We start from the raw sequence: 144,179 nt of genomic DNA, 5'->3' as shown, positions 1-144,179 counted from the left end.
GTGGATGAGCGACGTTGTATGGGCAAACGTTATAGAGGAACTGTGCATTACCCTACTGCCAAATATCAGCTGTCCAATGGACATATGGTCTGACTTCTGTATGTGTCTAGCCAGGGGTGACCCCTTCCCATGAACTGAATAATCACCCCCGACCTTAACTATCAATGTGTGCATTAATGTAAACTGTATGCTTATTAAGTATTAAGTTTGGTCATGCTCCAATGTTCACTATATGTAGATACTGTCTTGCATAAGCCAAGTGTCAATAAATGAACTGTTAAAACATTTTTTTTATTTTTTGTACACTTTGTAGCTTCTTTTATGGAGAAGGGTTCTTCATCTTCCAAGTTCTAACCCCATGCCAGCTATAAGCAATGAGTTGGGTCTACTGCCCCCCGGGTATTGGTCGAATGGAAGGGGTTGCAAACGTATGCTCTGATCCTGCAACCTCCTTGTGCAGCTACCTATATCAAGTTGGGCAAAGAGCTTGGTAAAGCCTGATGCACACCACTGTTGTATTGGCAACATCAGTGTGAGGACATATTGACAAGGGTTGAATCCACGGAAATCCCAATAAAGTGAAGTTAAAGCTGCAAAGACACGAATGGATTAAGAATAGGACTGTTTTACTAGAATATCATTGTTTTAATGATCATTTTACATGGAATGTAAATTGCTTTAATGTATTAGCACCTTATTAGATCAAGCATCGCTCTAGAGACTTTCCTTCAAGGGTTTTTAGACTGATATTGAATCTGTTCCCAACTAGGGATGTTGAAGGCATGCGCTGGGGCTGTGGTTTGAATCTTACGGTGTGTCATGATTGTAACATCAGTACGGAAACACTAAGGCATTTCTGTATAGACTGCACGGCTCTTATGAATCTTCGATATGAGAAATTGGGAAGATTTAGTCACAGTCCTGCGGGCGTGTGTTCGGAAGAGTTATGGATTCACATTTTAAATTCAAATGAAATTTCGTTGACAATTGTAATCCTGGAATTTTTAGATATAACATTGACTGATTTTTAGGCGTTCATCCTGTGATTCTCTTTTATATATTGCAATTGTAATTGTATTATATGAATTATTTATTTTATGTATGGATTTTATCAGTTGTGGGAAAGGTTCTGAAATGCAACCAAAACGCGCAATAAATAAATAATAAATAATAATAAAATGCTCACACAGGACAAGAGATAAGGTAGTGCTGTAAACTAGGATCACTCTTATTATTAACCACCACTGGGGTACTCTACTGGATCTGTTTAAGATTAACTGGGAAGCAAAAGAACGGCCAAATTCTCGAGCTGTTCCATATAAAATGTGTTGATCTCCCCCAGTACTGTTATTTTATTGAATTCTGGGACTTGTAGTACTGTAATTGTAATGGCAAAAACAAAACAACCTTTACCAGGATGTAAAGAAATCTAGGTCTCAATAAGCACCTCACATCTGACATGGGACCGTTTTGGAGAGATTCTATACCAAATCGCGAGGAATCAGAACACAAACTGCACAGATTCTAATAAGGAAGCATGGCTTGGAAATAGTACAGCTTGATATTTGTAATGGTAGGCCCCGTTTCACGGTTCCATTCTCTGGGTTAAATGTATATTAGGCCGTTGCTTCCCAAATAACCATTTTAAAATGGAGAGTGTTGTTTTTCCTTTTGTTTTCTTTAATCTGCTCCTGGATTCTTTGGCTGCTGCTGTGTTGACTATTTAATTAGAACCATATCCTAGGAAACATTCCACCCTCCAATTATTTATTTGTATCCATTTGAGATGAAAAACAGCACTCTACATTTATATTAGCAGGAGAAGAGTTTTTATTTCACATGATTTGAAAGCAAGTTATGGTGGTTAATGATGTTGGCAAAATTGTTATTTTTAATTACTTGGTTAGATAAGACATGTGACTCCTATTCACAACTGTAAACCTGATACAAGATAAACTTCGAAAATAGGTTTCCATGTGTTCAAACCGCGGCAAAAATGGGTGCTTACACAAAACATTGCGGCAAAAAGGCCATGGTTTTGCTGCCTCAATACATGTAAAGGGTGCGGGGGACACCCCGCAACCCCCAGACCCATTATACCATTTAAGGGGAGCAGGGGACACCCCCTTAAATGGTAAAATGGGGTGCACGTTTAACGGGTCAAACGGTGCACCTTTACCGGGTCAAACCACGGCATTTTTGCCACGATTTGTTGTAAAGGCGACATTATTGCCGCAATTTTATTACTGCATACCGAAAATAGCAGAAACAGGGGAGAAACCAGAACATGTATTCATAACTCAAACTGAAAAACATTTTTATTTTATTTATTTCTATAAAGTTGTATCAATGTCAAACTAAACACATTTGTGTCTAGGTTGCGTAGATAAGTGTAGTGTTCCAAGCTTATAGGTGTTTTCTTTCAACTTGAGACTCATAACCTAGTGTGTGTTCTCTTGAAACTTTCATAATTGGAACACATGCCTCAAGCTGTCAAAGAGCATGTGTTATTGTTTTAGCTTGCACTGTTTCTTAACTGGGCCTTTGTGGATTTCCATTTCCATTAAGCAATGCCTGGCTTTCAATTCCAGAATACAATGTGATGTAAGCTAAAAATCAAATAATGTGTGAATTGCCCATATCCAGCACGAATACATCGGACTCCCCAGCACTTACCCCCTCTGTCCTCTTCCTTTCTGCACTTGTACGTTCTGAATACTCACAAGGCATAGTAGGTACGACCTTTCCACCTCTGCTCTTAAATATTTGTGTTCTAATGTATTTCCCACCCTCGCTCCCTCCCTGCCCTGTGGGCGCTTTGAAACAGTATTTTCTTACTGTATAAGCTCCTAACAAGAAAATAATAAATAAAATAAATACATTGAAGCATTAGTTATATAGTGCCTAACGTCAGCATGAGTAACTCCTCCAGTCCTGGTTTCTCTGCAATGTGTAAGTCTAGTCTCAAATGAGCAGTGAGTGAGTGGAATACACTTACTAGTTAGGTAGTTAGGGCTCTCAACTAGACCTATGTCAGATGAGTGCAACCAAGCCAGTCCTATTTCTATACTTTGAATTGTGGTACTTGAAGTTTTACTTTTCTATCATAAATGCAGGACTACAAGTCTCAGTGGGCCTCATTACGACCCAGGCGGTAAGTTACCGCCTGGGCCGTGACTTTACCACCATGGCGTAAACTACGTTTACGCCATGGTGGTTGGCGGACTTACCGCCCCATTCCGACCTAGGCGGGGCGGTAAGTCCCCAATCCCCATTTACCCTTCCCCATTCCCATTTTTGCCCCATAGGGCATAATGGGAGTGGGGAAGGCGTTAATTATGCCACCGTAAAATACGATGGCGTAATTAACTCCATGGTCCCTTAGCGCCATGGATTTTAACACCTGCTAAAAGCAGGTGTTAAAAGCACCATGGCGCTAGGGGACCTCGTAATCAGGCGGTAAGGGTCGGCGCTGTTAACGCTGCCGTAAACCCCTTACCGCCTGAGTTGTAATGAGGCCCAGAATGTGAAGAAATAAAATGACTGGATGGAACACTCTCACATAACAGGACTGAACAGAGTATGAGAAACTGAAATTATGTTGTTACCGAAACAAGAACTTGCTGTGCATGGTCTTCTACCAATCAAATGTCCATATATGGACTGACCTTAAGCGGCTCCCAGACGAGAAGATCACTTCTACTATTACATGTCATGATAGTATCCTCTAAGAACACCCGAAACAAGATAGCCACAGACTATGCCAACTTCACTATCACGGACAATGTCATCATGGTCCAAAGGAAAGTAAAAACATTAGGCGTCATTCTAGATGACAAACTATCCATGAAGCCCACGTCTCCAGCATTCGATCTAGCTGTGGACTGATTAATAAGCGAATACACTATATTCGCCCATTCATAACAACTGAAAACTGTCCACTTCTGTCCACTGCATTGATAAATTCTAGATTAGATCATTGTAACAGCCTACTGTCCGGCACCACCGCTGCCAACATACAATCTTTGCAGGTGGCTCAGAATAATGCTGTGCGCACCATCTTTAACCAATTGCGCCACACTCACATCTCCACCTACAGAAATAAGCTACATTGGCTTCCGGTAAAACACAGAATAACACAAAGTGTTAACAATGACACAGAAGCGAGTGTAAGCATTCTCATATATTTGTCACAACGCATCAAAGTCAAGACAACCGGCAGGAACCTTCGTTCCTCTACTGCTACAGTACTTGCTTCCCCCAGATTTAAAATCGCTAAATTTGGAGGTACCACTCTCCATTTCCAGGTTCCTCGCCTCTGGAATGTACTTCCACCTGCAATACGCCAAGTTCAAAACTAGCCTCTTTTTAAAAGAGCTATAAAAACTCACCTTTTTAATATAGAGTAATCTTACGACTTTGCCACACTTCCTCTGCTTCAGTCTTTCAATGTTTCTTTGTCTTGTTTTCGTTTTCTGTGGGCCCTGAGTCCCACGGGCATGTGGTGCGTAACAAGAATTAAATTAAATAAATAAATAAATTAGAACACATTAGAACGGATATAGATCATAAAAAAAGAACTTCTTCTTACAGCTCATAGTAAGGTTAGGAATAGAAGGTTCGAGAGATGTCCAACCATTCCCCAATTAAACTTCTCTGCTATCTCGGTTGATGAGCTGGCTACAATAGTGGAATAGCTTAAGGCCACCAAATGCAAAGGCGATTCCAGTTTGGCCGTGATAATTAAAACCTGTCCTCTGACTTTGCTGGAAGCTATATGCAAGTTTGTGAACTCTTCCCTTACAAAAGGGCTGTTACCGGCAGATCTACAAAAGGCATGAGTCCCCCCATTTAAAAAAAAAAAACAGCTGGCCTTCCTATTGAGGCACCACTCAACTACAGGCCCATCACTAACATACCATTCCCGTTGAAAATTATGGATCATGTTGCGTACGGGCAGATTGCACAACATCTGAATGATTATCCAGTTCTAAATTGTTGTCAATCTGGATTTAGAAAGGGTTATGGAACGGAAACTGCATTACTAGAACTTAAGTCCAGGCTTTTGGAACTGGTTGATAAGGGTAAATCCTACATGTTGATGTTGCCTGACCTGTCAGCCGCCTCCGACCTAGTTGACCTTTCAATTCTGGTCACAAGGTTGGAGGAAGTGGCCAACTTTTCCCCAGTAGCGGTGCGCTGGATCACCTCCTTTTTGGACAATTGGGAGAGCAGAGTCTTTCATGTGGAAGCCATAGCCCCCCACACCTGGTTTTGGTGCAATGTGGTGTCCCACAGGGTGCTTGCACTTATCTGTGCCTTTACAACATATTTATGGCTCTGTTTTTTGCCCTGTTGGAACAGGAAGGGGCTGAGTTCACCAACTATGCAGATGATACATAGTGTGTCATCCCCATGGTTGGAACCCATGCTCAGGATGAAGCCGAACTGAATAAAATGTTTGCCACGATTGAGTATTGGATGATGTGGAATAATCTGGCATTGAACAAGAAGAAAATGGAGCTGTTGATTGTTGGCACTCAGTCCATGCTAGTCAAGCTTGGTCCCTTTCATAATAACATTCAATTGGGAGATGTCAAGATAACCCCTGTAAAGAAGTTAAAGACCTTGGGTGTTATCTTTGACCAACAGCTTAATATGAAGGCCCGTTTTGGGAGCCTTGTCTCTGTGGCAGTCTACTATATTAAGCTCCTTGCACACCTCAGACAGTTCATCTCTCAGCCCAACACAGAGACTATAGCCAGAGCAATAGTTGGGTCAGAAATTGACTATTGCACTAGCCTTCTTGTGGGGCTCAGCAAAACAGATAGTAAAAGACTACAGGTTGTCCAGAATGGGGCAGTGAGGGTGGTCATGGGACTATCCCATCGAGATCACATCTCAGCTGCAAGATGGGCTCTGCATTGGCTCTCCGTGGAAGCTTGCATACTTTTTCGCCTGTTAGTTATCACCTTCAAATGTACAAAGGGCCTTATGTCCTCCTATCTGCAAGTCCTCAATACTGAAAAAGTTCATAGGAGGTCCCTCAGATCTAGCAATCAGGAATATTTATTGCTTCCAAGGTGCGAGACCATGAAGGCAGAGAAAGGAGCTTTTTATATTACAGCTCCAAAAGCCTGGCAAAATCTAGCATTAGATCTCAAAAATCTGAAAACTATGGATCCTTTCAAAAAAAGGTTGAAAACATGGTTGTTCACGTGATTCCTTTCTGACACCATCTGCTTGATTTTGAATATGACTGGCCCTGCCCTTCCTCTTTCTTTATGTTTTTTTTTCTATGTCTGTCCGCGCCCTGGTGCCCCCGGGTCCATGGTTTTCACATTACAAATTCATAAAAATAAAGTAAAAGTACTAGTATACTTAGGTTTGGGGTTTAGTTTGAAAGGCACTGGCTTCTCACTTCACCACAAAAACTCAGGGAATCCTGTCCTCTCTTTCCTCTTCCTCTCCCTCTGCCTTTCTCAGCCCCTCTCCAGCCGCCTTCCCCTCTCCTCCTCCTTTGTCCTCTTTCCCCGTTTTCACTCCTGATGATGTTTCTAGACAAGTCCAATCGATGATAGTGTCATCCAAGCAGGTGCTCTCCTGATCCTCCAGAACCATCAAGGACCACATCGACACCCTCGCTCCAAATTTGGCAATCTCCCAGCTTAATCTCCATACTGGATCTATTGGTTGTCTCCATGACCATCAGTCTGGCTTTAGAGCAGCCAGAAGCACAGACACTGCTCTCCTGAACACCTTTGAATACCTGCTCTTCAATCTCGATTCTAGCCTTCCCTCTGTCCTCATCATCCTTGACCTTTCCTTTGCTTTCAACACGGTCAACAACGCCATCCTGATCAATCATCTTTGTGATAACCTGGGCATCATGGATCAGGCCTTAGCCTGGTTGAGCCCCTTCCTCTCCGATCGACCCTCTCAGATCCAACTGGGGTCCTTTCTCTCCACCACCCTTCTCCATATTTCGTGTTCCCCAGGGCTCTAACCTCTCACACTGGCTCTTCAACCTTTACTTGGCACCTCTAGCCCACCTCATCTCTACATTATCTCCTAACTTTCAGTGTTATGTGGATAACACCCAGCTCTCCTTCAGGCTCCCATCTGCCTCCTCTCCTCTCTCGCTCATTCCTGACTGTCTATTTGCGATTCAGGAATGGTCTGCCGCCACTGCTATCTGCCTTAATGCCATTAAGACCGAGAGCCTTCTCATTGGGACTCCTGCTCCCGCTTTCCCTCATTCACTCTGGCTGCCCTCCTTGGGCCCACTACCTGCGCCTTCTCACGATGCAAAAAACCTTGTTGTAATCTTCGACTCCACCATCTCCTTCTCTCCTCACTTCACAGATCTCACTAAGAAGTCCCACTACCAGCTGCACCTCCTCAGAGGTAGTCTTCTTTTTCTCACTTTCCCCCCAAGAAGATCACCGTCTCCAGATCCCTGGTTCCCTCTAGGCTGGACTTCTGCAACAGACTCTTTGTAAATCTTCCTGTCTCTACTCTTCGCCCTCTGCAACTAACCCAAAACATGAATGTGAGACGTGTCCTTAGCCTCAAACCCAGGCATTGTATCTCTCCAGCCCTGAAATCTCTCCACTGGCTCCCGGTGGCTGCAAGGACCAAGTTAAAGACCCTCTACTTTGTCCACAACGCTTTCTGGGGCCGGGGACCACACTGCAACCAACTCTCTCTTTCTAAGCACTTTCCTTCTCGAGCCCTCCGCTCATCCACCTCCAACTCTTTGAGGGTCAAACGATTCTCCAGGCAGAAGGTGGGGGGTAGATCTCTCTCCTCGGCTGGTACCTCCCTCTGGAACAGCCTCCCTGCCTCTCTCGAGCAGGACCACCTCAGGTTTCGGGAGTAACTCAAGGCCTTCCTTTTAGCATCTGCTTTCTCTGTCTCTCCCCTGCTGATGTTCTTGTCTTCTGCACTAACTGATTACCTGGCCTCCCTCTGAACCTTATGGGGACCAGGCTCCTTCAGGACCAGTAGCCCCAAGCACTGCATCCGGGCCAACCATGCACTAGGGACTGTATCTGCAACCCTACAGTCCCCTGCCTCCTTGCACTTACTAAGAGCCGGCCACCCCAGCCGCACCTAATTGAGCATTGCTTATTGCCCTCACCCCTTCCCTCCCCCTGGCATTTCTCCTCTTCCTTCCCCTTACACTTGCACGATCAGAATGACACAGGGCCTAGGAAGATCGTTTGTTTTGTTCCCCTTTGTCCTCCTCTCCTTGTCTTGCCACGCCTAGAAACACTTGTGTACAGGTGCGTTATAAATGACTTATAATATCATATATCATGTCTAAGTATTTCAAAGTACTAGCAGAAACAGCTGATTAAATTAAACCATTCTCCCGGACTTAACAACTAAGCATAGTAGGGAACTTTTGGGACAGGGCCGCAGTCTCCAGGGTACACAACAACCCAATCTCTATAACACATGTCCTACAGAGCACTCGAAATACTCTGTGTCAGAACAGAATTTTTCATGCACTCTCTCTGACTTGTAGTCCTGCATTTAAAATGGGTTAGCACAAATGCAAGTGACAAAGCAAAAGAGACAACAAGACTTGATGGCAACTCCTGTCAGACATCAGACAACATGAGAGTCCTGCACCTCCAGTTTTGGTAAGGTTTCACCGAAGATGTATTTACTGCCCAGCCAGAGCTTATACATCTGCCAAAATCATAAACACATAAAACAAAGATCTGGGGTGCCAAAACGCAATCATGCCTTTCCAGGTCTTTCAGTGAAATGTTTTATTGGTCCATTAAGGCATCTATGTGGAAATAAGAGTCAATCATGTGTTGGCTGCTTCCTGCCTCGCTGGAGGGATTCATGGGCTTTGCACCCTTTCCTGCCTGGCTCCTAAACCCACCCACTCCCTTGAAGTCACAACCAATGTGAGTTTGGTTGGGAGGTGGTGTATGGCTGAGAGCACTATCGCATTGTAATTATTGGAAGTAGATTGGAGTTACTCTTTGAGACAGGTTTGTTATTGGCCATAACGTCCTACGGCATCCCCTCTTCTGTTCTGAGTGAAGAAGAATCGTACATTCTAGTACATGTTGTTATGCTGGGGCCCCTTGTCTAGTGAGAGGAGTGTATTATGGGAAATGTAGTCTGATTGGTCTCTTCTTTCCCGAGTGAGGCATACATTCATATAGGATTGATTGTACTCTGAGGTCACTGCAATTCTGGTATGCAGAATGAATTTCAGGCAAGTATTCCCATGACCATACCTAATGGACTCTTATGGGGTCTCTATTCGGGTGCAGGGGCATGCATTGTGGCATTTGGTGGGGGGTCATTTTCCTTTGAGACTCCTCCAACATCAACACTTGACTCAAGAGATACCAGCCCCCAAGAACTTTGAAATCCTTTAGATTCCCACTCTGTGCCAAATTACAGTTTCAAAAACACTGCATAGTATACACAGTATACCTTAAACCGAATAACGTAAAACTAAACTAAAATAAGATAAAGTAAACTGACATTAAAGAGAATGAGGTCAGAGTTGCACAATGGTGGGCAGGTAAAGAGTATGGGGGTTTGGCATAAATGCTTCTTTTCGTCGACTGTCTGAGATTTTGTATGATGTGGCTTTGTGGATAAACGTATAGGGTCAGGGTATTATGGACATGTGTGGTTGTCTGTGATGCATCAGTCTTGGAGATGGCTTCATTCACATGTCAGGTCAGCTTTTGGCTGGCTGGTAGCTAGCAGGTAGGCATGTTAATTCATTCATTGGAAAGCTGATCTCTCATCTCTTCCCTTACAGGCTACAAGACAAAGCACAAATATTTCTTGTAGCCTGTAGATTATGTTGTTGTAAAAACAGCCTATTGTTGCCAATGTCTGTGAGCCAAATGTCGTATTTTGGTGAGTCGCTCCTCTTCCATAGTCAGAGGATACCCATCTTGGCTACCATAATTACTGCGATGATCCATCTGAGTGTGTGTTTGGAGGTTGGTTCTACTTCCGAGAAGGTATGTAGCAGTGCTGTTTGAGCTGTAAAGGGTGGCTGTAATCGTGTGTGGGCGGTGAGTGAGCGTCATATGGTTTTCCAGTATTGACGAACATGCGGGCATGTCCAAAGTATGTGGACAATTTGCTCTTCATCTTGATTGAAGCGCCAGCATTTGCTGTCCATTTGTATGCCTAGTTTTTGTTTGTTTTTGTCATGGTCCAGTGGCAATCATGAAGTGTCCTAAATTGGGCAAGCTTCAATCTGGCTTCTATAATGCATGTGAATTGGTTGTGCATAGTGTCTAGCCACTGTTTATCCATAAATGGCTTGTTTAGTATCCGTTCCCACTTAGTTTTCAGTTGTTGTGTGGTTGGCTTCGAGTAGATCGGGAGTATAACCCTATTATGGATAATGCTTGGTCCTGAGAACTTGCATATTTTGCTGCTAGTGAAGATGTAATGATGCTGTTGTGTCTTGTTTTTGGAGCACTGTTAGTCTGCAGCTTTCGATTTGATAATATTTTAGTTATTCAGAGCTTGGTAATCCAAAGCACTGGTCTAGTTCTTCTAAGGCAAGTATCTGGGTCTGAGACTTCCACTTTGACCGATTGTTGATTCCACGGGTGCTCCATTGAGGCTAGTGCATGGATCCGCCTTTGATTTTGAGTGCCCTGTGGCTCCGTACAGGTGCTTCCCTGTGGAGATACGGGGGTGTCCCTAAGAGTTTGTGAGATCTTTCCCATACCCAAGTGTTGGTCTGGAGTATTGGATTCTGAATTTTACTTGATGGCGCGGTGGATCAATTCTGTTATCTAGGCTTATCCAAAAGGGAGTGTTGTCCACGGTGTTAGAGAGTTGCATAATTGGTTGTAAAAATATTTTTTTTAATGGGACCAGGAAGGTAAGAAGTAATTCTTAAAGTTATGCATGGATCTTCTCCTGCTGGACCCTCAAAATAATTTTACAAGTATCTATAAGCGTTTATTTTATGTGTTGCTTGTGCCTATAGAAATAGAAAAAAAAACTATTTCAATCCACACTGTCCTAGCATAATATCAATGTTATCAGGCACAGTAGCGCGAAAAGCAGACCACTAATTGCTGGGTGGTCTCCTCATAATGAAATTGTCTTTTGGATAGCCATTGCTTTGTGCGGTGATTCATGCCGTTTATGTAACTTAGAGGGGGTTGTTAACTCATCTTGTATACACTCTGCCACTTTGCCTGTTCTTTGGCAAATCACATTTATTTATTTTATTTTATTTATTTTTTACATTTGTATAGCGCACAAACAGACCTTGGGCATCGTGGTGCTGTTACTTGCAGGGAGCTTAGTTGCAGGGAGGTACATTTTACAATTTTTAACACTGATGACACATTAATACATTCAGCTAGTTACAAGTACATTTCCAGGTTAGCAGAAGATGTGGCGAGCAGTCCCATGGGGACTGTGGTGTTGATCAAGCGAACAGAGTGGTTTTCATGGCTCTGCGGAAGGCAGTGAGTGAAGCTTCTGCACGAAGAGTAGTAGGAAAGGCGTTCCAGTGTAGGGAGGCAAGGTAGGGGAAGCTAGTGCCTCCTGCTCTGGCTCTTTTTACCCTGGGCACGGTGAGCATGTTTGCGTAGGGTGTTCTGGTTGGCTTTGTGGATGTGGCGGGGTGGATTCTTTCATCACCCCAGGTTTTCAGCTTCTGAAAGGAGGGCTGGGATCTAGAGGAATGATGGAAGAGAGGTTACCTGCCAAGGATCCATCGCTTGCAATGTTTTGTTGCAGAACTATTATTTTAAACTGCATCTGGATGAGCCACACTTCCTGCTGTATCGTTCATATTAGAAACATGCGGTGCGCCTTACACAATCGATATGTGCCAACATCTTTAAATGGATTAAATGTCCTCCGCGCTGGCAGGTGATGCAGCATCCTCATCCCTCGTCACAACAGCAGGATACATTAAATACCCACACCCATAGCATTGAAATTAACACAGGGAAGAGCATAGCAGAACTTGTTCAGACTCATGGCACTTCCAATAAACCTCCCTTTGAAATGATTTACATAGGGAAAATGTTCTCAAGTGGTACTAATTCTACCTTACAAGCAGCTCTACATTTGTGGGACACGTCCAGGCGCCTTCAGGTGGTGCAATGACACCGAATGATGTAAAGGCTCCGCTCACCTTGCGTAAAGAACCCAAACATGAAATTAACATGACACAATCTAGTAATTATCTGACAGGAACATGAGGCACTTGGGTGTGGGATACATGTCGTAATGGGCGTTCGATTGAGCTCTTTATCAAGTATGAGTATGATGGTAATTTTCCACAGTAAAATTTGTTACGAGGAGGTTATGATGGGGCACAGTGTGGCACCAAGGTGTACTTCCAGTGCTTAATCAATGCTATAAAATTGTATTTATTTTTTATACAGTCTCTAAGCGCAGAGCCAGGATTCAAACCTATGTTGGGGGCGGGGAATCGAACCTGTTTCTCTGCCTTGTCTTACTTAAAGAACAGGTTGCACGGTCCAAAAGAGATGTAATGTAATATAATGTGGTGTTGTATAGTGCACCTCTGCCATAATGGAGCCTCAGAGAGAGGGTTGCTAGTGGAAAGGAGGGGGAGAGGGGTAGATGTGAATCCTGTGGTGTTGATGCTTTCAGGCTAGAAGTAGCCGAGCTCTGAGAATCACTGAGATTCCAGGTGTGTAAGGGGGCGTGTTTCATCCAGAGGGGAGAGGACAAGATCTATCAATTAAGTCATCAGCGCTGTGAAGATCTGGGTAGCAGCTGGTGGTGGGGGTGGAAGAAGCAGGGTGAGGGCATGGACGTCGTTTAGGGGTCGCCAGGGGCCGCAATTGCGACGCCTGAGGTTTTTTCATTTTCTTTTTTTACATTGATGCTCATGGGCTGTGGCCAGCAGCACGTGGCTCTTTGTTTCTGGAGTGGCTGGTTTTCTGATGGTATAGCCAGTAAGATAGCTCAGTGAGTTGACCGCTGGCAGCTGCAATGTGTGTGTGATCTGCCGGTTGCAGGTTCGAATCCCAGCAAAGTCAACTCAGCCTTTCATCCTGCTGAGGTTGATAAATGAGTACCAACACAGTTGGGTAATATTGTATGTATATTCGTTATATATGAAGCGCTTAAACATAAGTGCTATATAATAACACGTCATTATCGTTTGGCCATGGGCGTCTGCTTGACAGTGATTTGGTAATATGGGCCTCTACACACTGATATTAACGATACATATAGTGATCCATTCTTGTATGAAATGTATATCACTTTTTAGTGATATCGTAACCATATTTTCCGTAGTGTACTCAGAAACAATGCTATGGGATGCCACTTCCTGTTTTGTCGTGGGGTGAAAGGTTGGGTTCCGTTGCTTCCCGTGATGTCACTTCAGGGTGAGCTGCGACATTCCTCTGTTAATGCTCAATGTTTGTAGGCAGATTCCTGCCATGTGTAAGTATTCAGTGTGTGAGGTGGAGACAACAGAAGACATGGGTGAGTTAGCGGCGAGGAAGAAGTGAATGGTTTAGCAACAGTTTATTGCAGTTCTAGTTTCATTTAGGTGGTACAGGAAGAGCGACCTGAGTGAGTGCGATGATCTCACATATTCCATGTCTTATGCAATGTTTCCAGGCCTGAACAATGCTCGTGAGGGTGCCATTCCAATCCGCTTGAAAGGGGCATAGAGAGAAAGAACAGATTGGGTCTGATCCCCCATTATTCTTGGCTGATGTGTTGCGTGCAAGCACAGGGCATATTTGTGAGACTAGTCTGAAAATCTGTATAATGAAATGCTGGTTATAAAAATTCAACAAAAGCTAGCTAGAGAAAAATGTATCAAAAATCGAAATGGCTGTTCAGCAGAATGAAACGTGTTCCATGTCTGTTCCAATAACCTCTTGAGAAAAGCTTGATTGTAATTCTTGCAAAATGACAAACATCCTTCAAGATGACTTTCTCATCATGCATCAAGGTGCCACATGTATGAACTGGTTTTGCGTTCGCAACATCACAGCAACCCAAAGCTACTGGTATTGCACATGCAAAACTAACAGTCACAATGTACAAGGCTATACTGCTATCCTCAATTACCACTGTATATTAAAATGTGTACATTTCAATATCTCGTGAGTGACTAGAGAAAGAGGGCAGGACACAGTCTTTCCTCCCCATCCCTCCAGGGGAATTCAATGGTGTGTGCCCCCCTCATGCAATCGCAAAGTATGCACTGGTTAAAAACTGCAGAGTAGGAAGTGATCATTAGCAAGGTGGAAGCCATCGGTGGAGGACCACTTCCACTTTATGTGGGAATGTGTGTGACTGAGCAGTTGGCTTCGTGAGCAGAGTCATGGTCAATAGATTTGTCTCACTGCAAACCCCACTTTGAATGCAGCTGAGGAAGCTGCCTGACACTTGCAGACATCTGTACATGCGTTCACCAGTCAATGTGTCATGCACAAAAAAATTACTTCATGAATATTAATGAGCAACCCATGCACCCCTCATTGCGCGCAGCCTTTTTGCCCAGCCCTTCTATAGAACAACTTGTCCTGGACAAAGCTCCGGCAAGCTCACACGGGAGCCATGTGCAAGCACCACGCTAGGACTCAGAAACATAATACATCAGCCTTATGGTCTTTTAGGCCGATGAATAAGTGTGCCATTCAATAAGGAATCCATGAGAGCAGGAGTGCAAACCAACCATCATCTCCAATGGCCTCTGTCTCATCCTCCATTTTTTACGTGTAGGTCTGTTAACATTGATATGGCCTCCGTCAAAGTCCCGTTCTCGCCCTCATGAGATGGTATGAATGTACAACATGATGGCCCGATCTTGGCACAAACACTCCTTCAATTGCTGTAATCATGTCGAGGACATATCTATTCAGGAGGGTCATCAACCATATGGCCCTCAGCTCTTCTTTTATGGTGTTAAATCCTTTTATAGTGGCATTGATTGTTTGCAGTAGCTCCCACCTGGTGATATGTAGCCATTTGGCATTCACTGCTGTTTGGATTCCAGGCATGAACATAGATGTGAACATCAATGCAGTCTTGTGCTAATCAGGAATGTTTTCAAAAGCCGTTAGTGATTTTTCTGAGAAATAATTCCCTCTCTTCATCCGACGAAGTTGCAGTAACCTCCTTCTTCAACTTTTGGAAATTCATCAATTTCTGAATCACTCTGAGGGATCACCAATGCTGGAACATGAATATGTACCAAGGAGCACACTCTACCCCAATTTCTGGGCAGTTTCATATATGCTCTAGATCCTCAGGCCCAACATCGATCCATCAAAACAGCTGTCCCTCTGCTCATTCGAGGAACATCAATTGTATTCTTGCACCCTTTATTATAATAATATTATGTCCAACATAATTTTTCCCTTGCTCCGAAAGCAGTGTCGCATTAACCAGTGGGACTACAGACACCGGGCCTGCTTCATCTTCCACCCATATCAGTTGTTAAGAGTGTTTGGCCCACGACTTAAGACACTCATCATTCACCTTCTGCACCCCTTGCACCACCTTCTTCCTCAGCAGATGAGCTGCACAGGACATCATTCCATCTTCCCATCCTTTGGTTGTACTCGCTCGTCCATAAATTAGCAGCTGTGAACATTCCCAGCATCCAGGAATTCAAGACTTTTCTGTCATGTCAGAACAGTTCAATCTCTTAATTTCTTCAACAATCACTGTGTCTTGTCTTGAGGCAGGATACACATACATCCTGCCTGTCCATCCAGGCTCCTTTTCCATTTGTGTTGCCTTGATAAAATCATCCTAGTATGGAAATTGCTGTCATGGGCGTAATTTTAGGGGGGGACAGGGGTGTTTTTCTCCCTCAACTTTCATGGCACACCATTCTGTCCCCATTCATTTGGCTGGGGCCCCTTTCCTCCAGATGTCATGTCCCCCCCAAAATTTAGTTACTCAACTGATTACTGTCTTGATCTCCATCGCAAGGTTGCCCAGTTCCCTTGAAATTGTCCTCTAGTAGTACATGCTGCCAGATGACTGAGGCCCTTCGCATCTTGCGCTGATATCTCTTTTGAAATGAATGTTTTTTACTGTATTCATGTCATAGGGGATGAGAGAGCAGAAGTAGCAATTCTCATCCGATGCTCTCTCCCCCACCTTTTTCATGTGTTGGTACCACATATTATTCCCCAGGTGAGCTGTATTATCAAGATAGGTATTTAGCCCCTCGTTATCTTCTTCTGCACCCCTCTTATGTCTTCTGACATGCCCATAGAGGTCAAAGAAATTATCATAATTTGTACTCATACTAGGAGAAATCATGTGTTTTTTTTTTTTAATGGGACCATTAGGATAATAGAGACTTTGAAATGTAAGGTACAGAAAGAAAAAGAAAACACACAGGCACTTATATCACACATAGAAGTCTAGAAAAACGTTTGGTGTGCCATCCCAATACTTGTTGAACTCATGCTCTTTCTATAATCACATTATCTTCTTCACAAATTATTTTAATACAGGCGTACAATTTACATTCATAGTTGCACAATTTGCTCAATTATCACAATCAAGAGTCTTCTTATGACTGGACAATTCTTAGGGTCATGAAGAAAAGGGTGAATGTTAACATCTCCCCTAACAAGAGCAGGGTATGCCTGAAGTATAAACCAAAAATAGAAACTATAAGCCGATGTATGTCACTGTCGATGGGTATAATATATTATCCTTGAAAGAGATATGCTCATAGAAACGAATCTGGGTATTGATCTCTCTTCCAATTTCTAATCATAAACTGACGCTCAGGCATAGCACTGATGCAATATCATTTTTTCAAAGAATTTCTAGAAAGTACATTTTAAGGCGTGCCCAATGAATTCCAGTCCAAAAGAAATATGGGCTAACTACACTCCATTTTATCGTCCTGCTTCTTGGTCATCGATCAAGTCTGCACACGCAGACATTCTTCTTCTTGTCTTGCTTCTTGGTCAATGAGTGCTGGAGGAAGGATCTCGCTTTTATAGATTGTTACGTCTCCTCAATGTAATTAGGCTCTTCTTTCCGACACCTTAACTGCAGAAGGCAAGACTTCCTCAACACAAAAAGGGCCATTAAACCTACGGGTAAAGTCCTTTATAAGGATTTGGTCTCCAGCAAACAACTTTGGTGGTGGCAATAATTCACTTGGATTGGTTACTGGGCTATCCTGATCAAATAATCATGCATCACATCACCTAGAGTCTTCGCTACACTCTGGGCATCATTACTGACTCTAGATGGGGGCACAAGAGGTTTCCTCATGCAACACCCTGTCACTAACTCATGTGGTGTAAGATGGTGGTCTGAACCTAGCTGATTTCGATGGGCATATAAGACTAGGGGACGGCAATATAGCCATCCCTTTTTCAAAGTGAATCTGATCTTGACTATCCTCTCCTTTAGGAGTCTGTTGAGTCTCTCATAAATTCCGTTTGCTTGTGGATGATAAAAAGAAGAAAACTTATGTTTTATACTCAATAGAAGTCCTATTTGTTCAAATAGCTCCTTGACAGAATGTGGCCCATTTTCGGACCTAAGTACTTCGCACACACCTCATTTTGGAAATACTTCGAGCACTAGAAACTTAGCTGCGCAAGTTGCACCACAGTGTGTACAAGGATCGGCTTCAATCCACTTAGAGAAGGGACACACCACCACTAGTAGATACCTCTATCCATTATACGTCTGCAACATACCAACGTAATGCAAATGCTGAAATGGACCATTTGGTAAAGGTATTACCCCCCTGATTGTTCTCAGTGTATGCCCACCTGTGAACTTCTGACACACGATGCAATTCACAATGAACTGTGCAAGGTGTTCCAATAGACTGGGAACAAACCAGTCCCCTGCAATAGTGGCAGCAAGACTTTCTCTGGTTATATGCGCAGGGTAATGCAACTGCACGAGTGAGATTTTCAGTAATGCCACTGGCAACACTGCTTTCCAGTGCTGTCCTGTCTCCATAAGGCTTCTGTGTGGGATAAAGAACACCCCCTACATCTCCATAGCTCCTGCTCTTCTTGTGGGGCTCTACCTTGAATCTCTATTAGTTGTGTAATTCACAGCACATTAAACCCCTCTCAGACTAGCATGCTTCTATTTTTGCACATAGCAAGATGGGGGCTCCATCTCTAGGACTAGAAATTCACCATCTGCCACAGACCAGGTAAGGATTGGAACTGGCCTATTATCTGTCACAACACACCAAGGGGTGCCACCTGGCTACAACACTCGATAGCAGAGGCATATCTGCATTACATCCTTTCTTCTTTGCTCTCCTCCCGTGGCTGGCTTCCCTTTCACTCCCAACTTAAATTTCATTTCCTCTGTCTACTCTTTAAATCTCTCCATGACCTGGCTCCCCCTTATCTCTCCTCTCTCCTCTCTTTCTATAATCCCTCCCACTCCCCCCGTTCAGCCGACCACTTCCTTCTCACCGTTCCCCCTTCCCCATGTGCCTCCTCCCATTTCCGCTCCTTTCAGCTCCTAGACCCACTCCACTGGAACACCTTACCTCTCTCAATCCGCTCTATACCTACCTTTTCCTCCTTCCGCACTTCCCTGAAATCTCTCCTTCTCCATTCCCCGCCTTGAAACCTTCCCCACCTCTCATCCTCTCCCCTTCCCTCGAATATTCCCTATGATCCTCTCCTCCCTCCCCCTCCCCTTATCCTCCCTCACTCCACCCTTAAATCCCTTCTGTTTCTCCCTTCCTCCTTCCCTTCCTCACTCCTCCCCTTCCCCCTCAAACATTAATTGTTCTACTTACTGTTTTTTATTGGTTCGATTCATTGTAAATTGCTTCTTCTGTTGTTATAATGTTCTATGTATTCTGTTGTTATAACGTAAGGTGCTTTGGGTGAAAGCGCTATATAAACATAATAAATACAATAAATACAATACAATACAATCATCCACCAAATGAAGCGGTTCCCAGTGATGTGGCAAACACTCCAGCAAGAGTCAGCAGCACACCCAGCGCTGGCTATCATTGCATGCTGCCTTGCAACCAGGAAGATGAAACATGGGAGAGACATGGTGAAACATCTTGACCACACTGCCCGGGAAGATATCAGGAGCTTAACCCTGGTGCAGGACGAACTCAGGGCCGTGGAAGACTACATCCCAAATCTTTACACCAGCAGGTCATTGAACTAGAGCATGAAAGACATTGTGAGGTTCGTATCCACCAAGAAGCATCTGCAACAATAGGTGTGGTTCCTGGGGATGGACCTCCAGGTTGAAGAATCACTCAAAAACTGCTCAATCCGCTGTGTGGTGGCTCCAAACCCTGCCAACATTCCTTACAAATGTTCCTGCTGCCAGACAGCATTTGGGAATAGCTGGTGATTGACTTCTTTGGCCCAGTCCGAGATGGGTCCTATGTCCTGGTGGTCATGGATGAATACTCGAGGTTCCTGAAAGTGCAACTTATACCATCCACGGCAGCCACATCGGTTATAGCGGCGCTGGATCACATTTTCACAGCATGTGGATTCCCTAAAACTGTCAAGAACAACAATGGGCCCCCGTTCATCAGTGTGGACTTTGCCAACTTTGCAAAGTACATGGGGTTCAAACACTGGAGAATCACTCCACTCTGGCCTCAAGCCAATGGCATGGTCAAATGTTCCATGGGGAGTATCAAATGGGCACTGCAAGTCACTCATGTGACAGGCAAGCCTGTTGAACAAACTTTGTACCAGTTACTACGGAATTACCGCCATAAGCCCCATAGCACTACCGGCATGTGTCCTGCTGACCTCATGTTTAGCAGAAGAATCAGGAACAGCATCATTCCCACAAGGTTCAGCACTGAGCTTACTGGAGGTTTCTGACCAGTGGGTCTGTGCAAAGGATGAGAGGGAGAAGTCAAAAATGAAAACTGCTGCGAACTCCAAGAGGAGAGTGCGAGAGGACTAGTAGGCTGTACGAGACGGAGTGGTGGTACGAAATGCACAATGCAGGAAGGAAGACCACACATTGCCCCTAGTATCCTTATGGTCACCCAAGTGAAGGGCACTATGATCATGGTGGCAGACAAAGAAGGCAAGGCAATCACCAGGAATGTGTCTCACTTCAAAGAATGTGTGGTGGAGACTGAGGCGTGGGACGTCACTGTGAGTGCCCAGAAGTCGTGGGACTTAGAGGAGTCTTATCAAGGTAACAGAGAAGCATGAGATGAAGAGTGGGATGCACAGGAGCCTCTGTCGCTGAGAAGGAGTCCGCTCCTGCAGAAAGGAGGGTGGCCCGTCAGGGTGAAGATGAAACCTGTAACACTGATTGAAGAAATGGGTTAAGCTATGGTAACTGTTGGTTTAGGAAAGGGGGAGGTGTCATGTTGGGACATCAGCTTATCTGCCTCATTATGTTAGAGGTGGGGTAAGTGGGGATTCGTGGGAAGTGACTTGGGCCGACGAGATCTCCGGGGGTAGTTTTAATAAAGTTGGAGTTGAAGCCAGTTCATCTGTGTGGGCGTCCGTTCTTTCCACAGGGACGCCCACACAATATTATCTCCCCTGCCGGGCCAGTAACAAGGGTCACCAGCCCAGACTGACTCCAACCATGCTTTTTCACCTCTGGACAAATTCCTCAACTTCGTGGTTCGCACACTTTTCAACCTTTCTCACTTTACCTCTACCTCGTCTGCTCAATGCCAGATTGGCTGGTTATCTATGAAACAAAGATCTCAGTATAAACTTCTTCTCATGAACTGGAAAACTATCAATGGACTCCCCCCACTAAACCTATCTGCTCATGTCAATCCCTACTCTGGCCCTCGCTTGTTATGATCATCCTCGACTCACCGGCTTACCACTACTCGAGTCTCCTGTGTGCCCTCTCAATTCCGCTCTCTCCCTCTCCTCACTACCCTACTCTGGAGTGCTCTTCCTCTACGTCTCCAAACTACTCCAACTCTACCACTATTTAAATACAACCTCAAAGCCCTCGTCCTTTCTGAGAATCATGTCTCCTAGAACTCTATGTTACTCCATGACCCGGTTTCCCTCTCTCCCTACCCTCATGGACAACCCTACAGCAGTCACCCCTCATCCTTAACTTAGCACTTCCTTCACCATCCCATTCCTTTGTTTTTCTGTCCTGTCCTCATCCCTGGTTTATGTTCCCTACTTCCCCTGCAACATCTGGTCTTCAAGTCACATTCTCTCCTACCCATGTACTCCACTCTGTTATCAATGCTAAATATTGTAAGTTTATGTGTGCCAATAATGCATTGCTTTCCTGTCATTTCTATAAATAAATACATAAATAAATAAAATGCATTGTTGTGGCTGTTCTAAGGGTACACATAATTACAAGGCATGTTATGTGAGCCTTTGCAAGGTGCATTGGTGCAAAGAAGGCATGTGTTGGAATTTCCATATATGGCTGCACTGTGTTTGATAAGCACACTAAATACTGCTTATTCCATATATATATATATATGATCTCACATGTATTAAAGTGAAAGGAGAGGGGGGATTTGTGCCTCAGCTTCCAGAGTCACAGTAGGCTGGTGACAGCATGGAACTTCAAGGCTATGACTGAGCGTAGCAATAAAACTCGATCCGGTGGTAATGGCCCAGGGCTCAAGGTATCCACCCGAGCGGGGAGAGGACCCTAATGATTGGTCCCGGTGCCATTATCACCCAATCCAGTCAATCAGGTTTTATTGCTATTAGCAACCCAGGTCTTTAATCCAAAAACCCAGGGTGCTGACAGCAATCTGTTTTGTTTAAATGAACAGGACACGCTCACAGCATCCTGTTCTTTCTTAACAAAATGCTTACCTAAGATGGCCGCCATGGAGATGGAAGGCGGGGATCCATGCAGAGTCCCACTTCCATTTCCAAAGCAGCCAAGGATGTGATAGCAACCGTGGTGCTATCCCCAGATTAACAAGGTAATTTAGGAGAGATGGGAGGTCAAGGGACAGAGACAGGAGGGAGGGCGAGCCAGCGTGTGAGCAGCCTTTAGGTTTCTCAGAACGCAGGTATGGATTGTGGGATTCAGCCCACGATCCTGAGCAACCTGATTGACTGTGGCGCCTTCCCCGGGTGCTAATGAGAGCATTTGAGAAAGAGACCTGACAAGGGAGCAGATGAATGACCGGTGGCTGATTAAATATATCTACTTATTCAGTTGACTACCAAAGCGTGTTGTGTAACAATAAACAGCTTTAAAAGGTACCAGAGTCTGAGAGTCATCACTGTGTGGACCTTACAATCACATTTATACAACACCTCCTCATTTTTTCTCATTTGTCCTGATATTCTCTCCCTCCTCCTCCTGTTCTTTCCTCCTTTCAACCTCCATTTTCCATCTTTCCTGCTTCTCTATTCCAAATCTCCTCTTTCCCTTTTAGCGTCTTCATTACCTCCTCCTGATGAATCGCAAACTCCTACAGTTCTTTGCTCTACTGCCATCCTTTCATATGGATCTTGTCCCATCTCCAGGGAGGGTTCTCTTTCCAAAGGTCTTTCAATTTTTGTGTGGGATTTGTTATTTGTATTTTTCTGTTCATGGGTAGCTCTCTTGACACTTAGCACTTTGAGGCACTGCCCCTTCTGAAGCTATGGGCTGAAACAGTTTGGATTGTATCTGCCATTTTGGATTCTGTGTTTGAGCGTCTGTGAAAGTGGTCCACTGCACAGAAAGTGAATACCTCACAAATCGCTCTTGCTCTCACAGGACTGAATCTTCTCTATGTAAATCAGTGATTCTTCCCATACAGTGGTTGGTTCATTTAATCTATCCCTCTCTCTCTCTCCCTCTCTCTCTCTCTCTCTTTCTCTCTCTCTCCCTCTCTCTCCTTCTCTCCCTCTCTCGCTACCCTCTTCCAGTGCTGCAGCGCTATATCTTCTTACTTAACCTCAGGCATTGCATTAGACATAGTTTCATGTGGTAAGATTGAACCTCATGCTCGTGGAAATGGGAGGTAGCCAGGGGATCCTCCCTGACACTGTAGGCCCTGAATCACACAGCGGGTGGTGGCAGAAGGTTCACTTGACCACCCCACAATGAAGATTCCCCCTGCTAATAGCGCAGGGAGCTATTGATTCTATTAAAGACAAGGAGGCGAGCATTAAGCTTCATCTTCTTTATTTTCCACTCTCCAGCAATTTCAACAAATATAAACTTTTGTAAAACTTTCATTAAAAATGTAACTTTTTTTTTTTCAAGAAAAACTTCAAGTCCCATAATTCCTTTAGTCCCAGAGTCTCTGGCCATGTGACCTAGTCCTTAATGTTCTTCTGTCCTTCCTCTTCTTAGACTGCTCGAACTGCAATCCTTTTTTAACTGTGTAACCAACTGGTCAACTTGCACTGAAACATCCTGCTTTGTTCTGGGTCGATCTCTCACATTAGAACTTGCAAGCTTGCTCCAGACCCCCTGATCTGCTTAGGGCTTTCAGCCGTTCTTTTGCTCATCCCCTAATTCCAGGAAGAAACAAAACGTATATGTTAGGGCGGGGAATACACACCCTATTCTGGAAGGAATAGTCATGTTAATTATCAACAATGCATCACATTGATTACATCCTCATTGCATCAACTTGTGTATTCGGGGCGGGAATTTAATGCTCGCCTCCTTGTCTTTAATAGAATCAAGAGCTCCCTGCGCTATTAGCAGGGGGAATCTTCATTCTATGTCAAGACAGAGGTGAGCATTAAGCTTGTTCAAAGCTTCGTACCACCGTCTCTGCTATTGAATTTATTGGTCTAAAATAGAACGTCCTGAACGTTGCATCGCTAGCCCAATCTGCTGCTTTCATAATGTCTTGCAACGCTGCGCCTTGCCCTAGTGCTTTCGAGGCCATCGCCCTTCTGACTGAATGCACCCCGAATTTGGACATGTCAATGCCTGCCAGGTTCATGATATCTCTGACCCATCTCGCTATGGTGGCTGTTGCTACCCCTCTATGCGGTTTCCTGCGTGCTATTAGCAGTTGGGTTATCCCTGCTGGCCTCACTTCTGCTGTTCTGTTCTCGTATTCTTTAATACATGTCGCAACGCACCATTTAGGGTGGTCTGGCATATATGGCTAAGTGATCATAGAAGAATCTGTTTTCGTCCTTCTGGCTAAGTTGAATGTCACTCCCTCTGGTCCATAAGTCTTTCGATTTATCTCCAATGCTTTCACGTCTGCTACTCTCCTGCATGATACCATGTACAGGAGCATAGCTAGCTTTCTGGACAACTGACCCAGAGACAAATACCTGTTGTTGGGCCAATCTACCAGAAACTTCAGCACTATCGATACGTCCCATAGAGTGTCGTATCTAGGTTGTAGGGGTTTCCTTAATCTTATCCCTTTCAATAGCCTTATCACCACTGGGTTCTCGCCTACTGGAATCCCTTCCAACGGCAGATGTCCTGCCGAGATTGCGGACCTATATACTCCTATAGTCCTGTAAGCTTTACCGTCTTGTAGCAGTTCCGCAAAAGAATTTATTATATCGACTAGTGGGGCAGAAACCGGATGAATATTTCTCCTTCTGCACCATGTTGACCACCTATTCCAAGCTGCGTCGTAGCTCCTTCTGGTAGAGGGTACCCAAGACTCCGCGATAAGGCTCGCAGTCTGCGCTGAAATTCCCGGGAGATTCCAGCGTCTCCTGCTATCCTGCACGCCATCAGCGGAAGTGTCCCCTTCACTCTCAGAGGGTGATATGACCCAGCTGGGTCCGTGAGCAGGCTCACTCCTTGAGGTAATAGTCTTGGGTAGTCTATCAACAGCTCCATGAGCGTCGGAAACCATACTTGCGATTTCCAGATCGGAGCCACTACTATGAGGCTCACCGCTTCCCTGCGCACCTTCGCTAGTACCCTGCTCATCATTATAAATGGCGGGAACGCGTAGAGCACCTGGTCTGCTGCTGGGTCTAATCTCCAGCTGAAAAACCTCTCTTTCTGTGCGTTCAGTCTGGACACAAACAGATCTATGTGAATCGGTCCCCACAGTCCTTCCAACTGTCGGAATATGCCCCGCTCTAGCATCTAATCGCTGGAGTCCGAGATGTATCTGGAGTTCCAGTCCGCTATCACATTCAACGATCCTGGAAGGTACTCAGCTATTACTGGAATCCCTATTTCCAGACAGGTGTGCCAAAGTCTTTGGCTATCTTTGCCAGCAATTTGGATCTCGTCCCGCCTAAATGATTTATGTACTTGACTGCTGAAATGTTGTCCATTTTCAGCAGAATACAGGAATTCACTTTCCCTTTGGTAAAAGCCTTGATCGCAAAAGATCCGGCTAACAGTTCCAGACAGTTGATGTGCAGCCGCAGTTCTTCCGCGCTCCACCTCCCTCTTGTCTGGAGATCTCCGCATCGGGCTCCCCAGCCTGCTCGGCTGGCATCTGACTCTATTACCAAGTCTGGACGGTCGCCGAAAATGGCTCTCCCGTTCCAAGCTTCCATGTTCGCCAACTACCACTGTAGTTCCGTCCTGGACTCCTGATCGATATGAACTAAGTGGTGGTAATGCAGGCCCTGTTGTAAGTGTCGTATTTTTAGCCTATGCAGAGCTCGATAATGCAGCAGACCTGGAAAGATTGCTTGTATCGAGGCTGCCAATAAGCCTACCACTCTTGCTATGGTGCGGAGGGATATAACTGTCTTGCTGAGGCATGTTCTCAATTCTCTTTTTATGTCTCTGATATTCCTGCTTGGAAGCTCTAGAGTTGCTGTCCTGGTATCTAAGATGAACCCTAGGAATTCTAATCTCCTGGCTGGTTTCATCTCCGATTTCTCTTGGTTCACTAGGAATCCCAGAAACGTCAGGAGCTTCACCACCCAGTCGGCTTGATAACGGAGCGTTTCCTTGCAGCTGGCCATCAGTAGGATATCGCCTAGATATATAATCATACGAATCCCCTTCTCCCTGATCGCTGCTGCTACTGGCTTCAGGATCTTCGTGAAAGCCCACGGCGCTGATGCCAGCCCAAAAGGCATTGTGTCAAATTGCCATAATTGCCCGTCCCAGTTGAATGCCAGGAAGGGGCGAAATTCTTTGTGTACTGGTATCGTCAGGTAAGCATCTTTCAAATCTATCCTCACTAGCCAGTCGTCTTGCCTGAGTGTATCCCTGAGCTGATGGGTCCCTTCCATCTGGAAATGGTTGTAGACTACCCATCTGTTCATGTCCTTTAGATTTATTACAGGTCTTACTTTGTCCTTCCGATGGACTAAGAACATGCTGCTCACAAATTTCGGGAATGTCTCGCATTGCTCTATCGCTCACTTCTCTGCAAGCTTTTGCAGTTCTGCGTATAATAGCTCCTTCTCTGTCTGTGTTGCGGCTAGAGGACGGGGTATTTTGCTTTGAATAGGGGTCCCTATGAACTCTATGTGCATGCCTTTCACTGTCTGAAGGACCCAGGTGTCGTTGGAAAGCGATCGCCAGTTTTCCCAAAACCTCTCTGTTCTCCCCCAACCAGTGGGTATACGCAAACTCTCACCTGCGGGGAAGTTGTGTCCTCTTCCATGTCCTCTGCCTCTCCTCCCTCTCGGGAAGCGACCTCTCGGTGGGAAGAATGAGTCTGGTTGTCTGTTCTCCCAGTAGTTGTTTCGATTTCCCTGAGGCCTTCTGAATGCCTGAGAACGACCGGTTGCTCAGCCTCTGAACCGACCGGTACCACCAAAAACTCTCTCGGGAAAGATCTTCTTCATAGACGCTTGCGCCTTTTCTAGGGAGGCATATGTTCCCACGAACCTCCCCATTTCCTTGCCAAATGTGTCGATAAACAAGAGTCCTTGCGCTTCCTCGCCTGCTTCATAGGACGAGAGATCTCCTAGTTTCTTGTCGATCTTAAGCAGGAGGCCTCATCTGTGCTCTGATGAAATCACGCAATTCGCGTTGCCTAAAAGGCATATGGCCCTCTGCACCCAGTTTGCTAGGACTCCTGGGTCCACCTCCTCACAGTGTCCTTAGCCCATTCCACTAGGTCCATAATTTTTGCTAGCGGACCGGCTATGTCCAGGATCTTTTCCTGGCAGCTTTTCCAGGAACGGTCTATCCCTTTCCTGGGATCTCTGTTCGATTTAGCGACAAAGTAGAGCATTTTCAGGTCGAGTTCCAGGGCTTCCGCCACCTTGCCCGGTAGGTCCGGTCTCGGACCCTCCGCTCTCATCCTCTGTCTTACTTCCTTCTCTAATGCTTTACGCAGTCTTTGCGTCATGTATTTCGTAACTCTCGGTGAGGGTACCCATTCCGATGATCTGAGATTTCTCATCTCCTCAGGCTGGAACATATGAGAGGTTTCATCCTCTTCTAGGTTGTTCAGCTTTCTGAGCCTCTTCTTCGGAGGAGGTTGGCATTCCTCGTCTTCTTCATTATCTGCCTCCTCCTGAGAGGAGTTCGGGGATTCTTGTGTTTCCTCTTCGGGGAAACCTTCCTCTATGTTGCCCATATTGTCGTCCCCTGGGTAGGGGGTCTCGAGGCTCGGCACCTGCGATTTCTTCATGAACACTTCCCTTAGTTTGCTGAAAGTGTCATGAGCCTCTGGGGCCTTTGATCCTGCCCCTTCAATTTGGCCCGGGGATCAGAAGAGTCTTCGCTCTTCCGGGCCTTGTTACACCCCTTTGGGCTCTTTGCTGAGCCCCTAGTGGACGTGCTTTCTTCGGTGCTTAAGTGTTTCTGGCTCAAGAATTGCTCGATGGTTTGGAGTCTCTCCTGGAGGGGTCTAACTCCCTAAGCCACTGCCTCTGTCAGTGAATCCCCCAGCACTTCCTTAAAACTGTAGGCCAGGTCCTCATGGAATACTGCCTCCTCTTCCTCCTCACTCCATTCGAAATGAGACATTATAGTGCTGTAGGTGTCTTAAATAACTTAGAAAGGTGTAGTGGCACGTCCACTGATCCACTCTGTGAGGCTGCACCTTTTCTGCACTCAGTATGAGTCGTGCAGTACTTTCCTGGGACTCTTGCACTGTCCCTCGTGTAGATTTTACACTCAGAGGTGTCTTTTGAGCTTAAATCAGCTAATTATGGTGGATCTGGAGCTTATTACTGCTCTGTAATGAAGCGATCGGTATCTCTGCTCCGAAATCTCTGTCTACACAGAGTTTCCTGTGTTAGGCCCCGCCTACCTGAGGGTGGGGGCTCCTCTTGCATGAGCGTTTCGCTCTAATTCAATTGAGGGAATTCCCTCTACCCGTGCGCTGTGCCGATGATTGGCTCCGCCGCCCAAAGGGTGGGGGCTAGAGCTCATAGGCTATGCTGTGAGCGGAGAGGTTCCCGCTCGCGTTGTGAATGACGCGCGAGCGAGCAGGAAACTCAGGGTTTCCCCGCTCACGCCTAGCCCCGCCTCCCCAAGGGTGGGGGCCTACCCGCTCCCAGCGCAAAGATGCGCTGCGGCTCAATGAACTTTTCTGAGGAGAATCTTCAGGCCCCTGAGGTGCCGGTAGTGCGGCACAGGGCTGCAGAGTCCCTCACAATGAAATATTGAATCTAAACATACAAATGTCACGCTGCGCCGCGCACTCGCTCCCTGATAAGACAGAATTGTATAGAAATATAGATAACCACGCTAAATCATTAAAGCCAGTACTCCAAGACCGGAGCATATGAAAAGGTTACTTATCTCATGGAGAGCAGGAAAAGAAGAGGAAGGACAGAAGAACAGGAAGGACTAGGTCACATGGCCAGAGACTATGGGACTACAGGAATGATGGGATTTGAAGTTTTTCTTGAAAAAAAAAAGTTACATTTTAAATGAAAGTTTTACAAAAGTTTATATTTGTTGAAACTGCTGGAGAGTGGAAAATAAAGAAGATGAAGCTTAATGCTCGCCTCCGTCTTGACATAGAATTCACCTCCCATCGCATATCACTCACAGAGACCGGCAGTAGTAGCACTGCCATGAATATTCACAATTGTATGACGTTCTGTCTGACATCAGAACATTGTCTGATTGTTGGACTTCATACTCACTGCTGGACTTTAGACCTGTGCTTCCCATTAGAAATTCTGATGGAGATCAGCAAGCTGTCTCCCATAGTATTATACAAAAGGCAACCACCAAGAAGAGGTGCCACCAACTGTCAGATGTGCAAAGAGGCTTGTGCAGGGAAATCAGGGTACATCCTGAAACTGAAAGACTTAGAGGTTCTCAGGGATCACAAATTGTGTTTGGCTCCCTAATAAGGTCTCAGAAGGGAACTGATCAGGGAAAAGATGTATTTAAGCAACTAAGAAAGACAACACAAATCTCAAAGCCCTCATATGGAACTTTTTGTCTAACATTGACATACTCCTTTTATGATAATGTGACCAGATGTCCTGTTTTTTTCCCAGAATTGAGTCCTCTGTCCCAAGAGTGTTTTAATTTCAAATCCCGTCTGGTTTTGGAGAAAGGGAGGGTGACCACTGGCAGGAGAGTGACCACTGGCAGAATCCCAGATGTCACTGTAGGGAGACTACACCTCTTGCCATCTCCATGCAAAATGCTCATTTACAAACAATTCAACCTACCATTTCTAATCCAAATAAACATCATCATATTTTGGTAATTTAACATGTAAGCCAGATATTTTTATTTATTTTATTGGTCATTTTGAAGGCACTTATACAGCAAGACAGTGTTTCAAAGCGCCACAAGGCAAAAAAGAGGGAACAGGGAAACCAAATAGACATGAAAAATAAATGAATAAACCATAAAACAAACGGCGGTCCTACTAGGCCATGAAACATTCAGAACATACACGTGCAGGGAAAAGAGAAGGGGCTGGGGGCAGGAGATAAATGTTGGAGGGTCTCCCAGGGAGGGAAGTGCCAGAAATACCTGTTACAGAGGCAACAGGTAAGTGCAAGGGCAGAGATGACCCAACAAAGGGGATGTCTACCTCCAGGTGGTAAGTGCAGGCCTGTGACATGCGACCCGAAAGGCAGATGTGGGCGAAGAGGACAATGCAGGGGGGTGCTGATGCTGATTGGGCAGATGGCCAGGACCCTATAGGACTCCTGAGGGATCAGGCTGCCAATGTTAGCAATTCTGTGGATGGATATCAAGGTAGGGAAAGAGGGAAGGAAGAGGAGAAGAGAAAAGTCTTGAGTTGCTTGTGGAACCTGAGGTGATATGGTTTAAAACAGAGAGAGAGAGGGAGGTTGTTCCATAGGAGGGAGCCAGACGAGGAGAGGGATCTGCCCCCAGCTCTTTATTTGGAAAAGCATTTAACCAGCAGAGAGTTGGAGCCAGAAGATTGAAATGATCTAGAGAGAGAGTATTTAGTAAGAGAGAGCTGCAGATAGCGTGAATCCCAGGCCTCAGACATTCTTATGGATGATGCAAAGGGTCCTCGTACTAACTGGCGACCCAAATGGGACTCCAGGACACAATAGCGCAGGAGAACAACATCTGCCTATCAAGCAGAGGGAGTAGAACCCCCCTCCAGGGGTGGGCCTTCCCCGGGACTGCTGCATGATTTCGACCGGGCACGGAAGCGGGGGTAGGGCCGGCCTCGGACTCCCCAAGATAGCGCACCCTAGAATCCGCCGGTGGGGGCATTCCACTGAGAGGGCGGGCGATCCCAACGCTGATAGAACGGAGCCCCCGCCTACTCGACCGGCGAGTGAAGAGGACTAGAGAACGCAGCCCGGCTGGTGAGGCCGAGGTGTGGATCAAGAGGTGAGATCCTTTATCCCACTCCTCTCCTCCCACCAACAACCTACAGACCCGAGGCCGGTAGTCCCAGACCGCAGTGCTACTTAACCCACGAGGAGTGCGAGTCCCGGGGGATGACCAGCCCAAGATAGTTCAATCGGTCCAGACCCATGCTGCACACCCCCGACTAGAGTCATCCTGGGCGGCCCCCGGCAGACCGAGCGGGCCCGCGGCAGTGCATTAAGAAGGAGAGTGCAAGCCAGAGACCACTCTGGTGCCCCATGAAGGACCCATCCTTAAGCAAAAGAAGGGGTGGTCAAACCACCCAGCTGTCCCTCGCCCCATCACGCTGTAACGCTACAGACCCCACCACAACAACATAACCTAATTCAATACAGGCAGACTCCAGACTCAGTAGGACTGTTTTGAACCAGTGGCAACAACAACATACAAAGAAACAAACATGCAGAGAGGAAACTTAAATATCTATATAATGAAGGTGAATCTGAGCCTCAATTTATTATTGTCTCAAAGCCCAGCCAACAGTGAATAAAGGTTACCTACCTGAATAATACGGGCATACCCTGATGACGCACTCCACGGCCACATGGACAGGATCCTGAAGAAGGCGAACAGACTAGACCAGGCCACTGTGGTGGCGGAAAATAGCACCTCCTGCAAGGTCGACTCCCCAAGTAAATAGCACTCAACATCTAACCTAGCAATAGGAAGTGGGGAGTACACAAGGCAACAGTCCAGACGTTGGTACTCCACCATGGAGAGCTAACCTACAACACTGCCCAAACGACTGAGGTGGAAGAAAACCCAATCAAAGTACAACTTCACAGACGGGACCCCCACTGGTGGACGCGAGAGTTCTGCGTCGGGAGTGACCGATCAAGGATATAGAAATAGTCCAGCCCAATCAGACAACGGGAAGCTCAGTCGTTGACCAGTGGGCCACCAAGAACTCCTGAAGGAACTGCCATCTAGCTCAAACTCCTAGCAACGTGACTGCTCCACTGGGCCGGAGGGAACAACCTGGTCGACAACGACCGTCAAGTATGGAAAAATCCGATAAGTCACAAAGAAAGCTGAACTTTGAATCTGGTTCCGCTGCTAAAAATCCTGGTACACAAACACAGTCAGAACCCCCAGTGATAATAATGGAACAAGTCAGAAATGCAACCCACAGCCCATACACCGCCATCCGGGCAATCCTACTGGAGCTTAAAGCTGGCATCAGGAACCTGTATTCTAAGCTGGACAATCTATGTTTGTTTGGTTTGTTTTATTATTTAAAATGTGCGCCAGACCCGAGGATATCAGGCCGCAGAGAGTATCAACTAAATTTTCAGCTTAGGTTACAGTGCTGTACAAAATATGCAGAGAAGGGTAACAGACAATTAACATTTGGGAGAATACAAGATATATACAAAGATATGTACAAGTAAGAAGTGGCATAAACTGTCGACTATGGTGAGGCATAGGTAACGAAATATACAGTATATACAGTAGAGAGAGTAAGGTGGCGGAGAGTGCCCACGGTTTAGTGGTCATTGTCTTTGAACCAGTTGATGATATTACGTCTGAAGTGGGGGTATGTTTGGTGGGCCCTTATAATGGGGGGTAGGGAGTTCCACAGATGTGCAGCCTTAACTGGGAAGCTATGTCCCCCCGATCTGGAGTGTCTGAATCTGGGAACAATCAGGGAATTAGTGTTGGCTAGTCTAGTTGGACGATCGGAAGATAGTCTCTTGAATTTTTCAGTGAGGTAGAGAGGGGTGGTGTTGTTTAGACACTTATAGGTAAGTGAAGCTGTTTTTAGCAGGATTTTATTGTTGGTGGTGAGCCAATTGTTTCATCTTCTTAACTCTGAAATGTGTTCTTTTTTGGCTATACCCAGTGCCACTCTAAGGGCATTATTTTGTAGGATCTGAATTTTATTTATGATGTATTTGTTGTTCCCAAGTAGAGGGAGTTGTAGTAATCTAACTTTGATCAAATTAGAGCTCTGGCCAGGGTGATGCAACTGTGTGTGGAAAGGAAGGGCTTGGCGGCTCCGATTAGCTTGCAGGTATAAGCTGTGGCAGAGGCCATGGAGCTGACCTGTTTGGAGAGGGAGAGGGTACCATCAATGGTGAAGCTGGAGTAGATGTGACCTAGTTTGCTCAGGTTGAGGGTGGTGCTGAGGATGATGAGCTCAGTTTTGTCATCATTCAGGCATAGACCATGGGTGGCCATCCATGCCTGGATGATGAGGTACACTCTGTTCACCAAGGCCACATCCTTGTCGTAATCTCCCATCAATGGTAGAGGATCTGAGTATCATCTGCGTAGTTGGTGTACGTGATACCAAGGCCGTTGAGATCATCAAAAAGGGGCTTGGTGAATATGTTGTACAAAGTCAGGGAGACACAAGAGCCCTGAGGCATTCCACAAGTGATGGGAATAGGTTTGGCAGATGCTGTGGGTGAAAAGACATGCATGGTCCTATTGTTCAGGAAGGATTGTATCGAGCCTATAGCTTCATTTGAAAAGTGTGCCACTGAGTCTAGGTGGTTACAGAGGATTTTGTGGTCTACCAGGTCGAACGCAGCTGATAGGTCAAGTAATAGCAGCAGGGTGGTCTTACCATTGTCTCTGAGAGCATCAATTTGGGCCTTAAGGTCTATGAGTGCTGTTTCAGTCCCGTGTTGTGGCCTGAAACCTGACTGGCGAACTCCTTAGAGGTGGTTTTGTTCGAAGTACTGCTGAATTTGTAGATATGCAATCCTGTCTAAGATTATAAGCAGAAAGAGAACGGTGGTGGTGGGTATGGAAGGGTCCAAAGTTTGTTTTTTGAGGAGAGGGAGTATCCTCGAAAGTTGACCAACTACAACACCAACTAGATAAACATGGTGACAGATTAGATACAGCGGAGCAGAGAGTGTCAGACCTGGAGGGCGGAAGCATGGTACTGATTACCAGAGTATCGGCATTGGAAGTACAAATAAAAGCAGTATAAACCAGAGAATGGAGTGCTGCTGTGCCCAGGGTTTTGAAAACAGACGGGTTAATTAAATTTGATAACATCTTCTTGCCAACCCTCCATTTAACCAAAACAAATTGGTGCAAATCGCATTTGTGCCTTTGACAAGGGGAAGAATACATCAGAGATACAGAAAAATACTATATTAACTTTATATTTGGTTACACAGATAAATAATAACTGCTGGATAATTGCAATGTAGTGGTAAGCAAACAAAACATACAATAAATAGCAAACATACAAATAGTATAAATTGTTTCAATGAACAGATAAATATGTTATTAGCAACTAGCTTATGGATCAAGAAAAAGAAAAAACACATAGCACAAAAAAACCTATTTACTTGTGTTCAATAATAGTGAAGGTATAGGCATTACCCAGAGAGATGAAGAGGAAAGAAGGGGGGAGCACACAAATAGAAAGAAGGAAGATTGGCGAGTGTGTAGGAATACAATAGGTGATAGTAAAAGGAGAGGGACAGAATCATTCCTGTCCTAACATAGTACTGTAAAAAAATCATTGAGCTGAACAATCCTTATGTCCTCGGGATTCTAATTATCACTTTATCAGTCCCAATTCAAATCTAAAGGTGAATTCTGAAAATGCAAACAAAGGCAATGATGGTCCATCTCGGAGCAGCTTCGTTTTCCGAGGTCAAGTTTGCCAACGCAGTGGGGGGAACTTGATTTAGGGCAAGATTTCTTGCATTGGTGTGCAAGAAAGGCCTGCAAGCCCCTCACAGATATTGCGTTTTGGTGGTAAGGCCTGCAATAGTGTGGAAAGTAAGAAAATCTGCCTTCATCAGGGCCACAGTTGTAAAGTCCTGAAGTGCGTGAAAAGAAAGAAAAAAATAAAAAATAAATAAAAATAATAATAATACAAAATAAATAAATAAATACATTTAACAAAAAGCAGTGACAGCCAAAAATGAGGACTTGGAAGGACGGAACCGCCGCAATAACATACACCTCGTGGGGGGGTGGGGGGGGGAGAGAGAGACAAATTCCACTGAAGATGGAGGAATTTGTCAAAAACTTGTGTAAAGAGATGTTTGGTGAACCCTTTCCAATCCCACATCTTTGTGCTCGAAAGAGCACTCCGGGTACCCACCAACCGTCCAGTCACAGGCACACCCCCACAGCCCATAGTTGCGCACCTGCTCAACTACAGGGATCGTGATGCAATCCTGTGGCTCGCCAGAGAGAAAGGAGAGTTACACTACGACGGGGACAAGATCCAAGTTTTCGCTGACTGTTCACAGGAGGTACAGTCATAGCACAGGACCTTCATAGTAGTGAAAAAACGCCTGGGAGACAACCAAATTAAATATTCCATGCTTTATCCAGCAAAACTCTGAGTCCAACATGCCGGGAAGACACAGTTCTTCAATACACCCGAGGCGGTGAGCAATTTCCTAGATGAAGTCGGCTGTCGACACCCCAACAACAACCCGAGACCGGCGAGAGACGATCGAGACAGAAGAGACCCAATCTGAACTGAGAGACATGCCAAATACAACATATCATGAAACTGTCTAAGCGACACTCACACGGGAGTTGACACAATTGTTCACCTCAAGCATTTTACCTACACATCAAACAGCACAAATGGCACCCCTAGGCATAGCCCAGAATAAAACTAGATGGGAGCCAGCTGACTTGGCTGGGCACTAGTGCCCCAAGCTCACCAATGTTTCAAAGTTATTGGGTTGGGGGGAGGGGACAGCTGACGGACGAGTTGGGGGTTGCCTGTGGGGATGAGGTAAGGGGAGAAACTCCACTGCAATTTAACCTGAGTGGGGTACACCGAGTTGGTAAAGAGTACCATTCAAGAGAATGCGCTAAGCGTGAGCCTAACCCCCGCCGACAGACCACAATGTCAGCTCTAAGTAATCAAAAGAGACAAGCATACACCAATAAGGCAATTTCTAAGAAAGGTGAATATACCCAGTATAAACAGAAGATGAACCAATATCATTTAAGTTAGTAACAGTGAACATCAGAGGGAGGAATAAGCCAGCTAAAACCAGGAGGGTATCTCAATATCTTAAGAGACATAATGTAGACGTTGCTTTTATACAAGAGACCCACCTCCTTCCTTCCTCTGAGAGTCGATGGGCCTCCATTTGGGGATGCCACAGATACTACTCTTCCTTCTTATCCTATGCTAGAGGGGTAACCATACATGTGCATGGGGTACTGGAGCGAACAGTGGTTGTTTTGATAAACACATATGGTCCAAACATTGACAGCACTAACACATTTGACTGGGTGATGACACACTTAGCAGAGTTTGACACAGGCACGATCACATGGGGGGGACCTGAACACCACAGTTGACCCCGAATGGGACAAATCACACATGCACATCAACACCCCCACCAAAGCAAGCCTCCAAGTTCAAGAAATTTGCAGAGCCTACAACCTGATAGACGTGTGAAGACTCAGCCACAAAGACACTTGAGAATTTACCTTTTTCTCCTGGGTTCACGGCTCCTCCTCAGGAATAGACTATTTACTGGTGTCCCGGGCAGGGGGATACCAATGGGGTGAATGCCAGATACTCCCGAGAACACTCTCTGATTGCTCCCTAGTCAAATTGCAGTGCATACCCGCAAATGACAAACGGAGTGCCTCAGCTGGAGATTTAAATCAGCACTCCAGGATTTGACGTTTGCCCAGGAACTTCTGGCAGGGATTAAATCCTTCCTCATAACTAACTAGGAGTCCGTATCTTCGAGTGGGATCCTATGGAAAACGCTAAAGTGCTACACCCGGGGGATATGTATGGCTAAAGAAAATGGGATTCTGAAAACTATTAGGAGAGAACTCTCAGAGAATGAGCCCCAGCTTAAGGAGCTAGAACAAGCATATACCGAACTAAAAACCCTCAAACTTTGGCCCTGCTTAGGGAAGAACTAGAGAAGTTTAGAGTCAATGCAGACCGTAAGGGCCGGTTCTTGGCACGCGGCCATCAAATTCGGCAGTACGGTGAAGGTCAATAGCCGGGAGCTCTCCTGGCAAGGCTGTTAGCTGCAGACAGGAGGCCCCCATAGGTAGACTGTGTCCGTGACCCTCAGGGAAAGTTGGTTTACACCGAAGCTGAAATAGTATAAACGTTACAAATCTTCTATCAAGACCTCTATAGTTCCAAGTCCCCGAATGACCCTGTGGCTCTTCGAGAGTACCTGGAGACAACAGAACTGTATTGGGTTGAAGGGAAAATGAGAGATTCCCTGAATAAACTAATTGCTCTTGAGGAAATACTTGCAGCAATAAAAGAACTACTTGGGGCCAAATCACCAGGCCCTGACGGGCTGACGGGAGAATTTTATAAAGGATATGCCCCGACCGTATCACTGATACTGCTATCGGTATACAAAGAGGCACTCGAGAAACAATGTCTACCCCCACACTGCGCAAAGCTAATGTCATCCTGCTTCATAAACTTGGGAAACCCCCAGAAGAATGTGCCTCGTATAGACCGGTATCACTGATAAATGTCAATAATAAAATCCTCGTTAAAATCCTAACTACTCGACTGCTTCCACTGATGCCGGGGCTAGTATTAGCAGATCAGGCAGGATTCATACCTGGGCGGAACACGTCATTCAGTATTCAACGACTCTTTGATATCATGGAAGCGCTAAACTCATCGACTCAGGCAGTGGCAGTCCTTTTAGACGCAGAAAAGGCCTTTGATTCTGTTGAATGGCCATACCTCTTCGCAGTGTTAAGAAAACTGGGCCTAGGAAAATACTTCTTGAAATTAGTCTCACTCCTCTACAAACATCCCTTGACCAGCATCATACTACGGAATACGAAGTCGACACACATAGAATTAAAAAGAGGGACCAGACAGGGCTGCCCCCTGTCGGCCCTGCTGTTCGCTCTAGCGATGGAGCCACTGGCTGCAGGCCTTAGAACCAGACAAATGGAAAAAGGACTCACCATAGCACCCCATAAACTAATTCTGTCCTTATAAGCTGACGATGAAGCCATGTTTATCAGCGACCCTGCGACTAACCTGAACTCAGTGATGAGAGAGGTGCTCAGGTTCAGAGTCTTCTCAGGGCTAAACACCACACTAAATTGGTGGTTTTTTCCTTAACCCCTGAAATTCAGATACAAATTTGAGTTCAGATGGGAGTCCACGGGAGTCAGGTATTTAGGAGTAATGCTGTCCAGAAATCGCGACAAACTCTTTCGAGACAACTATGGGAGGGCGATAGAGGTATTCCGATAGAGGTATTCCACAACAAAATATCATGGTGGAGACACCTTCCACTCACACTATGGGGCCGGGTCTCAATAGTGAAAATGGTCATATTACCCAAACTACTATATTTTCTCATCAACATACCGCTACTGCTATCAGGGACCTTCTTCTGAAACCTGCACCACCTGATACTTGAGCTAGTAGGGGCAGGCAAACCAGTGAGAGTAGCACAAACAACCCTCATTCAACTGATAGCAAGAGGAGGATTAGCGCTGCCTGACCTAGAGCGCTACTACTGGGCAGCACAAGTGCAATTCCTGGGTCACTGGTACGCCACCCAATTTATCTGCCCACACGTCCAGATCGAACAAGCCCTGATAACTCCCAATATCCTACGGGCAGCAATTATAGGAGAACTCCAAGCACCGCCAGGGGCTCTAAATGTAGTGTTGACCACGTATGAAATATGGAAAAGAATTGCACAAAAAAGTAATGTTGCGGTTAGATTCTCTCCCCTCCTCCCGACAAGTTTCATCCTGGGGATGACACTTACGACCAAGAAAATATACCTCCAGTGGACGAACAAGCTAACGATAGACACAATAAATTACTTGTTCATAAATGGAATTTTTCTGACGATCCAACAGGCACGAGAAAGAGATGCTGACTCAGCTTTGGATGTCTTTATATACTTCTGACTCCGACATACACTTAAATCAATATTTCCCTCATTCCCGACACAACCGCCCACATGGCAACTCCTACACAGAGTAATCCAAATACAAGGAGAGGGTAGGCTGGTATCTAGTATTTACAAAGACCTACTGACAAACACCATAGGCCAGCCATCAACTCCAAAGGAGAGGTGGGAAAGGACACTAAGGGACACAATAGAGGAGGAAGATGGGTCGTACACACTGTGGCAGACGCAAAAAGTTTCCCTAAATTCGAGATACAAGCTAATACATTTCAAGTTTGTCCATCAAGTATATCATGCACCAGCAAGACTGCACAGGCAACTTCCAACTATATCAGCGGCCTGTGAGAGATGTGGCGAGTCCCAAGCAGGATTCCGCAACCTGGCATGGGAGTGCCCAGCAATCAGTCAATTCTGGACAGGAGTATTGGACAAGACCTTAGCGATAATAGGGGAACAGCTCGAACTAAACCCCAAGGTGGCGAGGCTGGAATATACTAAAGACCTGCAACCCCGAGTGAGGAGAGTAGCTGGACTCTTGCTGGTACTTGCATGAAGAGGTGTGGGTATAACTTGAGGGAAAGAACATCCACCTACATTACAATTATGGCTACAATATGTAGCGTACTGCCACAATATCGAGACGAACTTCATCAGAACTTTACCCTTACACACAAAATCTTCAGAAATATAGGGACCCTACATTATTCACTTATTGTCAACTTCGGACTGAACTCTACCAAAAAACACCGTTTTTCTTCACTTCAGATTCAGAGCCTTTCTCGACTGCTGGGTACAAATTGTAGTGTAAATGCTTGTTTGTTTCGGCTACAGGGCGGTGCGGGGGATGGAGCTGCATGCTGCGCAATGTTATAGTATGTTACTGTTACGGCTAAAATAACCAAAAATAAAAGTTGAAGAAAAAAAATGGATGATACAAAGGGTCTTGAATTTGATCCTTGCAGCAACCGGGAGCCAGTGGAGAGATTTTAGGGCTGGAGAGATACAGTCCCTGGGTTAGAGGCCAAGGATAAGCCTCGCAGCCTTGTTCTGATTAGTTGAAGAGGGTCGAGTGAAGAAAGAGGAAGGTTAAGGAAGAGGTTGTTGCAAAAATCCAGCCTGGAGAGGACCAGAACTCTAGAGACACTGAGCTTCTGGGGGAAAAGTGAGGAAAGGGAGGATGCCTCTAAGGAGATGAAGTTGAAAGTGGACCTTCTTATCAAGGTCCACGATGTGAGAGGTGAAGGAGAGGGAGAAGTCGAAGATGAGCCCAAGGTTTTTGGTTTCAGTAGCGGAAGAAGGAGGAGAGCCCATGGAGCGTGGCCAGTGTGCAGAGGGAAATGGGGGACAGGATTCCCGATAGGAAGAATCTCAGTAGTACTGGCATTAAGACAGAGATCATTAGACGTGCACCAGGACTGGAGAGCAGACAGGTAGTCCCGGATGATAGAGGAGGAAGATAAGGAGGAAGAGGAGAGCTTGAAGAAGAATTGTGTGTCATGGCCAAAGCACTGAAAGTTAGGGGAAATGGCGAAAATCAGGTGAGCAAGACGAGCAAGGCAGATGTTGAAGAGTCAAGGCAAGAGGATAGAGCCCTGGGGAAGACCACATGTAGAGGGAGAGGTGGTGGAGGAGAAAGAGCCCAGGATCACCAGTGAGGGGCAGTCAATGAGGAAGAATGACATCCAATCCCATGCCCGGTCTGAGATACCAAGGGTATCTTGGAGGCGCTTTATGAGGATAGAGCGGTTGACCTCTCAGGACCTCTCGCCTGCCACGTCTGAGCACAAACTGCTCACTGCGAGCAACTACACAGCACAAAACAATCCTGCGGCAGACCACCTCAACACAATCCACAAACTGACTACCAAATTATGCTAAACACGGCACCAACTAACAGGGTTCACTGGCAATTTGCACTCGATTTAGGAAATTGGTCAGTGCATAAGGTAAATACCTCATAATTACACGTATCGAACTCCTTCTCAACATACCACATATTTTTACTTCCACCATAAGCGTGGAAGTGAAAATATCGCATCCCCTTCATCATGATAAAAAGCTTTTGTCCTATAAATGAAGAAATGCAACAGTGCATCCTTCAACTTACCTGGCCCAATACATGGGCTGGGCCACCAATGTGAGTGATAACGTTAGAATGTTAGATGTCCACACTCGCCACGTTCTCCCCCGCTTGATACAAAACACAAAGAAGTGTCCTTAATCACAGTTCTGCACATTTCCCCAGCATTAGAAAGCATCTATGGGAGCCTCTGCTGTCCCATATCCATTTTGATGTCATAAAGGGGTATGGGAAAGCTTTTTAAACATGTTGGAAATTTCTAAAATACTGCATGTAATGAGACATTACCACCACAGGGCCAATAAAGGTATAATCAATACAGATCCTTCCCCCTAGAACAGGCAGTAAGGGTAATTATTGCTGGTGATATTGCTGTAGGGAATGCCACAAATTCTGCAATGAGGTTTTAAATTGTGGATGTTTTGAGAGGAGCCAAAATGATAATATTTTTTAAACTGCCGTAGAGTCATGATTTTCTGTGTAACCTTAACTATGGAGAAGTGTTATCTGAATTGCTAATATTTGCAAAAGACATGGACTACTGATCCATCTCCTTTTTCTGACCATAATTCATTTGTATCAAATTACTTGTGACATGAGAAGTCAATTATGCTAAGCTATTATAGATGATTCCTGAAGTCATATATGACCTGTAACGAGGGACATGGTCCTGTCAGTACAGAAACATGTTTCCCTAATCTTTCCACACAAGCGCCCTCAGAAGGCAAATATCAAACGTTTGCAACAGGGACCTGACAAGCTATTATGCACCATCACAAGGGTGAAAGCATCCACATTAGTTTATAGTGCTTTGGTTGTACCCCCTGCTCCACAGAAGACACAGAGATTGACATGGGTGCATTATTACCATTTGGATGAGTCACTCTGAATATGCCAGTGATGTCCAACCTCTCTTCAACCCCATTGAATACTCATTTGAGGTAATATATGCTAGCGACAAATGTGAGTGTTTTCAGTCAAGCAAGTCCAAAGTGGAAGAACCATCTGCCCACTGGTGAGAGTGGTTGACCCTGCGTGTTGCTGCATCAGAGACTTTGAGTTATTACTGGCACCAGTTATATGGGAATGGCAAAGATAAGTAGGGTACTGGTGTGATCTGGTGTCCATCTGACAGACTACTTGACTGAGCTGAGGATCCTGTCAGGGGTGGACTAGTAACTGAAAGAGCCTCTGGGAATAATTTTCAAAGTGGCCGATATTACACATTTTCAGCAAGGCCAAAAGGTTTCCTATGAGAACATTTGGAAATGAAATAGGTTGCCACACAAAAGAGACCCAGGATGAAGAGGCCTACTGGGAAATCTCCAGAGTTCCCTATAGGCCAGTCCACCCCTGGTTCCTGTATTGCGTACACATATGCTCATTTGGTCCACACTTTTGGTGATGGTTAAATATTGGGTATGCAGCATAAGCTTTAAGTTGAAGAATGAGCCACACCAGAAGAGATGTACATAAAATAGGGTGACCGGATTTTCAAAATAAAAAAGGGGCAGGCTGCTGATATAAAGGTAGGACTACAATTTGACAGTAGCTAGCATGAAGTACACTTCAAAACATGGACAAGGGATGTGGGGGTCCAGACAATCCCTTCCATGTAAAATGTGTGTGTTTGTGACTATAAGCATTTTAAAAACAAAGGAGCTTTTTCTCTGATTTCTATTCAAGGCCTTACTATGAAGTTATTTGTCAAGCAGGCTCTGAGTCACGATCATCTAACATATGTGGCGGTTATCTGAAAAGTAAGGGGTTCGAACAAACACCTTCCTTCCTTCTCCTGCTACTCCTTCCTCCTCTCTCGCTGCATCTCCTTCTCCTCTTCCATCAGGTGTACCACCCCCCTGTACCCCTCCTCGGATAACCTTCAAAGGTGGTGAGAGGTTAGACTTAGCCACTCTGAATGCTCGATCTGCTCTCAAACATTCTTCTGATGACATCTGCCTCCTTCTCGAAGGCCTTGATCTTGACATCCTCGCTCTCATTGAGACGTGGTTCAAGGCCAGCTCTGTCACTGCTTGTGACTCCCTCCTCCCTGATGACTACAAGATCATCTCCAAGCCTCGGCCCAAGCGAGCTGCTGGTGGAGTAGCCATGATCTTCCCTGAGTGGGTCCCTACCTCTCTCATTCCCACCCAGCCTTACTCCTCCTTTGAAAGCCTTGTCTGCAAGCTTGCCATCTTTACTACTCTCTCTCTCTCTCTCTCTCTCTCTCTCTCCCTTGCCACCAACTACAGGCCCTGTGGCCCTGTCTCTCTCTTCCTATCGGAATGGGCTGACTTTCCTTCCTCTCTTCTCTTCTCACCTCTACCACATTGCAGACTTCAACATCCACCTCAACTCCGCTGCCTATGCCTCCACACTCTTCGGTGATTTCTGTACCTCTCTCTCCCTCAACATACACACTCTTGATGCATTCATCCATGCTGATCTTCTGTTCTCCAACCCTCTCTCTACTCCTCTTTCCTGGTCTGACCACTACCTCCTCTCTTTCCACTTGGGACCCCTCAACCCCTGACTGAGCCTCCCCCAGCCCTGCCAGCCTCCTTTGTGGTTATCCAATCGATGTAATGAGTGTCTGTTCTGCGTTTGCCTCTACCTTCACCCCCCTCCTTCCCCTCCTGCTGACTCTCCCCCTGACTCTGCTCTTGAAAATCTCCATCTTGCCATCACTAACACTCTTGACATTCTTGTCCCTGTGTAACAGTTGGTACTACTCCGATCTAGCCGCTCTGAAACACAAGTGTAGAGTTGCTCAATGGATGTGGCAAACCTCAGGCTCATCCTCTGACAAACTGGCCGGGTGCCATCTTCAAAGGCAATACGTCTCTCCATCCACTCCAAAAAGAGGGCCCATATCCAGGCATGTATCTCTGGAGCCACTAACAACATGGCTGAACTCTTCAAAATCTGCAAGCAACTAGCCAATCCATCTGCAATCTCTACTTCACCTCTTCCTTCTCAGGCCCTCTGCGCTGCACTGGCCACCCACTTTACTTCTAAAACTCACAATATTCTGACCTCACTTTCTTCCTCTCCCTCCTCTACTCCTATCCCTGTCCTCCTGCCTCCCTTGGCCTCTCCCCCACCCCAACACTCTCTCCTCCTTCTCACCTTTCACAACAAATGAGGTCACCAGAGTAGTCCACTCTATGAAGGTCTCCTCCAAACTGGTATCTCCTTGTTCTTCCAGGACCATTAAGGAGAACATCTTGTTCTGGGCACTGGCTCTTGTTGACTTCTACAACCACTCCCTAGCCTCTGGCTATTTTCCATCTTCTCTCAAGCACGCCCTTGTGCACCACCTTCTAAAAAGTCCTCTGCCGACCCCTCGTATCCGGCCAACTAATACCCCATTTCCGCTACATCCTTCCACGGGAAAATTCTGGAGAAGTTGGTCTTCCCCCAACTGACCCAACACACTGAGCTCGTTGGTTGCCTACCTGACCATCAATCTTGATTCTGAGCATCCAGAGGCACAGAAACTGCTCGCCTGACCACCCATGAAGTACTGCTTGCAAATCTTGACTCTAACTCTCCTGCTGTTCTCATTCTCCTTGACCTCTCTTCTGCCTCTGACACGGCTGTGTAGTTGCTCGCAGTGAGCAGTTTGTGCTCAGACGTGGCAGGCGAGAGGTCCTGAGACGGAAGCTCAGGGCGGAAGGAGTAAGTGCATTGGTGGTCATGTCAGTTAGTTGGTTTGTTTGTTTTGCCTATAAGCAAGGGTGCACTTGGGTGTGGCAGGCCTGAGGACCTGAGGGGCAGCTCAGGACAGGTGGTTGTGCAGTTTTTTTATTTTGGTTCTCATTGCTGCTCCTCTCCATTTTGGCCACTCAGGGAGCATCTGTGCCCTTTCTTCACGTCGGTGGACTCTTTGTTCTTCCATTTCCTCATTAGGGCAGTAAGTAGTGGAGTGTGAATAATGCTATATTTGGGTGTTGTGTGAGTTGATCTGGTATCAGCTCAGGTTCAACTGGTGGCCTTCAATATTTCTGGGCACACCAGTTCTGGGTGGAGTCCTGGCACACTGTGTGGTTTGGAAGTTGGTCTGAATAGGGTGTTACCCTTTGTTTCCTCTGTTCTCCTTGGGACTCTGGCATTTATTCCTGCGTTGTTGGCCACTTTGTGGGAAAGGTTAGGTTTGTGGTGTCTTTGAGGTGGGTGTTTGCGTTGCGGGTCATTGCGTCCATTCTGCCTCAAGTTGTTGTTGTGTGTGGAACACCGGGAGAAGTGTAATAATGGGAGTATGTTCAGCTGGTGACATCAGAGGTTCCTAGCTGGTAGAACGTCAGTGTGCCCTTGGTTCTGAAAGCTACAGTTGGGCAGTTGAAGTGAGAGTAGCTGGCTGGATGGGTATGGGGGACCAGTGTTCGCCACACATATGTTCCTGTCTTCATGTTCCCTACCTTCCTATCTGTGTACGTGAACCTGGACTATTAAGCTGACCAATGGACAATCAAGCCTGAATGTAAACTTACCTTACGAGTCAACACCCCCCATACCTCAAGTAGCTCATTAGTTAAATAATGTAGGCACTGCAATCTGGATGTTGGAAAAAAACAGGTGTTACTGCAAACACCACATGCTTTTACTGTTAGTGGCCAACTCATAATGACCTCCAAAGTCACCCAAAAAGTATTCTGATCACGCCTGATAATTTATTCTGTTGAATAATATGTGGAATATGGGAGATGGGGTAGGGATGGCACTGTAGTGGGAGCCAAAAGTACATGTTTCCATTAATTGCGTAATTATCATTTATTGGCTCATAATTTCTCAAAATATGATGATTATTGGGAAAATATGCGTTTGCGCTAAACTGAAAAAAAGCTTTTCCTAATGTTAATGTGCTGCAGAGAAACATATTTATATGTGCTCTAGACAAACTCTTCATTGGCTTTATTAATGTTAAAAAGGGGGACAAAGATCCCTAAAAATGTAACAGGCCAATATGGGCACGAATAGGCAGAAGTATTTAATTACATACAAAAGATAGTAATACATGACATAGAATCCAGACACATCTCACATAAACAAACTACCTGCATGTAAATGGAGTAATCACAGATAGCATCAAAACAGATACAAATGCAATAAAGTGCATAAAGTGCATAAGTACAAAGGGCTAAGCAGAGCCACATAAAATACAAACAATGTTAAAGTGCATGTGAGTGTTGTAGCAAATCACTGGAGTAGATGTGCTATAAAAGATGGCACACTCATACTTAATGATATCACAACCGACCAAAGGCCAACCAGTGTTCAACATCCACAAACTTCATACAAGACATAGATTATTGGTGTCTTCTACTCGAAAAGGACTTCAGTCGGCCTATACTGAAACACATTTGCATGGCTCCAATGGTACCCACACCAGTTTTGAAGACCCATCACTATTGTCTTCCTCAGGGCCACTGCACTTGTGAAACAAAGGGCTAAATGCTATTGAAAACACCATTACCTGTGAAAATGGCAGGTAGTTAAATAGACAGTGAATACATTGCTGCTGTTCTAGCTGTCTCCACATCCACACCATATTTGAAATGTAGAGCACAAACAACAAACGGGTAGAGAATTCATCTCTGATGAAAACTTAATGTACCAAATTTACCATATAACATAAATGTGACTATACTGAGACGCTCGGCTCTAAAAAGGAGAAGCAACACCTGTTACTCATAACACGGGCCACCTATGCCGCTTTCGTAACTCAGACATATCGTAGGGACAAATCCATATTTGCATGCATTATAGGTTCACTCATTATGGTGTAAACTCTGCAATAAATATGCAGAAAGGCATAGAGGCTGAAGTTAAGTACCTAATAGGGAATATAAATCTCAACCTAAAAGTTACAAATATAGCTACGAACAGCCTGGTAAGACGTACCTCCAAGTGCAGTATGTGTCAGAGCATGATATTATCTTGAATAGAAAATTTAGAGAGGGAAGTACAATTTCCATGAATACGTAAAAATTGGTTAAATGGAATTTTATTCTTTAATCTCATCGGATGTTGGCTCTTATGATGTAGGATTGTATTACATAAGAGCCAACATCCCATGAGTTTAAAGAACAACATTCCATTTAACCAATTTCTACATATTCGTGGAAATTGTACTTCGGTCTCTGAATTATATATTCAAGCTAATATCATGAGAAGACACCTGTTGGCTCGTGAATACCCCAAAAAACTACTTAAACATTCAATCAAACGTGTCATTATTTTCCAAGGGAACAACTTTTGGAAACCAAAGACAACATTCCCAACACTAGATTTGTATGTGTTTCTACCTACTGCCATTTGAGCAATGCTTTACGCAACCTTATTATCAAAAATTGGCATATCCTACAGGTAGCGGAACCTAAACTTGAAAAAACATTATTTGATTTTTAAAAAGGAGTGAAGGCTGCACCAATCAATTGTTCATGCAGCTAGAAGTAAAAATAAGGATAATACTGACGCTCACAGGTTTCTTCGACTGCCCCCTATTAAAGGTAATTTCAAGTGTGGTAACTGTTTGGCGTGTGAGTCTACTGCACAAACTACTTCACTTTGATAACAGGTATTGCTTCTCGTTTTTAAAGCAGAGACTCTCAGTATAGTCAGATTTACGTTGCATGGTAGATTTGGTACATTATGTTTTCATAAGAGATTAATTGTATTCTTGCTTGTTGTTTGTGCTCTACATTTCAGACATGGTGTGGAGACAGCTAGAACAGCAGCAGTTTATTTGCTCTCCATTTAACTACCTGACATTTTTACAGGTAATGGTGTTTTCAATAGGATTAAGGCCCTTTTGGTTCATGAATAGGGATATGTCAGGAGCCAGAATAAGACGCAGTCAGAGGGGATTCATGGTTTTGGTCAAAGACTTTTATGAAAATCAAATGGGGTTGGGAAATGCCTCTCTGTCCCTACTCTAAGAGGTGTCTTCCTACCTAAAACCAAGTCTAAACATCTGTCAAATGTCAAGATGTCCTAAGCAAACTGTCCTGTGTCCAGAGTACTTTTCTGACCCTTACATCTAGGAAAAAGAACTCTAAGATGACAAAGAAACACTTCTTTGGCATTTACTAGTGCACAAATGTTCAAAAAGGAAATACGTAACACAAAAAGGTCCAGAAGGAAATATTTGTCTTCACTCTCTCGTGAATTTAGAATGTCAGTTCCTCAGGTTTCTTCTGATCAACAACACAAAACAACTTGGCTGTTAGTCTGTATCTTGCTAGGATACCTGGTGTATTCTCCCAGCAGGTTTCCACTTCGCATTCATGATTTTTCACAGCCTTTTTGCTAGTCCTGACATGTCCTGATCAGGACTTCCTCTGGTGCTGTTTAGTACATGTTGTTAAACTTCACCATGCCAGGTCTTATCTTCCTACCAGGGCTTTTTTCACATAAAGATACTTGCAACTTGTATCTGCCTGGTAAACTCTCCTGTCAGGACTTTTCTGATGTGTATATTCCTGCATGTTTAATTTTCCTGGTATACCTTCCTGTCAAGGTTTGCCTCATGTGTATATTCTTACGCCTTTAATAAGCCTGGTATACTCTCCTGCAAGGGCTTTTCTCATGAGAGCACTGCGCACACTTGCAGTCTTGATAGTCTTTTATATCTGTCCTGTCTTGAATCCCCCTGGTATATTATCCTTCCAGGGTTTCAGGGTTTCTTTTATATGTGTACTGCATACATGCATCAACTTGATACTCTTTTATGCTTATCCCATCATGTCTCTTTAAGAGAACATGTTCATTTTGTGATCTGCTTTATTTACTTTTATTTGGTTTTGCCAGGCTTGCCGATACACCCCGGTGTCCCCTCTTCCCATGGGTGGACTCACCGGCTTTGGCTGGCGTATGTCGGTTCTCCTGCTGCAAGCCTGTGGTGCCCTTTCGTCATTCTACTTTCACCGCCTCTGCTTTCCAGCTTCACTGCCTCTCATGGCTCCTGCTTTTATGTTCCATGTCTCTCCGGGCTACAGTGTGGTGGAGGCTGCCTTGTAGTACCGGTGACCACCCAGAAGCTCTCTGTCTGCTTCTGGTGCCCTTGCCGCATACGTTCGCCTACAGTTTGCTTTCCATTCCCATGTCAGAAAGCCAGTTCATTCCACATACCCCACTCCAGCCCACAGCCCCTTTAGTCAGCACAGAGAGAAGTAGCGCTCTTCAGCTAGCATCTCTCCATAAGCTGTTGTGCCAGTTTAAGTTTCCCAGCTTCAGGTATGTTTCTGTAACAACTAGAGCGCAGCCTACACTTTTCGCCTCCATTGATCTTCATTACTCGGCTCATCTACTTTGTCACAGTATTTTCACATTCACAGAAATACAAGTCTGTTTCTGATAACTTGTATGCAAAGTTTGGTACAGTGATCTTAGTGATTTTGAAGGTGAAGTCAGTTCTTGATGTCTTGTGTAAATTCTGAAACATTTCAGTAGGCGACTTCCTAAAATATGCTATCATACAACTTGACAAGACATCTGAGCACCAAATGTAAATCACCCAAGGATATCAGAGCAGGAGTAGAAAAAATGAACGGAAAGGCAGACTGTTGTCTAACGGGGAACCTTGAATTTTGAGATTGCAGTAGGTATGATGTCAGCCCTGTAGGGGGCCTATTACTCTGTTGCCATTCCGAACTAAAAATCTCCCTCATTGTTTTCGACCAATGCAAGGGTTGGGGGGGGTCATAGAGTGGTGCACTGTAAGTGGTCTACCGCTCTTTGTAAACCCCTGACAAGTCAGAAATGTCTGCGATCAAGAAGTCCATTAAAAGTTAAGCGAGTTGTCCATCCCTAGGGCATCAGCCACCACACTTAGGAAGATGTTGTGAAACCTGAGGGGTAAGGAAACCACTGCATCATTACAACTTGCTGTGCTTTCCGTACAAAAATAGTCTGCTATCTTTATGATGCACTTCAGTTTAGAATAAAAATGGCGAGGAACGAAATTATATTGATTTGCGACATTAGTATCAATCGGATCAGATTGAGTTTCATATCCGGCATGACTTGCCACCAAAGAAAGTGTTTCCTGGAATTGTGGCCTGTGTAGATTTTCTGCACAATTACTGTCATTTATTACCAGGTTTGACGCCATCACTAACAAATGCATCATCGAACAAAGTTACAAAAAATAGTACGGTATGCCTAAAAGAAGACCATGAACGGTAGTTCAAGCACATGCCTGCAGAAAGAAAGCACCCAAGACAAAGAGATTACAGAAGCCAACACAGCAAAGCCCCCTAAATAGCATTACACCTGCAAAGTAAAGAATGCAAAGAGTAGAAAATGTCCTGTGTTATAGAGACGAACCCAAGGTTTTAGCTTCTGTTGCGGCTGTCACAATCTACTACACATACTGTGGCCACTCTGCACATCACGTTGCACACACTTTAAGCAGTAAGTGGTGTTTTGAAGAGATTATACCAACATCTCGTAATATAGCATAGCATGGCCTCTCAAAGTGTGGGTGCTAAGGTCCTGCAAGATGGTCTAAGCTGAGCAGTCAGTGGGTGAATGAATGTGTGAGCGAGTGAGTGTGTGTGTGTGTGAGAGATTCCATGCAATTTTGAGAAGGATGCTGCAAACCATGTGCATGCTTGACAGAGACGGGAGGCTCTGTAGGTTTAGCAGCTGGGAAAGGAATGGTAGTGCTGTGTGGAAGGGGCTTCAGATTACATGTGCAGGTGGGGAAGAAGCCTTAAGAGTACTTTACTCATTCTGGTACTCAAGCTCTGTTTGGTGCACGGTCAGAATGAGTTGTGGTCACTGAGGCTATGCAGCATGCTCTTGGTACTTGTGGACATTCAGTGAGCATGGCCTTCTCTCAAGTGCTGTGGTGTCTGCAGTGCATGCAGGCTGAGTAATTGGCACGTGGCCTTTGGTGGATAGTCCAAGAACTTGGAGTACACATCTTGTGGAAAATCTGGAAAGGAAAGAGAAAGAGAGAAAAGGCCTGTTTACAAAAATGTTTTCAATGGGGCTTTTCCATGTTAAAACATTTTTGTAAATCAGGCCCAAAGAGAGAAAGAGATAGTGATATAGAAAGTGATATAGAAAGAGGGTGGTGTGTGTGTGTGTGTGTGTGTGAGAGAGAGAGAGAGAGAGAGAGAGTTGAGAGAGAGAGAGTGAGAGGGATATCACAGTATTTGTGTAAGTGTCTCATATGGGGTTTATAGTATCTGTATAAAGGCTAAAATATGCGTCTGCATTGGGCACACTCATGCTCTATGGTTAATGCTCAGGCATGAAATAGCTCTTCTCAGCTTTGCGGTTCGCATTGCTGTTGAATAACTGGGTATGGATTTTAGTGATGGACCTGCAAGCTATTTGGTGTTCACCAATACATGCAGGTATGTATTAGGTGTTTATTTTCAAAACAATGAGGGAGACTCTAGGGTTCAATACTTGAATGGGTCTTTCCTGGAACAACAAGCTAAACAAAAACATATATACAGACCCATTCAACTCAACGTTGTGTAGGTGTGACTATAACTGAAAACCTAAATAATAGAAAGGAATACATTGGTTAGGTTTTTTGGGTGCTATTGCAATGAGCACCCATTGTTACTCAATGTCAATGTTCCTGCAACAGAATACCAAACGCCAGAGTGAAAATAACTAAACACTCAAGGAAAGTGACTTATGCTCCCCAAGTGTCTTGTGTAATAATTGAAAGTAATTAATACTAAGTATAACAGTTTTTAAGAATGCGTTACCAAATGATTTATTGCTAACCAGATTATGAAAATGTAGTCGTGACATGTAGCAAGTGTGCGTCACACTACCCCAGTATGAGTCTTCAAATGTCCATGCTACTAACATATAGCAAACAATGCCAATCAATGGTTTTTGAAACAGCTGCTTATAAATGCAGTTGATATTGACTCGACATGTTTCATTTCATCTTGTATATTCATACAAATAACAGAACTTCTTCAGGGCTATGTTCTTCTGGAAAGCAGGTTAGCTCAACAATCAAACACTCTGATATTTGAGAAATCTTCACAATGTTCATTATTCAAATCCTTGGATATGTTTTCCAAATTAGCACTGTTAATTAATTTGATACCTAAAACACAACGTTACAAAAGCCTTAATTAGTGCTGTTCAATTAATGTATATATTTTCACTCTACTCCAAAAAATGTATAAAAAAAGGATTGGTTACCACCACTGTTCAAGTGTTCAATGAGGGTGGGTTAAGCACCTATCAAATAGGTATTTGCCTGTGGACAAAAACATGCCTGCTCACTTATTCCAACATCACAATTCTGCAAATTGGTTCTCATACATTTTAAATCCAGATATGTTTGATTTAATTACAAAACATTATAATAATAATAATAATAATAATAATAATAATAATAATAATAATTATTATTATTATTATTATTATTATTATATTGTGCAATGATCTTGTGTCTAGCGATTCACCCTAAGTACGTGTAGATATCAAGTTCTTTGATTACTTATTTCTGCATGTCCTCTCGCTATCAAGTGCTTGGTAAGTATAAAACACGCAGGGGAAGCGGACAGGAAACGCTTAGATTAGCTTATGTAGACTGTGTCATGTCTGAATAAAAGAACAAAAACTATATTATTAAATATGAGCTCACCTCCCAGTGTTGTTCAAGATCTTTAACAGGAATGAGGGGCTATAGCTGGTCAAACATCCGGTCCCATTTGGGAACGCAAATAATAGGCAGCGCTAGTCTTCACCTATAAATATACAAGCCTATAAACATACAAACTGCATGCTGTGCCTAAAATATTAGGATCGCGCAATCTTGTGTTGGAAATGACAAGCTTTGCCTCAGCGTTCTATCTTACTAGTTATTCGTGGTATGCACACACCTTGAATCTTGCTAGCACTGCAGTGCGACTGACTAACCATCATAGTTTTTGTTAAAAAGTCTTTTGTATCACATGATCGCTGCATATCTCGCCAGCTGATCACGTGGAAAATTGTGTTTGTTTGTTCCATTCATTCTCTTACATATCACTGCCAAAGGTCGGCCATCTTAGAGTAGAATAATGTGCTACTTGTTATATATGGTGGAGCATGAAACTAATGTTAATGGTTCTAAGAGTGATGGATTAAGCCCATCACTCGTTTTTGCTTTACATACCGATTTTAGATGCAAGTAATTAACGTGGCATGGGGGATCATTATTAATTCCACTACTACACCGGATACCAATCGATGCATTCATTAAGGTGTGACTCCACAATGTTGATCAGGTATATACAGTGCTGTTCTTTTTCATATAGTTTCTTTTTATCATATGCTGTACAACCACTGGGTAGGATTTTAATAACACTGTCTACTGTAATTTATCACATGACTGTATAGATTTTCCCACAGGGCCACCAAATAGCATGCACGACCATAGTCAAGTTACAGTTGGTGTGGGTCTTCTAGGACCACATTTTGTCTACGCCAATGTTGACTTCTTTGGTTCTATTTGTTTGAGCACAACAACTACACTGGCCACATGGGGTATGGCCCACTGGTTTTGATAAGCCCCTTGTTTCTGTGATGCTCAATGGATTGCTGGTTGGGATATAAACATCATTAGCTCTTCTAAACGCATTCTTAGGGCAAGTTAATGGGGACTTGCCTCCTTGTAAAATGGGCCAGTTTCTCCTAATTTTGTTGTTCACCTTATTAGATAGGTGATTATATGTACTATCGTCGTTCTTGTCTGTTTTCTTGTAGAATTGTATGAGAACTTTGCTGTGGTTATTGCTTGCTCTCTTGCAAGCATTTTTGATCATCGGGTTAGGGTAACCTCTTTGCCTCAGTTTAGCACTCAAATTGTCGATCTCCAGATTGTAGGCCATTCTTGCAGAGCTGTTCGTCTCGGTCTGAGGAATTGCCCAAAGGACACATTTTCTCTGGTGTGATGGAGTGACAGCTGGAAAATAGCAGAAGTGAGTTTCTGTCCATTGCCTTATGAAACGGTTTAACTTTCAGAATCTTATCTGCTTGATCTACCCAATTTGTAATATCTAAGAAATTGATTTCTGACGTGTTGTGACTAGCAGTATATTCCAAAAATGGATTGTGGTTATTGAACCACTGAACAAATTCTTCAAAAGAAGCTACATCACCACTCCATAGAAGGAGGATGTCATCTATGTAGCATTTCCATAATTGGATTTTGCTGAAGAATGGATTTGTTTCTGACAAAGGTTTACTCATCTTGTGGCTCTCTACATGGAGGTTGGCAACAGTAGGGGCTGGAGCTGAACCCAAGGCAGTGCCATGAGTCTGGTGAAACATCCTGTTAGTGAACGAAAAATAGTTCTAGGTCAGAGACATCTCGGCACACCATAAAATAAAACTATTAGGAGTGACACCACCCTGACGTTTAGTAAATAATAGTTCTTCAATGATATTTATAGTGGCCATTTGTGGGATGCAAGTGTACATGGAGACTATATCAAGTCCCACTAAAAGATGTGTTTCAAACGGTTCATAGACAAAAAGTCGAAAACTTAATGTCGAAAAGCAAAAATGTCGAAAAAAAAATGTCGAATGCAAAAAAGTCGAAAACACATACATATAATAGGAAAAGTCATAATTTCGAAAAAAAAATGTCGAAAAAAAAATCGAAAACCCAAAACACTTTTTTTTTTTTTTTTACACAAATACTAACATTTTTTATGGGGGGGGTCCCCCCCCCAACCCCCCCATTCCAAACCCCTACCCCAACCCCCCCCCCTCCTCCCCATCCCCCCCACCCCCCATAGATATACCTTTAATTATTTTTAAAAAATCTTTAATATAATATTAAATAATTAATTAATTATTTAAGAAACCCATCCCAAACCCCTACCTCCAACCCCCCCTCCTCCCCATCCCCCCCACCCACCATGGATATACCTTTAACCATTTAAAAAAATTATGTTTTATAAACTATAATTAATTAATTATTTATTTAAACATTAATTCGAAAAAAAATCGAAAAAAATTCGACATTTTTGTAATTCGACATTTTTATTTTCGATTAAATATTTTCGACATTTTGTCTTTCGACATTATTGTATTCGACATTATGACTGGATACCATCAAGAGGCCGTTGTGGTATTCATGTATTTATTTGTATTGATTCATTATGAACCTTTACAAAACATATAAACGTATAAACATATTAGACATATCAATGCATGTAAAACAATTGCGGCCTATAAAACATACATTTACTAACATATGTTCTAAAGTATTTTCTAAGTTACTTCACAAATCATACTTACGTTTAAAGCAGATATGTGTCAGTGATTAAAAATAACTACATTTTCGTAGGAAAGTTAGACTATTAAAACAGTTACAATTTCAGTTACGATTTTATAGGCTTATAATACATAACATAATCTTAACCAATTTAATTTTCTTTACTTTCCTGTATCAATAGGTCTTTAAGCCTTCGGAATCTTCTCTAAAACTCTTAAAACACCATATTTTACATTTCATCACTTCTAGTAATAGTCTGATATGACTAAATAGTCCAGCACAGCAGCATATTTCAACTAAGTGGACCTACAGCAGTCAAATATCTTAGTATTTGTATTTTGTAGGAATCAAGTCATTCCTATGATGTATGGTTGGAGCTAGTGATCAGCAAATTTTGTAAGCAGCTCTAATATCGAGCCTGCACCTGAAAATATTGGCTGGCCCAGAGGATCTACCATAGTCTTATTTATCTTGGGTAATACATCAAATTTTGCTCTTAAAAATTCACTTTCTTGTTTTGAGATTCAACCACGTTTATAAACGTTTTCAACTTTGGTATGAATGAGTAGTTTCAACTGTGGTGTAGGGTCACTGCCGATTTCCTCATAGAAGGAATCATTATTTAACTGCCGGTCGCATTCGTTCATGTAGGCTTGTCTGTCAAGCTTGACTATAGCAACCCCTTTATCTGCTGTTCTCAAGATGATAGTCTTGTTGTTGGCCAGATCTTTAATGGCTTTTTGTTCACCAATTGAAAGGTTCTGTTATATTTTTTGCTTATCTTTGGATTCCAGTAATGTTAAATCCTGCATCACTCGGTTTTAAAAAGCTATAGACTCTTGTGTGTAATTAGCTACCGGAGGGTAGTAGGTGGAGGGATTGCACAATCCACTCGTATTCTCTTCAGCCTTTCTTGGATTATTCATAAAGTATTGTTTGAGGTGTATTTATTCTGAAAAATGGTAGATCTCAGTTCTGAGTTTGAATTAGTCGTAGTCCGTAGTGGGTACAAACCCATGACATATATTCAGAACAGACAATTTGTCGGTACATGGTGTATATGCAGACAGATTAACTAATAGGATTGAGTAGCAGACGGGGCCCCCTTTTCCCATCAAGTACATTTTGACAGGTGGACCTGCCCCCTTTGTGTCTTTAGATCCCCCCTTTTGATATGATTTTTTATATCAATTTAATATAAACATGATATGAAAAAGATATCAAATCGATATAAAAAAGATATCAGATATATATTAACGTCTATAAAGTGTGTTTGTGTGTTTTGTTATCAAACGGATATCATTTATATCAGTTTGATATAAAGTTTATATTAAAATGATTTTAATATAGGAGAGTACATGGGCACTGTTGCTTGGTCGAGGGCATAGTGAGTTGTGAGGAGTTAGCCAGCAAGAGTTAGGTGTTGGTGGCGCTTTGATGATGCAGGAGTGGGTTGTGGCCTTGGTGATATGACATCATCATTTTATATAAAGCTGGCAAGCATTTTGATAAGCCTTTGAATGATTTTTATATACACTGAATAATTTTATATAAAGCTGGTCAGCATTTAAAGGCTTGATAGTAGATTTAATAGAGCTGTAATGTAAAGCGATGCACATGGGGTGAGGTCACAACTTTATAAGAGTTTTCTAACATATTTTATAGACACTTTATAGGGCTTTTCTAGCCATGCCATCATCATTTCATAATGTGAACGATAGGTCTAGGAGGCTTGTTGCTATTTTAACACCAATAAAAGTTGAATAAAATTATTTTAAAATGGTGTGGAAATGCCCGGGAATATTTTGTTTATACTAGGATGAGCCGGGGCAGACATGCTATGTCCCGGCTATGGGACAAACATCAAACCCTTGAAAATATAAACAGGCAAAGCGCAACTAGGGTTTTAAAAAAGCAGCTGAGTGGCAGGAACAGGGAATACATAGTTTATTGACATTATAGTTGACAGAATGAAAATAGAGATTTTTCAAATGAAAAGTGAAGATCTAATTTGAGGGGTGCACCTTTTGTCATTTTTAAAAACACAGTGTTCACAAAAACACAGTTGCAGACCCATAAGCAAACATGAAACCATTCAAAACAGAGACAGACATGTTGTAAGCTATTGCTTATAACTGTGTAAAATATAGTTATACAGAGTGACAAATTGTGTATATACTATACAGCCAAAATTGTCTTCATAAGAAATACAGTGGGTTAGCCCGACTGTTTCTGCAGGCAGGATCACACACACACACACACAAATGAGAGACGGTGCTCTTATCTATGAAGTTGGCATCAGCTGATGACACAGCCCATGTGCCTCTGGCTCAGTTATTTGATGACTCATCCCATGAGCTGCTCAGTAGTAAAATATTTGAAACCGACATCAGAATGCTGCAACTTCACAATGAAGCCCAGAGGCCTCTGTATTCTCCAAATGTCACATGATGGGTGTGTCTAAATTGCATTTGAATGAGCCCATTCATTGTAAAGTCACTGTAGCCCCGAGGTGCATGTAATCTCCAGATGTCATGTTTTGGGTGTGTCTAAACTGTATTTGAATGAGCACATTCAATCTAAAGTCAATCTCCAGATGGCATGTGCAGGATGGGGGATGTTCTGATACGAGTGCTGGGGGGCTGGGTGGGGGAACTAGCTCAATAGCTTTTAAAGCCCATGCTTTGAAAGCTAGCAAAAATAGCTGGCAGGCATTTTGATAAGCCTTTGAATAATTTTTATATACACTTTGAATAATTTTATATAAAGCTGGTCGGCATTTAAAGGCTTGATAGTAGATTTAATAGAGCTGTAATGTAAAGCGATGCACATGGGGTGATGTCACAACTTTCTAAGAGTTTTCTAACATATTTTATAGACACTTTATAGGGCTTCTCTAGTCATGCCATCATCATTTCATAATGTGAACGATAGGTCTAGGAGGCTTGTTGCAATTTTAACACCAATAAAAGTTGAATAAAATGATTTTAAAATGGTGTGGACATGCCCGGGAATGTTTTGTTTATACTAGGATGAGCCGGGGCATTCATGCCCGGCTATGGGACAAACATCAAACCCTTGAAAATATAAACAGGCAAAGCGCAACTAGGGTTTTAAAAAAAACAGCTGAGTGGCAGGAACAGGGAATACATAGTTTATTGACATTATAGTTGACAGATTGAAAATAGGGGTTTTTCAAATGAAAACTGAAGATCTAATTTGAGGGGTGCACCTTTTGTCATTTTTAAAAACACAGTGTTCACAAAAACACAGTCGCAGACCCATATGCAAACATGAAACCATTGAAAACAGAGACATAAATGTTGTAAACTATTGCTTATAACTGTGTAAAATATATTTATACAGAGTGATAAATTGTGTATATGCTAGACAGCCAAAATTGTCTTGATAAGAAATACAGTGGGTTAGCCCGACTGTTTCTGCAAGCAGGATCACACACACACAAATGAGAGATGGTGCTCTTATCTATGAAGCTGGCATCAGCTGATGACACAGCCCATGTGCCTCTGGCTCAGTTATTTGATGACTCATCCCATGAGCTGCTCAGTATTAAAATATTTGAAACCGATATCAGAATGCTGCAACTTCACAATGAAGCCCAGAGGCGTCTGTATTCTCCAAATGTCACATGATGGGTGTGTCTAAATTGCATTTGAATGAGCCCATTAATTGTAAAGTCACTGTAGCCCCGAGGTGCATGTAATCTCCAGATGTCATGTGGTGGGTGTGTCTAAACTGCATTTCAATGCGCACATTCAATGTAAAGTCAATCTCCAGATGGCATGTGCAGGATGGGGGATGTTCTGATATGAGTGCTGGGGGGCTCGGTGGGGGAACTAGCTTGATAGCATTTAAAACCCATGCTTTGGAACCTAGCAAGAATAGCGCTGTGGATTTCACGAGACCTGCACGATCTGTCAAGTCCGGTTGGAACTGAAGACCCTCACCATCTACAAGTCCTGTGATGGAAGAGGCCTCATTTTTGAAAGAGCAATAAGGTATGATGTGTTTTAGTTATTTATTTTATGCCGCCTTGTACAGCGATGTGACATGAATACTAATGCATGGTAGCCTGTGTTTTAAAAGTGCACACTCTTTAAATATACAGAAGAGTATTTCTAGTGTTAGAAAGTGTTTCAAGGCGCTGACATGTGCTTTCTGGAAATGGCAAATGGTGTAAAAATGTTTCCAAGTGTTTGTAGTCCAGCTATTTTAAAAGTTTAAAATATTTATACACCCTTCAAATTTAAAGAAGAGTATTTCTCGTGCTAGAAAGTGTTTCAAGGCACTAACATGTGTTTGTGACTCAGCAGTTCTAAGTGTTTATAGCCCCAGCTATTTAATGTGCAATATAATTAAAATATATTCGTTGTCTGCTGTCGGGCAGAATGAAAGTGAGTTTTTGGCTAAACAGCACTTGCTTGTTGAAATGCTCGGTAATTGGTGCTGTGTGCTTAAACATGATATGAAAGCTATTTTATTTAAAGTTTGTTCTTGAGTCTAGCCCTGTGTATCTTTGCTTAATGGAGAAACCAGCAAATTTGAAACAAAATGTGTTTATTCTTGGTGGGGACATTCTTTGTGTAAATGAAAACTGGTGCTACGGTCTGTCTCTACATGCACAGCGTGCACAATAATGCCAGTTATAAACTTCTCTAAATATTAATTAGGTTTTAGGCAATTAAACTTGTTTAAATGTTGAGCTCTGACTATGCACACATGCAACACAAGGCATTGTGAAAGAATACCACTTTTTTAATGACACACCACTAAAAAAATGAAAATGCTGATTTAAATAGTATTGCAAATGAACATATTTTAGCTACTGACAAACCCAATAGGCATGGCATTTATATAGACATAGGGAAGATTGCTAAAAGCATCCACGGTTTTATTTTATAACACATTTGTTATTTTAAAACAAATATTTGTTTTGGTTGGAGAGGCTATTAGACATGTAAGATTATCAATATTTTAGATATCTTCCCTCTGAAGCTCTAGGCAGCAGGGACATTCTATGTGTAAAATGAAAATACCTACATTTAAGTATTTAGAAAGTACACAAGGCTCTTTGTTCTAGGAAAGCATCTGCACATACAAGCTATAGGCTCTTGTGAGGTATGGTTTTCTAATTGTGGACCCTTGACAAAGTGAATAGTCATGGCCTTTATAAAGTGAAGCAGAAATGTATTTTGAAGTAGCATTTATACGAAATACATTCTCTGCAAACTCTTCAAATTTGTTGGAGATCACAGCTGTCCATCAGGGACAGATGAACCATTGCCGCAGCTACAACACTACTTTATAAATGGGGTTCTAATGGTTCTGTGTCCGGTATGAGGTCCAGCTGTCCATGATGGTCCAAGTGCCCCTGTGTACATTGTTTACTTAACTGTACGTCATGAATTTAAAATATAGGTACAACTTTTATAAAATAATGAGGCTTCTGCCAGTGTGTAATATTTTTTTGTTTGTAGAAATGGCTCTCAACAATTGGATGTTGCAACAGGCCACTTCTGGAGAAACAGCCTGCAGTGGTGGACAACTCGAGGGGGTTGGAATGGCGCTGCCTGTTGTTTCTAGATCAACAAACCTTGGATATTTTAATGACACTGGAATGGGGCCACTGGTTTTGTTACAGCAGCAAAGGTCAATGGATCGGGGGGCCCTGCTGCCGCAGAAGTCTTTTGTGAAATCATCACTGGGGCCGCTTTTCTCTTGAGTTTTTGCAATGCCCATTGAAATGTCTGGGGGCCTAATAAGTGATACAAAAGTCTTCAAGGGACAGGCTGCTTTGTATGGATTGGCAAATTCGGAATGTTTTGAGAGCTCAGGGATAGGGTTGCCTCTCTCTACTGGATCTCTGGTGGGTGCTGGGATGGAGCCTGTTTTGGATGGATCAACAGGGATTATACACCAGAGGAGCTGCTGCTACCAAGATATCAAGCTCTGAGTTTTGACAACTAGTGCTACAGAGTGTGAGGTCCCATGGATGGGTCATCTTGGCTGTTGATCGTAAGGGCCCAAGGAATGTCTGGGGGGCCCCTACAATCGAAGTTGTTCTTTTGTTTTATTCATCAATTGGGTATCTTTGTTGTTGTTCATCATCAAGGGCCCAAGGAATGTCTGGGGGGTCCCGATGCTGGAGATATTATGTTCTGTGTTTGATTTATCCATAGGGGCATGAGGAATGTCTGGGGGCCCCAAAACAAGTTGTTCTTTTTGTTTTTGATTCATCCAGAGGGGGCCACGGAATGTCTGCGGGGTGCCGAAACGTGGAGTTCCTTTTTATCTTGTTGCTTTTGATTCATCCAGAGGGGCCCGAGGACTGTCTTGGGGGCCACGACGATCAAAGTTGTTCTTCTGATTTATTAATGGGTTGATGGATTGCCCGAGGCACCAACAAGCAGAGCTGTTCTATTATTTTTGAAAACATGTGCCATGACACTGCTAACAAATGCCAACCCATTGTTTTTTTACAGGGGTTATGGATTGGTTGCTATATGCTGAATGATTTATTATAACTTCTAAAGCTATGTTGTGTGTGATATATACTACATGTGTTTTATACAGTTTTCAAGCGGTATATCATGTTTTTTATTTGCAGCTTCTTGTTAGGTAAAGAATGACAATTCATTTGTAAGTATGCACGCAGTGCTTAACTGTCAGATATAGACGCAGAAATATAGCAATGTTTGTTTATTAACTCCTAGAAGGCTGAAAGGCAAAACGCCTGTTGTGATTTAGCCTCGCCCAAGAAGCTCGTACTTAGATATCTGTACACGTTTTGTTAATGCTCAAGTATTTGACACTATGAAACTTCTAAAGACCTGTCGAGTCCTGTTCGCTATTAACACAACACCTGAACTTGTTGAATAGTTTTTAAGCGTATTTCGCTAAAGTAGGTAAGATTGATATTTAGGTGGCCCAGTGTTGAAATGAACACTAATCTAGAGTGTTCAAGTAAACAGCTTTTTAGCACTGCCTATATGGTAACATGCAAAATAAATGCTTGGTGCTACGGGGCTCTTTCATTTATGAAACATTGTTTTTGGCGCTGAAGCTTATGAGAAAGAACAAATCAAATGGTTAAAATGAACAACCTGCAGTTCATGTTCATTGTCGGTAGGAAAAAATTTGATTTAAGGAAGGTTCTGGTGTATTTAACAAAATAGAGTCACAGCGTGGTTGTGGTGTAACTTTACTGCTGAAGGGGCTGTCACATTCTTTATAGTTTGTTTTCAATACTGTGATTATAAAAATCACTTTGTATTCTCGGACATTGTCTGGCTGTGCAGTTATTAAACAGCTATTTTTCTTAACAGCCATTGGCAACAACTCATGGAATGATCACATTTTAAACATGATAATGTTGACTCACATCATAGCATTTGGTGACTTATTTCTAAGTGTTTTAAAGAGGCATCATACAAAACCAACTGGGCTATAGGCTAATAATAAATATAAAAACGCATTCTATGCTGTGACTGGCGATCGTTGAGTAAGAGTTCAAATGTGTTTTGCGGGCGGTTGGTATAATAAATTGGGTATTTTCCCTTCTTTTTAGTTTTTGGGGATCAGTTTCCAATTGGGGAAAATAGAAATCGAGGCAAAAAGGTGGGAAACTGATTACCCTCTCTTCACCCATACATCTCTGACTGGTGACAGTTATATTAAAAAACCTTTACCCAAATTCAATTTGTCACTTATCTCTGGCCACGAGAAATAAGGTATGTTATATGTTTAGAAAAATAAACTTTATTCTACACTTTTACTCATATATATAATATATCAATCATGATAGGATTGACAATCATAACAAATAAAAATCATACACAATGGGGTTATCGAGTGACTGTTATGTTGTTGTGCTGCAAATCATTATCAATACAGTGAAAGTGTGTCCAATGATCAAAACCTGAATCAATACTGTCAAATTTCTTTCTGCCGTTGTTGCAAAATAACAGATATTTTTTTCAGTCACAATACACACAAACTTTTTCCGCAGAAAGACCCGACACTAATTTATGGTCTCGTAGATAGTCGACATGTTTTGGCCATATTGTCTATTAGACACTATCTCTAGTGTCTTTTTTCAAAATGAGTTGCTTGGCCTTCTTCAGGACAGGATCATTCCTTTGGTGAGGAATGAATCTTGTATACCCCTTTAGTATTAGATGAGTGGTTACGTTACACTCCATTTCTATGGTGTATTAAATCTAAAAGGTTGTCTGGGGGCTAAACATCTCTGTCAGCATTGTCATCACATTTCCAAAAACAAACATAGACATAGTTGTCAATATTACTGTTATCTGTGTTTAAGAGAAGAGTGTCAACCGCTTAAGGAAAAACATGAAAAATGTCCTAAATGTCACACGTTTGCGAGGTCCTGGTGCTTTCTAGACATGTACATTCAGAAAGCAGCATTGGGGGCGGTCATGTGTGCACCACTCATTGACTGTCCCGTGTGGCAAAAATGTCTTCCTGCGAGCCACAGCTGAACCTGAAAAATCTGTAGGATGTGTAAAGTTTCCATTGTATTGCCAACACGGCTGAACACTACATAGTATATTACATAGAGGCCCGCCAAGAGAATATAACCCATCAACCAAACTATATCTATGCCAGACATCTAACAGAAGACAGCTGTTGGGAATTTACAAAATACTACTGTGTGGTTGCCTTTGTAAGCACTTTTGTAATGAGCAAATTCACAGGCTACAATTAGCCCATAATTCCAAAGGATTGATTCATACTTTAAGTTGAGACAGTTAGTTCGGAAAAATTCAAATAAAACGTATCATCCAATGTGCTAAGCTAATGGGCATCTTTGTGGTACCTCTACAAATAGGTTTTATTGATTATTTGAACTTTTTACCCATGAAACTCAGCAAACTTCCAAAGGCATTTAGATTTCCCAGTTCAAAGGATTTCTTCCCCCATCTTTTTAACACAGCCGCTAGCCAAATCTACCTGGGACCGATTCCAACCCCGGCCCAGTACAGTTTTCATTACATGATGCCTATCAAGAAAGAACAGTTTATGACCTGGTACAGGGCGAATGACGGCAAGTGTTATGGGCTTACTGTAAAGAAGATGTCAACATTTTAAGATAAGCTTGTAATTTGTTCAGGGGTGGAATCATTCAGATGACTCATCATGAAACACCTATAAAGGGTGGAATACACGTGTCATACATCGAACCTTTTCAAAATATCATGCTGGATAGTTGTTGTATGCAGATGTACAGACAGCTGTATCTAAAACCTGAAACAATCGTACTGCCCCACGATTCATATCACGGCCGGCAAAAACATTATTCAACGCCGTCTATTCAGTGGCTCTTATACAGCTCAAAACATCTCTATGCAACATGCCCTAACTGGCGGTGGTGAAAAACATTACGGGCAGTGTTGGTCGGATGGCTATGCAGTGGTCCTGGAAGTGGGTTTACATTGATGATTACTATAAACATTGGGGCATACTCTTGTGTATGGAACACATTGAGGACAACCTCACTCGGTGGCAAAATTATGTTTTAATTCTTTATGGGCTAAGTTTGCACAAAGAGTTAATATGCCCAACACATCCATCATCAAAGACCCTGAAATGCTTCACGCCTATCTATTTGATAATTCTTATGACGTGAGCAGCTGCGTGTTCATAGATAATGAAACGGCTTGTCTGGGTTGGTGCTATGCCGTGGAATACCCACCAAGTTCAGACGACACACATTTTTGTCAGAGTTCATATCTGCGGGGCCCAAAACATACACCTATCGCACATCCCTAGGAACCATCAAAATTAAAGTGAAAGGTATATGTTAAATGTTAACAACACGGCTCAAATACATTTCAGCCGTTTAAAAGATCTGGTGCAATCCTTTGTACAGGGAGACGCGTGTGACAACCTCACAGTCTATCGTAATTACACATCCGTGTATAGTGCGCAAAAAAAAACAGTGGTGAAATAGCACTGCCACTCTACAAAAGACGTTCAAGTTTGTGTTTGATAAAAGAACACTGGCAGCAGATGGGTTGACACATCCCTATGGCTATTCAATATTTTTACTTCTGGCACTTCAATCTGAGTGTCTGAGATTTTGTATATTTGCATCTTCATGTTTATGTTTTCTATTACATTATGTTTTTACATATGTATTTTTCCTTTCTATATTAAGTATATTTTTTTGTATAGATAAATATTTTTACAATTCACAACGGAGTGTCTGAGAGTTTGAATCTTTGCAACTGTATGTTTATTTTTTTCTATATTAAGTATATCTTTTTATATATAACATATTTTTACAATTCACAATGGAGTGCCTGAGATTTGGGATATTTGCATCTGTATGTTTATTTTTTCTATTACATTGGGGGGTCGATTCATGGAGCAAACGTGCGCCGAAAATCCCAGCGCAAGCAGGCGCAAGGTGGCGCAAGCGTGAGAAACCCAGCGCACGAGAAGGTGCTCAATGTCCGGCATTTCTTGGCCACTGGGTCATTTCAGCGGACTACTGCCATAGTGGGGGGGGGTCTCACAGGCCACGCAGTCACGCTGCCTACACCAGGTACTGGCAATCATGACAGCGCGCCCCTCAGTCCGCAGGCACATATACATGCCCAGAACCCCCGCAGAAAGGCAGGCCGTTGTCCTGGATTTTTACAGGGTGGCACACTTCCCCAAAGCGCTTGCTGCCATAGATTGCACCCATGTGGCCCTACGTCCACCTAGGGCCACTGAGCACATCTACCGAAACCGCAAGCACTGGCATTCCATCAATGTACAGGTGGTATGCGATGCAAAGGGAATCATCACCTCTGTCTATGCAAACTACCCTGGCTCCACCCATGACAGTTTCATATACAGAATGTCCGCCCTGAGCCGGGCCCTGGAAGCTGGGCAGCATGGTGACACCTGGCTCCTAGGTGAGTACAAATGCCCTTGCACATGCATGCATGTCACACACACACACACAAATACACAAACCCCAATAATCACAACCATTTACACCTCCCCAGGGGACAGTGCCTACCCTCTGAGCAACCACATGATGACACCAATCCGGAACCCCACCACACCACCCCAGGTAAGATACAACGCCGCCCATATTGCAACCAGGGCCTTAGTGGAGCGCACATTCGGAGTGCTCAAGTCACGTTGCCGCTCCCTTGACCGCTCTGGCGGGCAGCTACTCTATGCACCCCCAGTTGTGTGCAGGATCATTGTGGCAGCATGTGTCCTGCACAATGTTGCAACATGGCAGGGCGTACCGGTGGACATGGTGGTGCCCCCACATCCCCAACCACAGGCACAGGCTCTGCCCATGGGAGGGGACAGGGCACATGGCGAGGAAGCCCGGACCCAGCTTGTGGCCACATTTTTCACCTAAACTCCGACCCCTGCGGAGTGCACACAGGCCTGGCACATACCAGGTGACAATCGATGATGACAAAGAGGCAGTCAACTGTCACAACCTTACCACCCTGAGATTGTTGCACAGCACAGTGAACAGCTATTGTATGTGATGCACACCCTGAGCATCACATCTAAGCGACAAACCACATCAAAAAGCAAATTAGGCATGTACAGGATCCATAATTGGTCACAGAACATGAGCTGCAGGGACACAGTGGATATCCAAGGGTGGTTGTACATGTAGTGCATCATAGTGCGAGTGTGTGGGTCAGTAAGGACATGCACTCAACATATGCATGTGCAATCAAGTGACCATCAGTGTCCTCTACACATCACATGTGAACATTCACCATGTGTGCACCCCAGCATGTCAAACCCCAACTATCCCCTCACACCTGAAAGGTAAACACAACACATGAACAGGCATTGATCAGCAGAACACAACATGTACATAGGATACCACAATTACAATGTCAGGGTTCCCATCACACTGCAGGGCAAGGCAACTATCAACAACAAAACACCCCCCCCTCCCTCAAAAATGACCATGACCCACTGAACAACTGCACCTGAGTCATGGAGCCTTCAACCCTCAATTTCACCTGGCCACAGGATCACCCTTCCCCTTCGTCACCATCTCCCACCTTGTGTGCAAAAAGGCGCCTGCACCCTCAGAGTCCACCTTCATTTACAAAATCACAAAATCTAAGGCAGAAAAATAAACCAGAACAGCCTCCAGTAGATGACTTGACGTAGCAGTACCTCACAAAGGCCAAGTACTACCACAATGATGTAACAACCAAGGTAGCACTGTAAAACAATGTCACAACAGGATGTGAACCATGTGTGATACATAACATAGAATGATGCACCACAAACGGATGTGTACTGTCAAAGGTCCCGTGTACAGGTGCAGGAGTGGAACGAACCAACCACCCCCACCGTGGCCCGGGTGCCTGCAAGGTCAAACTCACACAGGCCTCTGAGACCCTGGTGGGGAAGGAGGGTCAGGGATATGCAGTCGGGACAGGCGTTGACACAGGCGTTGACACACTGGATAACTGGAATGAGTGGCAGGAGAGGGGAGGAGGAATGACACATGAAAGTAGGGAATGCACGAAAATGTACTACCTGCATGAACACATACACAATCTGAACAAACTTGTACATCATTGTCATGGCCTTCTGGAGTCCAGGCTTAGGAGTGGCACGAACCAATCACCCCCTCTAGGGTTTCAGCACCTGCAAGTTTGGGGCTTACAAAGGCATCCGCAACCCCAGCGGGGAAAGGAACGTTGGTTGGATAGGTACGGGAAGCAGGAACACCGGGTAGAGGGTACAGTGTTTAGAATTGGATAGGACTCCGGGTGATTAGGGGAAAAAACATACCAAATTGAATTACGCATTTATCCATGCATTAGTGCGCCCCCAGCAAGCCTATGCAGAGCAGTTTGAATGAAAAACAACAAGACACTTAGCTCTGGTTTTGAGTGCTGGCCTCCTGCCTGCGCACTCTCAGGTCCGGTTACAGGTGCACTTCAATGCTGCAAAGAGAGCCACAGTTAATAATCTGTGCGTGCCCATAACACAAAAACACACCACCAAATATGCCCCATAGCAACAAACTACTCTACAAACAGACAATCTGGTGTGGATGCTTCGTACCCATATGTAACATTACCCCTGCGATGGGTCATACACAGTCAATGCAGTAAATCAGCCGCCGGTGGGTGCGTGGCAAATGGAACACCAATGTGTCACAATTCACACAACATGCAATGTTCCCTGGGTAAGCAGACAGACCCATATAGCAAAGCATGACTTCAGAACAAGTCGTGTTCCACCATGACCAAAACAAAGTAGGCAGTGCATGTTTCAAAATGTACATGGAAATGAAATGCACTGCACCCGAGTATGTCCTTTGCTGTATGTCCCTGTGAGCTGCTCCTTTCCATGTCTCGGAAGGCTACATGGTTGATACAAGTGCCTCAATGGACCTTGGTGTACCAGAGGGTTTGTGCCACTGCCCCTGTAGGTGCCCCAGACAACCTTACAATCAACAGCCATCAGTCCACCAACACATCTGAGTTGTATTGTGTGCTTCAACACCAATATTCATCCAAGCTCACCCTCAGTGCTGCTACTAAGCCTGCATGTGCAACTGGCCTGGTGGAAGCTTTGCTGTGTTGTGGCCCCCCTGTGCTGCTCACCTTGCCTGGAGTTCTTTGGAACACGTCAGCAGTTCTAGGATGTAGGTCTGCAATCCCTGTGCCTCTGCTTGCGCACACATGTGCATGTGGGCACCAACAAATGTGTCCAGAATCCAGACGTCCAATGGGCCATGTCTGCTGGCAAAGGTGGTCTGGAGGCTCATCACCCTGCAGAAAGGGCATGAAACATTGATTAATGCTTTAGAGTCATCTGTGTGTGTCTCTTCTTCAGGCATCTCATTACTGGACCATATCAGAGACTTACATCAGAAATCACACCATCAGTCTGTCTTTCACATCCAAAGTGTGGAACACACTATCTACGGCATGAATTGCAACAAGCATGTGTACAGTAAAGATAGGAAACATACTACACAATGCATAGCAATGAATGTACACATTAATCATGAAACACCCCATCTAGCAAAAGCTGAACAGTGGTCAATAACACCGTAATCATCCCCACTAGGGGTGTTAACACAAGTTACACAGCGCCAGACATGCCACAGATATGACAGTCCAAAGCCCTTGTGTAACAGGCTGTCACACCGAACCATCCTTGCGAGCCCATGGATAAGGGAGGCAGGAGTGGCATATGTGAGTCAAGGACCCCTAGCAGCAAACACATACACGAGACAAGCCTGAAGGGCCCACCTGGAACAGACAGTGGATGCTTTCAAAAGCCACAAAGCACAACACCGTCACATGAAAGCACAATAGACAAGCAATTTTAAACTATATTAACTAATTACACTAACTATGAAAAACCTACATTACCTAATTAAACTAACTATCAAACAGAAACTTAACTAACTAAACTAAAAGAAAAATCAAAAATGGCCACATACAACCCATGGGGGAGGGGAGGCACCCAGGAGGGGGGAGGTACAGGGTGCTGCTCAACACCCACATGCGATGATGCTGAGCCAAAAGAAAAACCTCCATGGGCTCAACGCCTGCACAGCCCGACCTATGTGGGAGATAGATGGTCATCCGAGTCTGGCTCATCCTGGAAAGGAGGACGTGGCACAGTAGCCTGGCCACGCCTAGCCGCAGCTTGCCCCTCGTCGGCAGCAAGTGTGCCGGACGGGTGAGCCTGGTTCTGTGTGGCGATGTGACGTAGGCCTGCATGCAGAACCTCACGTGATACACATGCTTCCTCTTGCAAGGTAGCACGTGTAACACGGAGTTCCTCCTGCAAGGCCTAGCTGGACAACCGCTGCACCTCCCGGCAAGCCTGTAGCTCAGCCGAGATGGTACGCTCAAGCTGTGCAAACCTCTCCTCTGCCCGCTGCCACTGGGACATCACAAGGACACCCAGAGTGGATTTGAGGGAAGCATACTCCTCCCTCAGGGCATCCATGTGCGCCTCTGCGTGAGCAGCAATTGCTTTACGCAGAGACGACATTTCAGCCTGGCGTGCCCTGTCTGAGGCCGCCATGCCCAGCCTGAGCAAGCGGGCCGTGGACCGTGCCGCCTGCTGCTGGAGAAGCACCTGCCTAGCAGGGGGTAGCACAGATCGGGCCACACGCTCCATGCTCTCAGCGATGTTCTCCATTGCTGCCCCCTGCCGTTCTGAATTGGCAGTCATGTCTTGCTCCCACTCAGTATACTGCGGTTGCGCGTGGCGACCGCGTTGCTGGGCTTGACCCCTGCGGACCCAAGGACCTGGTGTCCTCGCTGTGTTGTCACCGCCCGCGGCTGCACGACTACATGCCCCCGTTGACGTGATGTCCCAGGCACATCAGTGACTGGTGTGGAGGGTGACCCTGCGTCCCGATCCACCACGGGCGGAGGAACCAAGACTGTCTGATCCCTCAGTGCAGGTGTCGCGGACAGAGGAGTGTCCACATCAGAATCACTCACCCCTGACGCATGGACTTGATGCTCATCCAACTCGACATGGACGTCAGAGTCGTCATCAAGGCTGGACTCATAGGCAGCCAGAGACAAGATGGACTGTAGCACTTGGGGGTTTTCGTGGCCTACCACCCCACAACCCCCACTTGTGCCGGGTTGATGTAGTGGTGACAACCCTGTGACTGGCATGACAACACCATCCTCCGCCTCCATTGCGTCATCACCTGATAAATAGAGAGAGAAAAGGTCACTACACATGTCAGAAGCACACAAAACACACACACACTGACAACAAACACATCAGCAGACATGTGACACACAACATAGAACCTGGCATGCGTGCAATGCACATGGAGCATGAATGGGCACTCATGTCCCTGTGGGACATCTGACCTATGCACAGTACAAGTGAGATACCCTGCATCAAGTACTAAGGCTGTACCACACGGCATATGTCTGGCAGATTGTACGCTGGAAGTTAGCATGTACACAGGACGCATGAACAGGAAAGTACACATTGGCAAGATTGAAGCAGACCAGTGCAAAGGTGGAACTGGGGTGCAGAGTGGCAGAGGAGGGGCAAGGGAACATGCCTACATGGAGTCCCTGCATGCAGGCAGAGGAGACATGCACATCAGTCATGCAATGACATTGTGCCTGGGCTGAGAGGAAGGTCACCCCACGCCACATGCAGAAGGGCCAGTGAGCTGGAACATGGACCGGAGGGGCATACTTATAACCAGCATGTGAGCAGGGTGCAATAGTGGTGATGCAGACAGTCCCCGTCTGCTCCACATGTCAGGCATCCAGCAGAGCAGACATGCATCATGGAAGCATTGCATTACTTACACATCAGAACCATGTACACGTCACATGTAGTGGCAATCATGCACAACACATCCCACAAGTGAAACACACACATCCTCAACAAACACGCATCAACACTCACTGGACTGGGCATCAAAGTCCAGCACCTCTCCCACTCCTTCGACCAATTCAGGTGGTATGAACTCCGCAACGAGTGCCTCATGCGGAGTGAGCTCTTCCTCCTCTGGTGCAGGCCCACCGCCAGTCACCAGAGTCAAAATGTAATTTGAGGCACGCTTAGCCTTAGCGCTGCGTTTGATGTCATTCCAACGTTTTTTGCACTCTTGCGCCGTGCGCACCTCATGGCCGAATGAACTGACATGTTCTGCAACATGCTTCTAGTGGGTGTCACGTTGGGCAGCCGTAGTCTGACTATTTGCACCCACTACCCTGTCACGGCTGTGGAAGTCCAGTTCCTGCTTGCAGAAAGGCTTCTTGCTCGATGTGCAGGAGGTCGTGGCTGTGTGTGGGGTCCCAGTCTGTGCTGCAGGTGCAACCTTCCTCCTCTTGGACTGTGGTGCAAACCCTGGCTGGCTAATGCCACCCTGACCAGTATGGCCAGTGGGTTCGGTGGATTGAGCCAAGGGAGTGGCAGGTGGAGGGACGACCAAAGGCCTGACTTGTGTCAGTGGCATCTGGGTGCCCTCTAATGGACCCTGCGCAGCAACATCCGCTGTGGCAGGGTCATTGTCCGCAACGGTCCTGGTTGGCAGACTCACAACCGGGGTGTTGTTGGGTGCATCTGCCCTTGCACTTGCCAACACCCGGCTGTTCGGGGCAGCAGATGACATAACTGCCCCAGGGACACGTGTCTTGGTCAGAGCAGCCCTGCATGCCCCTATGGTTTCCCTGCTGGCCTGTTGGAAATCTACCAAGGGCCCCTCAAGTGCCAACGCAGCCTGCGCTGGCAGACCCTGAGCCTGGGTGGCGGTGTCCACAGCTGCACCTGCAGCTACCACTACCCTTGGGCCCGTGGCAGTCAATGGAACGGACTGCTGGGTCACACGGGCGCCAGTGCCAGATGCAGAAGCTGCATCCCCCGGAACCACAGGGGGTGGTGGCATGACTGCACCAACACATGGCGCAACATTGTGCTCAAGTGGCGCACCCCTGCCTCTTCCCCCTCTGTGGCCGCCCTGGACACCCTGGAGTCCCCCTACTCCCTGGTCACCACGGCCACGTCCCCGACCACGCCCGCCACGAGGAGTACACCCAGCTGAGGCACCCCTCACCTTTGGTGTCCTCCCAACCATGGCACAGATGTAGTAGTGCCAGCACAGATGGAGTAGTGCCAATGGGAGGTGTACACCACAATTTACCTGGGCAATTGGGGTGAAGGGGGTGGGAAGCAAGATGTTAACAGCCCCCCTGCACCTGCAAGGCTGTATGTGACCCCGGTGATGTAGTGACGGGTCACGCAACGCTCAGGCATGCCAAAACTGCAGTAAAACCGTGCACGCAACCCTGCAGCGTACGTGAGTGGAGTCAACCTCCCGCAGTACGCGGTGGCACCCAGTAACACGAATAACGCGTATGCGTGGGACCCGAAGGCTACTATGACCTCGAAAGTGGGTGCGATACACAGGGGCAACCGCAGTGGGAAAAATAGCGTGTGCGACTCACCGTCTGACTAGCGCAATGCAGAAAAACACGCGTAGCCAATACCCCCGCCAAAAGAAGAGATACGTCCTTGATATCTGTGAAGTTGTGATGGCGCGCGAAACAACAGGAAGCAGCAACACACGGCGGTCTCCACCAAAGGCACGTACACCAAACTGCTGCCCCCGCTCACCTTTAACCCGTGCTGAGGGAAACGCCCGCGCACGTCACTTACGCACTTGGACCCTTTCCTCGGATTACATGCATTCCAGCGCGGACGTGCAGTTTTTCACGCACACTGAAACGCCCGTGCACGCCCGTGTGTGTCACGTCACAGAGGCGCTTACGCTTGAAGGGCCTTCGGTCCAATGAAATCGCGTATGCGTGCAGACGCGCTTACGCGCTAAGGGCCTTTCCTCGAATTACACGCTGACGTGCAGAATTTTCACATGCCAAATCACTCCGTATCAAGCTGGCCACGCGTAAGCACACGGAAGACCACGCTCCTGCCCAAAAGGCTGAATTACTGCCCCCCAGAGCCCCAAGCAGTCTCCCATGAGTCATCTGCTGCTGCCTGCCTGCCTGCCTGCTGCCACCGTGCCCTGCTATTTGGTGCCTGCACATCAGCCATCTGCAGGGGTCCAGTTGCAGTGCCCACCCCTGCTTGAACAGAAGACTCCCGACTGGGATACCATCGCTCCACAGCCCAGCCCCAGGACCCAGTTGCCCACCCACGCCTGCCTCGGGGGTCGCCATGTCGGGGCAAACACCATCTGAGACCACTGGCGACCCCCAGCCAGAGGGGCAGAGGGCCACCAGCTTCAGTCAGAAGGAAGTTGGTGTCCTGGTGGAGCTTGCCCTGGGGCATTATGATGCCCACTTCAGATCATCACGCGCCGACAAGGAAGGACGGGACAGGATCTGGGACGACTTTGCGGTTGCCATCAACGCGGAGGGGGTGGCAACCCGCAACATTAAGCAAGTCAAGAAGCGCTGGGAGGACTTGAGGTCCAGGACCCTCATAAAGGCCCGGCGCCTCGTGGAGGGGGGCCGGGGCAGCATGAGTACCATCCAGCTGAGGGTCCTGGAACGCCCAGCGCTCCATGCCCAGATCCTTGAGAGGCAGACCCATCTGGAGTCGAGCGGTAAGTGGCCAAGCATTGCTGTGTGAGACAGGGCATGTTGCAGTGTGCTGGTTGTCTGATACTTGCCTGTATGTGTGACATAGGCCATGTACATGTGTGTGTGTGTGCAGGGACATCATGGTCATGCATGTGAGACCAGTAATGTGTGAAGCACACGGTTGGTATATGTGTTTAAATGCTACATGGGGAGCCCTATGTGGAATGGACACATGAGAGCATGCCAGTCTCTGTTCCTGGACATGGGTGGGGCTGAGGGATGGGTGATGATGCCATGTACATGTATGGTCTGTGACAATGTTCAGATTCACTGATGCAATCTAGTTATCCTTGCATCCACTGTGTCTGGGGTGTACGAATCCAGATGGATGAAAGTACGGTGAAGTGTGTGAATGTGATAGGCATGACCCATGATGCATGTGAGTTCAAAAACAACATTGTATGTTTCAAGAGTCCCTTGGACATGTTTGCTAATGTCCATAGCATGCGCCATGCCTGTTACTGCATGTGTTTTGCCTGCACTGACCCATGTGTTGTGGAGGGACATGATGGAAGTGATCTTTGACAGTGCCACTCATCTGCTATTGCTTCCTGTCTAGGGGACCATTGTACAGTACCCTGATGCTTGTGTTCTATGTCTCCCTCTACACAGTGCAAAGTGAAGAAGAGGGCGGAGACGGCGCTGTGGAGCAAAGCGGCGGGGATGCCCCTACGGCTGCAGCGGAAGGGGTGGGTGAGCCCCCACAGGGGCTTGCAACGGCGGAAGACGGGGTGGAGCCATCCAGGTTGGTGGTTTCCACAGAGGAGGAGGAGGCCGCTACTGAGCCGCACATGGGGCCTGGTGGGGGCTTCCCTGCTGGTGCAAGTGGTGCAGTCCAGGGGCAGGGGCAGGAGGCAGCACAGGTCGCAGTGGAGGTGCCTGTGCATGTCACTGTCCCTGACACTGTGACTGCACCACCATGCACCAGCAGGGATGCCCCATCCCAGGCCCGTCCGCAGGTAGGGGGGATGTCCATGTCATCTGTCTCCCCTCCACCTGCGGACGAGGGGACCCCTGGCCGTATGGAGAAGGTCCTGATTGGTGTCGCGTTGCGCACGGGTGTCATTCGTGATGAGGTACGTGTTTCCCGGGGGGAGCACGCACGTCATCCTGAAGAGCACCGTGCCAACGTGGCCCAGTTGCGATGGCCGTGGTCGGGGGTTTTGTACATGTGTCGGCCACTCTGGCGACCCTCTCCTCCTCTGTGGAGGCTATGCGCCAGTCGTTCTCCATGCCGTCTTCTGGCCCAGATGCCACCAGGGCCCCCTGTGGACCTGCCCCGACCAATGCAGCCAACTCGGCGGGGATTCCATCCCTGCCACAGTCGGGAGTCGGAGGTCCAGCAGGGGTGGACACACCAGCAACTGGACCCCAGCAGATGGAGGATGTGACGCCATCATCGGGCAGGGCACGTGCACGACGGCGTCGGTGGAATCCATCAGCCTGGATGCCGTTGTGCTGGCACAGGCAATTGCGTCGAGGCAGCGGCAGGCTCGACGTGTGAGGCATCATGGCTCGGGGCCATCAACATCAGGGGGGCAGGCATCGGCCAGAGGGCAGGAGAACCCTGGAATGGGAGTGTCTTCCGTGTGGGAGCGGTTGGGCCAGCAGATAGGTGCGGAGCGGCAGTGGGCAGAGGAGGAACGGCTCACAATGGTCAGGGCGGAGAACTCCATGCGGAGGGCGCTGAGGCGGGCTGAGTGCCTCAAGGGTATTCGCAGGGAGTTGGAGCTGGACACTGCATTATCCTTGCGAGACCTCGGGGCCAGGGAACATGCCCGCCTCCAAGCCATTGAGCAGGAGTTCGATGATGCCCTGTGACAACCAGTGAGCCGTTGGACTAGCATTGTGAATAGTTACGTAGTTAGTGTTAGGTTTCCTTTGCTTTTATTATTGATTTTGGACCTTTTGGACAATGGACCACATTTTTGTATATAGTTTTTTTATTAGGTAGTATTTTTAGATAGGTTTCATTTCTTCAGTTGGGATCATGGACCCTGGATTGTTTATCTGTAAATAGTTGACTGTTGGATTATGGGTTTTTTTTGGATTTACCCATGGAGCAATGGTTTTCGGTTTTGTTTTTCCCTTGGATGTACTTTTTTGAACTGTGACTTTGGACACCTTTCCTTTGGATTATGATTTGTGGTTTTCATTATTTTACGGACATGCTGCCTTTTGTTTTTAATTCCCATTGTCGTTTCTTTATTTTTAATTCCATTTATGTTGCTTTTAATACATTTTTTTCATCAAACTTCAATGTGTAGTATCATCTCATTGGTTTCATGCATATCATGATATGGGTTTTGACATTCACTTACTCCCATTGTGTGTATGTGAGGGACATGTGTTCATTTACATACTTGACATTGGGGTTGTATCATGTAATTGGCATTTCTGAGTGGGTGGATGCAATACTTGGGTGGGTGTTTGGCATGTGGAGGCTGCCCATAAGGGCCAGGGATCTAGATTGTGATGACGTGTTGGCTGGGGGACATGTGTCAGGGCCTGCTGGCAGGTGCCCCACAATGCTGGGGGGTTGGGGTGCAGGGGGACATGAGTGGGACATGAATGGGGGCCTGCTGGCAGGTGCCCCGCAATGCTGGGGGGTGGGTGTGCAAGGGGACATGAGTGGGACATGAATGGGGGCCTGCTGGCAGGTGCCCCGCAATTCTGGGGGGTGGGGTGCAGGGGGACATGAGTGGGTCATGAATGGGGGCCTGCTGGCAGGTGCCCCGCAATGCTGGGGGGTGGGGGTTCAGTGGGACATGAATGGGGGCCTGCTGGCAGGTGCCCCGCAATGCTGGGGGGAGGGGGTGCAGGGGGACATGAGTGGGACATGAATGGGGGCCTGCTGGCAGGTGCCCCGCAATGCTGGGGGGTGGGGGTGCAGGGGGACATGAGTGGGACATGAATGGGGGCCTGCTGGCAGGTGCCCCGCAATGCTGGGGGGTGCGGGTGCAAGGGGACATGAGTTGGTGATCAGTAGTGCATGGAGACATGTGCCTTTGCTGGGGGGCATGCCCATGTTGGGTGGGCTGCCTGCGGGACATGACCAGGGATGCAGGGTAGTCCCCTGTGGTGTGGGCTGCCTGCAGGGGCCATGGAGGGTGTACAGGGAATACCTGGGAGGACCCACACTGCCAAATCACGTGTGGGACTCCCCGGCACCCCCGAAATACACGTACCCTGCTGAAATCACGTGTGAAACTTCCCGCGCACCCCAGTAATACACGTACCCTGCTGAAATCGCGTGTAAAACTTCCCGTGCACCCCAGTAATACATGTACCCTGCTGAAATTGCGTGTGAAACTTCCCGCGCACCCCAGTAATACACGTACCCTGCTGAAATTGCCTTGTGAAACTTCCCGCGCACCCCAGTACAAACAGGGCCAATCGTGTGTGAAACTTCCCGCGCACCCCAGTAATAAACGTACCCTGCTGAAATCGCTGTGTGAAACTTCCCACGCACCCCAGTAATACACGTACCCCGCTCAAACAGGGCCAATCGCATGTGAAACTTCCCGCGCACCCTAGTAATACACGTACCCTGCTGAAACCGCATGTGAAACTTCCCGCGCCCCCCAGTAATACACGTACCCCGCTCGCTCAGGGCCAACCGCGTGTGAAACTTCCCGCGCACCCCAGTAATTCACGTACCCTGCTGAAATTGCGTGTAAAACTTCCCGTGCACCCCAGTAATACATGTACCCTGCTGAAATCGCGTGTGAAACTTCCCGCACACCCCAGTAATACACGTACCCAGCTGAAATTGCATGTGAAATTTCCCGCGCACCCTAGTAATACACGTACCTTGCTGAAATCGCGTGTGAAACTTCCCACGCACCCCAGTAATAAACGTACCCAGCTGAAATCGTGTGTGAAACTTCCTGCGCACTCCAGTAATACACGTACCCCGCTCGCACAGGGCCAATCACGTGTGAAACTTCCCGCGCACCCCAGTAATACACGTACCCAGCTGAAATTGCGTGTGAAACTTCCTGCACACCCCAGTAATACACATATCCCGCTCACACAGGGCCAATCGAGTGTGAAACTTCCCGCGCACCCAAGTAATACACGTACCCCGCTCGCACAGGGCCAATCGCGTGTGAAACTTCCCGCGCACCCCAGTAATACACGTACCCCGCTCGCACAGGGCCAATCATGTGTGAAACTTCCCACGTACCCCAGTAATACACGTACCCTGCTCGCACAGGGCCAATCGCGTGTGAAACTTCCCGCGATCCCCAGTGATACGCGTTCCCCGCTTGCCGTGCTGGTACAGGGTTACTGCAGCCCTTTGCGCTGGATTGGGGATTTTGATGGCTTTTCCCTGCGCAAGGGGCGTTCTTGGGGGCGTAACTGGTGCTGCTGAAGGGTCGCTGCGCCACTGTGCACCACGGCTGGTTTTGGTGGCTGAAATCCATGAATACACTGTGCACGGAAATGTATTTTAGCGCAGGGATTCGCACGCGCACACTGTGCACCAACCACATGCACCACTTGTGCGCTAAATTCTATGAATTACCCCCTAAATGTTTTTACACATGCATTTTTCCTTTCTGTTTTAAGTATATCTTTTTTTATAAATAAAATATTTTTACAATTCATAAACTGGTCTTGTTCTTTATTAAGTCGCCCTATTTACTATATGTATTATAACACAAATAATTTTTTCGATGTTGTGCTTAGGGCCATCAACATTTAGAGTGACTGGTTTTAATCACGCTGTAGAATTCTGTTGTTTTCAAATGTTGACTGTTTTAGTTTCACATGCATTGTTATAGACTCTTGACATCTTTATATCATCATATATTTCTGTCAATATTATACAGGCCATGTTTACCCTGCTTACCCGCTCAACATAAAAAGACACAAGATTTTTATTCATATTTAAACATGTATTTTTATTCAGATTTTATTCACATTAAATAACTTGAGCTATCATATATTGCACAAAAATCTTCTTAGATAAAATGTTGGTGTATCATCAATTACTGCATATACAGATTGTCTTTTACCACGTCGACAAGCAGATGTACATAATAGACGGTCAACAAAAATTCATAAATGACTCAAATCCAAAATATCGGCCTGCCATTGTTGATTGACATCACATAACACGGTCATTCGCTGCTTAAAATGTTTTCTTACCAGTTTGTGTAGGTGGCTCCCCTGAAAGCCACATCTTAACCGCTCCCCATGCCAATTTCTCACCATCGCTTCGCAGTTTACGATACAGACTGTCAACCCCTCCATAACTGCCCACACCTCCTTCATCATAATATATGTTCGACAGATTCAGGGCAGACATGTTAGCCCGTAACAGCTCAACATAAAGACACAATCAGTTTTTATAAACAAAAGATTTTTATTTGCATTTAAAACAGTAATTTTTATTCAAAATATATTCATATTAAAATACTAAAGTAATCAGTCCTGTTATAGAATCCATAATACATAATACATGTGAATACCGAATAAACACATTGCCCGCAGACGCTTCATTAACCGCGTGTGTTACATTCCATTAGGTGCTCATTTATATATACTTTATCACTTTCCAATTGGGAACTGTTTTCTCAATGATGTTTCTAACACCCATCGAACACATGTGTCTAAACGGCTTCATTTTCAAGAGCGGGTTATTCGCAGATTCTATAGCCCATAATGTTTTATAAATGCATTATTCATCCCCAGCACCGATCCTTATCTGTGCCAATGGCTGCGTCATGTGCAGCAAATCTACAAAGAGTTTAGGGCTCAACACAAAAAATATTTTAACCTAGACAAATAATCTGCGTAAGATAGTTACAGACATTCATGAGCGTCCTGTTGGGGATCATTCATTTTATATCCGTAGCACCATCTGTAAAAGTGTTGTTTTAAACACGCCTTAGCCACCATGGCCGTGACCCCCTGAATGGCTTGAATATCAGCGCAAAGAGGGGCCGTTGTGCCCATGTCAGTCTCCATTACCGTAAAACAGGCCTTACACAGACTGTTATCCCCCAATTTGTTTTGAACAGCAAGCACACTGAATATTAGTACTGCCTTTAAGGCTATCAGTCTCCATCTGTAGAACCCAGGTCTTACACAGGCTATTTACACAATAACCTGTGTTTTCAAGTGTTACACAGGTTCGTCCTGCTCCCCATGATACTAGTGCACATCCAGCTCCCTCACACCTTCTCAGGCATTCCAGGCACTCGGCACTTGGACACCAATAATACACAAAGCCAGAAGTGGGGTGTAAAAGTGCTGTATTGCTAACACACACACCAGGCTCTGGAGGGCTGCATTTGTCTCTGCCCCTCCCAGGCCTGGCTCATACATATGTACAATGCAAAAGCTACATATTTATTCTCCTCCCATTAACAGTACGTATTCATAGCAACCGGTCATTTTGCCAAAGAGTGGGAATAAAGTACATTTTGTAACTTCTTTGCAAGGCAGGCTCTTATCAACCTTGGCACTTCAGCCAGCAGCTTCAGAAATGTGTACATTCTCGAGGGAGGGCTACTGATGCCCATCTGCGAGGCCTGGACAGCATTCCACAGCTCGGCTGGGATGTGCTCTGCGGCATTTGCTTTCATGGCTGATAGATGTTAGGTCAGTCCTTTCATAAGGCCAGTCCAATTGTATCTGATGCATCTCAAAGAAACCAAAAGAGAGTGCAGAATCAGAAATGTACCAGGTAACATCAAGCTGGTTAGAACAACCAACACAATAAGTGTCAATAGTCTCTGCCGCTGCCTCGATCAGCCCATCCCTGCACATGCAATCGGGTTTTTCATCATGGTTCTGAGGGTTGGCTTCCGTCTCTGGCCTGATAGCCGTGTCCGCCTACAGCATCATATCTTCACAGTCCTTGTCTTCAGAGCTTGCATCGGCCGCAAATGGCTGCTCCATAACCGCATTGTCATTGTCCCAAATTCTTTGGGTTCATCACCAGCCATTAAATCCTGAGTATCCTCCATCCCCTCATACACCATAAAATCCATCAGGGTACCTGAGGTTGTTTTCCCCTTGTCATAGCTATAGCTGATCATAGTCACCATTTTCTGAATAGCCCTGATTAGCTCAAAAAAGTGCTGTGTTTTCTCCCCATTGATAAAAGCCATGTATCCAGTTCTAAAGCCCAACCCTGTGTCACCCTAGCCTTAAGCCAGCCCTTTCAATCAATTCACTCATGCTGTCTGGTGGCTACTTAGAAGCCGTGGCAGGAAACCAGACTGTGTGAAAGGTACCCAGGTTGTGTGGCATGGACACTGTCTTTATTTTTCTGTGTGGACATCACTCACGGTGTATTGCAGTGCTATTTTCTTTTTAAAATATTTTGTGTTTCATTTGGCTTTTTAAAAAAAACACACTTAAGGAGGCTTAAATAGAAACCCTTTCCTCTGTATCATTGTTACGAGCTCTCTCTGCACGGCAAATGCACTGGAAGCTGTGCTGTGGGCGGATGTGCAGTCTTTACCCATTGTCATTATTCACATTACGGTAGAAGAGAGACGCTCTGACATGAAAGCTTTGCTTGTTAAAATGAAGCACAGGTAATTATCTCAATGTACTGCAGCTCTCTAATGTAGCACTTTAGTAGGAGTTAACATTCTGTTAAAGATAAAGGAAGGTGGGTGGAAGTTTGACAGTGGCATTGAGGGCTGCCAGAATTTCAGAAGAGTGTTAGCATCGTTGATGTTTAGTAAAGTATTTTAACACCATCTTTCAGCCGAGAAAGTGAACATATATTGACGTTGAAGTCTTCAAGCACAGTAACAGCTACACATGAAAGATCATGGCTGGCATTTTCCCATTCGGTTTGATTCCATACTTGTTTCGCAAGGCTAAAAACGTGCGAAAAGAACCAGAAGCAGAGATGTTATATAGCTTTCAGTAAGGGAGGGGGTGGTGGCCCAGTTGCTAAGTAGATTAAGCAATTTACGTAAAGCAATAAACAGACTAAGAAAAAGCCTAATTGGCCACGCTTTGTCAAGAGCAATGGTAGCAAAAGTAACAAATCTGATTCTTCCTGGCCACTGTCTATACTGACTTTGCAACCAATTAAGGCGACTCATGTTGCCTCTCTCACTCAAAAAACAGTGGGGACGAGGACAAAAAAAAATTCAAATTAACGTTTCACACAATCATGAGATTAAGCAAGCCATACCCACAAAAAACAAAGACAAGAAAGATATTTGTGCAATATTGGTTCTTAGATTAATGGTCCTAAAAGCTTACACAAGCCCCATAAGTGCAAAGTGACTAAACATAACACCAACGATGACTCTGTTATTTTGGAATATATTCATCAGTTATTCCACTCTGAAGAGCCCTCCTTCAATCCCCCAATCACTACTATAAAAACACACTTACCTGAAACTGAATTGTGGACCAAGCCCAGTCGGCTCTCCCCAATAGATAATCAAAATTGAATGTCTCCTTTCTCAGACACCTTGACACCACAGGCGGTACAAAATTCTTTGGTTGGTACTAAAGGTTCATGCTCTAGTCCCTCTGCTTCCAATGGTTTGAAAGTGTGCTTTGAAAACGTTAGTGACTTTATCAAAGATGGAGCTCGACCTTCAACGTATTCCAAAAGAGTAATCAAGATGAATGGTCTTCTTCACTGTAACAATTAATATGTTCCAAATTGATCTGCTTTATTGAACCGCTGTCATCACATTCCTCAGCTACAGGTTATTACTTCTAGAGATATTGAGGTGGCTGAGATCCTTGACCACTGTTCATTTGCCATTATCTTAGTGCAATTCTAGCGGGAATCCATTCTAGACTTTATTCAGCAATGTGAGGTGGCCTTTACAGGCTTAGTTGCGAATGCAATATTCAACATATATCTGTATCTGACATTATTGGGAACCATACCATCTACTCTAGACCATCTCTTAGAAACATTCACCGAAACCTGCCCTTGCTTAGGCACTGCAAATTTGAATCTGTGACAGGGGTGCAGGAGCAGAAGTAATAAAAACCTCCAACGAAGAGATGACATGAGAACTGTCTCAAGGTCCTCCAGACCAAGAATGATTCACTTTGTAGATAAGTCACCTGCACAAGAAGCCAGTAGTATCGCAGATTGGTCCTGGCTGTCCAGCTTCCTGGCCAACAAATTTGATAAACGGCCCTGACTGAGGACTTAAGTTGCTTTCCTGGAACGCACACAGATTTGTACATTTATTCAAGGAAGAGAGTGTTCTTAATATCTCTCCTAGTTAGTATCATCGCCATCCAAGAGACTTAGCTACTCGTGGAAATTGTTTTGGGTGTTCAGACTACTATTCAAAAGTTTGCTTTTAAGGGTTGCCTACTCATTAGTTGTAATGATTTATTTAAACTTACTAATCTAAACATTGCTTCTGAGAATGTTTTGGCGGGAATCCTTATTGGAAAAATGGGGGATGGATATATTATCTCACTATTGCTTATTAATATTTATGACCCACCGGATTCGAACAAAACCATAAGATTGAGAGAAATTCTTCACTAATTAATCGAGCTACATGAATCTCGCTTTTGTGCTCTGAGACACCCAACCGGCCCATAGAGTCAGGGTGTTCCCCAGAAGCAATTAAGACAAGATAGCAGCACCCGTGAGATGGATGGGGGTGCAGATTTAATACTCTAACACCAACTCAATAATGACAACTCGACAGTTTGGCAAAGGGAGTCCGTTTAATGACAAGTACAAAAAACGGGGCGTCTCATGAAGATCAGCGGATGCGTGATCTTCCTTCTCGCTTCACAACTCCAGCGAACTTCATAAAAATCATAACATTTATACTAAAAACTCATCATCATTGACGTGTAACGCTTAAATGTTGGCATACAATACTATTGGTCCAGGAAGAGTAACTTTACTATAGGTACTATATCTCTATATGGTAATGGAGTAAGGGGATTGGGTAAACACTATCAGGTGGGGCACCTAAGCCCTACCTTCAAACTGGCTACTGTAGACATTACTAAAAGTATGATGTCTAATTAGTTCTACTAACTATAGGACCCTACATTACTTGGTCCCTTGTGATTGGGTTGGCACCAACCCCAGCCGTACTTTTCCACTTCACTTAGCAGCACGCAGAATAATGAGGCCAGGTGCAGGGAGTAAGCCTGTACCCCAGCTTTCCTTCAATTTATGTTACAGCCATTCATCACCTTAGTGGCCGTGTGTCAATTACTGCCTTGTAGTTGGCCTTGAGTCTTCCTCTTGGTCTGAGAAAGTTTAAGGCGGATGGATATGATAAGGCTCCATGCGTAGGTGTGAAAGTCTTACTTCTGCTCGCTCAGCTGGTCACGTGGTTCGGTCACTGTGAATTTGCCTCTTCTTCGTACAATTTGTGTGTTTGAATTTCGTTTCACCCACCTCCTGCCTCTGGCTTCTTATCTTGATTCTTCAGAGCAGTGTGTTCTGTTCTTTGCTTCAATGAATTGAGCCACTGTTCGTCCATCTTGACAGATACCACCTTGGTTCTGCAGGCACGGGTTGCCTTTGCTGAGTTTTGTTTCTGCCGTTCTATCCTTGGTTCCGCTACATATGAAACTCTTCTCGTGTGACCTTTTAGTAACCTTTTGGTTGATTCTGCTTCTGGTGTAAAGTGGAAGGATACTTATATAACGTACTTCTTTGATCTTTCTACTAAGCATAGCAAGCTGCACGATTTTCTTGGCCTTCTTGCTGTTCCAAGCATATGTACACGTGTAAACTGGTTGAATATCTTAATTTTGCTCATGGCTTAAGCTTCGTGCATTTGACATCGTCCTTTCACTTTAGGTTCACAGTATCCTTCAGTCAGTCTAGGTTCCTGTTACGTCACCATTCGTCTTCCATTAAGACCTTTTTGGTTTCCTCAGGGACTGTATTTAGACGATCTTCATTTCGTTTCATTGGTTGATATGGCTTCCTCAATGGATACCTTACTGTCCATGGTTTCCTTGGTACTGGTACTTCAATAGGTACTGTTCTTCTGATAGGTACTGGACAGAGCCCCACTGCAGCTCTCTGCTGGTTTATTTGCAAGCATGACTCCCCCAGAAATGTTTCCAGAGTTTTTGATAAGTGTGGTTCTACTTTTCACGATAGCTTTGGCTCAGCTTCCATATTTCGACTGGAACAAGATATGTTAGTTGTTCCTAGAGAGGAAAGTGATGATTTCCCTCTATTGGTAGTGATAGAAATCTTGCTCCACATATCAACTCAGGATAAAATGGCCATTGTGGAACAAACAGTGACAAAAATAAAGTCCAATGGAACTTTACCAATTTGTACACAGAAAATTACAACTTAACTTTTACTGAGACGATATGGCATAACAACTCAATTTGAAAGGCCACTGAGTCATGGCTACTAATTATTAATATCACTACTAACGCTATATACACTGTTCTCTCCTGATGGAACAAAACTATGCAATCCTTGCTAAGAACTGAGCTATTCCCTGCAGGAACGTTGCTAGGGGTGGGGGGGTTAAGGGGACTATAGCCCCTGATCTTTTGGTTGTAGCCCCAGATAGAATCTCAGGAGCTACAACCAAAAGGCTAGCTAGCCCTCAGTCCCGACAGTTCCGACATCAGCATAGCCCGTGGTATTTTCCAGACCTAGCAACACCCCTGCTGCTGAGCACATCCTATCTCACCTTCTGACAAAACTAGCCCTAACAAGAGCTTTTGCAGTGTCATTCATAAACATAAATATAATAAAAACATATGAGAAGCTAAAAAGTGTCTGCGATGTGACCTACACAGTATTGTAGCTAACTACTACATGGGGATGACTTTGCTCGTTCAATAATGGGAAACAAAGAAAATACACTAAAGGGATTAGGTCTTACCAAAACACCCTGAAAATCGGGCCTTGGCAAATTTTGACATCGGCTATTAAAGATTATAACACTCAACTATTTTGGCAGTTAGCCAGACCCCCTGTAGGATCAACAAACAATCACTCTGGCTAACGTTAATAAGGAGGTCTGGGAAATATACATCAGGTCCACCACAGCAAAAGTGGTCACCTTGCATGGACTTATATTTAAGTGAAGCAAAATGTATTTTTACACTGCTTACTGCTGACCTAGTTAGAATTATAAAGACATGAAAAAAACTTGAGGGTCCCTAGTCCTGATGGCATATGTAATGCCCTCATCAAACTCAATCCGAATTAGGGGGCTCGTTTGCTGTTTATTTTATTTAAAGCCATTAGTCTTACTGACTCTATACCCAACAAATGGAGAGAGAGTAATGAGTGATCAGATTGAAAGATCGCTAAGACCGCTCATCTGAATACAGAGGCCCCTTGACCTTACAGGTTGTTATCCAACATGAGGCTCTAATCAAGGTCACCATACCAACACTCATTACGCAGGAAGCTGTTTTTTTTAACTTGTAGGTTCCACAACTCAAAGGTTGTGGTCAAGGTAAGAAGACTATTGTGCCTTTGTGGACTGGGGGCTTACATTTAAGAAGCTTTAGAGAGTCATTTGGGTTTAAACTTGAGGGATTCTTTTACCTTGTCTGCTGGAACAAGAGTTATCTTTCTTAATGTTTCCATAATCAAGATTGGTGAGATTGCTATTGTTTGGTTTTAGGTTTTCACTGTTAAATGGGATCGGGGAGTTTTTGGGATTAAAAATCAGGTCAGTGACTTTATACTGTTTAAAGCGGAAGGTACTAAATGAGGTTTACATGGAGTAGTTCTAATTTAGATGTATGTTAATGATCTTCACCCCCCCACCCCAAAGAAGGATCTGCAATCTAAAAAGGTTTAGGATGGGCAGGTTTAAGATAAAAGAACTTTCATCTATCTGGAATTGTCCTTGTATCTAAAGGAGATCTTTGTGTTATTTTATATGACTTATTATCATCTGTGATATATCTATATGAGTACCCTGCAAATCTATTTTTGTTGAAGTGAAATTGTATGTATTAATTTAAACCACTTTGTCTATTAATGTCCATACATTAAATATGTGAAATATATGTTTGCAATGATATTTGTTTTGTTTACCTCTATGAGAGCTTGTGGATTTTGTGAATAGGTCTGGCAAACTACGAGTTCTGCTCACGGGTACCATTATGGCTGCCAGGTATGTCTTGGCGGCTGTACCGGCACCCACAAGCAGAACATGTCGGATGGTGCCGGTGCATCCAACCTCCCCATTCAAATTGACCACTTTAGGGCTCAATGGGAATGGGGAGTAAAAGTTTCCGGCCCCTGGCAATGGGGAAATACAGGGTCCGCCAGGGTTGTAATGGCCCTGTATTTCCCCATTGCCATGGGCCAGAAAAATTTACAAGTTTGGCGGCAGCCTGCCGGTTTTACCGGCAAGGCAACTGCCAAACTTGTAATGAGGCCCAGTGAATTTGGAATTTCTGTAAATTGTTGTGCATTCCCACATTGCTATATATTTAAGTTCAAAAGACTAGACATCCCTTTATTATTATTAACACTGTACCAAAAAGCCTATAGTCGTGTTTCTGAATAAATCAATTTCACACCTGATAAAACTTTCTGTAAAAACACTTTTTAAATATGTGCTCCCATCTTTCTTTTACTTCTATTTTTTCATGCTTACATTATCCTTATTTAAAGCATAAATGGCAGAAGGAATACATTAGCAAAAGAATAGTCATTGGGCCCGGTGTGTCCCACACAGAGAAGGCTCTCTCTTCTCTCTCTCCTATGCAGACTCATCTGTAGGCGAAAGAGAGATTTCTAAACTCGCAAGCTAAGAGATCGGGAGAGGTGCCAGTCACCAGTCACTCAACCTGATATGTGACTGACTCTGTACCAGCTATACAGGCATCATAAAGGCACTTATTCAGGATTCAGAAAGCAAGTTAGTTTTTTGGGACGTCTTTTATTACCCTCAAGGGCAAGTCCATCTCTCCCTAGCACTCTTATTAGCCACACCATAACAAGATGTAGGGCTGTACAGCTAATCTTATCTCACAGAAATACAACCCTTTCAACTGTCGCTCCTCATACTTCATTCTCCACAACAGCAGATGCAAAACTCTATGGCTTTCAATGCCATATAGACAGAGCCCTTTCACCTTTTCCTCCTTAGTCTCTATGGCAGACTATTATTTAGAAATGACTCTTCCTCGGGGGTAGGTGCTGTTGTGCGGCTGCTAAAATGGCCGATTTTGAGAACACTCCAGCAGCAGTTTGAACATTCTGTAAAAAAATATCCTTCATCCGCCGTTTATTGCACGCAGAAAACCACTCTGACAACTTTAATAATATATGGGGTACCAAGCATGGATATTTCCTGGTCACCGTGACCTGCCCTGAACGGAGAGACCCATGAGGGCCTGCTGATTCCCATTCCTCGCAGTGGCTAGAAAGTGCACGAACAGTGGGGGAGCCAGCAACATCCTCACGTGCCTAACCCTGTGTGGAGGCTAGGTGGCAGGCTTCTCCCGACCGCTAGGATCTTGTCCCTACCCCGCCCCCTACATTGAGGTAATGGATCAACAGTATGGCAATTTGCGAAGTGAAAGAGACCAGCTTTGCTTCCTCCATGCCAACTCTGAGTCAGCCCAAAGAAATATGGGATCCGCTTTGCACATACTTAGCAAAGAGAGAAAGACCTGAGAAGCCTGAAGAGATTGGTGGAAAAAAGTTGCTGGTGATCCCAATACCCGGAAAGAGAATGTTTTGTAAACGGTGAACGGCGGTAAACACACCGTAGTGTGGGCACTATGGACTGGTAATCCAAGGGGCCATTATGGTCCTGTGAGTAACTGGAACTGCCGTAAGTAGAGTCTCGCTTTGAAGAAAATGTTCAGAACCCTGTGTAAACCCACTAGGATCTTATCCGTCAGGACATTTCATCTGAATATGGTATAATTGGGACAGCAGTATCAGTCAAAGAGGGACGGAAAAGGCTGGCATGGTTCTGGGCCTTTGGAATTTATTAAATGTGCACATTATGCAAAAGTGGGGCTACTACACAAACAGGTTTTAGCTTAGCCATTGTCTTTACATCTTTCAATAACTGTACATCTTTCTGTGCTCTGACATGCATCAAGTGTTATTGTAAAAAAACCTTCAACTAACCTCAATATATTAGCTAGGATTCAGCAACTCAGCCGCTTAATCTGACATTTGGTACAGTTTAATTTATAGAAATCTGTGGTGAAGCTTATAACAGGTCCTCTGCTTTTTGCCACAGCTGTCTGTACTAACAACATCAGTGCAAAGCAATTGGCAATTCGACAGGGCTGGTTGGCCACGAAGGATTTTGATCTATTCATGATATTAGATGCTCCACTAGACCTTTAGCATCTGGAAAATGTCCAAATGTGGTCAAAGCATTTTCATCATCTCATATGGACAGCAGAAACATCTTACTTTGAGTTGTGACTCCAAAAGAGCTCTATATTTCTTGTAAAAGTTACTTTTCACACAGCCTACAGACTGATTATAGGAACAAGCAGACTTGACCATCTTGATCTTTTTCTTGTCAACCTACAAACACCCATTTCTGCTCAGCAATGTCTACAAAATGGTAAAATGTCAAATGAAACTTCTTATTAGACCTTTTAGCTGAGTTATAACACCTTACAGTTGTATTTGAAGATGTCTGCTGTTGTTGATGTTACTCAGCTGAAAGGATGCCTGAACATTATTGAATCATGAGTGTTGGCTGCTAATTTAAAATTAAATTAACACAAAACAGAGTTGTGTTTGTCCTCACACGGGAATCAAGAAGCAGTAACAGAATATTGACTTTCCACTACTAGTAAGAATGGATTTCACGTTTACTTGTATCCTCTGCTCACTCACTGGGTTTTTGGTTAGATGCTTGAAGTGCTATCAAAGCTCATGTGTCCAAGTAGACTGAAGCTGCACAATAATCGAGACCGCTTCACAGCACCGCATCAAACCGTTCCTCCTTTCTGAGCAATTTTGCTCAATTGTACAGTCCTTGGTGCTCTCGCACATTGATGGAGGAAATGCTCTCCTGCTGGGTCTTTAAAAAATTGTTATTTTCCCCTTAAAGTTCGACCTATTTTCCGTGATTTCTGTTTTTCACCTTTCCCCCCATTTTGAAATCACTTCAGGGGCTATATTTTAAGCCAGGATTCAATGTAAGGATTGTTGTACTGTGTTTAAAGCCGTTCATCCACAGCAACCTCCATTCCTGTCCAGAAGCTGATTATTTCGAGTGGACAACGCACAACTACCAGTTATCTTCTTTCTGGACTTGAAAATCCACATGTTAAGAGAAGCAGCACTGCAGATCCACCCTTCTCTGCAGCCATGTCTCATATTTGGAATGTTGGGCCGGATTCCCTTTGCCTTGCCCCATCTCTTCTCCTGTTCCGTAAAACAATTAAAACATTTTGGTTTCCTTCGTAGCACTTTTTTAAAGAAGAAATGTATAGTCTTCATTCGTATGCAATGTATTACTCATTTCTTTTTATCTTTTTGCACTGTGTTCTCATTTTTAATTGAAAAGAACTCCAAATGCGTTTGGCAAAGGTCACTCTTTATGAAAATATTTTTTTTTTAAACACCTGAAGCAAAGAACAACTGTGCTTTAAAATGCCAAAAATTGTGGAAAGGTTAAACCTTCAACTAAGCCTTCTATGCATTTGCGCCACGAATATGGAACATTTTGGTCATCCATCTCGGACTAGCACCTTCAATGTTGCTATTGCATAGGGAAATGAAGACAGTCTTTTATAACATGCATTTTGGTTTATTAGCTACCCACTGTTCATATATAATAACTACAATATAATGATTGTATTATTTCAAATGTGGACAGTGCTTCAATGCTTTTAGTCTTGATTTGCGCTTTGAAAATGTTCTTAATACAAATATTACAAATAAAAATGCAATAAAAAGAAGCAATCTACATTGAAGTCAGAATACCCCAAAATTGAGACTTGTGAAGAAGTTCTATCATCCACCCCATCAAACCTCATTAAACCTAATTAGACCTCGGCCATTGATTCTTCACTTCATAGACCTGCCATGAATCAAAATGTTTGAATATTGACTGTGTCATCCCACCTGCCACTGCGTGTAAATGTGTCCCACATCATGACTACATAAAGTGAGTGCGGGGCTTACGGAGGTTTCGGTTCACCCGTCTATCCAAGTAGCCACTAACGCATGGTCTTAGAGGCGACAACCAGCAACGCCAACTAACTGTCAAGATGGCAACTCACCCACACACTTGCCCTCTCACTGAACTACTCCAGCCATGCCAGTCAACAAGAATGCAAGACCGTCCACAACATCAATGACATTCTTGGGGATCATGCCCTCCATTGCATAAATAATAATGATGCTTATTAAATCCTAAGTCTAGAACCTTATCTGCTCCCACCTTATCTGTCCTGTTCTCAACTGCCATTTAACCACTAGATGTCTGGGCGGCATAGCCCTGAACCACGTCAAGGCCCTGTCGTGGAAAAAGATCACTGCATCTTCACAACACTTCCTAGTAAAGCACAAAGTTCATGTGATGTTCAGCTTTATCCTTTATCTGAGTGATGCATCTTTCCTCTCTGGCACATGTGAAATGGTACAACATGTCCTTGCATATCTAGCATTTCTTATCTACTGAGTAAAGGTAAGATCTGAACTACTGAGCCTTGAATCAGCAATATCGACCCATGGCTGTCCATGTCAGCTAACATTATGTGTGCATGAAGGTGCAAAGGCTCATTAGCCCACAACATACAACTTTGGGTTCATACTGCTGATTTCCACCCAGTTTTGATATACTGATCTCTGACTACCAACATCCCTAGTCAGCTGAGCATGCCAGGATCCATTTCAATATGAACAACTCTGCCTCCATTACAACCAATCAATAGTTCCAATTAACTCTCGGTGGACTGGAAAAATAAAAGTACATGCACCCCCAACACCTTCCCCAATATGTACATAAGAGATGAACTCACATCAAATTGCTCTATCTACTCCTTCTTGGGTGATCACGAGATAGCTGTGTCCAAGACCCACAATTGTGTGTCCCCAATGATTGCTGCTAGTCGAAGTCCAGGAACAGTGGATCCAACAAATGGTGTAATGATGACCTTGTAAAAAATGAAATAGAAGCTAAATGCCCTGAGGCAATGTGGATGCAATGCCAAACCATCTACTGACTGCATTGCATGCCTCATTCACTGTAGAGGTTACAAGCATACAATCAAGAGATTAGCCTCCCCAAGGAACCCTTCAAAATATAACCTGAACTTGTAAACCCCACAGGGCACTCGTCAACAGTTCTATGACCACTGCATTCCACTCCAATGAGACCAACCACATCTCCAAACAGGCAGCTATCTGGGAGCTCACGTTCAGTACTGATAATGATCTGTCCTGAAATGCCTTACATCCACCATCTGACATTTGCAATGCAAGAATAAGCAGACTATGCCTTGGAATGATAGGCTTCCACCTAACTCACCTCATCAATGCTTCCCCAAGAGAAGGGGCGTTCACCTAAAGGCATAAACATGCAATCATTACACCATCCTGAAAACATCAATGTTCATCCTGAGATGTTGGAGAATTACCAACTCGTCTACTGTCTTCCATACTCAGCTAATATCCTAGAAAATGTGATCCTTGCAGACTTCTATTTCACATCAATATGAGCATTCTCCTCAATACTAATCACTCTGTTGTATGTGTAACCACGAGCACCAAAACAACATGAATGGATACCAGGTAGAACAGACTCTAAGCCAGTGATTCAACCAACACATCCTTCCTGAAACTATTGGATCTCTAAGTTGTCTTGTACACCATGGATTATGACATATTCCTCTAACACCCTAACTGAGAAATGGGAAAGGATGGCGGCACTCTAAACAAACAAATAAACAAAAATAAATTGGTTTGAATCCTTCTTGCCCGATCTCATCCATCAGGCGAAAATGGTTCCCTTCTGACCTTCCGGAGCATATCACCTGTAGCATTCCATAACGAACATACCATTCAACAAGTATTGCTAACATTTAGAATATGAAGCTACATGTCAAAATATAGGAATATAGGAATGCCCCAGTAGTCATCAACAAGTCACAGATTGGCTTCACTGCTTCCAGAGCTGATTAACTGAAAACTGCCTTTGCCTTAATGCATCAAAACATTAGATCTTGCTCATGGCCATCATAGGTGCCCCCACTATGACACCAGTATCTACCTTGGCCTCCCAGCAAAACCAGCAAACACATTGCACAAAACCACTCAATTTGCCTCATCCTTGGCTCCAAGCAGTCAGATCACTGGTTCCTGGCAATTCAATAATTTCATTGGATCCTGATTAAACAATGCATTAGGCCTCATTTCGAGTTTGGTGGTATTTCTGGTGGGAAACCCCCCAATCTCAATTACTGTTAACATTGTATGGTGTGATGGTAAATGTGACAGATTATGAGTGGGTTAGCAGTCGAGTTAGTACCCTATTTCTGAGTCTGTAGGACTCCAGCAAGAATTATCATGCTGTAATTCCTTCTGTTGTTTTTTTTAGATAAAGTTGAGGAAATGTATCCTGCCAAATGCAGGAGGTATTTCCCCCACTTTACTTCCACAGGTGTAATTTGGTGGTGCAGTGAAAGTGGCAGGAATTCCATTACTGCCACTTTTATCCCACACCGCCAAACTCGAAATAAAGCAGATTGACTTTGGCATTCGGTATCTGGTCCATCAATGAAACTTTCAAAGCCTTGTTGCAGGCTGTCTCATCATAGTGCTGCATCATTACTTGCTGGCTAAGGCAACAAGGGACAGGGGTTTCTTGCAGCTGTGAAGCGAGTGTGTAGCTGGGACGAAGTAATGGGAGAGACAGTAAGTAAGTGGTGAAAGGCTGGGTCAAAAGGGGGGGGTGAGCAAAGGGAAGAGACATGGCTATGCCTGGTCAGATGGTGCCAGTCAGCTCCAAGTAGCTTGGTAGTCCTTCACACAAAGGGTGAAGATTGGGGCAGGAGAGTTGAGGCAGGGAATTACAAGTGAATTAGATAAGGTCCCTAGTTGCGTGGTGATACAGGCATCAAGGATTCTGTAGAAGGCATAGTCTCATTTGGAAGATTAAATTAATTTCTTTGGGCTCAGAGGAGTCTGAGGTGTAGTGGTCTGGTGTAAAGGGAATAAGAACAGTACCATATGGTGCAATTGAGAAAGTGCCTTTGATAGTTGCCGCTTTTACCCAGTTCATTGACAATGGGTACACCTGTTTTGTGATGAAGATAATAATACCAAATGTATCGATAGTGGTTCATCCATACTTATCCCTCTTATAAGCACTGTAATAGTAGGACATGTTTACCAAATGTCATGGTTCTCAAGCTATTGGCATCAGAAGGAGTAAGAGCAGTGCTGGCAGTACCGGGATTTGATCTTGGGAAGAGCAGGCTGGCCCCATGACAGAGGCAAAAACGACCCGACACTAGAAGTGCCCCCATAGAGAGTACGGGTACATACATGTAGATGTATAGAACAAAGTCCCTTCACTGTAATCTTGTGATTCACCAATAAATGTAACAATATGAAAAAGGATAGAACCAAAATATGTATATCTATAATGCACTAAAAAGAATGAAGCAGATATAAGAATCCAACAATAACATTGTCTACCACTTCATGGTACGTACACATCACCTTAAATAATAGTTCAATTTTTCTGGCATATAGCAAACATTAAGCCTGATGTGCCACCAGTTCCCTGACTTTTTGAAGCATTTACTAAATGCCTTTATAAGACTCAGCAGGTACATTTCCCATAGACTATACAGATATTTATCAGTAAAGGTGGATTTATTATAGCAGCATGTCTAAGAAAAGGAGCTTTTATGTTAATAGTGTTTAATGTTACCCAGATGGTAGACCGGGTAGAGCCTAGTAGTGGCTCTCCTGTTTAGTCGCATCAATGATTGAATCGCCTTGTGTTTAGAGTTGTGGTTACGAATGTGCAGATAACTGTGACAGTTACGGAAATGACCTGGAGTAGAGTAAAAAGCATGTAGAACGTGTATGCATGCTTTTTACTCTACTGCATATTTTCATTGATTTGTTTGGTGGGGTTGGGGCATGGGACAGAAGTGTTGTTTCCGCCACCATCACCAGCTCGGCCATACAAATCTGCATGCATTTAGCACAGTATGATATTTTCATGCTGGTGGAAATTACTTGCACTCCTATGAAATACGCCTGCTTCTAACACAGCTAAACGCAGGCAGATTACATATGATTCCAATTTAAATTGAGGCTGGCATGGATACATGCCATGCACAAATGGCAGACTGCATTTTCGCACTTTGCACTACGAAGTGCAAAACGAAGGCCCAATGTGATTCTGCCTGCTTTTAGTTCTTTTAGCACTTTGTAGTGCCTGTGACAAAATTGCACGCAGAGGGCCTGTTTCCACATAAGTGTAAACGTAACATGTGCCATCTGTGAAATGTACAAGGTCATGGAAATTGACCTCCATAATCTACCCCAGGGGTCAAGTCCTAAAAATAAAAGTGGGGGGACTCATCAACAAACGCCATGGTATGTGATGATGCCAGAAATTAGCATAACAAGGTGAAATATGCATATTTCATTAAATTGGCTTTGCATAACCACCCAAATTGCACTGGACGGATATCATTTGCCTTTCATAAAATCAACACACACTGAAAACCAAGAGAGGATATTTTCTTCTAATAGTGTTTTTGAAAACGTTACAAGGTGTGCATGTTTTAAACTCCAAGAACCAATAGAAATGTTTTCCTGGGACTTGCAGTACTCAAATGGGACATTTCACCTTTAGTTTGTTATTTTTCATCTGGCTATATAGTGCAGTGGTGAGGTGCCCGACCTAAAAACTGACGACTCTGATTCGGTCCCGAGGTCGACTTTAATTCATAAATTCAAAGAGAATATTCAGTCCACCCTCTGAAAAAAGTGGGTGGACTGCGTCCACCTGCGTGTACCCTCGACTTGAGCCCTGTCTACTGTGTTTAAATGCTGACTAGAGATTGGGATTGAGATTAAACTGTATGGATGTATGTTAAAAAAAACCTATCCCAAAAATTGAATTACAAAATCACGGATCCCACTTGCCGTATTTTGTAATTTGATCTTTTGGGATTTCGCCTGTTTGTCCCCTGCAGTGCCTTTAATGTATGCGGGGGACACCCCCGCAACCTCCAAAACCCATAATACTGAAGTGGGGGAGCAGGGCACACCCCTGCAGCCCCTGCTCCACTGTTCGGTATTATGGGCATAAGATCTAATCTACTATGCCGAATGCACACTAAACGTGCATTCGCCATTTTAGATTCGATCTTTTCGTTCATTACCAACTGTATGATTGTTCAAATGCCAAAATACATCCTCGCCAGTTGCCAAAAAAGGCTGACATAACCTTAATCCATGAATCTGTGGAAAACTGTTCCCAGAGCCATAACACAGCTAAGGTATCTAGTATCTGAGTTTCTCATTGCTAACGCTGTTGACTCCAAACTGTCTCATAACGAGGCTCTCATGTCTTTAATTTCGGATCCACTTTTAATTAAAAGCGCCTGCTGTGTACTTTCTTGTTCTCTGGCTGTTTTTCTGAAAGACACAGGGAACCCCACGCTCTGGATTAGGGTTTTAAAGTAACAGTTGATTGTGAAAAGGAACATCCAAAGGATACAATTTGAAAGTGGGTATCAAAGGAATTTATTAAACCTGATACATCTTGAATATACGACCCTGGCGGTAAGGGGTTAACGCCAGCGTTAGCTGCGCCGACCCCTTACCGCCAATTACGAGGTCCCTTAGCGCCATGGCGCTTTTAACACCTGCTTTTAGCAGGTGTTAAAATCCATGGCGCTAAGGGACCATGAAGTTAATTACGCCACCGTAATTTACGGTGGCGTAATTAACGCCTTCCCCACTCCCATTATGCCCTATGGGGCAAAAATGGGAATGGGGAAGGGTAAATGGGGATTGGGGACTTACCGCCCCGCCGACCTCGGAATGGGGCGGTAAGTCCGCCAACCACCATGGCGTAAACGTAGTTTACGCCATGGTGGTAAAGTCACGGCCCAGGCGGTAACTTACCGCCTGGGTCGTAATGAGGCCCGACTTGAATCATGATTTAATCTGCACTTACTGGGAAAAATTACATAGCAGGAAAGAATTTTTTAAGAACACATCTATAAAGGACAATTCATACTATTCAAACGTGCACCCATTCGTCCACAAACATCCATCAATCATCAATTCACTCATCCAAAACAACAATGAATATAAAAATATTTAAAATCTATAAAAATCATGACATATAATTCATCAAATAGTTTTATAGAAAGAATGTGAAATCAATATAGCCACAATAGATAATAACAGTGGCCAACAAGTTGAGATGGGTCCAAAGAATCTTCAACCACAACCTCATCCCAAGAGAGAAACTTGGGATGAGGTTGTGATGAATTATATGTCATGATTTGTATAGATTTTAAATATTTTTATATTCATCGTTGTTTTGGATGAGTGAATTGATGATTGATGGATGTTTGTGGACGAATGGGTGCAGGTTTGAATAGTATGAATTGTCCTTTATAGATGTGTTCTTAAAAAGTTCTTTCCTGCTATGTAATTTTTCGCAGTAAGTGCAGATTAAATCATGATTCAAGTCATATTGAAGATGTATCAGGTTTAATAAATTCCTTTGATACCCACTTTGAAATTGTATCCTTTGGATGTTCCTTTTCTCAATCAACTCTGGCTCCTCACAGACAACTACATGCAGTCATGTAGGCCCCTGTTATAAGAAGAGTAAACAAAAGTAATCAGGCTTTATTCAATTACTGTATCTGGCCAACTGCCACATCTATCCCGCTGACATTCTCAGAACCCCTCCCCATCTCTCTTCCACCAACAGGTGCAGGGAATCCTGGCCACAGTTCCACTTTATTGTAAACTTGTGCTAACCCTTAATTTTTAAGGTGTCAAGGGTGTGAAAGTGGCATTGGCCTGCAATCTGGGTGCTCTCTCTCTAGCTGTCTCGTCTAGAGAGCTCCCCTCAGCTCATTCTCATCCTGATAGGTGGTTTCTGCTGATAAATCTATTGGCAGAATCAGCTGTGGAACATGACGTTTACTCTGTGGAGCCTAGTAAATTGGGGCAGTGCAAATTTGTTGACATGCGGAATCACAAATCATTTAACGACAACCTAATCACTTACCAAAAGCCACATAATTGTTGTTGCAATGATGTAAACATAGGCTCTGTGCAACCATTAAAAAAGTAACCCCACAATACTCAGGACGGAAGGCCTTGTGACATGCACCTAAATGCCAAGAGGGTCATTTTCGTCTAGGTGTGAAAACCAGACACTGCATAAAAATCATATATTCAACCATTTATTCATGCTTTTTACACAACATACAATTGTGACAGATTTGTAAGGGGGAGTGGGGGCACAGATCGTAATTTATGATTCCACCATCCCATATGCTCTCCCTCAAAAATCAGACAGCTTCTCGATGTGCAAGCTATTTTGTCGCAAGCAGAGATGCTGTGGATGGATCCCTATGGAATAAAGTGTTTCTTGCACCTGCAAAAAGCAGACAGAACGCATAGGTAATCATGTAAAGGCCACCTGCCGTGCACGGACATGGCAGCCTGCATTTATGATTCATATTCAAAATGGATGCAAGCTAGCATAGAAACCAGGGCCTGCCTAGATTTTGATGTTTTACATTTATATTGCACACATGACGGAGTAAACCGTATAGCGACGCAGTTTGAAACATATTCATGCAAAACAGAATTGAGCCCAGAAAGGAAACAACCTGGAGAAAACAAAGATGCAAAAAGCACACCCTATCTAAATAAGAATGTCTTCAAGGACGTTGCAAAAGTGGTATAATGATTCAAGGGTCCTGATTTCTAAAGGAAGCGAGTTCCACAATTTTGGGCCAAAGACAGCAAATCTTCTATCTCCCCTTGATGTAAACACTGAATGAGGGATAAACAGAAGATGCCAATCACTAGATTGCAAATGTCTTGTAGGTTTGTGTAGATATCCCTGCTAGAATTACAGCCATGACCATCTTCCCTTCACTCTGGCAGAGGGGTGACAAAATTCAATAGGACCGTAGGCCGGTTTGGATTCAAATATTCCTATCGTGGGCTGCACCGTTGGAGCTATGATATGAAAATCATAATCATACACAGTGTCAGCTAGTGGGCTTTTGAAGTGCTGGGGCATAAATGTTTAGCCCAAATTAATACAAGTGAAGTCAGCCAGCCTGAAACCATTCAGGACCATGAGGATTTTCTTAGGAAGCCGAGTAGAAAAATCTTAATTTTAGTAAAGATAACGGAGGCATAGATTTTGCATTAAATATCTTTACTGAACTGGGGCGTGGCTTAGCGGCCAATGTAGTGAGATGCGCTGCCGAGGAGCTCCGGAGCGATCCTGACAAAATCCGAGAAAATCTAGCATATATTGATTCCAGAAGACCGCCAAAGTCTCCCCGCAGAGACAGGAACACCTGCTGCCCACTCGGCGAAGCCCCCAGAGGAAACCGGGCGGTGGAAAAGGAGTTAGACAGCCGGAGGGAAATCGCCCAGCGAAATCAAAATGGCGGGCGCGCGAGCTGCCGGAGGACCCCGGCCGCGTAATACAGAATGAACTGGTGAATCCACAGGAGAGGGACACATCACGCGCATACCAAAAAGTGCGCGGTGGACCCGAGCCTGAATCGACCCCGCGACGGAGATCGGCGCAGCCGGTGGAAGTGAAACGTGAAGGCGGGAAGGCCCCTGACACGGTGAGGTGACATACGCAGCAGGCACGAGAAGGCCCGACCCGAAGAGACACCCACGAGAGCCTAAAGAATACACCCGCCGGAAGATCCGTAAAACACCGGGAGCAGGGCGGCGGACAAGCAGGGGCTACGGCACGTGGAGTGTAGCCAAGACCGGTACCGGTGACGTAGGCAGAGGGCAGCTCCCCCGCGATGCCGACCAAGAAAGCGGAGGGGAAAACCAAGCAAGTAAGCATGGAGACTTTTACGATGGCGTCCGGACAAAAACTGTCGCCGCCGGCGGATGACACGTCGCGCCCTGTGGAACCCGCCAACGAAGGCACGATACTGGAAGCAATCGCCTCCATGAAAGAATCGCTTGAAAACAAAATGGACACAGCAATCGGGGCCCTGAAAGCATCTCTAGAAAATAAATTGGATACAGTAATGGTAGATGTGGGCCTTCTCCGCCAAGATGCGAGGAACCTAACAGAGAGAGTGACGGTGACGGAACAGCAGGTGCAGCAAAATACGGCGGGGGTTGCGGTAACGCAGACACAGATGTCAGAGGTACTACAGAGAATTAAGGTTCTAGAAAGAAGAGCAGAAGACGCAGAGGGGAGAGCGTGGAGGAACAACATCCGCATAATTGGTATTCCGGAAGGTGAGGAGGGCAAAGACCCCACTGAATTTGTCGAGAACATGCTCCTCCAGGAGGTCGGAGTAGGTGCACTATCCCAGGGCTTTGTGGTAGAGAGGGCACACAGAGCCCTGACTGGAAGACCCCAACCGGGTGCCCCCCCGAGAGCGATGATTGCTAGGATCATGAATTACAAGGACAGGGAGAAAATACTAGCATTCTCAAGAAAGGGGGGGGAAATCATCAGGAACTCTTCCAAGATCACAATGTATCCGGACTATACGGCCATGGTACAGAGGCAACGAGCACAGTTCGGCCCGACAAAAGAACGCCTCAGGACCGCGGGGTGAGATACATGCTCCTGTTCCCTGCTAAACTCAAGGTGATACACCAAGGCAAAACATGTTTTTTCGACTCCACTGAAGAAGCCCACAGCTGGATGGACTCACAAGGCTTCCCCCAGTTGAGGCAGAGAAACACTAATAATCCTGGAAATAGACCCCGATGAGAAGCAACAAAGGCAATCTGGAACAAGAAAATAAGCATTATATAAGTTAAATGGAGCTAGCAGTAAGCATGGAGGAGCAACCGGCCCCACTTCAGCTGCATTGGCTGAGAAAGGCGGCGCCCCCGAGAAGAATGAACTATCAGTTTGGATGTCAGTTTTAAGGCATCACGCTGCAGCGAGTCTGCGCCCATTACAGGAGCATGGCGAGGGAAGCGGCGGAGCCCAAGCAGGGGGAGGATGGCTGGGCGTTAGTTTTTCAGCTTTTGTTAAAGTTATGGACGTTGGATGGAGTGAATGGGCAGTACAAGGCACAAACTACGAAAGAACCATTGTAGAGAACACTGAAATAATACAGACAATTAGCGACCGGAGTAACATGGGACAGGACCCATGTGGCAGCAGCAGTCGCTGCACCGAGAGGCATAGATCCGCGACCAGGACACCGAGGGAGATGGGCACGAGAGGAATAAAGTGTAGGGTGCAGGGACATGGCAGTGGGACACGGAAGCCGAGCAAACAAAGGAGATCATGGAACCGGATGAACTGACGATAGCCACCTGGAATGTGAGAGGATTCAATGCGTATGTCAAGAGACTTAGGGTTTATGCCTGGCTAAACCGGATGAAAATCAAGATAGCGATGTTGCAGGAGACACACCTCACAAGGGACAGGCAGGCCAAGGTGGACAAGAAATGGGGAGGACAGATTTACAGCACCTCATACTCAAGCTACGCACGAGGTGTACTAATATGGATCGCACCGGGGGTCCCATTTCAGCTACTCAAGCAAGAGACCGACACAGAGGGAGGGCTGGTATTGGTGCATGGCATACTAGAAAACAAGGAGGTGTGACTGGTCAACACCTACGCACCGAATACTGATGCAAGGGACTCCTTCAGGAAACTAGCACCCAAGTTAGCGCAATATAGGGAGGCGACGTTCATCTGGGCCGGCAACTTCAACTGCACCTTGAATCCCCTCCTCGACAGATCTGATAATAAACACAAGAAGCCGGCACCTCCAGCCAAAGAACTGTGTGGGATCCTGGACCAGCTACAGCTATAAGACGTATGGAGGCAGGTACACGGGGAAGGGAGGGGTTATACACACTACAGCGCACCACATGGAACATTTACACGTATAGACTACATATTCGCGGGCAGGGAATCACTACAAGATATCACGGGAATCACCATTAAAGCACGCACACTCTCTGATCATGCCCCAATAGTGGCGACATGGGCGCACACCAATAGGAAAGCCCCTATCCCAACGTGGCGACTTCGAGCAGAGGCCCTGAGGGAGGACGAGTTTGAGGAACACCTCCGCGAGGTGATCAATGATTACTTTGAGCAAAACGAGGGCAGTGTTGAGAGTGGTGCCGTATTATGGGACGCATTCAAGGTGGTAATTAGGGAAGCAGCAATAGGCAAGACAGGAGGATTGACGGGGGCGGCCATGAGGGAATTGAATGAACTCGAGAGGGTGATTGAATTGAGAGAACACCGAGCGGGACTAGAGGGGGAGGAACCTGGAGAGCTGATAGAGCTGCGGACCAAATGTATGTTACTCTGGGAAAAACTAGGGAGGCTAAACTATGGGAGGTACCTACAGGGGTTACACGCGGAAGGGGACAAACCTAGCAGGCTCCTGGCCTGGCTTACCAGACAAGAGAATAAAAAAGATCCCATAACGGTGTTAGAAGATCACACTGGGGCAGAGGTCAGGGACCAAGGGCACATTAACGCAATGTTTGCACGTTTTTATGAGCAACTGTACGCCCCGAATCCGGAAATAGACCCAGAGGACATAACAGATGCACTGGTAGAAATAGGGTTGCCGAAGCTGGAGGAGGAACAGGCCCAGCTGCTGGACGCACCCCTCACGGTGGAAGAAATAGAGATGGTGATCGCAGAGCTTCCCACCGGTAAAACCCGGGGCCCGGATGGGCTCCCGGGGGAATTCTACAAGACGTACAAGAGCGCCATTGCCCCGAAATTGCTTGAGACATTCCAAGACGCATATGAGACCATGCGTCTCCCGACGAGCCTGTCGGAATCGACAATTGTCCCGATTCTCAAACCAGGGAAGCCCCCTAGGAAATGCGCCTCTTATAGGCCAATATCCCTTATTAATCAGGATGCCAAAATATTAACGGCGGTCCTAGCCAACCGCTTAAAACAGGTAATATCCACGCTGATCCACCCGGACCAAACGGGCTGCGTTCCGGGAAGGAACACGTCCTGGAACCTCCGCAGACTTCACCATGTGATAGATGAGATGAATCGACTGCCAGACGACAGTGTAATAGTGCCCTTGGACGCTGTCAAAGCTTTCGATTCTGTGCGCTGGGAATGGCTGATGGGTGTACTCGCCCACTTTGATATCGGGGAGGGGTATCTCCGGTGGATCAAGTTACTATAAAGGGAACCCAGAGCAAGGGTGAAAACGGGGCGATTCATCTCCGAGGAGTGGAAGATACACAGGTGAACCAAGCAGGGGTGTCCACTATCGCCAATGTTATATATCCTGGCTCTAGAGCCATTTGCGGTATTCCTTAGAGCAGAATATAGAGATACCGGATTGGACATAGATGGGGTGCTCCAGCAAATCTCGCTATACGCGGACGATATGCTCCTATTCGTACGCCAACCACCCACTAACCTACCCTGCCTCCTAGAGGCGATCGGGGCGTACACTAGGCTCTCGGGCATAGCGATCAATAAGGAGAAGTCTCTCCTCTTCCCTTTGGCAGGACTGAAACACGTCCCCCCCCCATTGTTTGCCGGACCTGTGTCTGACGTGGGCGCCCCGCACCTTTAAATATTTGGGTATAGGGATACATCATAATACCGTTGATACCCATGCATTCAATACGCTCGCCGCTCTAGATAAAACGCAGCGGTCAATGACCTTCTGGGGGACACTACCACTGGGAATGATGGGAAGAGCAGCCCTCCTGAAAATGGTGGTGCTGCCCCGCCTACTATACTTCCTCACAAACATTCCACACAACATAGCCAGGGCCTTTTTCACCAAACTAAATACAATAGCGCGTTCATTCCTATGGGGAGGAGGGAGAAATAGAATTGCAATAAGGACCCTGCAGAAAGACTATGGAGAAGGGTGTATCAGACTACCGGACTTTGAGAGGTACTATTTAGCGGGGCAGCTGCAATTTGCAGTAAAATGGCTGGGGGAAGACGAAACAATAGACACTCGCATTTTTCAAACTGCATTGAAACAGTATTACCTAAGGGAACTACTATGGCTCGATAAACCCCGGCTCAGAACCCTGGCGAATATGCTTAACATCGCAGCGGACTTATGGAAAAGAGTGTGGAAACTTCAAGGGGTAAAGGATCTATAGTCAACGCAAATCCCACTAGCGGGTCTCCTGGGGGGGAACACGAATACATTAGCAACATACCGAGCACACTGGGAGGCTAAAGGGGTAGCACAAATTGGAGACCTGAGAAGGGAGGGAAGGTGGGCGGACTTCCACAAAATGGTAGATGAATATGAAGTACATACCGGTCAATTCATCCTATACACCGGCATGCTGAGAAACATCACGGGAAGATGGCCAGATTGGGAATACCAGGACGAGGAAACACCATTAGATGTGTGGTATGACATTGCAGAGGGAACACATACGACCTCTTGGTTGTACGAACAACTATTGAAGGCCTAGGACCCACAGGAACAACACACGAGGCAGCGTTGGGAGGAGGAGTTGGGGAGGCCCCTCAGCGATCAAGAATGGACTAGGACCTTACGATACCCAAGAAAGGTATCCAGAAATGCGAGGTTCAGGCAGGCGCAGCTATAAGTCACGCATAGAGCGTATCTCACACCCAAGAGGATGAATAAAGTCCATACAGGGGCTCAGAACGGGTGCCCCCGCTGCTCGGCGGAAGAAGCGGACATGGTACACATGTTCTGGTCCTGCCCAGTGATACAGGAGTTCTGGGACGGGATCAGGCTCAAGATAGCAGGAAGTGTACTTCGAATCCAGGCGGAACACCCGGATAAGTACCTGCTGGGCCTCTTCTCGAGAGGGGGTAAGCATGATTCACATTTGGCAAAGATGAAAGATTTGATGAGCATACTGGCCAAGAGACGGATAGCGATAACATGGAAGTCAAAGGAGGGCCCGCGTGTGGAGGCATGGTGGTCAGACCTTAAGAAGTGGGCGCAGGCAGAGACAGTGGTGTGGGCAAGAGCAGTGATAAGAGGGGAAGGGGAAACTGCGCACAAGCTGTCTTCATGGAACACACTAATGCAAGACCTTTTTGGCCACTCGGAGGAGGGAAGCTCTGAAGACCCCTTGGAAACAGAGGACCCGTAGGTGAAATAATAAGGCCAGCACCAAGCCCAAGAATGGAACATTGTGCATACCAGACCTGGTGCTCGACTCCACGGGAGGTCCAGACCGAACTGACATGGTCGCTGGGGAAACTATGAAACCACAATGGAAAGACAAGTTCCGCATGAAGTGCCAATAAGCCATCTACGTTAAAGTTGTTTGTATGTTATGTGTTTGTTGTTGTTCAAAAAACAATAAAGAAATTTAAAAAATAAATAAATAAATATCTTTACTGAACTGCCAGTAACAAAGAATAAAACTGAAAAACAGAAGAAAAGCTCTTTATAACATGGCCAACGTGGCCGAGGTGATCATGACCATAGTTAACAGTGTATAAATATTAGAGGGGCCATAGTGCAACCTCTTCCAAGAAAACAATGCATAGTAAAACCGGTGTCGTGCAGTAATTACCTCGATCCCTCCTCTTGTTGATTCAGAAGCTGTTTCCTAAGGTGGTGAAGGAAAATCTACATCTTCGTTGTCTTTATTAAAATTGTGATTTTCCTACACAGCTTGCTAAGAAAATCAGCATTTTATGTCAAGACGGGAGGCTGCATTGTTGCATGTTCAAAGCTCATTTACCACCATTTGTGAAGCATGCACAACAGGTTCAAAGTAGAATGCCTTGAAAGTGGAATCGCTAGAACAATCAGCCGATATAAAAATCTCCTGAAGGGATCCTCCCACCAGTTAAGTCTTTAGAAGCCAGGGCCCCCTGTAGGAATGGGCCAGAAAAACAGGCATATCAATGCTGTCCAGGAATATAACCCATGTGACCCACCTGGCGAGGGTAGGAGAAGAAACAGGCGCAAGCAATTCCTTGAAATAAATTAGTAGCTGTGATTTGTTTGCTATCCTAATATCGGCTGTTGCTCTTTCATATTTCTTTAAACATTTAACCACACATTTTATCATTTATTTATTTTTATTTATTTATTTCTATGGCGACTATACAGCAGAAAGTGTTTCCAGGTGCCACAAGACTAAGAGGGAGGGGTGAACAGAAGAGGAAAAAAAACAATAATTGATCATACTAGGCCTTGTGACATTCAGATCGTGCAAATGCAGCAAACATGAAAGAGGGGGGGAGAAGGAGGGAGGGAGACACCAGGGGCTGGGTAAGTGCTACAGGGTGCCTGGAGGGCAAGTGCTCTGGGGGGGCGGGATAAGTGTGAGCTGGTGCACAAGGGTGGACCAGACTCAGTATTCACATCAGGGAGGGTGCCCGAAGTCAACTGCTAGTAAGGAGGTGCTGAAGCAGGCTTTTTGAGCGAGGGCCTGGGCCCTTTATGACACAGAAGAGACCAGGTAGCCAGTCGCAGAACCTGGGGGGGCATTAGCAAGGAAGGGGGAGAGGGAAGGAGGAGGAGAAAAGGAAGGTCTTGAGAAGCTTCCGGAATCTAAGTAGATGTGACTCAAGTTCGAGGGGGGTGGGAAGACCATTCCAGAGGGAGGCTCCTGCTGAAGAAAGAGATCTACACCCCACTCTCTGCTTGGAGAAAAGTCTGACCTGTAGAGAGCTAGAGCTAGAGGACAGAAGGGCTCTAGCAGGGAGGTATTTAGGGAGAGAAAGTTGGATGTGGCATGGTCCCAAGACCCAGAAAGCCTTGTGGATGATGCAGAGGGTCTTGAATTTGATCCTTGCCGCCAACAGAGCCAATGGAGAGATTTTAGGACTGGAGAGATGTGGTCCCTGGGCCTGAGGCCAAGGATACCTCTCGGAGTCCTATTCTGGATTAGTTGAATAGGGCGGAGGGAGGAAAGAAGCAGATTGTGGAAAAAACTGTTGCAGTAGTCCAGCCTGGAGAGAACCAGAGCTTTGGAGACATTGAGTTTCTGGGGGTAGGTGAGAAAAGGGAGAATGCCTCTGAGGAGGTGAAACTGAAAGTGAGAATGTGGTGAGAAGGAGAGAGAGGAGTTGAAGATGACAGCCAGGTTTTTTGCCTCACAAGAGGGTGAGGGGAGGGGGCCCAAGGAGGGTGGCCAGAGAGTATGGGAAACGAAGGGGGGCAGTTCCAATCAGAAGGATCTCGGTCCTACTGGCGTTAAGACAGAGATTGCTAGCAGCACACCATGCCTGAATAGCAGTCAGACACTCGGGAATAAGAGAGGAAGGAGAGGAGGTAGAGGAATGAAGCTTAAAGGAGAGTTAAGTGTCATCTGCCTAAGACTGGAATTGGGGAGAGAAGGTAGAGATAAGTTGGGCAAGAGGAGCAAGGTAAATGTTTAAAAGCCACGGTGAGAGGATAGAGCCCTGAGGGATACCGCAAGTAGAGAGTGAGGTAGAAAAGAGAAAAGTGGCCATTTGCACCTGGTAGGGCCGATTTGAAAGGAATGAGATCAACCACACCAGTGCCCTGTCCATGATGCCCACGATACACCCTGATTCACAGAGCATTTTTCAATGGGATTGCACCATTATAAAAGGATTCTTTAAATCAGGCCCATAGTTTCTCCTGGTCAGGAAAAGCAGGGTACATAATGGTGGAAGAACCAGATTTTTAGCATCGGGTAACATAAAAACATATTCCAAAAGGTGTAAAAGCTCTTTTATTGAAATCCAAAGCTTTAACACCTGAAACTCTTCTAAAGGAAAGGAGGCAAAGTAACAAAGTCAATTGAGCAGACAATTGCTTTAACTACCAAAGTTCATTATCTGGCCAGGATAAGAAAAAGTTAAGATGAAATTTACATCCCACAGAGCTATAGCATATAAAGGAATTAATATCTATTGCTAACCCGTCAAGCAGCATATGATCAGGTAAAATGGCTGACCTGTATAGGCTGATGGTCCAGAAAGCTTTGCCTTGCTCAAATAGTCATATTATGCCACACACCATGAAACCCAATCTCACCAAGCCACTTGATAACCTTTCGAAGTTCCGGGCGCCCAAGACTCCCTAACAATAGAAGAAGCTGTAGATGATAGTCCCTGGACATCCCAGAAACCCCTGATATTTTCCACAATGCTAACTGAAGAGACCGTATTTGGTCATGAGGTTCCATGCCCGTGTTCAGTCGTATCTCTGGAAGCATCATTTATTAGGTGAGGTAAATAGATGTATAGTTATGAAATTCTTGGATACTAGGTCTGGGATGGTGTCCAGTCTTTCCATCGAAACATTTTCCATCGAATATGTTCATCGAATGCATATTTGTGTGGGATAAAGGGTTAATTTTGTTTGGGGTGGGTTTTTAAGGCTTCAAAGATTTAAAAAATGCATTAGATGAAAATGTTTTTATTAAAAAAAATTGATGGAAAAATGTGTAGATGGAATATTTTCGATGGAAAGACATGTAACCGTCTGAGATGGCCCGAGACGGGCTGCAAAGACTAGCAAAGCGTTCTGCGCCCACACCTGCTGAATCAGTCTCAGAATCATTGTGAATGGAGGAAAAGCATACCCCTTGATCATGGATCAATCCTGTTGGGACACATCTAGTGCTGTTGCCTCTAGATCTGGCCTCCAACTGAAACACTTTTGTAACTGACAATTGAGGCATGAAGCAAACAGGTCTACCTCTATAGGACCCCAGAGTTCGTAAATTTGTCGAAACACAGACAAAATAAGTTTTCAATCACTGGAATAGTTCAGATCTAATGAGTTCCAGCGTGCTAGTGTGTTGTGTGGCCCTGGTAGATATTCTGCTTAATTGATCTTGGACCCTCCATCTTGTTAACATGCTGGACCACCAAGCCGTTGTCCATTCTCAAAAGAATGAAACATTTCACTCCATCTTTTGTTAGACTTTTTAGCCTGAAGGAGTCTGCCATCAATTCCAGACAGTTGATATGAAGTCCCATCTTCAGGGCAGTCCATCTCCCTCCTGTGGACAATCAATCACAGTGAGCTTGTCAGCATGTGAGACTGGCATTGTATTTGATGATGACCTCTGGCTCCATCGCAATGATGGCTTTGCCATTCAAGGGCTGCATGTGGTTCAACCACCATAGCAACTCTGTTCTTGCTTCCTGTGAGAAAGGGTGATCTGGTCCACAGACCCCCAAACACCTTCTCAGATGGAGAACATAATGAAGTAGGCCTGGAAAAATTGCCTGGATCGATGAAGACAAGAGACCTATGATCCGTTCCAGTGTCCTCAAGGAAATTGTCTGATCTTAGAGGACAATTTTGATTTCTCTTTATGGCACTGATCTTGGAAGGGGTGAACTGGAGTGGCGCCTACAAGGTGTTGATTTGGAAACCTAGAAAATCTATTACTTGACACTGTTGAGTCTGAGATTTTTCCCAATTAATGATAAACCCCAGATGCTGAAGCAGGGATATTGTGAGCTGAAAATGATGCACTGCTGTATCTTGGACTGGTACATCAATAGAATATCATCCAGGTTAAAGAATAGTCGGATCCCTGAGCCCTGAGAGCTGTCACCACTACCTTGGTAATGGAGCAATGGGCTGAGGAGAGACAGAATGGAAGGGATACAAACGGCCATTTCTTGTTGTCCCAAATTAAAGGGATAGTCCAGTAAAAAAATGTATTTTAAAAATAGATAGGCAACATTAAAAAAATAATACTAGCACTTTTTTTTTTAAACTTCCTATGTAAAATTTTGAGCTATTCAAGCTCAAAATTCGCAAAAGCAAGCACATGGGCGCATCCATTTTGTGAAATGGATGCCCGCCTGTGCTGGCTTTTGCTTTTGCGGCACTAATGAAGGAAAAGCTAGCCAGCTGTAGTAAACAAAAGATACCGCTGGGTGGCTTTTCCTTCATTGGTGCTGTACGCGGAGGACGGTGACCGGAGACCAGAGCAGGAAAGCTGCAGCTGAATCTCTGTAAGTGCTATTTTATTTTGCTGGAGGAGCCCGGAAAACTTAGAAATAAAACCGCAGCTTTAAAAACGTTGTATTTAAGTTTGAGGTCGCTTTTGAAGCGACCGCAAACATAAATACAACGTTGTGTTTGAAAACGCTGCGTTTTTTCTTTCCAAGTTTCTCAGGCTCCTCCGGCTCGGAGGAGCCTGAGAAACTTGGAAAGAAAAACTGCAGTGTTTTCAAACACAACCGCGTTGTGTTTGTGCCTGTTGTGGCTATCACTTTGGGTCTCCCCTGGGGGAGCACCGGAGACCCAAAGTGAAAGCCAAGGCAGGCAGAAACACAACGCGGTTGTGTTTCTGCCTAAATCTGCTTTCCCATTTGGGGCTCTCTGGCTCCCCACGGGGGGCCGAGAGCCCCAGATGGGAAGGCAGATTTAGGCAGAAACACTGCAGCATTTAGCATTTCCCATTTGGGGCTCTCAGCCCCCCCGTGGGGAGCCCGAGAGCCCCAAATGGGAAATCAGCTGTAGGCAGAAACACTGCGGCATGTAAACACAACCGTGTTGTGTTTCTGCCTGCCTTGGCTTTCACTTTGGGTCTCCGGTGCTCCCCTGGAGACCCAAAGTGATAGCCACAGCAGGCAGAAACACAACGCGGTTGTGTTTGAAAATGCTGCGGTTTTTCTTTCCGAGTTTCTCAGGCTCCTCCGAGCCGGAGGAGCCTGAGAAACTTGGAAAGAAAAACCGCAGCGTTTTCAAACACAACGTTGTATTTATGTTTGCGGTCGCTTCAAAAGCGACCGCAAACATAAATACAACGTTTTTAAAGCTGCAGTTTTATTTCTAAGTTTTCCGGGCTCCTCCAGCCAGGAAAACTTAGAAAAAAACCGCAGCTAGTGCTTATTTTTTTTAAAAATAAATAGCACTTACCGAGATTCAGCTGCAGCTTTCCTGCTCTGGTCTCCGGTCCCCGTCCTCCGCGTACAGCACCAATGAAGGACAAGCCACCCAGCGGTAGCTTTTGTTTACTACAGATGGCTGGCTTTTCCTTCATTAGTGCCGCAAAAGCAAAAGCCAGCACAGGCGGGCATCCATTTCACAAAATGGATGCGCCCATGTGCTTGCTTTTGCGAATTTTGAGCTTGAATAGCTCAAAATTTTACATAGGAAGTTTAAAAAAAAAGTGCTAGTATTATTTTTTTAATGTTGCCTATCTATTTATAAAATACATTTTTTACTGGACTATCCCTTTAACTGTAGGTACTTCCGACATGAGCTGTGAATAGGAATGGTACACATCCTTGAGATCCAGTGTTGACATCCAGTCCCCTGTCTCTCAGAATGAATAGCCTCCATCTTGAAATGATTGTACTGGAGGAACCCCAAATACTTGCCATAGAGCGTTATCTCCTTTCTGATATCCTGCAGCACATTCATTTAATGTATTGATAGGTCCTCCTGGCACTGAAGCCTTGGCGAGCCTGAGAGTCGAGCTGAAACGCGGGGAGGCGGAAGCAAATCGCCAAATATAATATAGAGAGCGAGTGCTCTCCATGAAGCGGGACAAAATATACTTTCAGTTTGAATAAGAAAGAGAGGAAACGACAACAAAAGCAGAGGAGGGGGTATACATAGACCTGTATATATATATAGGAGGGTGCATAAATCTAGCGCACAGTTATGCCTAGATTGGAAGTAGAAACAGGCATTAGATTACAACCATGTTCTTTATCTCTTTAGGGGAGAGTGGACAATTGGGGATAAGAAGCCATATCCGACATCTGCACTTGCAGAGTGTGTACAACAATAGTCCTCGTATGCAGAGGATCCCTAGGTGAGCCATTATGTAGACTGTAATATAATTAAAATGAAGAACAGCAGAGATAGAAGTGACTGACATAGATCTATATCCCTAGGAAGTAAACCAGAAGTAAAGGAGACATACCTGTTTGAACACAAGAATAAATAGAAATGTGTCATTGCCTGAGCACAGACCGCGTTCCAGGTAATGAATATGATGTCCTCAAAATATGGGGACTGGGGTAATAATCAACACTATCTAAATAGTGTGGTCAATCCACATAGTGATACAATGAATTGTATTGTTTCATAGGCCAAAGGTGAAGAGATCACCAATATGGTCCTAGTGATGGATTTATTCCATTTACATCTTCAAGCATCTCCTATACTACATGTGGAGGTGAGTGAAGATGAACCAACCAAGTCATAATGTTGTACGACACTCTTATGGTGTTACTAAATAATTGGGATGACAAGAAGTAGAGGTAGCTTTTAAATAGAATATCTGTATGTTTTTTAGGGGAAAGAAATCCATACCAGTCTATCTGAGGCAAAGAGTCATCGAGTTCTTTGTAAACATCCTGAAGAAGGTCGAGAACGAGGGGGCGAGTGCATAAACCCCACAAAAGACCGAAACATATGTCGACGAGTTTAGAACTGTTTAAAAAAATATGAACATATAAAACATCTATAGTCACATTGGGTTTTGGAAATTTTGAAAATGATTGTGACAAGGGTATTTGAGTTACAATACCTAATCAGCAAGAGAAGAGCCTTTGGGGCCACTACAGACAATATGGAAGAATGAATGACTGAAAGAGAAGTGTGTGGATGAGCTTGTGGTGAGTCAGAAGTTGATAAATTGTATTTCTGAGTATGATGAATTGTTTAAACATGATGTATTGTTCAACATGATTAATTGTTTTAAATTCATATAGATTTTGTATTAAAACATAAAATGTTTTTTTAGAAATATGCAGTAGATTTCCTTGTCACCCTACCTACTCTGGTTCAAAGCCCATTATATTATATGTAGTATGGTCCCGACATGGGCCCATGCATTAGGTATTGCTGCTCTGCGTGCATGTGGATTAAGCATGACCACTCCATGTGCGTGTGGATTTAGTTTCGATCCTCCATGTGCACGTGGACTTAGTATATATGCACCCATGGAAATGTCCTACTCCCACATGAGCACATGCCCCTTGTGTTTAGACTCTACTGTTCAGTCTGCCTCTCAGCTTCTGGAAACCACTGAACTGGGGCTTCTAAAAGTAAACGTGTTTATTCAATGAAAATTATAGAAAACATGTTATCAAAATTCCAATTGGGATTTCGTAGGGGATTAGGTATGATTTTGAACAGTATGATGTTATCCCACATGAATACACAATCTAAATGCCCGGGTGCACTTCCGATCTGCATTGTGAGCATTGATCAGCGTAATGCAAGTAGATCGGCATAAGACTAGGGTGGAAAATGCGCCGTTGGGGTCTGCCCGAGGAATTGATCATCCTTGGGGCATGTTACTAGGGCTATTGATACGTCCCTGGGATTAAGGCAGGGTGGCTTACTTGCCCCTTTATTTTGTAATATTTACATATCAGACATTGACACAATATGGACGGATTCAGGGGCTCTCCCAGTGAGGTGGGGTCAGTTTAGGATTTATTGGTTGGCGTACACTGATGATGTGCTTCTTTTTGACCCCACCCCGTTAGATTCCAAAGAAAATTGCCTTGTTTTGTTTTCACTTTCTGGAGGCAAGTGATCTTTTAATGAACATAGCAAAATCTAAGGTTCTGATCATCGCCAATAAAAGAGCTGCAAAACATCTTTTCTGGACATTGGTTGACCAGAAATTGGAGATGGTCAAATCCTTATAATATTTGGGTCTTAAGCTGTACGATTCTCCAACAACTAATTTAAGCAATGCTACGATAAAAGCAAAGGTAGAAGCTTTGCTCCCACAGATAAAAAGGGTGTTTAGATCTTACTGTACATCTTCAATAATACCGTTAAGGAAATTCTACTGAGAAAAGGTTGTGCCTTCTTTAATTATGGCCTGGAGACAATTATGTATTCATTAGATGATGCTTTGAATTGAATTGAAGTCCTTTTATGGAAAAAGGTGTTGGGTCTACCCTTAGGAGCCCCCAATGCAATGTTATGCCATGAATTGGGTCTTTCCTCGTTTACCCTTCATTCTGATACTAAGAAAAACTTGCTGGTCTGTTTTAAAGACTCCTCTTTAAATGTATATATGGATGATATGTTAAATGTGCTTACTGATATTGGCAGTGATACATTGGAACTTGCAGCCAATAGGGATAAAGTGAAGTTTAAATTACAGCAACATGACTGGTGTACTACAACTGATGTACTGCAACACTATGCATATTAATCTGAATATGCTAAAATGTCAAGAAAAAGGGGGCTTTTATCCAAATACCTACTGCAATTTCCTTGCCAGGAAAGGAGATAATTATACCTAAAATTCAAACTAAAACTAATAAGAACTATGTACATTTTCTGATACTAGGATTCAAGAATTGAGTCGATAAAACATCTTGTAGTTTATTGTCCTGCTTGCAATACTGCACCATACGAGCACTTTAAGGATATATAGTATATGAATTTTGAAGGGGGAGATGATAGTTTATGGTTTAGTATGTTGTTAAATTTATGTTGATTTAAAACAAATATTTGCTTGATTAGCGGATTAACTCATTTAAATGTGTTCATAACTTTGTCATTTGAGTACTATTGTTGTCTTCTTGTCACTGACATGATGTGGTATATGTTTTATGTATATTCAATTTAGTTTGAATGTTTATGAAATTGAGTTGTGAAGCTGTATTTAAACCGAAACAATTATATATATATATATATATATATATATATATATATATATATATATATATATATATATATATATGTTGAAAAAAGAGGAGAGGGGCGCACTCCAGTTCCCTGCACAGTAAACCTTCTCAGCCACAGGTGTTCTCCTCCGACCGGTTTCTGTGCCAATACACGTCATCAGGGAGGCTGTCTTAACTTGCAGCTCACAGCAAGTGCAGGTGTTAACACTTAGTGATAATTCTGCTGCAAGGACTTCTGGTAGCTGTAGTCATCAGGTTTGCAAGGAACAGACTCACACCCAATCCCATAAATGGGGAAAGGGGGGGAGTAGCCTACAGTGAGGCACTCCAAAGTTGGGCATAAATTACCCCGGTGCAGCACCCTATAAGATTTCTGAAGATTCCACCCTTCAGAAAACTTGCAAATGTGTTGAAAAAAGAGGAGAGGGGCGCACTCCAGTTCCCTGCACAGTAAACCTTCTCAGCCACAGGTGTTCTCCTCCGACCGGTTTCTGTGCCAATACACGTCATCAGGGAGGCTGTCTTAACTTGCAGCTCACAGCAAGTGCAGGTGTTAACACTTAGTGATAATTCTGCTGCAAGGACTTCTGGTAGCTGTAGTCATCAGGTTTGCAAGGAACAGACTCACACCCAATCCCATAAATGGGGAAAGGGGGGGAGTAGCCTACAGTGAGGCACTCCAAAGTTGGGCATAAATTACCCCGGTGCAGCACCCTATAAGATTTCTGAAGATTCCACCCTTCAGAAAACTTGCAAATGTGTTGAAAAAAGAGGAGAGGGGCGCACTCCAGTTCCCTGCACAGTAAACCTTCTCAGCCACAGGTGTTCTCCTCCGACCGGTTTCTGTGCCAATACACGTCATCAGGGAGGCTGTCTTAACTTGCAGCTCACAGCAAGTGCAGGTGTTAACACTTAGTGATAATTCTGCTGCAAGGACTTCTGGTAGCTGTAGTCATCAGGTTTGCAAGGAACAGACTCACACCCAATCCCATAAATGGGGAAAGGGGGGGAGTAGCCTACAGTGAGGCACTCCAAAGTTGGGCATAAATTACCCCGGTGCAGCACCCTATAAGATTTCTGAAGATTCCACCCTTCAGAAAACTTGCAAATGTGTTGAAAAAAGAGGAGAGGGGCGCACTCCAGTTCCCTGCACAGTAAACCTTCTCAGCCACAGGTGTTCTCCTCCGACCGGTTTCTGTGCCAATACACGTCATCAGGGAGGCTGTCTTAACTTGCAGCTCACAGCAAGTGCAGGTGTTAACACTTAGTGATAATTCTGCTGCAAGGACTTCTGGTAGCTGTAGTCATCAGGTTTGCAAGGAACAGACTCACACCCAATCCCATAAATGGGGAAAGGGGGGGAGTAGCCTACAGTGAGGCACTCCAAAGTTGGGCATAAATTACCCCGGTGCAGCACCCTATAAGATTTCTGAAGATTCCACCCTTCAGAAAACTTGCAAATGTGTTGAAAAAAGAGGAGAGGGGCGCACTCCAGTTCCCTGCACAGTAAACCTTCTCAGCCACAGGTGTTCTCCTCCGACCGGTTTCTGTGCCAATACACGTCATCAGGGAGGCTGTCTTAACTTGCAGCTCACAGCAAGTGCAGGTGTTAACACTTAGTGATAATTCTGCTGCAAGGACTTCTGGTAGCTGTAGTCATCAGGTTTGCAAGGAACAGACTCACACCCAATCCCATAAATGGGGAAAGGGGGGGAGTAGCCTACAGTGAGGCACTCCAAAGTTGGGCATAAATTACCCCGGTGCAGCACCCTATAAGATTTCTGAAGATTCCACCCTTCAGAAAACTTGCAAATGTGTTGAAAAAAGAGGAGAGGGGCGCACTCCAGCAGAATCCTCACTAAGTGGTAACACCTGCACTTGCTGTGAGCTGCAAGTTAAGACAGCCTCCCTGATGACGTGTATTGGCACAGAAACCGGTCGGAGGAGAACACCTGTGGCTGGGAAGGTTTACTGTGCAGGGAACTGGAGTGCGCCCCTCTCCTCTTTTTTTCAACACATTTGTAAGTTTTCTGAAGGGTGGAATCTTCAGAAATCTAATAGGGTGCTGCACCGGGGTAATTTATGCCCAACTTTGGAGTGCCTCACTGTAGGCTACTCCCCCCCTTTCCCCACTGTGGGATTGGGTGTGAGTCTGTTCCTTGCTAACCTGATGACTACAGCTACCAGAAGTCCTTGCAGCAGAATCCTCACTAAGTGGTAACACCTGCACTTGCTGTGAGCTGCAAGTTAAGACAGCCTCCCTGATGACGTGTATTGGCACAGAAACCGGTCGGAGGAGAACACCTGTGGCTGGGAAGGTTTACTGTGCAGGGAACTGGAGTGCGCCCCTCTCCTCTTTTTTTCAACACATTTGTAAGTTTTCTGAAGGGTGGAATCTTCAGAAATCTAATAGGGTGCTGCACCGGGGTAATTTATGCCCAACTTTGGAGTGCCTCACTGTAGGCTACTCCCCCCCTTTCCCCACTGTGGGATTGGGTGTGAGTCTGTTCCTTGCTAACCTGATGACTACAGCTACCAGAAGTCCTTGCAGCAGAATCCTCACTAAGTGGTAACACCTGCACTTGCTGTGAGCTGCAAGTTAAGACAGCCTCCCTGATGACGTGTATTGGCACAGAAACCGGTCGGAGGAGAACACCTGTGGCTGGGAAGGTTTACTGTGCAGGGAACTGGAGTGCGCCCCTCTCCTCTTTTTTTCAACACATTTGTAAGTTTTCTGAAGGGTGGAATCTTCAGAAATCTAATAGGGTGCTGCACCGGGGTAATTTATGCCCAACTTTGGAGTGCCTCACTGTAGGCTACTCCCCCCCTTTCCCCACTGTGGGATTGGGTGTGAGTCTGTTCCTTGCTAACCTGATGACTACAGCTACCAGAAGTCCTTGCAGCAGAATCCTCACTAAGTGGTAACACCTGCACTTGCTGTGAGCTGCAAGTTAAGACAGCCTCCCTGATGACGTGTATTGGCACAGAAACCGGTCGGAGGAGAACACCTGTGGCTGGGAAGGTTTACTGTGCAGGGAACTGGAGTGCGCCCCTCTCCTCTTTTTTTCAACACATTTGTAAGTTTTCTGAAGGGTGGAATCTTCAGAAATCTAATAGGGTGCTGCACCGGGGTAATTTATGCCCAACTTTGGAGTGCCTCACTGTAGGCTACTCCCCCCCTTTCCCCACTGTGGGATTGGGTGTGAGTCTGTTCCTTGCTAACCTGATGACTACAGCTACCAGAAGTCCTTGCAGCAGAATCCTCACTAAGTGGTAACACCTGCACTTGCTGTGAGCTGCAAGTTAAGACAGCCTCCCTGATGACGTGTATTGGCACAGAAACCGGTCGGAGGAGAACACCTGTGGCTGGGAAGGTTTACTGTGCAGGGAACTGGAGTGCGCCCCTCTCCTCTTTTTTTCAACACATTTGTAAGTTTTCTGAAGGGTGGAATCTTCAGAAATCTAATAGGGTGCTGCACCGGGGTAATTTATGCCCAACTTTGGAGTGCCTCACTGTAGGCTACTCCCCCCCCTTTCCCCACTGTGGGATTGGGTGTGAGTCTGTTCCTTGCTAACCTGATGACTACAGCTACCAGAAGTCCTTGCAGCAGAATCCTCACTAAGTGGTAACACCTGCACTTGCTGTGAGCTGCAAGTTAAGACAGCCTCCCTGATGACGTGTATTGGCACAGAAACCGGTCGGAGGAGAACACCTGTGGCTGGGAAGGTTTACTGTGCAGGGAACTGGAGTGCGCCCCTCTCCTCTTTTTTTCAACACATTTGTAAGTTTTCTGAAGGGTGGAATCTTCAGAAATCTAATAGGGTGCTGCACCGGGGTAATTTATGCCCAACTTTGGAGTGCCTCACTGTAGGCTACTCCCCCCCTTTCCCCACTGTGGGATTGGGTGTGAGTCTGTTCCTTGCTAACCTGATGACTACAGCTACCAGAAGTCCTTGCAGCAGAATCCTCACTAAGTGGTAACACCTGCACTTGCTGTGAGCTGCAAGTTAAGACAGCCTCCCTGATGACGTGTATTGGCACAGAAACCGGTCGGAGGAGAACACCTGTGGCTGGGAAGGTTTACTGTGCAGGGAACTGGAGTGCGCCCCTCTCCTCTTTTTTTCAACACATTTGTAAGTTTTCTGAAGGGTGGAATCTTCAGAAATCTAATAGGGTGCTGCACCGGGGTAATTTATGCCCAACTTTGGAGTGCCTCACTGTAGGCTACTCCCCCCCTTTCCCCACTGTGGGATTGGGTGTGAGTCTGTTCCTTGCTAACCTGATGACTACAGCTACCAGAAGTCCTTGCAGCAGAATCCTCACTAAGTGGTAACACCTGCACTTGCTGTGAGCTGCAAGTTAAGACAGCCTCCCTGATGACGTGTATTGGCACAGAAACCGGTCGGAGGAGAACACCTGTGGCTGGGAAGGTTTACTGTGCAGGGAACTGGAGTGCGCCCCTCTCCTCTTCTTTTTTTCAACACATATATATATATATATATATATATATATATATTTTTTTTTTATTATTTTTTTTATGGAAAATCTAATGTAAGCCTGCAGTAAAGCCGTGTGCGGTGAAAAATATTCAAGAATGTATTTGTTTGTTTAATTATTTTGTTTGAGAAAGCTACATTATAAAATGTGGGCTGGTCTTCTCTTAAAACCAAATTATAAAGTCCAGATAGGTTTTCAGAATTCAAAATAGGTATGTATGACCCCCCCTATAAAGCTATTAGTATACAGTGGGTTGACAAACTCAGCCGGATTTAACTGTCCTCCAAACTCCCGAATTCAGTGTATATGCCCATTAATCCCCCGTTTATTTTGAGTGTACATTAAGGAAAGCAGGCCCTAGCAGGGTGCTTTGCCGGGGCAGTTATTTGGTGCAGCATCATGTCAGCATTCTGCAGACATCCCTGCACCTCCCACGCTGACCTCCCTGATACAATGAAACCCAAAGTAAGCGTGAGAGCTGCAGAGCTTCCTAAAGCCCTATACAGAGCCAATAAACAATTTGCCCTCCACCTGCCTCCTTCGGGGCGAGACCCCAGTGAGCACGTGATTGATGATAATGCATCCCCAAGGTTCTGCATCGCTCCCTCCTTCCACTGTCCACCTGTCAACATGCACACAGGCCTACCCGTTACTCTCCCTTAAAAGGGATGGATGACCTTATGGCAAATCATTTCATTTATATTAAGAACATTGAGCTCCTTGACAAATCCACACAAACCATTTGAAACATAAAGGTTGTATGAGTGTAAGGGCCATGGCATGCATCTATATCAGAGTAAGTCAGGCAACGTTACAACCCTATTTTAGGAGGACTATTTACATATGAGGACTCTTTTATTTTAGATCTTTCTCACCCTTAAAATACCATCAGACTTGTCAGTAAGGCCAGACCTCATTTTGTGTCTTACCTCCTCCCTTATGAACTCTGCTAAGTATGTATGTGATGTCATGAGTGCCTGGAAGCAGAATGCTGCGTGGGTGTTCTCTGCTGGGTGTTCCTTGGATGACAGTTGGTGAGAGGCCGGCTTGAAGAGAGGGACTGACCCGTCTATGCTCTAACCAAGTAAAGAAGCTTCCTTTTGTACCTGTGGCTGCGTGTGATCTATGTAGCAGGTCACTTTTCAACACCCCACATGCATTGCGTGTTGGTTTTATGAGCATGTGGGCCAGTGTGATGACTTTGTGCATTGTGCAGCTGGTTCTTTTGATGGGCATTACTGGCCCAGCGTATTTTAAAATGCACCATTTGTCACCTATTTTTCCAAAGGTGTGCCACTAGCTGCTACACAAACAGTGGGGCTTGCAAAAAGGCACTACATGGGGTTTGCAAATGTGTCCCTCTTTTCCTTTTCGTGCCCACTCCCACTTCTTGTCTCACCCCAGGCGTAACTACCATCCCATTTCTCCTCTTTGGCCAGCTTACTCTGCTTCAAGTTATTGCTTTCTTCATCGGTATTTCTCAGAAACTAAAATATATGTAGATTTGTTCAACAGCTAAGAACCCTGTGCCGTGAGGGACCAGCTGTCGGCTGACTCAACACAAGACTTGGCAAAGACTTATTTTGGCATGACTCATGGCACATGTATAAAAAGATATAGAATGCACGTGGCGTGTTTTATACTAAATATCTCGAGAAAATGAAAGCACATCCTTTCTAAGATGTTTGTAATAATAAATCATGTGAACCTTTAAAAAGACCAAGTACATTGTTTCACAATACGGGTAGCAAAGGATGTGAAATGTAAGAAGGAAAATAATAGCGCAAACCTAAATGAGGGTTCGCAGGACATTGAAACGAAACACCAAACCACATTATTAAAAACCTATAAGAGGAAGACCTTTTCGGACTTGTGGGAAGGCAACACCCAGAATATGTCCAGGGCGTGCTCTCTCGTCTGTAGCCCAGAGTTTAGGATCGACTGTGATACTGCATCTTTGTGTTGTGAAGGAACCCTGCAGTTTTCCTGCTGCCTATGTGGGTGGCTGGTCAATGGGGGCAGCTGGGCGCTGTCCCTCTGCTTTTCGGGACAAAGTACTTTATATTATGGCGGAAGTGTCTTCCATTCATTCCATGATGCAAATGTTTCCAAACGTACAGTGTTTGCATTCAGTGTTTGCATTGCAGTCCACCTGGGCTACTAGTGGCTCCCTATTGGCTGCACTTGCTCTGAAGACAGCCAAACTCCAACCGGCAGGTGCAAGCCGGCATCAGCACGAAGGCGTGCACTAAGGGGAATCTCCCTGTCCTTGCCTGTCACTGCCTGGCACCTGCCTCCTGCCTGAATCCCTGATCCTCACAGTAAACATCCTTAAGGTACTGTGACCCATTACTTTGCCCAGCCTTGCCCATCGCGGAACTGTACGCCCAGAACCGCCACTTCAATACATTCGCATGTTTACTGGCCCAAAGACTCTTTAAAACTGCTCCGGATGTCTCCCTTTGTATAACTGCCACATATATTTGCAATGACTACTATAATGTTGACATGACACTGTATATGTACCTTATACCACATGATGTATCCCTAGCTCCAATACACTATTATATTGCACTGTCTGCTGCCGCCTATGTAAGCTTGCCTCTAACCTATATTGTACTGAGGCCTTGTCTGCCTAATTACTAGCACACTGCCACTACTTGTACCTGTCCAACTTGTCTGCCCAGCTAGGCCTAAACCATTTATACTTGCCTGGTATGCACCTAGGTCCTAGCCTATTTATATTTGCCTTGTATGCACCTAGGTCCTAGCCTATTTATACATGCCTTGTATGCACCTAGGTCCTAGCATATTTATACTTGCCTTGTATGCACCATAGGTCCCAGCCTATTTATACTTGCCTTGTATGCACCTAGGTCCTAGCTTATTTATACTTGCCTTGTATGCACCTAGGTCCTAGCCTATTTATATTTGCCTTGTATGCACCTAGGTCCTAGCCTATTTATACATGCCTTGTATGCACCTAGGTCCTAGCATATTTATACTTGCCTTGTATGCACCATAGGTCCCAGCCTATTTATACTTGCCTTGTATGCACCTAGGTCCTAGCTTATTTATACTTGCCTTGTATGCACCTAGGTCCTAGCCTATTTATACATGCCTTGTATGCACCTAGGTCCTAGCCTATTTATACTTGCCTTGTATGCACCATAGGTCCTAGCCTATTTATACTTGCCTTGTATGCACCATAGGTCCTAGCCTATTTATACTTGCCTTGTATGCACCATAGGTCTTAGCCTATTTATACTTGCCTTGTATGCACCTAGGTCCTAGCCTATTTATACATGCCTTGTATGCACCTAGGTCCTAGCCTATTTATACTTGCCTTGTATGCACCATAGGTCCTAGCCTATTTATATTTGCCTTGTATGCACCATAGGTCTTAGCCTATTTATACTTGCCTTGTATGCACCTAGGTCCTAGCCTATTTATGCTTGCCTTGTATGCACCTAGGTCCTAGCCCATCTGCACCTGCCTAGTCTACCAAGTACTAGTTTTACAGTCCTAATCATACTGCTTAGACTCTCCTGCTACCGAACTATCATTACTAATATAGCTACTTGCCTTTGCACACGGCACCAGTCCATTCCGATAGCCCAAATTTGGCTTCGCCTATCACTAGCACCTCCCCACCCGCGACCATAATGAAAATCACCCAAGACCGGACACTACACTTTGTACTGAGCATCCTCACCACCATGGCACTTGCTTCCGCTGCCTCACACCCCCCTAAGGATAGAAACATGAGTCTGAGGGCAAGATTGTCCTGTCTCTATGAACCATCTTCCTATCATAACCACAGAGTTTATATTGACCAAGCAAACAAACGTTCACATTACCTTAACCCTACCCCTCTCCACCCTGTCCCCATATCATCTAACCAGTCACCATCACAACGAGTCACCCTAACTAAAAATAAACAATCTACCACTACCATACTAACCAGCACCCTATTACTAACTGGGTCACTTGTCAATGCGAAATCCATGGTAGCCCACGCTACAGAGATCTCCGACACCCTAACTAAGGAAAAATTAGACCTATTGGTCATAACCGAAACCTGGCTTCATGAGGCGGCCGGCCCGGCCATCATGCTAGCAGTACCAGATGGCTACCAACTACTAAGAGTCGATAGACCTAATGCTAGAGGAGGCGGCCTAGCCATCATTCACAAATCCACCCTACCCATCAGATTAGCTACTACCTTGCTATTCCAATCATGTGAACTCCTGACTGCGAAACTCCACCTTTCTTGTAACCGCACCCTTATCATGTATGTCATCTACAGACCACCTGGACCACTAGGATCCTTTGATGATGACCTAACTAGTATCCTAACCAATAACACCAAAGACCATGCCCAAATCCTACTCCTGGGAGACTTTAACCTGGGATTTAATGACTGTAATGACAAACAAGCCCTATCTGTTGCTTCACTACTGAATGATTACGGCTTGATACAAAAAGTTTCTTCCCCTACTCACGACAAAGATAGAACCCTAGACTGGGTTGCCGATCGGAATTGCAACATTAGCATTACCAACATAATGCCGCAATCCTGGACTGACCACTACTTAATTGCATTCACTGCTGCACTTCACCTTATCCGACCCAAACCTATACTTATTGCCTTGCCACTCCCCTCTAGAAGTAAAAAAGATATTACAGCAGAACAACTCCTACCCCATCTCCTACCCACCCTTGACAACCTAGACAATGCTACAGACCCCACATCTCTTGTGGAAGCCTACAATAATACGATGACTAAGGCACTTGACCTGATTGCCCCTACCAAAGTTTGTAAAAGTAAACAACTTTGTCACCTAAACAACTGGTTCACACCACAGTTAAAAGACTTCAGAACTCAAAAAAGAAAGTTGCAGTCTATCTGGCGACACTCACCTACTGAGGAGAACAAAATTAAATTAACCACCGTCGCCAAACAAAACAAAAAGGAAATTATAAGCACCAAAAGGAATACCTTCAATGATAGAATATCTAAGGCTAAATTAGATACCAAGGAACTATTCTCCATCCTCTGCGAAATGGAATCACCCATACCCCCGACTGATAACATTCCTGAAGACAAACTCTGGTGCACTAATATACAAAATGCCCTGGCGGGTAAAATTAGCTTGCTCCAGACTAAAATCGCCAACAAAAAAGCTTCCCTGCTCCTGCCAACGGAGCCTACACCTCAACCACAGCTCCCACTAAACCAGTCTAACACCCTTCTCCCCTTTAGTTTCAAACAAATAACTATATTAGAGACAGAAAAAATCATACTATCCTTAAAGCCATCAAACTGCAAAGGTGATAATTGCCCTGCCCAAATTACAAAAGATGCAGCCAGAGACCTAGCCCCCTTCATCTCTAAACTCATCAATGTATCCTTTAAGTCCAACCTAGTGCCTAATAACCTAGAACAATCTTGGGTGCTTCCCTTGCTAAAAAAACAAACACTTGACCCTGCAATCCCAACAAACTATAGACCCATCACCACTGTCCCATTTCTGCTCAAAATCATTGACAGAGTAGCTTACCCGCAAATTCAAGACTACTTAGAAACCAACAACTTATTAGGCTCACGTCAATCCGGCTTCCGGCCCCTTCATGGTACTGAAACGGCCCTGATTGACCTTAAAACCCAAATTGACGAGTTGAAGGACAATGGCAAATCAGCTATGCTACTCCTCCTTGACCTTTCTGCGGCTTTCGACTTAGTAGATCATGCAGTCTTATGCATTCACCTCAGATCTGCCGCTCATTTTTCAAGTGATGCCATAACCTGGGTACAATCCTTCCTTGCAAACCGGACAATGAGAGTCTTCTCCCCCCTAGCAGCCGCTGATCCCACACAAGTTTCATGCGGCGTCCCTCAAGGATCATGCGTATCTCCCACGATGTATAACATCTTTACTAAACCTCTGTTTGACAAGTTGGACAGACTGGGTGTCATCTACACTAACTACGCAGATGACACTCAGATCCTCACTCCCCTTTCGGGCAACTTTGTGGAAGACACAGCTTTAGTAAATAAGATATATCTCCTCATTCAGGCATGGATGGCATCTCACGGCCTCTGCCTGAATGACGACAAAACTGAGTTACTGATCCTCGGCTCAGAGCTGGTCATCAAAAAACTTGACCCGAACTATGCCTCATTCAACATTGATAATAATGTTATCAAAGTGATGCCTGCAGTCAAAACCCTTGGGGTCTATCTCGACTCAGCGCTCACCTTCAAAAAACAAACCAATTCCTTAGCTTCCTCCACTGCATATACTTGCAATTTGATCCGAGCATGGAGACCTTTCCTAACTGAGACTAGCTGCATTACACTAGCAAATGCACTTATCATCTCTAAGCTGGATTACTGTAATGCTCTATATGCAGGATCTAACAAGTACATTCTTGATAAACTCCAAACTCTACAAAATAACGTTATTAGAGCTGCTCTAAACATTCCTAATAGAGCTCATATCTCCACTTCCAGAAAAAAACATCCTCTGGCTAAAAATTAAAGACAGGATTGCCCTCAAAACCCTCTCTCTCACCTCTAAATGTCTTAACAATATAGCTCCCCCCTACTTGGTAAACAGAGTCAACAAGAGAATTTCTATCCGTCCCACAAGAATACCCAATGCCTATACCCTAGTGGTGCCCAGATACAAAAAGAGTACAGCTGGCGGCTCTAGCTTTCCAGTCATAGCTGCTCAAACTTGGAATAGACTCCCCCTTGATCTCAGAATGGACCAACCTTTCAGGCGGAAAGTCCTAACTTGGATACGATCTAATGACACTTAGTTTTACTCCCCCACCGCCTACCTGCTTTAGAGACTTTGATGATTGTAACAAGATTAACTGGTCTTTAGTCAACTAGCCTTACCTGTATTTTCGTACTCTGCACTTATCTTGTACATGTACTTGCTTCTAACTTGAACTGTATAACTGTATTTTCTTGTAACTAAGTTCTCAAGTATTCTTGTACTGTCTGCGCCCAGCTACCCTTTGGGTTTGGTTTTGCGCTATACCAAATAAACAAACAAACAAACAAACAAAATATTTAGATTCTTTGGAAATGCAAAGGCTGTTGTCCCTAATGCCTTGCACATTCCCCCACATACAGCACACTTTTGCCCTAGGGCAGGGCAAATGCCCTTGTGCGGGTGCTCATATACACACCTGTAGCATGTCATGTCTGCTCTTCTGGCGCCCTCCCCTGGTGTGGTTGCCAGCTTCTGGATAGACTCACAGTATTTGATGACAGAAACTTCAATTTTCCAATTTGTTGGACTTTAAGGGAGATGGCGGAAACTGATCTGGCCATGGCCAGGATTTCGTCCAGTGATCTATGTTTCTGAAGTCATTTTTTACAGAACTCCTGCAATTCGCACCCTGATATTACTTGGAATCTAAGTGCCTCATTGTTGGAGTAGCAATGGAAGGCACAATGTTTCATGTGGATGCGAAGTTGCATCACAAATTTATCAAGGGTCTCTCCCACTTAGTGGGTCATGGCATGGAATATGTGTTGCTCGTAGTCGACCTTGGTGTGGTCTGCGGGGCAAAGTATATGGCCAATGAATCTTGAATGTCTTGAAATGTCACTTTTTCTTTGTCCACCTGCTCATATAAAATGTCACAGACCCCTACACCCACGGCAAGGGTCAGCAGATAATTTTTCCTCTCATCATCCACATAACCCATCGCCCCTACATAGACTTTGAAGTCTTTTGACAATTGAACTCTCGTCGGGCGCATATTGCTTATGTCCGTGGGGTCAAATGGCACTGTCACTTGCCACGGTCTGGTTTCGCCCTGCGCCATGTGAAATGTCTCTGGGGTATGTGCAGCTATGGTGGCAGGGATATCATCGCTTGCATTGGCTGCCTAGCCTTCTTGTTATGAGGCAGTGGCACGATTCTTAAGGTGTTAGTAAGGTCCTTTTTATCTCTTGTGTCACCCTCCAGGTGGCACTCATGCGTTCTTTCCAACCCCCACTCCTGGGGCTAGGGTGCGTGCCTGGGGTGAAGTTACATGGTCCCTTTATCCTCGGGCGAGGGCCTCTCTTTGCATTGTCCAAAACCCCTTATTCCCAGGGCTGCTGTAGCTGCTTGGACTCACAGTTGCTGGCCCAGATTGCACGTGCCTGGAGATCCCTGCTGAGCTCCTCACCTTCAGGGGAAAATGTCAGGGCTCTCCCGAGGGTCTGCAGCAGCCCAAACAGCTCGCAGACGGTGGGTCCAAATGATCGTCTCCCTCCTTGCCATCTGGCCTTTTGTGCAATGTCACCACCGCTGCTCGGGCGTGCCATTGTCATGTAGTGCAGCTTCTGCTCGATGGGCAAGTTGCGTGGAGCGCCTCCGTCGCTCTGACATCATGGGGGATTGTAGTGTCATGGAGGCCGTAATGAGCGCACGCCCCCTCGGATGCGTGAGAATGTGCCCCCTCGTCACCAATATAAAAGTGTGACCGCCCTGCCACCCATGTGTCGGGTAGGGCCCCTCGAAAGAAGGAGCCGGAGATGGTGTGGCTTTCCACTTTCACTTTATTAATCTAACTGAACTCTGCCCCCTTCCCTGAGAGCCCCATTACTTCCTCTTCCCTCCCCGCACCCCAACAAGCCCCTCCCACATAACGATGCCAATAAGCCTCACAACATGACAGAGAGCAGGTGGTGGACACCATCAACACGACGAGCCACGAGCCAAGCTAAGTGGGAAAACATGTCTGTTGCATGGTTGTATGTATGTGGGTGTTAGAGAATTTATGTTAATGTGGGAACACACCTGTGTGAGTGAATGAGAGTGTGTGGGTGTAATATCTATGTGTGAAAGTGTGTGAGAGAGTTTGAGAGGAACACCCTTTTAGTTAATGCAAGCTCTATGGCTAAACACGCCTGCAGAATACATAACTTACTGAACAACTACTTTGATTGTATGTCCATTACAGGAATCTGGCTTTATGACACTTCTGGCACAGCCAACATCGCCACCACTGCTCAGGGCGTTCCTCTGCATTTGGTTAAGTCATTCTCTTCTGTTGGTGGCAGGGTAGTCTTTTTTTATTTAGAAACATACTCCTGTTTCAACAGTTCTTGGTAATTGTGTACCATCTCACCCCTGCCCTGATCTAGCCATCATTTACAAATTGTTTGGGACAGATCACACTCTCTTTTCCCACCATCATAATCATTCGCTATTCCAACAGCTGGGCGGACTGGCCTGCCCTTCCGTTGAACTCTTCCCTTCTTGTAGAACTTGAAGTTCAAGATGTAGCTCAGCGAGTCATGGAAGCCCCACATCACAGTCAGGAGGTAATCTTTGGTTCACCTTCAGTCGTCAAACCAAAACCCATTCTGGCCTGTTCTAGTCAGACCACTTCTCCATTATATTTTTAATCTTTTTTCTATTCCCACTTTTAGTTCTACTCAACTTGTTAAAATTATTGCTCATACCTGGCAACATTTCTGGTTGGAGGGCCTCGATATCTCAACTTTTGTCCCTACATTAACTGGCACTGTTCTACTTTGGCAGCTGTCAAGTCTGATGAGTGGATCACTAAGTCCTTAGATACCCAATTTCCAATCAAAACCATGGCAAGACCGACTGTCTCAAAAGGTTCATACCTGATCTACTGTAGGAAAAAAGACATAGTTATCGGACTCAACTAAACACTAAAAGAAATCTCTTTGGCTTTCTATGAAAGCTTTTAAATCCTTCTACCTAGAGAACAGTCTGAACAACTATCAACATGTATTCTCTGTGCTGACGCAACCCTCAGACCCATTGATCTTGGCAGCCACCATTCATCTGTCCTTAGAGTTATTTAAATGTATCTTCAATTTTTATTCACAAAGTTCAAACAATTTAATCCATAATTCATTGTACATCTGGCTTTGCCATGTACAAGAATCTTTCCCACCTATCATCTTATTCTCTTGACATTTATTCTAAACCTTTGCTTTCACATCTCAGTCAAATCAGGCGTCTTAGTGTTCCCACCTTAATGTGCCACCAAGGATGCGCCTTCTCTTCAAGATCTTGTGATTCTCTTTTTGACATTTGGTTGTGTTCCTTCCTCTTTAACAGCAGCTATTGTTTGTCCATTTCTTAAAATAATTTATTTGACCCATCTGTCCTTTCTGGTTTCCCCAACACTCTCCACTCTGCCTGTCTCAGCCAACATTCTTCAACCTCATGCCATTCGTCAACGTGTTGATTGATTAGAGAGCCATAATCTCAAGTCTCCCCTGCAATCTGAGTCAAATTTCACACCAGTTCTGAATAATTTACAGACAGCAACTAAACTCATAGGTGTTGTGGACTAGGTCCTGTACGACCTGTTGACCGCCTTCAACACTGCTGACCACAACCTATTGGTCAGCCACTCAAAACTGTAAAGCAGCATCTAGGCCTATGTCCCTTCTTTCCTATTTGATCATTCTCAGGCCATGTTGCTCTCCCATAACTCTTTCGTTGACCCCCTCACTTCTGGTGCTCCTTTGGACTCACTCCTTTGTTATCCTTAAGGACAACCTTTGGCCAATCGTATACAATAATTTATGATTTCGCTATTCCTTTCGTACTTCTAGATGACTCTCAATTCCTGTTCAAATTGGTGGGCAAGCTGAAAATCTCCTCTCTGAACTGCCAATCTTATATGCATGCCATTTCTAAATGGAAGGTGTCCAATTTTTTCTTATTCCCCTCCTGACTGTTTAAACAGAAAAGAACCTTGGTTTCAAGTTAGAACTCATGCTTTCTATGGCTCGTCGGATGAAACAGGTCACCCCCCTCTTGTTTCTTCCAACTATGCTTTCTATGCTAGATTATCCCATGGCTTTGTTATTGTCCCCACAGATTAGTCAGTACGACTCTGGTATCATCACACCTTGACATCTGTACCTCATCCTGTCATCCCCGACTCTCCAACACATATAGTTAATCCATAACACTGTCGTTAAGCTAAATATCGGCATTCACTCCCGCTCTGTGAGCACTTCACTGGCTTCCCATAAACATAAACAGAGGATTATGTTCAGGTTTGTATGTATAACTCACTATTGTGCCTATGGTTGGATTCACTTCATGTGGTTTCTCATGCTATAAAACAACTCAAACTCTCCACTCAACATAAAGCCCTCTTTAGAAGGTTTCATGGCCAACGTTCCCAGAAAATAGGTAGAGCCTTTTCTATTATGGCAAGTACATAATGAAACAATTTTCTTTTCACCTTCTGTTTATACCTAACTTTGATCCTTTCAGGCATAATTTTAAAATGTGCTTTTTCATGTTTTATATGTTTTTACACAAATCATATTTTTTATATGTTTTATATGTTGCTATGTTACTATAATAATATGTTTTATGTCATATGTTTATGTTTTATGTCTTGTGTAAAGTCCAATATCTAGACTATATCACAATAAAATTATTATTATAAAATGTGCTCATCAGTCAAGACACCTTCTAAGACTTAATTTGTCTCCTGGTCTTTTGAATGTTGGTGTCAAGAAACAATGTGGTGACTTATATGCACTCTACAAAAATGCTACACTGCGGTACATATAGTTACTTGCCAGATTGTCCAGGGTGGCCATGAACTGCCAAAGTACTTTTATCATTGCCAAGTATGACAATTAATTACTCAGCTAATTGCCCCATTTCCAAGGATTGCCATTAACTGCCTCAGAGGTCTAGTTAAGAAAGGTTCCAAGCAATGCTAATGTCCCTCACTGCCAACACTATTGTGCTAGCAGTTTAATACTCGCTTCCCTTCACTGGGAGGAAAAAAAAACGCTAGACGGTCTTGGCTGCTGGCCTGTCACTGGGCTCTACTAACGTACGAAGGGGATGACCCTTTAACTCCACTCACATATTCAACCCCCCATCTCCAAACCCTGCGATGTGTCCCCAATACTAAATAAGTTAGTTAAGTTTCTTTATTAAAATGTGGATTTCTCCATTAATAACAGACAACAATAAATATAATCACACATAAACATAAAACTGTAACCAATTAAAATGATGGTCTGTGAAAAATAGAGGCCCTCCTTATGATGGCTTTAGAGACGTAATTATGTAGATTCTACAAGAAATCATCATCAGTACAGACCATTATTAAACAAATTGCATCTCAATAAGATCTAATATTATTAATTTTAAAATAATAGTTTAAAAATGCCTTACAAAGGTCTAAGTAGTAGGTACAAAGAAGTAAAATATGGCCCAAATCTTCCACCCTACCAATATTACAGTGGCAATTCCTACTTGTCATATTTTTGTCCCACCTCCTTCTGTCTTTCAAGGGTAGAAAATTCAACCTTGTCATGAGTACCAACCCCCTACATGCCCAAGATCGAATAGAGCAGACTTTCCACCCTAAAACGTGGGATCATGTGAAGCAGTAAAGAGCGCAAGTGAGTATAGAGTGCTAATCATCCTCAAATTCCTCTCCAGGTTCCGCCACGTAGCTTTCTGCTTCAACATGATCACAATATTGGGCAATGGAAGATAATGGGGGCTGTCTATGTATGGAATAAGCCAAATGGACAATAATGTGCACACCTCGTTATACCATTGATATTTTGACAATGCAGGGCATCCCCTAATCTCCCGAACAACCTTCTTTAAATTTGGGTTGATTGATGGACCCGAACACAGTAGCTAACAAATCTAATTTTCACCAGCACCTCAATAGTGGAAATCCCTAATTCCACTCAAAGGGCATTATTTAGAGCGACTTGGGGGAGACCCACTAGTTTCTTCAAAATTCTATTTTGGTTCTTCTCCAGGGCTCCGCAATTGGCACAACTCCACATTTTGCTCCCATATGTCATCAGGGTGCGAAGACATTTATCTAACATATGACTGCCATACATATAATACAATCTGAGCAGAACAGCCAACCTTTCTGCAGTCTTCTTTGCAATCGCATAGATATCCCCTGACCATTTCACATCTATAGTGAAAAGTAATCTGAGGGAACAAAATGATTTTAGTACCTCAATCATTTTACTATCAAGGGTCAAGGATGAATGATTTTCCCCCTTGCCAAAAACCGAAACTTTGGTCTTCTTATTCAATTTAAGGGCATGGGCAGAATAATAGTCTTTGGCATAAAAAAGGCTCTGTTGCAGCCCATTACGAGTCAAATCAATCAAGGCAGTAGCATCAGCATACAAAAGGGATCTGAAAGTAGAGCCATGCAAAGAGGGGGGATGACCCCTAGTTCCCATAGTTTCAGGGTTAAAATCAGACAAGTACTACATACATAACATTGAGGCAAGAGGTCAACCCTGCTACACATCCTTATTAGTTTGGAATGCATTTTTCAACTGTCCATTAGAACATACCCGGACAGAGTCATGCGTGTCTCTATAGCAGAGTTGTAGAAGATTCAGGAGTCCAACTGGAATTTTTAGCATGGCTAACTTCACCAGAGCTTATTGAAGAGGGAAAATCGAGATCAAACCCATGCCCCCTCACCCCAGGCGCATATATAGAAGAACAGCAGGAAGAACAAGGAGCGCATTTATCATTTGAACCAGGCCCCAGCGCACCCATGGGTGACAAATATGCTGAAACACACCCACTTCACCAACAGTGCAACTTCCATGCTACATTAGAATCAATGCTGCAATATCAGAATCTACAAACATAAAAATCCCTGTTTAAAGGCTTGCAAATGCCTATATGAATTAACATGGTCTAATTGCACAGTGTAAAGCCATGTTTCAGGAAAATTACAGCCAAGTTCATTTCCCTCACTGAACACTGGCTGCAGAAGCCTTCAGCAAAACATCCGACCTGCCAAGGCCGCACATTCAAGATAAGATTGCTTTCTGCAGACAGACATTTTTTAATTATCCACAAATGCGAATAAATCACGGCAACCCAGTGTGCTTTTTTTTCTTTCCGGGAAAGAAAGACATTTTCTCAAGGACTCGCACAACATTTGAAACATAAATTGTAACAAGAATGGCGCAGCCCAGCGCCCAGAGCCCTGGTGCGAACTGCTTGTTCAGCTAAAAAGTTATGGGAACAAGGTCATATTGCAACAAGTTAGAATTAGGTAATGGGGGCTGGCACAGCTAAATCAACCCACTGACGCAAAAGGTTAATATCCAATTGTCAGTCTCACTATAAGGGCTACATAGGTAACCTACCACTTAGCAGCCAATAGCAGGAGGAGATTGGTTTCTGGGAGCTGATCCAATTCTGTGAGGTCAGCCTGCAGTGTGATTACAAAGCTGGCTTGCAAGCCAGCCCCGGGGGAGACGGCGCCTGAACTCGCGATGTGCACGATGCTCTGTGTTTTTTTTTTCTTTTTTTGCTGCCCAGAAATAAATGCAGTTTGAAACATGCTGCTGCCTGATTGGGACTCAGGGACTGTTGCATTTCTGGGGGCCATATGGGAGGTGTTGGGGCCTCCCATAGCTGGTGAGGGTATGGCTGCCATGGGGGGGGGGGGTCCAGCTTCTCCCCAACATTATGCCTTGGGAATTAATCAAAGGCCTTTTCCAGGTCAAGGAAACCCACATATAGATTCCCACCTCTAACTAAACATTATTTTTTTATCAGTGTAGACAGCACCAAACACTGATCAATCATGGAATACCCTCTTCTGAAACCAACCTGGGATGGTTTCAGAAGATTCAGGGAGTCAGCCCATTCCTCAACCCTGGATAATTTGCATTCAGTGAATGACTTGCCTGGAATATTGAGCAATGAAATAGGTATGTAGCAGTTAGGGTCATCCTAGCCCCCCTTCTTAAAGATTGGTACTATAATGCTCTAGTAGCATGAACAAGGTAATACCCCAGAGAGACTCACTGCATTGAAAAGTCTAAATAGAATCAGGCCCCACCAGTCTGAAAAGCCCTTAATAAAGTCGGAAATACATCCAGTCAGGGCATGCAAATAACTGATTACGCCCACACGCACACTTATATTGTCATGGTCGCACTCCTCCAGCCATGTGCCATGTTTTCTGAGTTTGCAGTGACCTCACTGTGCTTCTGGCCAGAGGCATTCTGCATGCGGCATCCTTCTCCAAACATTCTGCATGCTGGTGTTTAGCCGCTGGCATACAGACTTACTAGTGTACTTTGCCCATTACCAAGGATTGACATCAACTGTCCAGGTACATAACCCATCGCCAAGTATTGCCTTCAACTACTCCCAATTCCACACTCCTGGCACCTCTAAATTTCTGGTGAACAGGAGAGGAATTGCAGCAACATTGTAATACACCTTTTACCATAGAGATTGTAAACTTTGGCCTTCCACATGTTTTGGACTATAACTACAATCAGTCCTAGTCAGCATAGTCAATGATAAGGGATCCTGAGAGTCAAAGTCCAAAACACATGTGGAGTGCAGGTTTCAGACCCCTGCACTAGCACTGAAAGGAATCCAGCCACAGGAAAAGTGTTCAGCTTTGCTAGTCATTCTATAACGCCTACTTCTTCTTTCCATTTGCCCATGCCTCTTACAGTGGGAGCAGGAGGCAGGCAGGCCAACGGAAGTGTATCACAAATGAGAAGCAGAAGAGATGCTGGCCATCTTTCTTTTTCACATGTTGTTCCCATGCCAGGCATAGTTCCCTGATCCTGTTAGGTACTATCGCAAAAATGCTTAACCTTTAATGGAATAAATAGGAACAATGAAGTCCTTAACTATGGACAAATAGTCAGTTTCCCTATAGCATCCTGTGACATTACAATTTCCAAACTTTACCTTCATTGTGAGACACCTGCAGTATTTAGCTTTTTCCCTGACTTGTTTACTAGCTTTTCCCCTGAGGAATCCTAATTTAAGCCACATCAGGGACACAACTGAACTCTGATCTGCATCTGAAAGCCTATAAGTCGCAAAGTATTAGGTGGTCTGAACCTAAAGGCACTGACTGCTACTTTTGACACTGTCAACCAGTACTCGATCATCCTCAATCTCAAGGACCTTGGGTTTCACAAATTTGCTCTCACCTCTCGGATTACCTCGTACCTGGAAGGGCGTTCCTTTAAAATCTCCTGTAACTCGCAAACCTCTGATTCCACCCCTCTCCCGGTGAGCGTCCCCCAAGCATCAGTCCTTCGGCCTCTGCTCTTCACCCTGTATACCTACTATCACCATTGTGCTCAAATCTTTTTCTCCTTTCCCTCCTTCACCCCAATTATCTAGGAATGGATTATCAACTATCTCACTACAATTCATCTATGGTTGGCTCTCTGCTGCCTCATGCTGACCTGACCTCTTCAGAAACAGAAGTCATCTTTTTACCAGCTTCCAATGCTACCCACTCTCCCCTCTCCTGTCCCCTTCCTGCCTGGCCTTCTCGCTTTCTCCCACAGGGTTCACATCCTTGGAGTCCTCATTGATAGCAACCTCCAAATGCAGAAATTCCACACTACCACTCACTCTGCTGCTCGTATTAACCTGCTCAACATTCAGAGATAATGTGTCCATTTCTTACTAACCATTCCAAAAAACCTCAACTATCCACCCTCATGGTCAGCAAAACTTGACTATCTCTTGAGTCTACTTCTTAGCCTTCCTCTCTAATTGTTCCTCCATCTAAACAAAGTACTCAACTTTTCTACCATCACTCTTTGCAACCTGCCCAGATTCTCCCCCATCCAACAATATGCTGGTTAGCCCTCTGAAAGCCAATGCTCCATATCTGAATTCCTTGTCCTAGTCTGCTAAGCGATCACTGGTCTTGCTCCCCAGTACTTGTATGATTATATTTCTGTCTACTCACCACCACGTTCCCTATGCTTTCACTCTTTCTCCCTACTCGCCCCTTTCCACTGGAACGCGCTGCTCATCACAATCAAAGGCAGCCCAACTGCGGATGTCTTGAAAGCTCAGCTTAAACTTAATTTACTTGCATAATAGGGAGTTCCCCTATTGTCTCCTCCATCCTACCTATCTGTGCCCACCACTCCCACAGTGACACCTAATAATGCATGTTTGTATATTTATACAGCTCTCCTATGTAGTTTGCAGCATTTCTCCCTTAGGTTTATGTTACCTTTGTAATTCACCTGATCATTACATGCTTTTTTTTCAGTTTGTTTCATTTTTGTCCCTCGTCGATGTTTTTACATCGTCAGAAAGTGGCTAAACACTTGTTCTCATCTTTGCGCTACTGAGAATGCCATCTGTAAATGTGTAATTTTAAGTCATTATGTTTCCACTATTCAAAAGAGTCTTTTTGTACAAGATCCAGCTTTGCACTGATGATTGCTAAAGTACTTGTGGTTTACGGAAAAGACTGAATTACAGAATGATTTGATAAAAGCTTAAAGATCAAATTCCTCTGAGGAACACCTATAAACACTTACAAAAACAGGGACCTTTATCTGCCTATCATACGAACATTGTGTATGTTTATTTAAAGTTGATTGGATCTATCTCTATACTGGTAGGAAGATCCAGGTATGATATTTTGTAAAATATGACATCGCAAATGTCATTTATGGAAGTAAATCTCCTTGTGGAATTTGGTTTGTGTGCTGGACATCTAGAAAAGCCAAAATAGGAAGGACTGTGCACAAGGCGCAAATCAGGACTGACAGTGTTCGATCACCTGTGGCACAACATTTTAAAGCAAGCAGACACAGTATTTCGCAAACATTTGATCAAACATCCACAAAAGGATGATAATGCTGAAACAATCATGGCACAGGTTGAAGTATTTTAGACTTAAAGCTTATCCTCAATGTCCCTATGTGCAAGAGCAAGGAACTTGATTGAAACGCTTATGTCTAATGATTCAGATGAGAAGTATAATGTTGTTTTAATGTTTTCTTTGTCTTATCTTTCGAAATAGCCTAACAGGTCACTTGACATTAAGTTGTGACATTCATTATCTCTAGATAATTACATTTGTTACATGTGAGCTACCAAAGAACTGTGAGGCATGCAGTACTAGTGTCATGAGGATAGGTAAGAATTGGGTAATCCAGTTTAGAGCACAATAGATCATTTCAATGTTTGCTTAAATACAAGAGCAGTGATTATTACTATAGTTTTAGCATGGATTCTAAAGGATAGCGTTACATTTAATCTGGTTGAGATTCAGCTAAACCATAGATAGAACTGCAGAGTTCTTTAGAGGATCATTACCCCAATAGGCTGAAATAACCACATTCTTTAGCTTGCTCCATATACTTGGTTGATAGACATAACATATTTTTCTAAATAGTTGTTTGTGCCACTAGTTACAGTGAGACATATATTATCCAAAAAGAGGACAATTGGTTTGACTCCCGATCAAATTACCATTTTGAATTACCAGTTGATGCTCTGTATGTAACACCCACCAAAGAATATTTCTGTTGAAAAAAATATATAGTATACTCTAGGTTGCTAACTACCACATAACTACCATATAAGGTTGATCAAAACATGAGTTGCATCTATGTGTTAGAGGAGCCATCCACAAATCTCCACCACTAACTTTCTCAACTTCTATCTTCATACACACTATACTCAGATGAAATAAACCAATTCCACTCTGCATCTGAATACCGCTCCAAACAGACCTAAAACAACAAAACACAACACCTCATCACTCATTTTATGTAAGACAGGCCTGGCCAATTCTTCGTATCACCATGGGCATGTAAGGCTGCACTCTAGACACACATGCCTCCATAGTCTCCACACAGAACACTAAGAAGCAGACCTACATTTAGAGTGCTCTCACACATTAGCACAACAGCAAATCTCTCTTGCATTTCACCTATCTCCACACTAACCTAACACCATTCCTGTCATGATCTCTGCTTCCAAAAGGTCAGGACTCACCCAACTCCCTTGGAAGCAGACCCATAACTCAGGTTCCGAGTGCCAACCAGTCCCAATTGGGACCTTTTGGACCCTGTCCTGGCGCCAGTGGCACCAGGCTCATAAATATGCGCAGTCCCAGCGCTGGAAGCGCCGGGCTCATAATGCTTGGGTGGACTTACCTGCAGCAGACCATGCTGCTTACTTACCTGCCAGTTGAGCCTCTGATCCTCTTCTGTTTGGGACTACTTTTCCTGTTGGGTGGGGCAGGAGCCACTCCCTAGGTTCAGAACACTGGAACTCTTCTGGAAAGCAGGAACTCTTTTCTTACCTAGGCGAGGCTGTGGAAGGAGACACCTAAGCACTACAGGAGGCTATTTAAACCACACCCGATGGATGAATCTTGCTTTGCGTTATTCTGCATCCTCTGCAGCAGAACGCTCATCGTGTCTTCTGCATCTGATCCTGGGCCTAAGGGAAAAAGGCTTACCATCCTGAATCCAGTCTTCAGCAACACCTATAAAGACAAGAAAGAACAGGTTAGCACTACGGTCTTCAGTGACAGCGCATCTCTTACCTGGTCCATCGGCTGTCACCAATGCCTCGCGCTGCATTCCGGCATCTGAAAGGCAAAGGCTTACCTACTCTTCGCATGCTCCGGAGGTCTTCGCACTGCATTCCGGCATCTGAAAGACAAAAGAAGGTGCGTTAAAAGACATTGGGTAACTTTATTACTCACGTGCCATTACTCCTTCCCACGCCGAACCCGGTGGGTATTCCGGCACCCTTCAGCAGCTCCGAACTTGTACCTGCAAGATAAAAGGACAGTTAGTGCGCATCGTGAAGCAAGCAACAAGCGCTTACTTACGGTCTTCCAGGCGCTTCTATTCCTCACACGGGTTCCATCCTCAACTCACTTCAGCCCGTCATCCGCCATCGCCGGAACCCTGCAAAACAAGAGACATCATTACAAAAGACTTTTAAAGACATTTGAAATACTCGGAACTTACCGTTCGTGCAGTAAACGACGGACAGCAGTCCTCTGAGGTCAAGAGGCCTGCACCCTTATCCAGCGAAGAAACTGGTTACGGCACCCTGCCCCGAGGCAGATGGAGAGCTCGGCGTTCACTTACCTAAGGTGAGAGCGTTAACCTTTGGGGTTTTACAGGAGAAGAGAAAGGGAAGAAGAGAGAGACACCCAATAACCCCAATTCATTAATCCCATATTTTTTATCTGCAGACATCTTACTCTTCGAGTCAGACATACAGTGCACAGAGGTCCAGCCCAAAGAGCCAACCGTGTGTTACACATCACCTTTGAAGATACGGTATTCGCCCAGTCAAGACCGGCGCCTCTGCGGGAATCAGGTGAGCGTTACAGAACGCAAAGCCTACCGCAAAACTCCCGCCCAGGCGCTATGGAAACCTCGGATACCGACCAGCTAGCCCAGTTACTTGGGGAACTAAGAGCAGAAGTGCATGCAGCCCAACAGGAAACGAACGCTCTAAGAAGGGAACTGATTATTTCCAAGGAGCGAACAGACGATCTCGCTAGACAATTGCTACAGTCACAAGCCGGACAGACCCCATTACCCGCATCAGGGGCAAATCTTCCTTCAACATCCTCTATGAATCCAGTGCAGATCAACCTACCTGGGAATGTACCTCTGGCTCCGCCCGAACGATTTTCTGGTGACCCAAAGAGGTTTGCAGTATTTATTAATCAATGCCGGTTGCATTTCTTATGCTGGCCAGCAGCATTTCCAACTGGTCAAGCTTAAGTAGCTTTCGTGCTTTCGTACCTTAGTGGCAATGCGGCAGACTGGTCGATCCCTCTAGTTAATCAAGATGATTCGGTTCTCCATGACTTTCAAGCTTTTCAGCTCAGTATGGAAAAACTGTTCGCAAGACATTCACAGGGGCAGGCCTTGGACAATGAGCTTCTTTCGTTGCGACAAGGTAATCAAGACCTTTTGGCTTATATTGCGTCTTTCAACAGACTGATAGTGGAAACTCAATGGCCTGAGGACAAAAGGATTACACTGTTTTATAGAGGTGTACGTGGAGAGCTCAAAGATGTGTTAGCCCAAGTAGTGAATCCCCCGCAAGACTGTTCGGACTATAAAGACTTAGTCGTTCAAATAGATCACAGACGGCAGAACAGGAAGGCCGATCATTCCAAGTTTGATGCTCGAGTATTTTCCAAACCACCAACTCCTTCCAAAGGAGTAGACTCCGGGGAACCCATGCAAATAGGGGGCCTGAAAGGACCACTAACACAAAAGGAGCGGGAAAGGAGAAAACAGTTACAATTATGCCTCTATTGCGGAAACTCAGGGCACTTTCTTCGAGACTGTCCGGTGAAACCAGCCAAGAAGGCAGTAGGAGCTGCAGTTACCAAGGTCACAAACTCTGAGCAGGGAAACAACCTCGCCCGACAAGAATAGAGGTCCTCTTGCCGAGCGTTAAAATCAGTTCCGTGACCTCGCATTTCGTGATACCTATGGTCCTCATTAGCTCTGATCATCCGGATCGATTACATGCGATTGAAGCTTACGTCGACAGCGGTGCCATCGGCAATTATGTGGATCATGAAATGGTTTTGAGGATGAATCTAACTCTTTGTCCCAAGGCTGTAAAGGACGTCATTACTACGGTGGATGGTACGGAGATAGCCTCTGGACCAGTAACGCATACCACTCAAGAGGTGACGCTAGTAAGCCAAGATGGACACCATGAGAAGATCGTGTTCGATGTGATCAAGGCCCCTCAGTTCCAGATTATTCTAGGAATACCTTGGTTAGAGAAACACAATCCTCAGATCGATTGGCGAGCAAGAACGGTTCAGTTTCCAGAATGTGTCTCTACTTGTCACCCTCCACCTGGTGTTGCACTGGCAGCAATTTCTTCGGAGATTCCCCAGTTACCTCCCGAATACCTAGAATTCCAAGATGTTTTCCGGAAGGATCAGGCTAACTCTCTACCTCCTCATAGGTCTTATGACTGCCAGATAGACCTGATACCTGGATCTACTCCTCCTTGTAGTAGAATTTATGCCCTCACCGAGCCTGAGAACCTTCACCTCCGACAATACCTGGATCAATACCTAGCGAATGGGTTTATTCGTCCTTCCAAGTCCCCTGCTTCTTCAGCTTTGTTCTTCGTTCCAAAAAAGGAAGGGGACCTTAGAACTTGTATAGATTATCGCGCCCTGAACCAGATCACCGTTAAGAATAGATATCCGTTACCTTTGATCCCTGAACTCCTGGACCAAGTCAGAAAAGCATGCATATATACAAAGCTGGATCTTAGAGGAGCCTACCACTTGGTACGAGTAAAAGAGGGCGATGAATGGAAGACGGCCTTCCGTACCAAGTATGGGCTATTTGAATATCAGGTCATGCCCTTCGGACTTTGCAATGCCCCGGCCGCCTTTCAATATTTTATGAACGATGTCCTCAGAGAGCTCATAGATGTGTGTGTTGTTGTTTACATTGACGACATCCTCGTTTATTCTTCATCGGAATCTGAACATCGGAAACACGTGAAAATGGTCCTCGAGAGGTTGCGTCAACACAAACTTTTCGCTAAGTTGGAAAAATGTGTTTTCAATGTGACTGAAGTTGAATTCTTGGGATTCATATTATCACCTAGCGGAGTGCGTATGGATTCAAAGAAGGTCGATGCAATTCTCAAATGGCCATCACCATCCTCCGTAAAAGGTGTTCAAAGCATGTTAGGCTTCGCTAACTTATACCACAGGTTTATCCCCGAATTCTCTCGAATAGTCCAGCCCATCACCGCCTTGTTAAAGAAAAACAAACGTTTTGAATGGTCTACCGAGGCGGAACAAGCTTTCCAGAATTTGAAGACTAAATTTATCTCTGCACCAATTTTAAAACATCCTCGCCCCGAACTCCCCTACATCGTTGAAACTGATGCCTCGAGCCTTGCCATGGGGGCAGTTCTATCACAAAAGGACCCAGTAACCAATCAGTTGCATCCCGTGGCATTTTGGTCCTGCAAATTCTCGCCTTCTGAGATCAATTACACTATTACTGATAAGGAACTTCTGGCTATCAAGTCTGCCTTTAAGGCTTGGCGGCATTATCTTCTGGGGGCCCGACACACCGTTACTGTGATTACAGATCACCGAAACCTGCAATATTTGAAAACCGCAAAAGCCCAATCCTCTAGACAACTCCGTTGGGCACTATTCTTTGCCGAGTTTGACTTCATAATTACCTATCGACCTGGTACAAAAAACGGTAAAGCTGATGCCCTTTCTCGGATGGGAGTGGAAGAACACTTGATCAACCCTAAACCTGTACCTATCATTCCCGAACAAAGAATTCTGGGTGTAATAGCCACACAATCCATAGAGGAAGTTAAGGATGAAGCCAGGCAACTTGTAACTCCAGCAGACATACAGAATTGGCATCTGCAGGGAAAGGACTTTGCAGTGAAGGACAACTTATTGTATTTCCAAGAACGATTATACCTGCCCAGCACAGATTTACAGAAAAAGGTAATCTCTTGTTATCACGATTCTTTAATGGAAGGACATCCCGGTATGGCCAAAACCTCAGAAAAGATCAAGCGCTACTTCTGGTGGCCGTCTTGGAAAAAAGATATCAGAGACTTTATAATGTCCTGTGGAGTATGCGCCCAAAACAAGAGTCAAAAGGAAAAACCAGCCGGCCTCTTACGCCCTATTGACATCCCACCTCGCCCTTGGCATACGCTTTCTATGGACTTCATCACCGATCTACCTCCATGCTCCGGATACAATACGATCCTAGTAATCGTGGACTTATTCTCCAAGATGGCGCATTTCATTCCACTCAAAGGCTTGCCAACAGCAACAACTCTGGCCTGAGAATTTCTCGAAAACATCGTCCGACTGCACGGTTTTCCTTCAGTTCTAATTTCGGATCGAGGTAGTCAATTTATTTCTCATTTTTGGCGAAGTTGCTGTCGGTCGGCTCAAATTGATGTGAGACTATCGACCAGTCACCACCCTCAAACCGACGGACAAACCGAGAGGACCAATCAAACTCTGGAACAGTATTTACGCTGCATGCTGCAACAAACTGAAAAAACTTGGAAAGATATCCTTTGGATAGCCGAATATGCCTACAATAACTCTGTCCACTCAGGAACTGGGAAAACCCCGTTTTTTCTTTTATACGGCAGTCACCCTCGAACCTCGGAGTTGGATCCACTCCAAGATCTTGGAACACCAGCAGTAGACTACCTGCATTCTACAATCACCCAAGCCTTTTAGGAAGCCGTTTCTCACCTTCAAAGGGCTAAGGAACAATACAAGAAAGGAGCAGATCAACATCGGAAGGAAGCCCCCCAATATCAAGTAGGAGATCAAGTCTGGTTATCCACCAAATATCTACCTCTAAAAGGACCACGCACATTCAACCCAAGATACCTTGGTCCCTATTCCATCACTACCATAGTAAACCCAGTAGCGGTCAAGTTGGACTTGCCCCCTCACATGAAGATACATCCGGTCTTCCACGTCTCTCTATTAAAACCCGTGCAACCTCAAACCCGACTAACTAAATCTCCAAAACCTATCCTAGTTGATGGAGAACTCGAGTTTGAAGTCAAGAGCATCCTGGATTCCAAGATCTCCAAATCTAAACTATTTTACCTAATTGACTGGAAAGGCTACGGCCCCCAAGAAAGATCCTGGGAACCTGCAGAATATGTCCACGCTCCTCGTCTAATCAAAAGATTTCATGGAACAGTTCCTGACAAGCCCAAACCCCCGGAGAAGCCCGTTTTGGGAGGGGCCTTGAGGGGGGGTGCTGTCATGATCTCTGCTTCCAAAAGGTCAGGACTCACCCAACTCCCTTGGAAGCAGACCCATAACTCAGGTTCCGAGTGCCAACCAGTCCCAATTGGGACCTTTTGGACCCTGTCCTGGCGCCAGTGGCACCAGGCTCATAAATATGCCCAGTCCCAGCGCTGGATGCGCCGGGCTCATAATGCTTGGGTGGACTTACCTGCA

Source organism: Ambystoma mexicanum, chromosome 7q, assembly GCF_040938575.1.
Source record: "Ambystoma mexicanum isolate Mex_15411 chromosome 7q, UKY_AmexF1_1, whole genome shotgun sequence".
In the NCBI taxonomy this organism is placed as follows: Eukaryota; Metazoa; Chordata; class Amphibia; order Caudata; family Ambystomatidae; genus Ambystoma; species Ambystoma mexicanum.
This window is presented reverse-complemented; position numbering follows the sequence as displayed.